The sequence below is a fragment of the Xenopus laevis genome, chromosome 8L, assembly GCF_017654675.1.
Source record: "Xenopus laevis strain J_2021 chromosome 8L, Xenopus_laevis_v10.1, whole genome shotgun sequence".
Classification (NCBI taxonomy): Eukaryota; Metazoa; Chordata; class Amphibia; order Anura; family Pipidae; genus Xenopus; species Xenopus laevis.
Genome location: NC_054385.1, coordinates 16,453,700 through 16,575,595, shown reverse-complemented (window position 1 = coordinate 16,575,595; position 121,896 = coordinate 16,453,700). Strand labels below are relative to the sequence as shown.

At 40.3% G+C, this 121,896-nt stretch overlaps 1 protein-coding gene across 2 annotated transcripts; it reads right to left on the bottom strand.

Moving 5' to 3' along the window:
- Positions 1–4,800: 4,800 nt before the first annotated feature.
- On the bottom strand, positions 4,801–89,092 carry crb2.L (crumbs 2, cell polarity complex component L homeolog). Of its 2 annotated transcripts, none has more exons than XM_018229554.2 (13): positions 88,826–89,092; positions 62,224–62,892; positions 57,103–57,298; positions 56,148–56,287; positions 52,354–52,536; positions 50,482–50,595; positions 30,223–31,164; positions 27,010–27,566; positions 24,340–24,505; positions 22,653–23,511; positions 20,749–20,865; positions 11,849–11,969; positions 4,801–5,695 (listed from the first exon to the last, which is right to left on the bottom strand). In XM_018229554.2, exons 1-13 carry the CDS (start codon positions 88,902–88,904, stop codon positions 5,471–5,473), a joined length of 4,368 nt encoding a protein of 1,455 aa, XP_018085043.1. In that variant the 5' UTR covers positions 88,905–89,092; the 3' UTR covers positions 4,801–5,470. The 2 variants fall into 2 exon arrangements, with proteins under 2 accessions (XP_018085043.1, XP_018085042.1); XM_018229553.2 differs by lacking the exon at positions 4,801–5,695 and adding an exon at positions 7,848–9,996 and having other exon boundaries at positions 88,826–89,091.
- Between the last annotated feature and the right edge of the window lie 32,804 nt (positions 89,093–121,896).

The following is a 121,896-nucleotide window of genomic DNA, read 5'->3' as shown; positions in this document are numbered from 1 at the left end:
AACAACCTGTGGCCCAACACTGTTTGTTAGCTAAACATCTGGCATCCGCCTTTAAATGTCGATTGATTGCATACCGGATTCAACAAGAGGCGGTAACTCCGACCACAGGTTACTTCAGAGAGAGAGGCCTTTTGGACATACAAATTGAATTGTGTAGCTCCCAAGGGTCTGAATATCTCTCTCTGACTTTGAACTGTTTTCTGTGAAACAATCTGCTGCTGGACATAAGTCTTATGAATGGACTACCAGCTTAGCATAAAAGTCAACATAGTGGACATATAGACGGATTCTATGCATACCTGGTTGTGTGGCACATGCTGTAGACAATATATTCTAATTGGTTTTGCCTTAACCCCGTGTTTACTATGGCAATAATATTTATGACTTAAACCGATAGCTTTACAACACTTGGGGGCTTTTAAATAACCGGCAGAATACATTACAATTTAAGTACTAACTAAATAATACAGTGACGAATTAGTGTTGTACTGTAACTTTTTATGCATATTTTATATTTACCACACTGTGTATAACCTTTTAACGTCTAATTTTCACTTTTAATAGTACTGTTGTGAGAAATATTAATGAGTAATTACTCTAAGCACATTAGCACTTTTCTGAGGCTTATGATTCTATTTATATATAGGCACATATACAACACTTGGTCACTTTCATGATTGATAGAGCCTTTTTAGCCTTAATTGATGTATTTGCTACACCTGGGGGCAAATTTACTTATGGTTGAATATCGAGGGTTAATTAACCCTCGATATTCGACTTCCGAATGGAACTCCTACGACTTCGAATATCGAAGTCGAAGGATTTACCGCAATTCGTTCGTTCGAGCGAAAAATCGTTCGATCAAAAATCCTTCGAATCGTTCGATTAGAAGAATTTTAATCCATCGATCGAGCAATTTTTCTTTGACCAAAAAAAGATTGCTAAGCCTATGGGGATCCTTTTATTCTATTCCTTCACTCGAACTAAGTAAATGGGCCTCCTGATGTTTTGTCACTTGCTGTTGATGGGTTTAATGGGATTTTGGGTATATAAACTTGTTTGGATGTTAGACATGGTTGCCTTGAGAAAGGTCCCTGTGTGGACATGTGATTATTCTAATACACTTTGATTATTCACAAAATATCTTGGTGCTGCTGGTCATTCTTTCCTATATATATATATATATATATATATATATATATATATATATATATATATATATATATATATATATATATATATATATATATATATATATATATATATAAATTCACAAAACTGGCGCACTCATGTAAGCAAAAGCAGCTGCCTGGGTGCAGTGTTCAAAAATTATGTAAACCAAGTATTGTACAAAAAACCGCACTCTCAGGTCTTCTCAAGGGTGTAAAAAAGAAAATATTTATTTCGACGTTTCGGCTTCTATACTGAAGCCTTTCTCAAGTGGAGTGCACAGTGCAAACAACAGTCCGTATTTAAACACAAAATGGCGCCAAGACCCACAGTGTGACGTCATAGCATCATGTGGGCATCACCAAGTGAATATGTATAAGTATTGCATATTAAAACAGCGTTCCCCCTATAAGGCTGTACTTATAATGTCCAGCTTCTAAGGAGAGAAATTAGTGGCTTAAAAACATTAGTTTCCAGGTGCATTAGGGATCATAATATTCCAAGTGCAGAAAGAGTTCACTCTAAGTGGCCCAAGTGCGCTACGTGCTGATCATCGCTTACCCCAGAGAAACGAGAGTGACAGAAGGAGTGCGCTCTATATCGCCTTCGCGGACGGAGGCGTGATCCACATCACCGCTGGGCACCCCCTACCGCAACTCTGAACCCCGCCAGACTTACTCCTACTCTCGGTGTGTGCCGATCTCCCAATGGATCTCCGCGTCTGGATCCGCCTCCTTTCCGGTGCCGAGTAGCGCCTGCACGCAACATCTGTGAGCCCTTTTTATACAGGTTGCTCCAGACACTATTGTTACTCGCCTATACATACCATCTCCTTAGAAGCTGGACATTATAAGTACAGCCTTATAGGGGGAACGCTGTTTTTTGAGAAGACCTGAGAGTGCGGTTTTTTGTACAATACTTGGTTTATATATATATATATATATATATATATATATATATATATATATATATATATATATATATATATATATATATATATATATATATATATATATGATATCACTAAGCACAGTTTATAGGGACATCATTTTGCCACTTCGCCGATTTACTAATGGGTGCTGACGTAAATTTGCTAGTGAAGTGGCCTTACTCTAGCGCTAATATCGCACCCTTACGCCAGGCAAAGTTGCGCTGTGGCGAAAGGAGTAACTACGATAATTCTATAACTTGCGGATTTTACTGACCGCTACTTCTTGAGCCAGACTTGACTTCGCCAGCTCAGACCAGGTGAAGTGCAATAGAGTAGATAGTAGTTTCTTCAAAAATAGTTGAAAATGTTTGTCCCAAAAAAAACGCTGGCGTTTTTTACTTTTTACTGGGTTATAGGCTGAAGAAGATCTACATTTTTTTTGGGGGGTACCCTCCTTCCCCCTTACATTTGGCACCTATACTTTACAGTGGGCACATGTGTAGGGCAATATAAGACCTCTATTTAATTTTATTAATTTTCCCTGGCCTTGTGTAGTGTAATGTAGTTGCTGCAGCATATACGTCCATTGTACTTTGTACAACTGCACGCCGTATGCTAATTAGGCATCGCTAGCGTAACTTCGGACTGCTTATCGTATTAACACAAGTGCAACTTCGTAACCGTTCAGTAACCTGTGCGCAACTTCGTGAATTTGTGCAGCCCTGGTGAAACTACGCCTGACAAAGTGTCGCTACCGCATTTTCGGCGCTGAGTGATTTTGACCATATAAGTCGCTGAGGAGTTCCATGACCATATAAATAAGGCAGATAAATACGGGATCTGCTTTAAATTTGATGCTAGCAACATGTTTCCAAAAAGTTGGGCAAGGGTTATGTTTCCTATTGTGTTTCACCACCTCTTTTTTTAACAATACTTTGTAACTGGGAACTCAGAAGACCAGTTGCTGTAATTTTGCAAGTGAAATGTTGTCCCTTTCTTGCTTGATATAGGGTTTCAGCTGATCAACAGTCGGGGGTCATCTGTGAGCGGTTTTTATCTGACTCCGACAAAGGGAAAACATTGATTTAGATCTTGCATCTTTTTAGTTTAATAGGTATTGAATTTTATGTATAATTTTAGTCCTCTGCTGCTCTGGCCCAATTTTTAGCTCCATTTGATCCTGCACCTTCTATTTGACTATTTGTAGCTTTTATGTGTGGTTTTGTTCCCCTTTTAGTCTCTTTTTTTTTGTTTTATCTAGCAATATAAAAATCCACCAAGCCTGAAAGGGTATAAATAGTAATGTTTGTATACCAGGAAGTTATCTGCTCCCAAGGAAGCATGGAACATCCACATGAAACGCACCATTTGCATTTTTATCTTGTGAGCTTCCTTCCTAGCCTTTACGCGACATGTTTCATTTTGGTTTCAATTCGTGACAGGTCTGAACTGCAGGTAGTGGGCCGGTTTAGTACTCTGTTATTAGAGCCATGCAAAGTTTGAACACATTTCTGGGAGTTTTAGGGTGGTGGCGCACATGAATTCCGGGGAAATTAGTCACCCATCAACAAATCTCCTCTTCTTTGGGCGACTAATCTCCCCAAAATACCTTCCCGACGGCTTGAATGTGAAACGCCAGCGGGATGGCACTGGGATTGCTTTGGTTTGGTGAGGAAAACCTAAGGTCGTGTTTTACAGTTTTGCTAATGAAGGTGAATTGCCCTTTAAGCTGTGAGTCTCAGTTTTCCCAAGAGAGCTGCTTATCTTAAATAATTACAATTGTATCTTTGCTTATCTTTAAGCAGTGCCGTAACTAGAGGGGGGCGGGCCCTGGTGCATGACGCGCAGCCGTGCCCTGCCCCCCCTCCGTACACGACGGATTTCACTGGCGAGCGGGCTGCCGGGGGGCCCTGAGGGTGTGTGGGCCCTGGTAAGCTCGCACCCCCTGCTCCCCCGGGAGTTCCGCCACTGTCTTTAAGGGATACTGTCATGGGAAAACATGTTTTTTTCAAAACACATCAGTTAATAGTGATACTCCAGCAGAATTCTGCACTGAAATCCATTTCCAAAAGAGCAAACAGATTTTTTTATATTCAATTTTGAAATCTGACAGGCGGCTAGACATATTGTCAATTTCCCAGAAGCCCCCAGTCATGTGACCTGTGCTCTGATAAACTTCAGTCACTCTTTACTGCTGTAAAGTTGGAGTGATATCACCCCCCTCCCTCCCCCCTCTCAGCAGCCTAACAACAGAACAATGGGAAGGTAACGAGATAGCAGCTCCCTAACACAAGATAACAGCCCCCTGGTATATCGAAGAACAGCACTCAATAGTAAAAGCCAAGTCCCACTGAGACACATTCAGTTACATTAAGTAGGAGAAATAAAAGCCTGCCAGAAAGTAGTTCCATCCTAAAGTGCAGGCACAAGTCACATGACTGGGGGCAGCTGGGAAACTTACAAAATGTCTAGCCCCATGTCAGATTTCAAAATTGAATATAAAAAAATCTGTATGCTCTTTTGAGAATTGGATTTCAGTGCAGAATTCTGCTAGAGTAGCCCTATAATCTGATGCATTTTGAAAAACACGTTTTCCCATGACAGTATCCCTTTAAATAGTTACAAATGTATCTAAGTGCAGGTGCTGAGTATTCTAGGATCTGCCTGGAGCCTCTTATTTAATTAAATTTCAGAAACTTTTTTCTGGCTGTTCAGTGCAGAGATCAAAGAAAAACTTGGGACATTGCACTAACAATCTGGGACTGTGGGCTGAGCTGTAACAATCGTGACTGTCCCCCGAAAAACAGTTGGGAGCTATGCATCTTTTTTATTGTTGGGTCTGTTGATGCCTCCATAAAACTTGTGACTGCTCTTTCCCTTAATGTTTTCTTCTATTTTGACTTCATAGAGTTTAATTGGACTGAGAGCAGTAAGCTAAAGAGTTTGGTATTGGTCAGTGCTTGGTTCTGTAGAAAACATTAATGTCATATTATGGTACGGCCAATAGACAAATCACCATTAGGCAATGGAACATTCACATATCTGTAAACTGTCGAGATGCCTTGTTCTGTGCAAGCCACATTTGCTAACATGCCCATAAACTTGCTTTTCCTTCCAAATGATAAAGTTACATACCATTATTTCCAATATATTCCAATATCTTGTTCCTTGTTTTCATAGAGTCTCCAACAACGCACTGTACATGCTTAAGCATTTTAATTTCCCGGCTTGCAAAATCAATCCATGCAAGTTCTTTGTCAGTGGGTAATCCAAGAAAAAATGGCAGATCATTCAGTCATGAGAAGTGCTAAGTTTGTTGGCATCAACCTTACTCCCTGTTAGAGGTTCATTGGATGATGAGGTTTCAAGTCATATAAGACGCTCAGTGGGTGGAAGCTTCAGGACATTCCACATCTCCACTCGAGCTCCATCCTTCTCGTGACGGCTGGGACTGTAAGTCCCCTGAGTTGCTCTCTTATTTCTCATTGTCACCAAAACTGCTGCGATGACGGAAAGCAGTATGAAGAGCATTCCTGTTCCAATTGCCGACCCAACCAGAGTGGAGGCCTTTGCTTCCCGGGGCAGGCGTGGCTTCTGTATGGAACAGGGAGGGGGTCAAAAGATATTAGAAAAGCTGTGAGGGGCCAGATGGAACTGAGAGTTATAATGAATGCTACTAATAAACAGTTAAAGAATAAGACTTTGAAGGACCTTTAGAATATTGAGAAGATAATGAACAGGATCATGAATTTAGGAAACACGGTTAATACCCAATAACAGTGAAGATTCCCCCTTCTGTGCATTTTCCAACATCTTCCAACTCACCTCCGTTTTCACCTCCGTTTTCAGCTGACACGACAAACCTTCATTTCACAGCTCTGGTCTCCAAAACCATCATGGAGCCCATCAACACATGCCCAGGAAAAGGGCCAAGCCAACAATGGGGGGTGGAGTTTCAGTAAGTGAGTGGGTCATTGGATTGAATTACATACCTTGCATGTGGGATGTAAAAATTCTATGCACAATACTGCACACATACTGTACTATAATCCTTTCAAATATATTTGAAGAAACACTTTTTTCACCATCTGCCTATATATATATATATATAGCCTCTCCAATTTACTTCAGAGGGGGGAAAAATCCTTCCTGGCTCCAAAAAGCCAATGGGACCAGTCCCTGGATCAACTTGTACTATGAGCTATCTCCCATAACCCTGTATTCCCTCACTTGCTAAACACCATCCAACCCCTTCTTAAAGCTATCTAATGTATCAGCCTGTACCACTGATTCAGGAAGAGGATTCCACATCTTCACAGCTCTCACTGTAAAAATCCTTCTGAATATTTAGCTAGAACCTCCTTTCTTCTAATCGAAATGGGTGCCCTCAAGTCTGAGTGTCTTCTTCAGTTTAAATGCATTTTTAAGCTTACTCAGCAAGTCCAGTCAGTTTAGACTTATTACTAATAGATACTGGACAAAAGAAAACCTTCACATACAACTGCTTCACTATATTGTACGTGCAGGTTCACTATTCTCTCTACATTCCTGAACTCCACGTAGCCTCAAGGATTAGTGATGTGCGGGACAACCCGATACCCGGGCGGGTTCGGGTCGACCTCGCAGTGCTCCTTGCGGATGCCGGCATCCGACTTCCGGTTTTATAGTGTCGCGTCTGCTCGCCCCGCCCCTTTTGTGATGTCATTGTGATGTCATCGGCGGGGCGGGTTGGTGCGGGTCTATAAAAGGACCCCCGGAAGCTGGTGCGGGCGGGCACGGGTATTAGCAGGGCGGGTTAGGGTCGGTTGCAGGTCAGAAAAACCCTGACTTTTACACATAGTTAAATTTTATATAAATTGTAGGAGGGGGGGGGTCCGACCCTGAAACTGCTTTCCTTCATTCTACCAGAGATCAGTAGTGATGGGCGAATGTATTCGCCAGGCGGGAATTCGCTGCGAATTCCTGCAATTCGCCACCCGTGAATAAATTTGCGAAACCGGCGCAAAAATTTGCTGGTAAAAATTTGCCGACGTCCAAAAAAATGGACGCCAGCGCCGTTTCGCTAATATTTCGCCGTTTCCTGAATTTTGCGGGAAATTCGCAAATTATTCGGTGAAACGCCACAGATTCGGCCATCACTAGCGATCAGCTTTCAACACATGAAACCCAGTTTTCTCTCGCATATACAGCTTGGGTTCTACTTTAAAGGAGAAGGAAAAGAAAAACACCAGGGTGTCAAATATTAAGCACTCCAGTGATTATAACTGCTTACCTGCTACTCTGTTCTGGTGCTCCCATAAGCAGAAAATTGCACCAACCTGGGCTACTTCTACGTGAGCATCACAGAGTGATCTTCTTTCTGCTTCTTCCTACTTCCCATTGGGTGCGAGTGAAGAGTGAAAAGCTGAACTTTAGGCAAGAACCTGTATTTTTCACTCACTCACATGAAGAAGTGGAAGAAGACAAACGTTTCGTGGTTCTCGCCCCAGTAAAGTGCAGTTTTTTGGTAACAGGAACACCAACCTGGGGGGTGCCAAATGTGGGGCACCTTTCCTTCTCCTTTAAGCTTCCAGTATTAAACAATCACACAAATTACATTTATACATAATCAGCCAGATTTCTTTTCTGTAAATCCCTAAGTTGTTCTGACAAATCAAATGTACAAGTCATCGCTCAGAACACTCACACACTTGAAGTCATGTCATGTGAAGCCTTACTTTTCTTTAGAATAAATACACCTCAGCTGTTGGCTTATCCTTTTTATTCAGTATGCCAAATACTGCATTCTTGATGCAAGACAATATATACATATCAGCACTGTACAGTTTATACAGATCTATGTTTCTGTGCAGAAAAACAATGTTTACACTTCTGTGGCTGCATGAAGAAGCATCGTTTAGCTACCATAACATATAGATAAAAACTCTGCTTGGGTTTGTTCATGTTATCTTAGCCTTTCCCAATTCACTCACAATAATACATGCAGGATTCAACCTACAAAAGATTGTACCGGTGAGCTGCTTAACTTAATGTATGATTGGAACTATTAAAAGCAGTAACTATGCAATTTGAACAGAGTAAAGAAAATATCAAAGCTAATTTACACATTCTGATTTTAGCCGAAACAGTTGTCCTGTTTTCATTGGCTGCTCTGTCCAGAATTTGGTCCAAAGTCCAGAATTTGGTGAATCCGTCAAATAAATTAAAAGAAAACAAACACACACTAGTGATGGAGATTTATCATTAATGCTTTAGAGCTAATTTTAATGATACTGCAATTCTTTCAAAATGTGCACATGTATGGCATAATACTGACCATATTCTAGTAGTAAAACTAAAGCAGGATGTTCTGTTCTAGGAGGCAAAGCCTAAAGCTGCTGATTCAGGCCCTTGAGACCATTTTGGAAGCTTATCTGCGCCCAGATTTCCTATCGGGCAGGTTTAAAAATCCAGGAGGGGCAGGCAAGGACTGCACCAGATTGTTGATGCAGTTTTCTCCTGACAGCCTACATTGGCCCGTGTTATGATCTGACCGTTGTCTGCCACAACTCAAGTGGATCTAAAGGTATATGGCCACCTTAAAGCTAATGTAAACAAAACCTCTTTGCTGGGCAGAAGTAACGTGCTGGATGGAAAATCTGTAAGGTGGTCGTATGGATTTGCACCTTCACCCATTAAATATCAGATATTTTTCCTTCAGCCAAAGTTTCATTTTCCTAGACCACGGATTTCAGTCTCCCGCCTATTCTAAACATTTTCCAACAGCCTCAGCCAATTGATCATTTACAGACAATGATGTAAAATGCAATATAATCCATATAAAATGCTGGTATAAGCATGCTACAGAAGGCATTACCAGTCTGCAGCACTATGTATAAAGTCTTGCAATGATATCATAAGGCACTAGCTCAAAACCGAGCTGGGAACGGGTGTTTTGTTGCAGCAGCACAGTTCCAAAAATAACCCATCCTTCACCAGGTGACTACAGTCCAATAGATGAAGGGCTTATCTCCAGTGATCAGTGACATTCAGTGTACGAAAGATACTCTTAGCAAATGAGGTAATGGCAGAGTTAGGGCACAGAGGGCCCATGGTAGGAACAATCTTCTGTAATCCTAAAGCACATTATGGCCCAGTTCAGTACATATCACCACCCAATAGGCATCCTAAAGGCACTTTTTAAACCCAGTAGTCATCAAAAGCATCAAAAGTCTTCAGTCAATGCTTCCAGATGTGATGAGCACTGCATACATTTCGCAGTACCCTTGGGTCCAAAGCAGCCGGACACAAGACACTTGATGACAGTCATACAAAACCAAAACTATTGTATATTCAAAGGATAGGTTTAAGTACAATCAAACACACGTTACTTAGGCTTCCTCATGCCTAGGGTCCTGGAAAGTGGTTTCATAGACCCTTCTGCTTTAGAAAGGGTTTCGATATCTTCGAAGAAATTTCTCCCTAAATATAGTTCCTTTCGGTTAGATGCATTCCTGTTTGAAAATACTCTTCAATGTTAAGTGTAGAAGTTGTAGCTGCAATCTGCACATTCACAATAAATAAGCTCAGTCCTAAATATTGAGGTCAGACTTTTTTCAGGACCTGGGGGCTGAGTCTCCTTTGTACTCAGTAACAAGGATGTATTTTTCGCTTTCTTGCATCTGTCATTAAATCAGTCGTTCCTCAGGAGGCACCTTAAGAACATTGTCCATTTCAAGTCTTGCTCCTGCGACTTCTTGTTGGCTTGGGCTGTAGGTTCCTTCTGATTGTCTCCTCTTCCTTGCTGTCAGCACCATGAAAATGACCCCAATAACAAGGAGAAGCAAAACCCCACAGGTTACAGGTACTGCAACTCCAACAAGAGGAAAGGGGAACATTGAGGCTGCACCGTACTTCTGCAAGAAATGAATACAACATCATGAGTTCCCCCTCAACTAGAGCAGGGATAGGCAACCATTTATCCTGACCTACATGTTTCAGAACTACAGAATACCATCTGTACCATACCATCTGTTGTTGGATTATGAACGTTGTAGTTGTGTAACATGTAGAGGACAAAATGTTTCCTATCCTTGAACTAGCAGTTTTATGGTCCGGAGTTGGTAGGTAAAAAGCAACTCAAAAAGTAAATTAAGTAATCAAGGAGTTGCTTCCATCCAATATTGCCTTTCAATGCAACACTGCTCTTCTAACACCATAAAAGTCCTTCCCAGCATCATGACTATGAAAAGTTCTATATAAATTAGGAATCCTAAGAGTTTCCATGGAATTCAGAATCCTTGCCCACACGTGTCAAGCAAAGCAATGGCCACACCCGACATGCAACATAAAACATGCAAGTGTCCACAATAAACCTTCACTAAATTATGGAGCACACACTGGGTCACGTTAACCAAAACAGAATAGTCAAAGTAACACTCACAGTGATAGACATGTTGTGATTGATCTGGTATTTTTAATTATAAATGTCACCACATGTCCAAGATATGGAAAAGGATAATTTTTATAGGATTAATGACTTTATTAATGGAACAACAGATCCAGAACGTTACAGACAGCTGATGTAGTAGTGTTAGTACACAGCACATGCCACACACAGAAAGGCTTACAGATACATTCCATTACAAACATGCAACGTTACAGTACTAGTGTTAGTCATGTCTTGCTTTAGGGCACCCGCAGGTGGTCCTTGGACCTAAAGATCAGACCACAGTCAGATCAGATCAGACTCAAAGTGACTGCTGTGCCATTTGCATCAATACATAGAAGTGGAAGCTACCATATAACTCGCCTCAGCCAAGGCATTGCCCGAGAATTTACTTGTACAAGAACAGTTTCTATTGCACCACTAGAGGTTTAATTATATATAGTGATGGGAGAATTTGTCCCGGTGAAAAATTCACGAAATGCATTGAAGTCAATGGGCGTCAAAATTATTTTGACGCGCGTCAATTTTGATGGGCGCAATGATTTTTTTGTATATTCACACCTATTTTGTCCAAATGCATTAAAGTAAATGAGAGTCCGAATAATTTTGACGTGCGAGAGTTTTGATGCGAACACTTGTGATGTTCGGGTCGAGAATTTCTTGACCCGCACCCGACCCTAAACTGCCCGCTCCCTATCCGACCCGGGCCCGCTGCTCCCCTTTATTTATAGACCCACGCCCGCCCACAGTATCACGGGCGGGGCAGGGCAGGCGGAAGTCTATAAATTCCGGCGCCGGCAGTCCTAGGTTGTGGGGAGAGCAGGAGAAGAGCTCAACCCGACCCACGCATTTTGTCTAGGGGTCGGTCCGAATCCACCTGACCCGCGGGTAAACCTGCGGGCCTTGGGTCGGTCCACACATTTCTAGCGTGCGCGGCTATTCTGACCCGCGCCTGATTTTTCACAGGTGAATTTCTGCAAATTTATTAGCCGGCGGCATAACGCGGAAATTCTCTGCGAATTCGCACCTGTAGAATTTATTCGCCCATCACTAATTATATACTGTTATACTTGCAATTCAAGCGACATAGCATAATCCAGTTATGTTTATATAGGGAGATGTTTTGTACAGGATAAGGTATTCATAGGATTCCAGGATTCCAGCCATTATGACATATATAATCTGAATATCTGGTAAGTGAAAAGCATAAGCTATGCTCTAAATTTTTTGCTTTTTGAATGGAAAAACCTTAACCACATTTATGTTTATCGTGACTTTACATAAAGGATAATAATAATTTAGCAATAAATAAGGCTTACCTCACAGCGCACCCCACTAAAGCTGGAATTGCAGATGCATTTGAAGGTATTCACAGAATCCTGGCAAGTTCCACCGTTGAGACACGGGTTTGATTCACAATCATTGACATTCATTTCACACCTGAAAACCACAAAACTTTACTCTTGGAAAAAACCTTAACAAACAGAACAAAAAGAAAAAAACAAAAAAACAAATTCGACAATCAAAGTACTGTCTCTTTAAAAAAACCTTGCCGAATTAAACCTGCCGAAGTGCTATGTTAGCCTATGGGGACCTTCTACAGCATTTTTCTACGTTTTTTTAAGTCAAAGTAAAATCGTTCGATCGCTCGATTCGAAGGATTTGACTTTGACTGCAAAATATTCAAATTCGATTTACTTCGAACCTTGATAAATCTGCAACCAAGTAGTATACACATATTCATGCACGCATACGCCAAGCCAGATATGCATACATACACGACAAAGCAAGACACACATACTAATGCAGACATATGCCATTCCTCCCAACATTTAGAAAATAGAAAGAGGGACAAAAAGATTTGCCACAAGGAGCTCGGCAAAATGGTTTGACCACGCCCATTTAATGGCCACACCTCCTAAATACCACATCCATTTTACAAAATTTGTCAGGTTATGGAAAGTTTGAACACATTTCTGGGGGTTTTAGGGTCATGTTTTATGTATTATTACAGTTTTGCTAATGAAGGTGAATTGCCCTTTAAAGGGGTTGTTTATCTTCCAAACACTTTTTTTCAGTTCAACTGTTTTCAGATTGTTCATTTTTTTTTTTGCATCTAAGTTTAAAGTTGAATGTCCCTGTCTGTGGTGTCTCAGTCTGGCAGCTCAGTAATTCAGGTTCGAGTCCTGCAGTGGGTTGGGTACCCGCGGGTTACCCGCAAAAACTTGTGGTACCCTGCGGGTAGAAGTTCCTGGTGCGAGTCGGCGGTTCTGCAGGTTTGCGGGCCGCGGGTCTTCTCAATAGGGATTTTTACTCCTTTTTTCTGACCACCCCCACCCCCGATGATGTCACTTCCGGTTTACAATGACATCACTTCCTGTTTTACTCCTTTTTTTCTGACCACGCCCACTCCCGATGATGTCACTTCTGGTTTGCAATGACAGCACTTTTTTTTCTGATCACACAAACTCCCGATGATGTCACTTCCAGTTTACAATGACAGCACTACCTGATTCTTGATGGTCAGCGGGTCCGGGTTGCGCATAAGGTACTTGCGGGTTGGGTAGCGGGTCCAATCGGGTAAGAATGCGGGTTGCGGGTCTGGGTTGCAAGTTGCAGGTACAGGTCGGGTACAGGTTACAAAAAATGGAGCTGCACAGGACTGTAATTCAGGTGCAGATTTTGAACTGTTATAATTTTGCAACATTTAGTTGATCCATTTCTCAGCAGCATCTCTGGAGTATTAGCAACTATTGTATCAATTCTAACAGCTGCCTGTAATAAAACTCAGTAGTTATATGCAGGCCGACCCGATACCCGTGTGTTTACCCGCGGGTCGGGCGGGTTCGGGTCGACCTCGCAGTGAGAGTGCCATCTTCAAATGCCAGCTTCTGACTTCCGGGTTCCAGTTTTATAGTCTTGCGTCTGCTCGCCCCTCCCCTTTTGTGACATCATTGTGACATCATCGGCAAGGCGGCACGGGTCTATAAAAGGACCTTGGAAGCGCAGGTGCGGGTGGGCGCGGGCTGGAGCAGGGAGGGTTGTTGGAATACATGCAACAGCATTCATGCTTAAACACTGGAGTATTAAAATGGTCACAAGGTGGCGCTGTGAATATTGTTAATGTATAATTGCAATGATCTTTGCTGTTGTTTTTTCTGCACTCTGTTGTTTTTCTTTTCTATCCACCATATTGATTTTGATCTTTCACACTGTTAAATGTGCTCTGTATTATCCCTGAGTGATTCACAAGTAAATCCTTTTCCAAGTTGCTGTGCTGAGTGTTCCCTGTGTGATCATCATAAAGACCAACTCTGCCAACAGGTTATGGGCCCAGGCACAATCCAACTCAGTGAAAAGACTGACACAAGGAATCTTCCAGAGGTTCTGTGAACTACAAAGCACAAGTAAGAATCACAGCTTATACAAGGAAGTGAGGCAGACATGGCTAGCAGCTCAGAACTTAAACTAGCAGTGGCTAAACTGAATAATGAGAATTATCAACTGTGGAAGTTTAAAGTAGAAATGCTGCTATCCAGAGATGACTTGTGGGAAGCTATAACTACAGATAGACCAGATGTTAATCACCAGGAATGGGATAAGAAAAACAGACAGGCACGGGCAACAATAAGTCTGTTAGTGGAAGATGAACAGCTTATTCATATAAGGCATCAGAATACTGCTAAAGGCATGTGGGATGCATTGCAAAAACTGCATGAAAGATCCAGCCTGAATAACAAACTATTCCTGCTAAGGAAACTATACCAGATGAGATTAGGTTCAGGAAAAGACATGCAGGAGCATATAAATGCAATGTTGCAGGTTGTGGCACAACTCCAGGCAATTGGAGAGGATATAAAAGACAGCCACGTATCAGCCATACTTCTGTGCAGTTTACCTGAATCATACAGTGCACTGATTAATGCCCTGGAAACAAGGCCTGAAGCTGAACTAACACTAGAATTTGTCAAAACCCGGCTCATAGATGAATACATGCGCAGAAAGGAGCAAACATTTGACAATACAGAAAGTAATACTGAGGCAGCTCTTAAAGCCACAGACACAAAGCTACATAAGAAAGAGAGCAAAGTTTGCTTCAGATGCAAGAAACCAGGACACTTTAAGAAAGACTGTTCAATATGGAAGGCAGAGCAAAGGGCAAAATTTCCAAGAAGTTTTAAACAAACAGTCAGAACTACAGTGAATGACAATGATAGAGATCAGTGGCACGGAACTTTTAAAGTAACAAACACCCTTTCAAACCAGAACTGGTATATAGATTCAGGAGCAACAAGTCACATGACAAGCGACAGAAACTTCTTTACAGAGTTTGATCCAAATAACAAAGAAACTATTTACCTTGCAGATGGAAGTAGCACTACAGCTGAAGGAATTGGGCATGGAATTCTTATTTGTCACAATGCTGACGGACACAGATTGCCTATACCAATAAAGGATGTGCTATATGTTCCAAAACTAGAAGGTGGGCTCTTATCTGTAAGGAAACTGGGATCCAAAGGACTTATCACAAAATTCCAAGGTGACAAGTGTACAATCCAGAATGGAGAAAAGGTCATCACAACAGCCATAGTGGATAAGCATCTATATCGACTGGACACAGTAAAGGAGCAAGCAAGACTCTGCACACAGGGGCACAACAACTGCATTCACATGTGGCATAGACGTCTAGGTCACAGACATCCAGGTGGCATACAAGAACTGATTAGGCAGAACCTGACAAAAGATCTAGTATTGTCAGCCTGTCCAACTTTCGTGAGATGTGATTGTTGCATCAAAGCTAAAGCTACAAGAGCAACTCCTCCAAAGGTAAGCCAGAACAGAGCTTCAAAAACGCTTGACCTTATACATAGTGATGTATGTGGTCCTATGCGAGTGCCCACACCAGGAGGTAATAGATACATAGTGACTTTAACAGATGACCATTCAAGATACACAGTCACATATCTAATGAAAAACAAATCAGAAGTGTTTGAAAAACTGCAAGATTATGTGACAAAGGCAAGTAACAAATTTCAGAGAAAACCACTTGTGTTCAGAAGTGACAATGGCGGAGAATTCACTGGACACAAAGTAGAGAATTTCTTAAAACAGCTTGGGATAGAGCATCAAAAGACTGTCCCATATACACCAGAACAGAATGGGGTAGCTGAAAGGAAAAATAGAACCCTAACAGAAATGGTCAGATGTATGCTGACTGATTCAGGACTATCTGAAAAATACTGGGGTGAAGCAGCAATGACAGCTACTTACCTGCAAAACAGATTGTACTCCAAATCTGTCATGAAAACACCATATGAACTGTGGCATGGTGAAAAACCCAGTGTTAAACATATCAGAGTTTTTGGGTGCAAAGCATTTGCTTACATTCCAGAAGAGAAACGCAGCAAACTGCAAAATCGGGCAGTGGAAGGTATCCTTGTTGGATATGCAGAAAATTCCAAAGGATACAGAATTCTGGATCCAAAGATTGACAAGGTGGTGATCAGTAACAGTGTAACATTTATTGAAGACCTAAGAGATGGTGTAATGACTTCACTAGAACAAAGACGAGAAAAGGTGAAAGATACTGAACAAGTAACATGTACATCTCCAGAACAAATAGTTGAAGTTGGCACTGAATTTGACACCACAGATGAGCAGACACAACCAAGCACTGACAATGAACCAAGGCGTTCAATAAGAGAGAACAAGGGCAAGCCACCTGTTCGACTTTCATACAAAGCAAATACAGCCTGCATATGTGAACCTACATGTTGGAAAGACGTATCACAACTTCCAGAAGGGGAAGCCAATAAGTGGATAAAGGCTGCTGAAGAGGAGATAAAATCTCTGCATAACAACCACACCTGGAAGCTTACAGAACTACCAACAGGAAGAAAAGCTATTGGCTGTAAGTGGACTTTTAAAATCAAGTATAACACTGATGGTACAGTTGAGAGATACAAAGCAAGACTAGTAGCCAAAGGATATTCTCAAAAATATGGAGAAGACTATGATGAAACATTTGCTCCAGTAGTTAAGCACACTACAATTAGGACTCTGCTCACTGTAGCAGCTGCAAAGAAAATGCAGATAAAGCACTCTGATGTCAAAACAGCCTTCTTACACAGCGAGCTAACAGAAGAAATCTACATGGAACAGCCACAGGGATTTGAGAATCCACAAAAGCCAGACCTAGTATGCAAACTCCAGAAAGGGCTCTATGGCCTCAAACAGGCAGCTAGAGCATGGAATATGAAAATTAATGATGTGCTCACAAAAGAAAAATTTCAAAGGAGCAAAGCAGATCCCTGCTTGTATACTAAGAAACTGACTGGTAGGTGGATCTTTGTACTCATATACGTGGATGATCTGTTAGTATGCTTTGAGGAAGAAGGGGATCACATCAAACTACTACAAGCTCTAAATAAGGACTTTGAGACCAAAGACTTAGGTGACATAAAACATTACCTTGGCATACAGATTGAAAGAGAAGAAGATGGCAGTTATCTTCTGAACCAAAGTCACAAAATACAAGAAGTAATTGAAAATTTTGGGATGAATGATGCAAAACCAGTTAACTCTCCTATGGAAACAAATTACTTAAAGGAAATGAACAATGAAGTTGATTTGCTACCAAATAACTGTCAATACAGAAAAGCTATAGGAAAACTGCTTTACATTGCTACAGTTGCAAGACCCGACATCGCTACAGCAGTGGGATTTTTATGCAGAAAGGTGTCTAAGCCAAGTCAGATGGACTGGAATGCTGTAAAACGGGTCATACGTTACTTAAAGGGAACAATACATTTCAAGTTAAAGTTGCCTGCAAGGGGCAAATGTAACCTGATTGGATTTGTTGATGCTGACTGGGCTGGAGACTCAAGTGATAGAAAATCTACTAGTGGACACTTGTTTCTAATCTCTGGTGGACCCATTAGCTGGACCAGCAGAAAACAGTCAACTGTGACACTTTCTTCAACCGAAGCAGAGTATGTTGCAGCAGCACAAGCAAGTCAAGAGTTAATTTGGCTAAGACAACTGTTAGCAGATTTGGATCAAAAGCAGATGGAACCCATTCAGATGTTTGAAGACAACCAAGGGTGCATTGCACTTGCACAGACAGAACGAGTCAACCCAAGAACCAAACATATTGATGTAAGGTATCATTTCCTAAGGGACTTGCAAGAGCAAAGACAGCTTGACTTAAAATATTGTCCAACTGAGGACATGGTTGCAGATATGCTTACCAAGCCTCTACATGCAAAGAGACACTTGGAACTGTTAAAGAAGAGTGGATTATCAGTTTAAGCCTTTCACTGTTGAGAAGGGGTGTTGGAATACATGCAACAGCATTCATGCTTAAACACTGGAGTATTAAAATGGTCACAAGGTGGCGCTGTGAATATTGTTAATGTATAATTGCAATGATCTTTGCTGTTGTTTTTTCTGCACTCTGTTGTTTTTCTTTTCTATCCACCATATTGATTTTGATCTTTCACACTGTTAAATGTGCTCTGTATTATCCCTGAGTGATTCACAAGTAAATCCTTTTCCAAGTTGCTGTGCTGAGTGTTCCCTGTGTGATCATCATAAAGACCAACTCTGCCAACAAGGGTTAGGGTCGGGTGCGGGTCAGGAAAACCCTGACCTGCACATCACTAAAACTCAGGGATTTTGCTCAGCGGGGACAAATATAAGAAATGTATCAACTATATGTATCAATTTAGAACAGTTTACAGGGTCATCGACCCCCCCGAACTGCTTTAGAAGGTGAAAAATTACACTTAGAAAAATGGTCGACACATAGAAAATAGAAAGTAATTGGAAAAAGTCTTTACTTACGGTGAACTACCAAGTGAACTGAAAAAAAGTGTTGGAAGGTGAACAACCCCTTTAAGCTGCATGTCACAGTCCCCCCCCCCCCCCGACCCAAAAAAATTGCTTATCTTAAATTGTTACAATTGCTTATTTGCTTATCTTAAATTGTTACAAATGTATCTAATTGCAGCTCTGCCATGTATTCTGGGCTCTCTGCCAAAAGCATCTTATGTAATTACGTTTTAGAAACTGTATAATTTTCTGGCTGTTCAGTGCAGGAGATCAAAGAGAGACTCGGGACATTTCACTAACAATCCGGGACTGCGGATTGAGCTGTCAAAATTGGGACTGTCCAGCAAAAAAATGGGACAGTTGGGAGGTATGATATGCAAAGCAGGATTTCCATATTTGTACACATATGGCAGGCAGAATATGCGTACTTTTGCACACATAACACCAAGCATGATATACATATACACAGGCATATGCTAGTCATGATATACATACTAATACACACAAATAAGATGCATAGTATTCATAATACAATTCAGTCTTGCAATGGTTTCATGAGCTCTCAGTATATACTATATAATACTGTCACTAGGTGGCAGCCACATATACAATTATGAAATGTGTCCATTTACAGAGAAAAGTTAAAGTGATTACTGACACCAACAAAAACTACTCTTCAAAATATTAATGTACATTAAAAGAACCTATAGGTATCATTTTTTGCTGATAGGTCTGCTATTGTAAGAGTTATTTGAAACCTGCCTTTTTTTTTTTGCAATCTGACTTTTTCTAATGCTAATGGACTACTGCTGCAGAAATAAAGCAGCCCCCTTATAGAGTAATATACTGTATGTGAACAGATAGGCAAACCCTTTTATAGCAAAATTATAAATAGCATGCAAAGACAATGATATGATCGATTAAAAAAAAGGTTTAATTTCTGCTGTCAGAGGGGCTCATTTATAAACGCTGGGCAAATTTGCATGCTGGGCAGCAACCCATAGCAACCAATCAACTGCAAGTAAACAATGAAAGCAAATATCTGATTGGTTGCTGTGGGTAACTGCCCAGATGCAAATTTGCCCAGCGTATACAAATGAGTAAACTAAAATGCTGGGATGTGTTTGGGGTAATGTATTGGATTTCCATGAACAGTACGCCAATGCACCAAAGCATCACTCCCACGAGTCCCACACAAACTTATGTGGGGTTAAAGGGGACCCGTCACCCAAAAATATTATTCCAAATCCTATTTTATCATGTTAGTCAAGCAAAATGAACTCTAATTACACTATATAAATTATTTGACTCTTGTTTCCTTCAGTCTGGGAATTCATAATTATAGCAAGCAGGCAGGAGCCATTTTGTGGACACTGTTATTAAGACAAGTCTTGTATCATCTCAGAATCTTGTTTGTGCACCAGAATGGAGGACCTGATGTCCATCCCCATGCACTGGCTACACAATTAAATGGTGAAGAGAACTGGGGGAATGTGTAGAGAGCAGTGACATCTAGGAAGTGCTGAATGGAAAGTGAAAGTAATTGTCTGCCCCGCCTCTATGCCTCAGGCATAGAGGAGGGGCAGCCAATATTTGATTGACAGCTGAGATTTTCAAATGAGTTTGCAACAGCTATGAATGCTTTGATAAAAAAAAGGATTTGTATTTCATGTTTAATTTGAAAAGGAATTTTATTATACAGATTTATGTGTCTGGGAGACAGGTCCACTTTAAAGGCAAGCTGTATAAAATGTAAAAAATCTTGAAATAGTGACCGCACATGCAGAGTGAGCACAGCAGAGCTCACAGGCACCATCTTCTTCTCTTCGGTAATCTTCATGTGGTCGTCTTCTCCTTCTGCAATTTTGATCTCTTTTGGCGCATGCGCAGTTGTTGTGAACCAGAAGTTTGCTCCAACTGCACATGCGCCATTACGCGGTTCACTTCTCGAAGATTACCGAATAGAAGAAGATGGCGCCCGTGAGCTCAGCTACGCTCACTCTGCATGTGCGGTCACTATTTCAAGAGGGGACAGAATTCTGGTGTAGGGGGAGTCAGGGAGGGGGGCCAACTGAGGGGGGGCAGTGGTGAAATAACATTGCAGGGGTTTAGTTCTCCTTTAAATAATAATAATACTGTATATTGTGAGTGGGTCCCTAAGCTCAGTAAGTGACAGCAGCATAGAGCATGTGCAGTGAATCAGCAGAAAAGAAGATGGGGAGCTACTGGGGCATCTTTAGAGACACAGATCTTTACCTTTACTGCTAAAGGGCTGTGGTTGTCTTGGGCTGGTACAGAAACCCAAAACATAATGTACAACTTTTCTAGCTACTTGTTTAGTTTCACTTTCCTTGTCCTTTAAAGGGTTCTTCATCAGATAACTTACCTTCTGCCACTGAAACCTGGTCTACAAGTGCAGTTCGCTCCCCATATTCCACTGTCGCATTTGCCTCCATTCAAACATGTGAAGTTTTTATTGCACTGCTCAGGTGGATAAGGCCATCTGTAGGGTAAGAATTGTATTGTAGTTAATGCCACCCTCTGCTCCACAGTAGTTACACCCCTGCTTCATAGCAAAATAACCATCTATCAGAAATGCAGACAGGATTGGGTAAACCAGATCAAAATGTACAGATTGTATCTCTGGTTCATTGTAGGAAAACGGTTTTATGTGTATTTATATTTACAGCACCTAGTAAGCTGTGAAAAAGAGACTATTGGTAACAGAATAAATCCCACACTAGTCAGCAGCGAATATGTATGAAATTGTAAGGAGGGAAATGTATCTGTAAATAGTTATCTGGATTTCTTGCTTTGGACAGTAGGTGGCAGCAACCCCTAAGGTCACATTTTAGGCATATTGTATGTAGGGCTCAGGTTATTCTACTCTAGGGTATCTGAGATACTGCTAGTGAGGGCAGTGTGCTGGACACTCCAGAGGAAATGGTAACGTTTAACAGGACTTGGCAGGCACCCACTTTTGCCTAAAGAGAGTGATATTCTGAAACAATTAGTAATTGGTTTTCAATTTGTATTACTTGTGTTTTATGTGTAATTTAGCTTTTTATTCAGCAGCTCTCTAATTTGCAATTTCAGCAATCTGGGTGCAAGGGCCCAAATTACCCTAGCAACCATGCACTGAGGACCTGAATAGAAAAACGAGTAATAAAACGTAGCAATAACAATAAATGTGTTGCTTTACAAGGCCTTCATTAGATGGGGTCAGTGACCCCTATTTGAAAGCTGGAAAGCTGAATTCAGAAGAAGAAGGCAAATAATTAAAAAAAAACTATAAAAAAAAAAGAAAAAGTGTGACATGGTGTAACCGTGGATGATTTACACACAGCCATTCATAGATGTGAAACAGCTTAACGGGGAACTCCACACAAACATAAATTAAATTTTTTGAAAAGTAAACATATTTTCAAGCAACTTTGCAGTATACATCAATTAAAAAATATGCAGACTTTTCATGATTTATAATGGTTTGGAACAGTTCCCTAAGCCTAGCCCCCTGTTCTTCTGCTGATCTGTCTGACTACTTTGCTGAGCTGGCTGACTACTTTTACTTTGTATGAACAGCCATCTGTCCTTAGCCTGCATCCTCCAAACCCGACAATTCCCTGCACACGAGATTTCAATATGGAACAGAACGTTACAGTGCAATGCATTGTGGGTTATGTAGTTCCTGCATGCTGTCTGTAAGCTGTGGAGTAGTTGTTACAATTTGTAATATCAGGATTTCAAATGATGCAGAAAGAGAAGAACTGTTAAACAGCTGGATTTCAGCATAGAAAATAGCATTTATTCATACTTTTTGAAGAAACCGGTAACTGTGATGGATATATCAGGGGTTTCTGTGTTAGGTGGGCCTCTTTATCAAATTTTGGTTTGGAAGCCGAAGTTCTACGTCTGGTTCACTGCACTTTTGAGCACAGTAAAGGTAACCACAAGAGCCAATCAGGTATGATCTCCAATGGGACGAAGAGCATATGAGGACCCACACATGACATGGCCTCCTTCCTAAAAGCAAGACGTGAAGAAGGGCTAACATGGTGCATCGTCAGATGACATTTTCTAACCTGCCCGTTTCTAGAAACAACCAGAATCTACAGTACATGGATGAAAATGACCATAAACCCATAGATAATTGTACGTGTGTGTGCAGGTATGACCAGCTTGAAGCTACCACGAGTGACCAACTTACAAAAACAGATCTGTAGCCCAAGGTTAGAAACAAGGAATAATAGTGTATATAAAACAGATGATTTTGGTAAGTTTTATACTTACTGGCAGTAAGTCCCTGCAAAGTTGGTTGGGCACTTGCAAGTGTAGCTATTCACACCATCAACACAAATCCCCCCATTCAGGCACTGATGGTGCTGACAGTCATTGATGTTGATATCGCAGTTCCTGCCGGCATAGCCTGTCTCACAGCTGCACTGATAATTAGCCTCCAGGTCCATACAAAAGCCATGGAGACATGGGCTGGACTTGCAGTCATCGATGTTGATCTCACAGCGTTGCCCATTCCACCCTGTCCTGCACACACAGCTAAAGGAGTTAAAGATGTCCTGGCATGTTCCATCATGTAGACAGGGGCGCTCAGTACAGACATCTGCCCCTCTGCATCCCAACTCCAAAGCATCAGATTTCCTTATAAATTGATCCTGTTGTGGCAACACATGGTCTGTAAATGGAAGGTAAATACCTCCAATAGACACAGTGCCCAAACATCCAGTGTAATCTTCTGCCAATATAATGGAAATGTTATTTCTCAAAAAATTCAAGTCACCTTCCCACCGAAATGCTTTTTGAGCACTGTCATCCAACTGGAATGTCCACTGAGAATTCGCTTTAGTTGCTCTTTCCATGGATATTACTACTCTGTGCCAGATAGCATCAGCAACTTCTATTGTCTCATTAAGCTGGACTCCATCCACATTATTTCCACTTTGTAGATCAATGAACAAGTAACCCTCCTGAATTGCTATGAGCACAGAATCCACATTTAAGGAAGCCTGGAGTAAAATGGCATCTCTGTCTCTGGTTCTGAAGGTCAATGAGATGGATGTAAGATCGCGTTCTTGTGAAATAATGGGTGTAAATACCGCAGAGCTGTGGCCCTGGAAACTCGCATTGGCCAGACCTGCAGACGAGGGAGAGGCAGTTATCTCAGCATTGCGTTCATATATTATAGGGCATGAGAATAAACCTTTGACACACAGAGATTTTTTTACTGCACCAAGAATGTTGACTAGACTAGTATAACACAATTTTGAGTGGGGCAGTAAGAGGCAGAATCTGTGATTTCTCTATTGGTGGGCTCATTGATCAACACAGGGCAAATTTGCCCATGGGCAGTTGCCTATAGCAACCAATCGGCGATTAGCTTTTAATGCCAGCTGTAAGTAGAACAAAGAATGCAGCAATTTGATTGGTAGCCATGGGATACTGCCCATGGGCAAATTTGCCCAGTTTGATAAATGACCCCCAATGTCTTAAAAGTATTTTTGCTATAGGAATATAGGGGGGAGCAAAATGGCCAGGAAAAATATGATGGTGAGAAGTGAAAGGCAATGAATAAGGAGGGACTTTAAGACAGAGAAAAAAAGGGAGAAAGGTATAAAAAAAAATGCTTAAGGATGGGGATAAAACATTACAGAAACATGACAAAAGGTGAAAGGAGAAAAAGAGAAGGCAAAAAGGAGAGAGTTAGTAAAACTAGTAAAAAGATAAGAAAGACCATTTGAAAGAGTAGAGGTAGAAAATGCAGAAAAGAAGATGGAAGGGTTGGCTTACATTCCATCAATAGGATTTTACTGTGTACTGTGCAGGGTTCTCTTTACCTAAGGGTTCTCTTTAACCTTCTATCAAGTTATGTATGTTATCTGTATGTTCAAAGTATACACCCACCTACTGTACAGCCCTGCAGAATATGTTGGTGCTTTATAATAATTATACAAAAGGTTCTTACACACAAATCCGTTGGGAACATCCAAGCAAGTAGAGTCTGTCGAGCAGGGATACCGTTCACACCAAATGGGCTCCTCACACGTTTTTCCAGTGAAGTTGGCCGGACAGCTGCAGACAAAGTCATTCCAGGTTACTGAGCAGTTTCCTCCATTTCTGCATGGGCCTTGCTGTAAGGACAGATGAACACATACACGACAATGTTACTACCGTATATACTCGAGTATAAGCCGTCCCGAGTATAAGCCGAGGTACCTAATTTTACCTCCAAAAACTGGGAAAGCTTATTGACTCAAGTATAAGCCAAGTATAAGCCTAGGGTGAGAAATGCGGCAGCTTCTGGTAAGTTTCAATCAAAAAATTTAGGATTTCTGCTCCCATTGGAGGTGCCGGCGTCTCGTTTTTGGACGCCGACGACCATTCTTGGATGCCGGCGACTATTCTTGGAGACTATTCTTGGACGCCGGAGACTATTCTTAGACGCCAGTGACTATTCTTAGACGCTGGCGACCGTTTTTGGGCTTGACCCGAGTATAAGCCGAGGTAGAGTTTTTCAGCATAATTTGGGGGCTGAAAAACTCGGGAGTATATACGGTATTTCCTATATCGAAGCCATGCCAGTTGGTTTTATTATTCCAAATGTAATGTCTTCAGTGTATGGACACAGAACTTAGAATATATATGTATGACAAGGGACAAATGCAACTAGGAGGACTATCATCACATCAAGGCAACTAAATCTCTAGTAACTATGACGAGTGTTGACTCCCTTCCCAATAAAACGTTTTTATTCCTCAGCTTTCATAAATGAAATAGGGCTCAGCTGCAAGCTATATTCATTGATATTAATGGGCTGTAGCTCATAAACAAGAACACACATAACACGGATACTACGCATGGGTGTGATTTGAGTTATGTTTCTATCTTTTTAGCAGAACTGAAGGTGAACAAAACCTAAATTATAAGCAAACGAAGTACAAATGTCTATGTAAAAGTTAAAAACATTGGCAGGCGGTGTTATTTAACTCCATTACCGACAGATTTTTTTTTTTGGTAAAAAAAGGTGATTTGGCTAGGCAACAAGTTTTTTGTGTAATACAGGTATGGGACCTGTTATGCAGAATGCTTGGGACCTGCGGTTTTCGGATAACAGATCGATCCGTAATGTTGATCTTCATACCTTAAGTCTACTAGTAAATCTAAACATTAATTAAACCCAATAGGCTGGTTTTGATTCCAATAAGAATTAATTATACCTTAATTTGGATCAGTTACAAGGTACTGTTTTATTATTACAGACAAAAGGGAAATACTTATTAAAAATGTGGATTATTTGGATAAAATGAAGTTTATAGGAGATGCCCTTTCTGTCATTCGGAGCTTTCTGGATAGCGGGTTTCAGGATAACCATACCTGTATAGTCTTAAACCTGTAAATGGATAGGCTACATCATTGACAGGCAAAGGATAAAATCTTGCTTTCTCCTTCTTACTTCTGTAAAACCCCTGTATTATACTCAGAGGGGCTAACTTGAGTATTCTTTAGTAAGCATAGGCATGGGAACTCAGAAAAGAACCCAATCATGATCAAAGCTATATTTGTTTTGGATAAGCTCCCAAAATATTTATGCATATGTACATTAGTTATGCTAGAAATACCATTATGGGATCAATTGTCCAGAATGCTTGGAACCAGGGATTTTCCAGATAAGGGATCTTTCCATCAACTTTAAGTTACATTTTAATATTTTATAGAAGGGTCAATTCTAAGCAACTTTTAAATTGGCCTTCATTATTTATCTTTTATAGTTTTTTAATGATTTGCCGTCTTCTTCTGACTTTTTCCAGCTTTCAAATGGGGGTCACTGACCCCATCTCAGGCCCGGACTGGCAATCTGTGGGTTCTGGCAAATGCCAGAGGGGCTGCTCTAAGGTCCCATAGACAGTGGGCTGGTGGAGGACTATCTGGGCCTCTGAGTAATTGCAATGCCAGGGCCTATTTTGACTCCCAGTCCAGACTTGCCCCATCTAAAAACAAATGCCGTAAAACTGACATTATAAGGCTAAGCCTGCCCCTAATGGGAGGGCTAAATACCTTCCCATATGGCATTTAGCCCTCCCATTGGGGGCAGGCTTACCCTTATGATGCCAGTTTACATGTCTGTCTGGAAGATTGCTCTTTGAGTGCCTGCTCTACTACTATATGGTTTAATTGTGAGTTCCTGATTTCACGTTTTTCTGCAATTAATTGCTTTGACGGCAGAACTGGATTTTCTTTCTCCCACTAGCAGGTTTAATAAAAACTTCACCAGGTTTTAGGTGGCAAGCTTTTTTATTTTTACCAACAACTAGGGTTACCTTTTCTGGAAAAAAAATACCGGCCTTCCTATATATTTATCTTTTTTCCCTATTAATAACATTGGGATCAACCATCATTTTTACCGCCCAGGCCGGTAAAATACCGGCCAGGTGGCAACCCTACCAACAACTCACTTGTGGAAATGAAAAAAGCACTTGGTTTGTTACATTCCAGTATAGAAGGAAGCCAAAGCAATGGATTACAAAAAATGTAAATGAGTACAGGAACGCACTGGCAGTTTCTGCAAACCATTGCATGGCTGAAACATAGGAGTCCAGTTTACAAATGTGTTGTGTGTCGGTCTTAGCATACTCACGTGGCAAACATCATCAGAGATGCAGTTTTGCGTGACATTGGTGTTGTTCCCAAGGTATAAGGTTTCTTGTGCATTTATCTCCTCCGCAGGGAAGAACTCCAAGTGATAATTATTAATCCTTACATCTTGAAGACATCCTTTGAAAAACCCGCCCCAAAACATAGTACTGTCTGTTGTAGCCAAACCACCCACATGAACTGTATCTCCTTTGTTAATGGTCACCGGTGGCAACTTTCCCAGGTAAACTTCCTGCTGGAGTTCAGTGACTGTAACATTCCCTTCCCTGAAAGAAATACTTATAAAGTACTTCATGCCATCACTGACGTTCTTCTTAAAAACCAGAGGTTCTGCAGATGGTGTCTCAATGTGGACCCAGCTATTATTCAGGTAGATGCTGAAGTACGGTATTGCTCCATGGCTGATTTGCAGTAGGAGTCCATCTGATTTTAGGGTTCTGATAAAACCAGATACATTGAAAGACGTTCCTAAATCTTGATTGAGTTCAAAGTATGCGTGGCTTGGATTTCCCTCCCAGAAGAATGTTCCTGCTACATACTCTGCACAAACAAAGCAGAAAGATGCTTGTGGTCAATGCATAAATGAAGCCAATGGAACGTTGAACCTCACACTCTACTATTTGCGCATTGGATTCATATTTTCTTACATTTATTGCTTTTCAAAAACGTTTTGAACTCTACAAGAATTGTGCATTACAGAACCCGCTTTCCACACGCTTCAGAGTGTCAGATTACTCCTGTTACTCCATGTAGCACAAAACCAAGAGAAAAGTCCTTATTCTAGGAACTGGGGGCAAAGATAAGAATTTTGGGAACTTTTCATATCTCTTCAGATAACAATGAACCAAGAGCCAGCAGTTCAATAACACTCAAAGTCATACAAGCAACATGCAACCAGCCCGATGTCATGACTGTGTTATAAAGGACAATTGCTCCTGACATACTGTATTGGGCAAGGACAGTTACTGGATAAAGCAAGCATATGTTAGAGTGAAGGAGGCAACATACCTTCAAGTTACATGATTATTGTTGGAAAGCCAAAGCAACAATAACCATGTATTTATAGGTCCCTGGTAAGGCCTCATCTGGAGTATGCAGTGCACAAGAGGGATATAAATGAGCTGGAGAAAGTGCAGAGATGTGCAACTAAATTGGTTAGAGGGATGGAAGACTTAAATTATGAGGGTAGACTATCAAGGTTGGGGTTGTTTTCTCTGGAAAAAAGTAGCTTGTGAGGGGACATGATTACACTTTACAAGTACATTAGAGGACATTATAGACAAATAGCAGGGGACCTTTTTACCCATAAAGTGGATCACCGTACCAGAGGCCTCCCCTTTAGACTAGAAGAAAAGAACTTTCATTTGAAGCAACGTAGGGGGTTCTTCAGTCAGGACAGTGAGGTTGTGGAATGCACTGCCGGGTGATGTTGTGATGCTGATTCAGTTAATGACTATAAGAATGGCTTGGATGATTTTTTGGAAAGACATAATATCAAAGGCTATTGTGATACTAAGCTCTATAGTTAGTATAGGTATAGGTTAGTATAGGTATGGGTATATAGAATTTAATTAAAAGTAGGGAGGGGTGTGTATATGGATGCTGGGTTTCAGTGTCGGACTGGGACACCAGGGGCACACCAAAAACCCTTAGAGCAGGGCCCACCCAAAAATCCTTAGACCAGGGGCCCACTCTAAGTATTATCTACTTCCTCTCCTCACTCAACCTCTATTCTCCTAGTATCTTTCCTTTACATACTATAATCTATTATTCCATCTATTAAGTCTCTATATTCTCATAGAAACAGGAAATGGCCATGAAATAAGCCAAATGTTTAGCATCATGGGCGCCCACTGACACCTGGTCCCACCGGGAGTTTTCCTGGTATCCCTGTGGCCAGTCCAACACTGCTGGGTTTTCATTTGAACTTGATGGATTTTTGCCCAAATTCACTAAAGTTCGAAGTGACTAACGCTGGCGTAATTCCGCCAGCGTGACGTCATTTCAGAGATTCGCACATTCACTAATGTGCGCAGCAGTACTAACGCTAGCGAAAGAGAGAACGCTAGCGATGATTCGCACGCTATTGCCAGGCGCATGATCGCCCATCGAAAAGACGTAACTTCGCTAATTCAGGGGGGACGCTAGCGTTGTTTCGCACTAAACGCTGGCGAATTTGCGGGCTGGCAAATAAATGTAACTCCGCAAATTCATTGAGATGCAAATTTTACTGAACGTTACTTCCTTTGCTCGACTTGCCTTCGCCACCTCAGACCAGGCGAAGTGCAATAGAGTAGATAGGGATTGCTTCAAAAAAAGTTGGCGTTTTTTCATTTTTATGGGTGATAGGCTGAAAAAGATCGAAAAAATTTTTGGGGCTCCTCTCCTTCCCCCCTACATTTCCTAACTCATGTCAACTTAACTATACAGTGGACACATGTGTAGGGCAAAATAAAAATTTTATTTGCTGTTTTTAAGGTTTCCCAGGCTTGTGTAGTGATTCTACATATACCTCCTTTGTAATTTGAATTTGGCGCCGTATGCAAATTAACCATCGCTAGCGTAACTTCGTCATTTAACGCTAGCGCAACTTCGCAACCTTTAGCTACCCCTGAGCGCAACTTCGGATTTTAGTGAATTTGCGTAGCGCTGGCGAAAATAGGCCTGGCGAAGTGTGGCGAAGGCGTCGCTGGCGCATTTTCGCTGCTTAGTGAATCACCCCCTTTGCCTTTTTTCAACCCAATTTAACTTTGTAACTATGTAACTGCAACAAAATCAATTGTTTATGGTAGATGCTATCACTACCAAACGAAAACCCATTTCTCAATGAAGTGAAAGGAAAACAGAACTGTTAATTGGCTCATGTGACCTAACATGTATGGTTTGTTTGGTACGTTTGTGTGCACCGTGAATCATAAGATCTCAGGGAGCGGCCCTTATTTTTTAAAATGGCGATTTTCTATTTATGATTACCCAATGGCACATACTACTGAAAAGTATATTATCAGCTGCCATTACATGTACTCGTCCATCAGATTGTAATTCTTTTGCTATGAGCAGAATATGCATAAATGTACAAAGATAAAGATAATGACAAAACATTTTCATCTTGAATTCAGCTTGAATGCAGTGAAGGCTGAATAGCTATAATGTTCCTGGAATTGAGAAGTATAACATTTAATGAAAATACACTTACCCTGCATACAGGTGGGACCTTTATAGGGTCTGATGCATTCACATGTAAAGCTGGACCAGAGATCAATGCACTTTGCACCATTTTGACATGGGTTTGGATGGCACAACTCTGCCTTACTGCATCCGAGTTCCATTCCAAAGGACTGGCCACTGCTAAAATTGCGTGGCAGCCGAGTAAACAAGTCAATAACCAAGTCCTCCAAGCAGCCAGTGAAGTTTTGCTGACTCAGAGTGTTTTTGATTAAGGCCTCTTGACCAAGTCCTCCGATAAACACTGAACTGAAAGATTCTGGAAGGTAAGGATTAAATCCTCCAATGACCTGCCGTTTTCTGGAGCAGAATCCGTTGCTGCAACCATCATGAGAAAGACTGATCTTCAAGAATAAATTTGATATAACGTCAACCTCCACATTGTGCCAGTGGCCATCGTTCACCTTGTGATCGCCAATAACTAACTGAAATAACCTTCCGTTTCCTTTCATCTGTGTGTACAGAAATCCATTATAAAGCTCAAGTATGAGAAATGTCTCTTCATCTCCACGGTACATCAGAACCATGTCGGGTAATGTTGTTCTAAATCTCACTGACGCATTGCTTAGATACGATTCATTACTCAAAGGTGAATCATACATAATGTACCCCTGGCCCAAGAAGGAAAATGTTGTTGGGGTTGAACAATTTTCCCCAACAAACCCTGGTTTGCATTTGCAGGTATAACTGTGGCTTTCTTCATTATATAAAGGGATGCACTCAGCCCTGTTTTGGCAGCTGTGCTCCAAGCATCCAACCAATTTTACAGAACAGTTTTTACCACCCCATATTGTCCCATCCTGAGCTGCTGGTGGACAAATGCAGAAATAGTCAGCAACTCCATCTTCACAGCTTGCCCCATTCTTACATGGGTTGTCCTCACACTCATTGATGTTTATAGAACAGCCAACACCTAAAAGATAGTAAAGTCAAGATTATTCATCGTTTATACAAGAGTATGCTTTTGCACAACACGATGAACAAGGCTACAAAAAAACAACAAGATAAGAGAAACAGAATAAAAAATCAAGATGAGAAATGTCCTTTCCAAACTAAACATAAAACCCAAATTCTTATTTTTATTCATTCAGCCATACCTTTTATAAAGCTATTTAAACATCTCAGCTGTCAATCATATATTGCTTGCCCCACCTCTATGCCAGGCAAGTAATTACTTTCACATGTTATTAATAATAATCATAATAATAATAATCATAATAGTTGTTATTATTATTTTCCATTCTGCTCTTCCTTGATGCCGTTTCCCTCTTCATTGTTACCCCTTTCTCTTCACTAACTATATTTGTGAGCATGGGCATTGGGTCCCCCATTCTGGCACATAAACAAGATTTTGGTGTGATGCAAATTTTTCTTTAGTATGAGCAGCGCCGATTCTGATGTAGAAGCCGCCTGAGGCGGCTCCAAAAAATGACCCCCCCACCCCGCGCCGGCTTACCTATCAGGAGGAGAGGCATCCGAGGTAGGAACACTAGTGCGGAGAGTGCAATTGCGCTCTCTTGCACTAGTAAAGCCGAATTTCTGGTTTCAAAACTGGAAATTCGGTTTTTAAAAGTATCAGGAGCAACTTTTTGCCGCCCCTGGAAACTTATCTGGCACTGCCACCTAAAGAGAACGCCTCGGCTCGCCTCGTTGGCGGAGTATGAGTATTCACAAAATGTTGACTGCCTGCTTGCCGTGACTTGCCAGACTGAGAAACAAAATGTGAATCATTTATATTGTAACAGTCCTTAGGTTTTCCGCACTCCAATTAACATCAACTGGCTCGGGTGCTACCCACAATCGATATTGATAGAAATTCCAAAAAAGAGTAGGTGCACACCAAGCGCTTTTGAATTTATTTTAAAAAAAAATTCATAATATTTATTGGAACAATTAAAAAAATACGTAAAGAAGTGAAATATATATATATTCAAATTCAGGCCTTTCTTACTAATGCCAGTGTAACTATTTCCCCTCAGTATCAGTTTCAGTTAGTCTGACTGCCCTGGGAGTGAAACTGTTCCTAATAAAATAGAAATTTTATATGTTAATAATAATAACTGAACTTTTACATCTCTATTTGGAATCCTGTTATTAGAAAAGGATTCATTCCAGACAGATGGTAACCTGAGGATGTCTAAGCAGTGGTATAATGACCACACAGCAGACTACAGTATGGTGCCACTTTCTGTCCCTGCAAATTGAGATAAGTGCCTCTCTCTCATTGACTGACTGGCCCACAGGGAGACCAGGAAAAGTCCCGGTGGTCCCAGGTGTCAGTGGGCCCTCATGCTGTTAAACATTTGGCCTATTTCATGGCCATTCCCTATTTCTATGAAGCTAAATAGATGGAATAATGGATTATAGTATATAAAGAAAAGAAACTAGGAGAATAGAGGAGTGAAGAGAGGAAGAATATTAGTACTGAGAGTAGACCCCTGGTCTAAGGTTTTTTAGTGGGCACCTGGATTAAGGTTTTTTAGTGGGCCCCTGGTCTAAGGTTTTTTTAGTGGGCCCCTGGTCTAAGGTTTTTTTAGTGGACCCCTGGTCTAAGGATTTGTAGTGGACCCCTGGTCTAACGTTTTGTAGTGGACCCCTGGTCTAAGGTTTTGTAGTGGACCCCTGGTCTAAGGTTTTTTTAGTGGACCCCTGGTCTAAGGTTTTTTTAGTGGACCCCTGGTCTAAGGTTTTTTAATGGGCACCTGGATTAAGGTTTTTTAGTGGGCCCCTGGTCTAAGGTTTTGTAGTGGACCCCTGGTCTAAGGCTTTGTAGTGGACCCCTGGTCTAAGGTTTTGTAGTGGACCCCTGGTCTAAGGCTTTGTAGTGGACCCCTGGTCTAAGGTTTTTTTAGTGGACCCCTGGTCTAAGGTTTTGTAGTGGGCCCCTGTTCTAAGGTTTTTTTAGTGGACCCCTGGTCTAAGGTTTTGTAGTGGACCCCTGGTCTAACGTTTGTAGTGGACCCCTGGTCTAACGTTTTGTAGTGGACCCCTGGTCTAAGGTTTTTTTAGTGGACCCCTGGTCTAAGGTTTTGTAGTGGGCCCCTGGTCTAAGGTTTTGTAGTGGACCCCTGGTCTAAGGTTTTGTACTGGACCCCTGGTCTAAGGTTTTTTTAGTGGACCCCTGGTCTAAGGTTTTGTAGTGGGCCCCTGGTCTAAGGTTTTGTAGTGGACCCCTGGTCTAAGGCTTTGTAGTGGACCCCTGGTCTAAGGTTTTGTAGTGGACCCCTGGTCTAAGGATTTGTAGTGGACCCCTGGTCTAAGGTTTTTTTAGTGGACCCCTGGTCTAAGGTTTTTTAATGGGCACCTGGATTAAGGTTTTTTAGTGGGCCCCTGGTCTAAGGTTTTGTAGTGGACCCCTGGTCTAAGGCTTTGTAGTGGACCCCTGGTCTAAGGTTTTGTAGTGGACCCCTGGTCTAAGGCTTTGTAGTGGACCCCTGGTCTAAGGTTTTTTTAGTGGACCCCTGGTCTAAGGTTTTGTAGTGGGCCCCTGTTCTAAGGTTTTTTTAGTGGACCCCTGGTCTAAGGTTTTGTAGTGGACCCCTGGTCTAACGTTTGTAGTGGACCCCTGGTCTAACGTTTTGTAGTGGACCCCTGGTCTAAGGTTTTTTTAGTGGACCCCTGGTCTAAGGTTTTGTAGTGGGCCCCTGGTCTAAGGTTTTGTAGTGGACCCCTGGTCTAAGGTTTTGTACTGGACCCCTGGTCTAAGGTTTTTTTAGTGGACCCCTGGTCTAAGGTTTTGTAGTGGGCCCCTGGTCTAAGGTTTTGTAGTGGACCCCTGGTCTAAGGCTTTGTAGTGGACCCCTGGTCTAAGGTTTTGTAGTGGACCCCTGGTCTAAGGATTTGTAGTGGACCCCTGGTCTAAGGTTTTTTTAGTGGACCCCTGGTCTAAGGTTTTGTAGTGGGCCCCTGTTCTAAGGTTTTTTTAGTGGACCCCTGGTCTAAGGTTTTGTAGTGGACCCCTGGTCTAACGTTTTGTAGTGGACCCCTGGTCTAAGGTTTTTTTAGTGGACCCCTGGTCTAAGGTTTTGTAGTGGACCCCTGGTCTAAGGCTTTGTAGTGGACCCCTGGTCTAAGGTTTTGTAGTGGACCCCTGGTCTAAGGCTTTGTAGTGGACCCCTGGTCTAAGGTTTTTTTAGTGGACCCCTGGTCTAAGGTTTTGTGGTGGGCCCCTGTTCTAAGGTTTTTTTAGTGGACCCCTGGTCTAAGGTTTTGTAGTGGACCCCTGGTCTAACGTTTTGTAGTGGACCCCTGGTCTAACGTTTTGTAGTGGACCCCTGGTCTAAGGTTTTTTTAGTGGACCCCTGGTCTAAGGTTTTGTAGTGGGCCCCTGGTCTAAGGTTTTGTAGTGGACCCCCTGGTCTAAGGTTTTGTACTGGACCCCTGGTCTAAGGTTTTTTTAGTGGACCCCTGGTCTAAGGTTTTGTAGTGGACCCCTGGTCTAAGGTTTTTTTAGTGTGCCCCTGGTCTAAGGCTTTTGGGTGGGCCCCTGGTGTCTCAGTCCAACACTGTATACAGGACTTCGACAGGCCTGAGATGGAGGATCTTCGAATTCAGGCTTTTTGCAGCATCGGGGTATATAATAAATCTCGAAAAATTATTTTTCTTTCCTCTAAAAATTTAGAGTTTTCTAGTGAAAAAAAACAAAAATTTTGCGAGATTTTAACATTCGGATTTTAATAAATAACCCCTTAGTGTCTGCACATGGGCCATGCTTAAAACTTTAAGCTTGATCAACGCTATACGGCTTAAAATCTTGGAACTGGAAATTGAATATATTGAATGTTTATTCTGCAGTTGGGTAAGTAACTATCTCCAGAAGATCCATAGTTTACTGCATATACTCCATTATCAGGCTGAATAGGTTTTGAAATCATCAATCCAGATATCCACTCGGCCAATCTGTCCCCTAATAAGATTTGTCCTCAGTCTGCCTTTTGCAGATTATTACAGTAATCCAATAAACATGACATGTACCAAAGGAATCAGGGTTTAAACTGATCACCAAAAAGCATCAGAAATGGTATTTAGGCTCGTTAGAAAAGAAGAGGATGCTAATTCTGTGTATTGATTGACACAAAATACTGAGATCAGTATGAGATGATGGCCAGTGGATTACTTGAGACGTTTCTATAAAAATTGTCATATATTATTTATTTCCACAAGATCCCAGCCAGCAGACGAAAACTCTATTCAAACAAAGAATTAATCCAACTTTAGTGAAACCTGGGAGAAAACCGTAATAACAGAGCCAAAGGTACATAATTAGCTGCAGCAGATTTTAAAGGAATGGTTCACTTTTTACTGTATTATAGAGTGGCCAATAGTGATGGGCGAATTTATTCGCCAGGCGCGAATTCCCCCGATTCAACCCTGGCGAATAAATTTGCAAAACTGCCACAAAAATTCGCCTGCGTCAAAAAAAAAATGGACGCCAGTGTCCAAAAAATGGACGCTGGTGTCAAAAACAGACGCCGACGTAAAAAATAAGACGCCAGTACCGTTTCGCCAATTTTTCGGCGAAGCAAAACGCCCCAAATTCGCCCATCACTAGTGGCCAATTCTAGGCAGTTTTAAATTGGTATTTATTATTTAATAGTGTTTTTAAGTGACTCTTTCCAGCTGACCCCATCCACAATCAAATTCTATAAATCTATTCTATATAAACAATAGATTTATATGCTATAAATCTATTGTTATTGCAACTTTTTTATTACTCATCTTTCTATTCAGGCCTCTCCTATTCATATTCCAGTCTCTTATTCAAATCAATCCGTGGTTGCTAGGGGAATTTGGACCCTATCCACCAGATTGCTGAAACTGCAAACTGGAGAACTGCTGAATAAAAATCAAAATAACTCAGAATATCAGTCTTTATATCATATTCTAAATTAACCCAATTTCAGCTCCCACAGGGTCTAATAGAGACACGTCATGTTACTTTACCAGTGGTCAGTTAAGAATGCTGGGAATTGTGGTTCTGTTATTCTTGGTCAAGAATTAGAATTTGTTCAAACATAAACAAATGTCACTTTAATTTCCCATCCCCCAGGCATTTCTTTTTCATGTTCAGTGGGAGTCAGAGAACAGTGGAATGCAAAGGATTCTCTAGGGCACTGAATAACACAAGCTGAACCCATAAAGCTAACATAATCCGTACCTGCCAGCACCAGCCACATACAGACCATGGAAAGGGGGGAGGGAATATTTGGCCTTTCTGTTTTTGAACAGAGTGCTTTTATTATAAGGAAGGAATGTAGTTACGGCAGCATACTACCAGTCTGTCTACTCTTACTAATCACATCTGAGTTATGAGGCTATAATATTTTGCATTTCTGCAGGTTACAGGAATACATCATTGCATTCCATGTTTATTTATTTATTTTTTGTAATTGGCTTGCCCTTTAAATAGCCTGAAATATGTATAAAACATTGCTCTAATGTAGCAAAACATTGCTCTAATGTAGCAAAGTGTTGCACTAATGTAGCAAAATGTTGCACTAATGTAGCAAAGCATTGCTCTAATGTAGCAAAGCATTGCTACATTAACAGTGAGCTGCCATAGTCAGGCTCTCCCTTAACTATCAGCAATATCATTTACTACATTTCTTAGATGTCTCAATATAAAGAAAAAAAAAACCTAATAAGCATATTGTTTTTTTGGACTTTGGATTTAGATATAAAACAGATCAAAGACCCATGTCAGATGTGAAGCTTAATATGTGTTTTATTGTTTCTTGAAGTATATCTGCCTAACTTTGGTTTCTTCTAGCTACATAAAAGCTTTAAGTGGCAGCCTAAGTTAGTGGAAGATGGCAGAAATAAAAAAAAGCAGATAGGAATCCACTATTTTGGATACGGCCAAACCCCCGAATCCTTCGTGAAAGATTTGGCTGAATACTGAACTGAATTCGAATCCTGATTTGCATATGCGAATTAGGGGTGTTAAGGGGAAAACATTTTTTACTTCCTGGTTTTGTGACAAAAAGTCACGAGATTTCCCTCCCCCCTAATAGGATTCAGTTCAGCCGAATCCGAATCCTGCTGAAAAAGGCCAAATCCCGAACTGAATCCTGGATCCGAATCCCGAACCGAATCCTGGATTCGGTGCATCCCTACCTGTTATACAGAATGGCCGGGACCTGGGGTTTTCCGGATAAGGGGTCTTTCCATAATTTGGATCTCCATATCTTAAATCTACTAAAAAACATTTAGAAATTATATAAACCCAACAGGACTGTTTTATTTCCATTAAGGATCCACTATATCTTAGTTAGGATCAAGTGCAATAGTAGTGTTTTTTTATTACAGAGATAATTTTAATTATTTGATTAAAATGGAGTCCTGTAGTTCGGAAGCTTTCTGGTTAATGGGTTTCCAGATGTTCACACATACACCTTATAGATAGATAGCCTTTTTATGCTAATAAATAACTATACTATTGTTAATAGCATGGCTATCCGTTATCATAACAGAGACCAAGAAGAAATTAGGTTAGTGGGGGTTCTGGATCTGGACCTTCTTTGTTACATCTCATGGTGAGGTCTGTGATGCTTCACTAACCATTCCACTAGTGGGCAGTAAACACATTGCAACAATAATAGTGGGGCAACAATAAAGCACTGGGATTTCTGGGTATGCCGAATATTGAGAATTATAGCCAAAATACACCCGTTTCTATCACAAACAACAGCTAAAACACTAATCCATGACTTTATCTTATCCCGTTTAGACTATTGCAATCTCCTCCTAACTGGTCTTCCTGACTTCCATCTCTCTCCCCTACAATCAATCTTAAACTCTGCTACCAGGATCCTTCTGCTCTCTCCTAAAAGGGAACCTGCTCAACCCCAACTAAAATCCTTAGCATGGCTGCCTGTTAAGCAAAGGATACAATATAAAACCCTTCTACTAACATTCAAAGCCCTTCCCTCCTCTGTTCCTCGTTAAATTTCTTCTCTTGTCTCACTATACATTCCTTTGCTCTTCTCAGAGCCACCTTCTCTTCACACTATCCACATCCACTGCCGTCTCTCATCTCAAAACCTTCTATCTTGCTGCTTCTTATCTCTGGAATTCCATCCCTGAATTCATCCATAAAGAATCCTCTCTCAATCTCTTTAAGAAAAAACCTAAGAGCCTACCTTTTGGAGCACTAGAACATTAGCCTAGTTCTATCCCTACTGACTATGCCTTACCTTGTGCACTTTTTTTATCTCCAATTTGCCTGTATGTTAGCCTCCCATCCACTTAGACTGTAAGCTCTACAGGGCAGGGACCTCCTTCCTACTGTGTGATATGTCTCCCCATGTATACTTTTATATGTATTGTACTTGTATGCACTGTACATCGCTGCGGCTCCTTAACAGCGCTTTATAAATAAAGTTATACATACATACATACATACATACATACATACATACATAATTAGGTTTATACACACATATCAGCAACTCTAACAGAAATCCATGAGTATGGACAAATGGCCCAGAATCCACCAATCCTCACTTCTCCTTGGCCGTTGATGATAAAGCACAACTATTTTATTTTTTTTTTAAACTTACACCATTTAATATAAGAAAATGCTCTTTTTTTTACACCCCTTGATTTATATATTGTGAATGGTGCTGTTTCTGTTTCTGCTAGAGAAAGCAATTACAGTCGGTGAGCACACCAGAAAGTGATGCCAGGCCAACAGGAGGCCACTCTGGGTTCATTTGCACAACCAATTGCAAACCCCCATAAGAAAGACTGAAGAGAACTAAAAATAGAAGTATGCATGTACGTTGAAAAAAATATTTCTCTGTGGGATTAAAAAAAATATAGAAAATAACATAGAAAATTTCAGCACCTCCTCTCCTTTCCTGAAGGGAGAGTAATTTCCCCCCGAAACGTTGATGCACGGGTGCTGAAAAATAAAACAATGTGCAGTTCCCTTTAAACAGTGAGAGGTCATACACACATGCTGCCCCCCAATATCACAGGTTTATTTTCTTGTTCTCAGGAAATAATGTAGTTTAATTCAATATGTGTGCGTTATTTTATATTAAATGATTTATTTATTAAGCTCCAAATACCCAAAATCTGAAAAATTCGGATTTTTCTGACCTTAAAGAAAGTCCGAGTTTTTCGGGATTTATTAAAGTCCGACGGTATGAAAACCCGACATCTCAAAGCTCTCGGGGTCCTGTATTAGTCAATATGGAAGGACCCAGTGTCTATGCTGCTGTCAGTAGCGATATCCGATGATTTTGGGCCAAAAAGTCCAAAGTCCGGTTTTTGCGTAAAAGTCCGGAAACTTAGGACTTTTTGGGCAAAGGTCCGAAGTTTGCCCGAACCTTTTTTTTTTTTTTGAATGATAAATAAGGTCCATTTGCTTTTATCTCAGAAATACTGAGATTCGGAGCTTGATATAAACCTCCTAAATGTTTAATCGTATGAATACTATTCTTTATCTGTTTTTATTTCCAAACGATTCAAATACAGAAACTGATTACTTCCATTGAACACACTTTTAATCAACGCCAAGTTTAATGCAACTTGGTTGCTGCAGACTGAATTTATTTTAAAATAGTTTTCAGTATAAATTCAAACTGATAATGAAAACACATTTTTTTGTGGCAGGGTCTTATATTTGTATAAATCACAAAAAAAACAACAGTTACATTTAAACGAGATTTTAACGCATCACTTTGTCTCAAATTCAACGGATACAGAAATCAGACACTATACTGTAGGGCGCAGATTTATCAAGGGTTGAATTTCGAGTTCATAGGAGTTATTTAAAACTCCCATGAACTCAAAATTCAACCAATTGCATTTTATTATGACTATTCACCTGTGTTACAAAAATTAATTTTTTTTAATAAAATACAATTCGACCCGCAAACTTGAATCAAATTCGATTTCTCCCCAAAAAAAACTTGAATGTCAGGAAGCCTGCCAAACAACTCAATGTTGATCCCAGGACCTCTTCCAAATGGCTAAAACAGCAGTTGAATTTGTGTTCTTAAAGGGCCAGCGTATGATAAAACTCGAAAACCGAATTCGAATTTTTAAGAGAAACTCAAATCAAATTTTAAACATTCCCTAGTGGACTTTCACAGTTTTGGCCATAAAATCACTTCGACCCTGGATAAATCTGCCCCTGAAAATCATTATTCTGACCTGTTTTTTTCTAATCAATTGTATTCTTATCCCAGTTTATTCGGTTTTGGAAAAACCTTTCCCTTAATTAAAAAAAACAAGTAATTCTTTAAACCTGAGAAGGAAACATTGTCTGAAAGAATATGGAGATCAACCAAAACCCTCCCTGCAGATTGTCTCTCTTTTCTAGTCATTCCGATGCTCAGGAATAACTAGTCCCCCCTTCCTTCTCCTACCTGCAAAGAGACAGATTCCACTCCAGAAAGTTGCAACCCTTATCCTAGGCATGTTGTGGCCACTGGCATCAGAGAAAGTTAGGAGTACCAGGCAGGTGGCGAATAGTTTCTCCTTCGATCAGGCTCTTTCCCTCATGCCAGTCAGGCAAAGGGGATTGGATTTGAATCCAGCCAGAGAAATGAGCTACACATATAATCCGTTCCCGGTACGAGCAACCAGCTGGCTCATGTCACTGCTGACTCATAGAATGCCTGTCTGTGCAACCAGCCACAGAATTACTCCTAAACCAGCATATCCCAACAACAAGAAACACCAGCCCTGGAATTGCATTATTAAGCTCAAAAGCCTTCTCCATGCCATGGCACTCATTCAATTGTACAGTAATACACAGCAGATGTTGGAGAAGAAGGGCAAAGTGGTATATATATATATATATATATAATATGTGTGTGTTTTTCCAGACTTTTAGTCTTCCAAAACAAAAAAAAAAATGACATTAACCCAATAGACTAGGTACTGTTTTCTTAATCATTTTTAAAATTGGAATTGTTTGATTAAAACAGAGTCTATGGGAGTACATAGCAGCTGAGGTTGAAAAAATATGTAAAAAACATATATCTATCATTATATACACGTTATCTACAAGGGGCCTATTTATAAAGCTTTACATTTTTCTGGTCAAGATTTTAAGAGGAAAAATCTGCATTTTTAGAGGAAAAAAACTCGGGCAGCTGCTAAAAATCTCCAGCTAAAACCTGTCGAAGTCATGTAGAAGTCAATGGCAGAGTTACAATTGGTAAAATGTTTCTTGCCTCCATGATCTTCGGGTTGTAACTTCTGAGACAAGGGACAAGACCGAGGACTACCCTGTATATATAGGTCATCTGTCTCAGGTGCTTGTCAATATGATCACTCAGGCTAAATGCCAGTATTAGTGTTAGAACCGATTAATCCTCAAGCCAGCTGTGAAAAGGAGTGGGGTTTAGGCTAATGCTACACAGGCTAAAACTCGGCCTCTACATTGGCATCAGCCTTGTTCCTTGCTTGCACCAGAACCATCTGCCTGGGTGTAGGCACGTGCGGTAGAGAGATTGCATTTTGGAGCTGATATCCACCATGTGTGTCTTCACTCAGGCCAACAAAATGGTTCTGAGTGCAGGCAAGGAAGAAACCAGATCTTTATAGGTAGTGACCTGTGAGCTAGTGCTGCCTGGACAGTAGAGGAGAAAAGACAAGAACATATTTGTACTTAGCGGACTGAGTGGCTTTAAAAGTGGCATCAATGATCATGGTGCAATCTGTGACCCGAAGATAGGAATAAGTATAAATATTTTATACATCTGGCCATTGCAGCTACCCGTAAATCGATTTTTTTTTTTTGCATTGGATTCAAGAAACTTCCCCAGATTTAAAGGTTATTTTGTCTTATCTTAGGTCTCTTTGCATAGATGAAGCAATACATTTTAGATATGGCTTTACAAAAAATTTTCTGAAGCTTTGGTCACCCTATTTTCAAATTCTGACGTTTGATGATAGAGTCTTTATTGAGAAGGTTATGTATAATCCTGACGAAGACTCTTCTTTGCATTTACATTGAAGTTCCAAGATGGGATAACTTTGTCCATTAATTTGGCAAATATTTTATTTATTTGGTTGGCAGAGAGGAAGATCTTATTTTATATAACTTTATTTTTCTAGTATTTTTCTTGAGGACTTTTTGTTAAATTCGATATCTGTAATGAATTGTTCCGTAATAATTCTTTTCTTCTTATTATGTAACTTGACAAAAGCTATGATGAACTTTTGCTTGTTGTTTTTGCTCTTATTGTCTACGCAAAATACCAATAAATATAATTGGAAAAGAGATGATGGTGCAGCTGTTTTGGGGGTCAAGATGGCTAGATGGTTGGAGGAGATTTTAAACTAGGCGTGGGGGAAGGGTTCAGTAAAGGATTTAGTGGAAGACAGGTTAGATGAGGTAGTAGGCATAGGAAGGGAAAACAGGGAGTAGATTTGGTTGGGGTACTGTTAAGGTCAGGGAGAACCACGTATTGTATTTACAAGATTCTCACTCCGTTCGTTTTTAAATGCAAGGAGTCTGACTGGTAAAATGGGAGAGCTGGAGGTGCTGGTGCTAGGGGGGGAATATGATGTGATTGGTGTTGCCGAAACATGGCTGAATGAGTCGCATAACTGGGCAGTGGGCAATAGAAAAGGAGGAGGGGTATGTCTATTTGTTAGGCAGGATTTAAAAACTAATATAAAGGAGGAGGAGGTTCCGTCGAAGTATTCATCATTATACATCATTTTAAGTAGGGGGTTGATGTTTTTTTAGTAAATGAAGGAAGACAGGGTTACTATTAGGGATGCACCGAATCCACTATTTTGGATTCGGCCGAACCCCTGAATCCTTCAAGAAGGATTTGGCCAAATACCGAACTGAATCCGAATCCTAATTTGCATATGCAAATTAGGGGTGGTAGGGGAAAGCATTTTTTATTTCCTTGTTTTGTGACAAAAAGTCACGCGATTTCCCATTGCATATGCAAATTAGGATTCGGATTCGGTTCGACCGGACAGAAGGATTCGGCCGAATCCAAATCCTGCTGAAAAAGGCCGAATCCTGGCCAAATCCCGAACTGAATCCTGGATTCGGTGCATCCCTAGTTATTATATATATAATTCATTAGATAAAAAACCAGCGCCAAGGGTCTTGAAGTGAAAAAAGTGTATTATAACATGATATGTATAATGATATGGTTATACATATCATGTCATAATACACTTTTTTCACTTCAAGACCCTTGGTGTTGGTTTTTTATCTAATGAATTATACAAAGGCTTTGTCCGTGCACAGGGGCAGCTACAAGGTGGCTTTCTGGTGATGTCCGATACCAAAGTATATATATATATATATATATATATATATATATATATATATGTATAGGATCCCTTATCCGGAAACCCGATATCCAGAAAGCTCCGAATTACGGAATGGCTGTCTCCCATAGACTCCATTTTATCCAAATAATCCAAATTTTTAAAAATGATTTCCTTTTTCGCTGTAATAATAAAACAGTAGCTTGTACTTGATCCCAACTAAGATATAATTAATCTTTATTGGAAGCAAAACCAGCCTATTGGGTTTATTTAATGTTTAAATGAATTTCTAGTAGATTTAGGGCACGAAGACCCAAATTACAGAAAGATCTGTTATCCGGAAAACCCCAGGTCCCAGGCATTCTGGATAACCGGTCCCATACCTGTATATAATATAGACTTCTTTAAAGTTTAACTTGATGGACGTGTGTCTTTTTTCAACCTAACTTACTATGTTACTATAAAGCAGCAAGATAAAGTGTAGCAGCTGTTAAGCAGAATGATTATTGCAGCAGTTTCATATACCAGCAATCCGCTTAGTCCCTCTGTTTGCACTGCAGTTTATATGTATAGGAATATGTCACCCACCATACAAATATCAGTTCCAAGAGTGAAATGTAACATATTTGTATTTAAGAGCAGAAGGATGCAGTGGTATCACAAGCTCTGAGCTCATAATGGTGTCAATGCTCTGATGTTCTTACTCCCAAGAAGAAATAACAAATGCTTCTCATTGCAGAAACAATTGCTGTTGAATATCTAGCTCTGAGCAGCCCGACACCAACCAGCACAAAGGATCTGTCTTTCTCTGCCTAGTACCATCAACATATGTAGCTGTTGCTTGGAATGCAACCATCATGTCCACACGCATTAGAAAAGCAAGCTTTTAACTGCCGGAGAACTGAAGCCTAAATAAAAGTTCCTATCATAACTGGAATAATATATTTCAGCATATGATCAAGCGCATCTCCCTATTGCAGCCACAATAACACTGGGATTATTCTGCAAAATATTACCCATTGTGGTCATAAATGACCCTTATGGTATATTCACCCTGTGCAGATCCGGACTGATAATTAAAATAGGCCCTGGCATTTTAGGTACACAGAGGCCCAATCAGCCCACATAGAGGCCCATACAGTCCCCACCAGCCCACTAAATACTGACTTTCTATGGGACCTAATAGCAGCCCCTCTGGCATTTGCCAGAACCCACAGATTGCCAGTCCAGGCCTGACCCTGTGATTCTTCAATGCAAGTGTAATTTTACATAAACCAACTTTACATGGATCAAAAAATCTGCACTTTGTGAAGTATACAGATCATTTCCCAAACAAATTCTATCTATTGTGGTATGGTGACAAAAAGGTCCCCTGGGGAAAAGTGATTGATGGGATGTATGTTGTGCCACGGATTCTCAGACATTGTTACTGAGGTGAGACCAGTAGTGGTGTTAGTAGAGAAACACAATGGGGCACATTCACTAAGATCCGAAGTTGCGCCAGTGACAGCTTCGCTGCACTTCGCTAGGTGTAGTTTCGCCAGCGCTACGCAAATTCACTAGGGAGGCGAACGGTAGCGAAGTTGCGCTAGCGTTAATTCATCAAGCAAAGCGAAGTTACGCTAGCGATGCCTAATTTGCATACGGCGCCAAGTTGAAGTACAATGGACGTATATGTAGCAGCAAATACATTACACTACACAAGCCTGGGAAAGCTTCATAAAATAAAATAAAGTTGTTATTTTGCCCTATACATGTGCTCACTGTATGTTAGGAAAAGTAGGGGGAAGGAGGGTACCCCCAAAAAAATTTACAATATTTTTCATCCTATCATCCTTAAGAAAAGGAAAAGTCGCCAGCGTTTTTTGGGACTTCGAAAAAATTTAAACTTTTTTTGAAGCAATTCCTATCTACTCTATTGCACTTCGCCTGGTCTGAGGTGGCGAAGGCTAGTCTGGCGCAAGAGGTAACGCTCAGTAAAATGCGCAAGTTAGTGAATTAGCGTAGTTACGTCCATAGCGCAACTTCGTCTGGCGTAAGGGTGCGAAGTAACGCTAGAGTAGGTCCAGTTTGCTAGCGAATTTACGCCAGCGCCCGTTAGTAAATCAGCAAAGTAACAAAATGATGTCATGCAGGCGAATTTGCATTAGCTTTAGGTGCTTCGCGCTTCAGTGAATTTGCCCCAATGTGTCTCTCTGCAAGGTTCTTGGTAATTGATGATCCGGGACTGGTCTTACGGGGAATCTGCAAGAGTAGGGTGGGACGGATTCCTAAATCCGTAGGCCAGGTTTTTCTTTATTCAGTACACCTGATACTGAGCAGCAGTGCTGAAGGTGTGTGAGACAAACTGCTGGAGTGATCAGCTTCAGGAGAAAAAAGACATTTATTTTGTGTTAGCCAGGAGGCTGGATATTTCTGTTGAACTGCTGTTTCTTCGGTAACCTTCCCCCTTGCGAGGGGAGATTTCTGCACCCGCTGGAAAATAAACGCGGGCAGGAAGCCCTTAAACCGATCCTGGTGTGTGAAATCGCCTAATTTGCAGCCTACCAGCGAGTGAACCCCGACACTATATTGCTCGGATATTGCTGTGCCAAGAAACCACAGGTGAATATGTGATGTCAATTCTTTGAAATGAATGGGATTAAATCACTGCATGTTGGTCAATATAAAAACAAATGATAACACATAGGGGGTTATTTATCAAAGTCCGAATTCATCTCAGTATTTTCTGCTACAAACACCGATAAAATCCGCTCGGGTTTTTAACGCTTACTTATTATTCCATTTACCCAAAAAATTGCTTTGCGGGAAAAAATCTGATTTTCACAAATTTTTCAGATTTTTCATCCAATTTTAAGTTTTTTGGGGGATTTTTCACCCGAAAACTCAGATTTTTGCCTGAAAACTTTGGGGTATTGCATGTAACCCAGCGCACATCAAATAATCATTGGGACTTACAGCTGTATATGCAACCTCAAAAGGTCTGAGATGCCGGATTTTCTCATTCGGACTTTTCCATCCTCGGGGTTTAATAAATTAGGAAAAATTTGTGATGTTTTAAAAGTCCGATTTTTATTTTGGCATCTGGAGTTTAGGAAATAACCCCTATAGTTTTGGTAGCTATGTGCAAAATCACTTTGCACAACTTAACATCTAGTAAGTTGTTCAAAGATAGGTTTGTCCAGTGGGCTATATATTGGTGTGCTGGGGTTAAATTGTGCTTGTATATAGTGAATAAAGTACCCCCTCTTGTAAAATATAAGGATATTATAAGTTACCGAGGAGTTTCATGACCATATAAACATACAGGTCATGGAACTCCAAGGTAACTTCTAATATCCTTATAGTTTACAACTGGGGGTACTTTATTTAAGGGATGGGGATACTTTATTTTATCTTTCATGAAGGATACGGGGGTTCGGCCGAATCCAAAATAGTGGATTCGGTGCATCCCTACTTTATTTATTTATAATAGACAAGTTTCAGTGAGTCATGTGACAGAAATGACATCAGAACTCACCGTTTATAACTGATGACATCAGAACTCACCATTTATAAGAATATAATTTACAATATATGCATGGCTTTTGTGTATTATATATATATATATATATATATATATATATATATATATATATATATATATATATATATATATATATATATATATATATATATATATACACAGTATTATGTGCGTCAGACCCTAAGCTTGGGTAAGCAGCACATGGGATGTTTTTTTGAATCCGCAGAATAGAAGATGAGGGGTTATTGGACGCAGCTTCTCTATGCAAAGAGCTTCATTCAAACTGTTTTATAAGGAGGTTATGGATTGGAAGGGGTTATGGCATGGGGTCAGCCATGTACTTGTCTGTCTTTAATACAGTTAGAAAACCTTTGTTGTGTTCATCCAGAATGTACACTTCTGAAGGTGGGGTGCTACTGAGAAAAAGCACAGTACTTTACTTTAACTGCATTTTATTTAGAAATATCAGAATTTAAGCATTAACAGTACATGTCCTATGTAGTGATTGGCGAATTTGCGCCGTTTCTCGAAAATTCGTAAAACGGCGCCGGTGGCCATTTTTTCCGACGACGGCAAATTTTCGCAAATTTATTCGCTGGCGTCGAATTACGCAAATTTGGCGCGAATTCGCCCATCACTAGTCCTATGCATCGGAAAGGGGGGTAATTAGAAGAGTTTGTAGAGATGATGGAACAGCAAGAGGCTTTGTAGGTCAGCCTCAGGCCTTCAGATCTTAAGGAACGAATATAAGGATTTGTGCTGTGAAGTGATAAATGAGCCCGACCGAGTGACATGGCAAGTCAAAAGCCAGTTTTTGAAACTGGGCTAAAGAAATGGAAACTGGGGAGATGTCAGTGAGGCTGGACTGCATGAAAGAGGCAAATGTTTGAGTCACTTAGTAATGATGTCCCCATGCTGTCCTCTTCTCTTTTGTAACTAGCCGTGTGAAGTGCCCGTGATCCTAATATGAACTAAACATCTGACTCTGGAAGGATTAAGCAACAAAGCTGAGGGGGATTATTGGCTTTATTTCCTTTCAGGTCAGTCTTTCCAGTCCATGATTCCATTCATCACATTCTCTTAAAGCTACAAAACGTGTAAAGTCCACGGTATATAATAGTTGTATCTACAGAAATTAAGCAGATCCCTAGCTAAGGGGATCTGAAGTTGTATGACAGCAGACATTCCTGGTCTGCTCTCAAGTATTCCCAGATCTATTTCCCTGCTCACAGTTACTGCAGGGGATGTTATCTCTTAAGCAACTCCCACGGAATTCCTAGTGTCTCCCTCATGCAGGGAGGCTGGCACCTTACACAGCAAAAGAGAGATCAGAAGGCTCCCCCACAAAGCCTAGTTTTACATGGCAAGCATCTCTTTTAACACCACAGAATGATCATGATATCTATCAATTTAAGAACAGATTTATTAAAGATCTGCGACCAGATTTACAATTCCCAGCAATCCTGACGCTTGCTACAGTTAACTGCCGACCGGCCAAGGACACACTTCTTAATAAACATGTGCAAAAATAATTTTCATTTTAAATTCTATGATTTTCCACTCCATCCGGAATGCCCTGGACCTGGGGCTTTCCGGATAACAGATCTTTCCGTAATTTGGATCTTCGTAACTTAAAGGACCAGTAACATCAAAAGATTTTTTTAAAAAAATCGTTAGTATACATTGAAAAAAAACCACAAAGACAATTTAAACTTTTAAATCGCAAAGTCTTTATTAAGAAATAACCAAATCTCTGCTTGCGCTCCTCTTCAGAAAGCGATCGGGCGATCCATCGTGCGGCGCTTGATTACTCCTTCAAGATTACTGCCTTCCTTATAGGAAGTAGCCAGGGAAGAAGAATCGAGCGCCGCACGATGGATCGTCACCTTTTCCTAAGAGGAGCAGAAGCAGAGTTTTAGTAAGTTATTTCTTAATAAAGACTTTGCAATTTTAAAGTTTAATTTGTCTTTGTGGGTTTTTTCGATGTATACGAACACATTTTTAACACTTTTTTTGATGTTACTGGTCTAGAAAATAATGTAAATATTTAAAAAAAAAAAAAAAATAATAGATTAGTTTTGTTTCTTGTTGAAGGCCACACCACAAATACAAATATAAATAAATAAATAAATACAAATATCTTATTTATAAACTGAGTTACTGAAGGATGGAGCACTCCTCAGTAAAAGACACCAACCTGGATTTTGAGTTATTTAACAAAAATGCAGAAAAAAAATGCAATAGCACCATCAAGTGAAAAATGTAAGCTCTCCAGTTTGCCATTTCAGCAATCTGGTTGCTAGGGTATAATTTATCCTAGCAACCATGCATTGATTTAAATAAGAGACTGGAATATGAACAGAAGAGGTTCTAATATTTGCAGTGACCCCCCCCCCCATTTGAAAGCTGTAGTCAGAAGAAGAAGACAAATAATTCAAAAACTATTAAAAAGATAACATGAAGACCAGTTGTGTCTATCTATAAAAGGTGCTGTAATTTAAAGGAAAACTAACCCCTAAAAATGAATGTGGTTAAAAATGCCGTATTTTTTATACTGAACTTATTGCACCAGTCGAAAGTTTCAGCTTGTCAAGAGCAGCAATGATCCAGGACTTCAAACTTGTCACAGGGGGTCACCATCTTGGAAAGTGTCTGTGACACTCACATGCTCAGTGGGTTCTGAGCAGCTGTTGAGAAGCTAAGCTTAGGGGTCGTCACTAATTATCCAGGAGAAAATGAGGTTGGTCTGTAATATAAGCTGATGCTACAGGGCTGATTATTAAATTCTGATACTAGTTGTACTGGTTTCTTTGCTGCCATGTAGTAATTATCTGTATTAATTATTATTCAGCCCTATATTGTGACATTTCTATGCTATGTGTACTGTATATTGTGAGTGGGTCCCTAAGCTCAGTAAGTGACAGCAGCACAGAGCATGTGCAGTGAATCAGCAGAAAAGAAGATGGGGAGCTACTGGGGCATCTTTGGAGACACAGATCTTTACTGCTAAAGGGCTTTGGTTGCCTTGGGCTGGTACAGAAGCACAAAACATAATGTACAACATTCTTTTTTAGGTAAGCTTTAGTTGTCCTTTAAGTAAATGCTTACTTAGACATTCCCTTAAAGGAGAAGGAAACCCCCTAGGCGCAAAAATCCCTCCCTCCTCCGCCCCTGGCCTACCTGTCCCCCTGGGCAAATGGCCCTAACTTGTTACTCACCCCTCTGCGCAGGTCCTGTCCACGGAGTTCACAGGCGCAGAAATATATTTTATATAAAATATGTTACACAACTTTATAAATAGCCCTCTAATAATCTTATTCTGCTACTTGCTGGGACAAATACTGCACACGCCACATTACACTGACACACTGACTCCTCTGCTAAATATCCTAAACAATTACTACTAACTGGGTAATAACTTATAATAGAGCCAGTTTGTCCTACCGGTATATCCAGAAGCACAGCTACACAGGAAGCCATTGATTAAGTCGATGCAGGTTCCACCATTCAGACAAGGCCAAGATTCACATTCATCGATGTTGACAGAGCAGTTAGAACCTGCAAATATACATTTCCAGTTATAATCACAATTCTTTCAAATAATGCATATAATTGAAGAGAAACCACTGTAATTTAAGGAGAGGGAAAGCTTCCATTTATTGCCAATAGATTAGCTACAATACTGCAATCTATAACACTATATTTATTCTGCAGAATGCTTTACCATACCTGAGTAAACAGCTCTAGAAGCTTTATCTGTGTTTGTTTAGGATAGCAGCTGCCATGTTAGCTTGTTGTGACATCACTTCCTGCCTGAGTCTCTCCCTGCTCACTCATAGCTCTGGGCTCAAATCACACCAGGGAGGGGAGGGGGGAAAGGGAGGAGCAAACTGAGCATGCTCAAGCCTTAGCCTTGGAGGTTTAAGCTGAAAACAGGAAGTCTGATACAGAAGCCCATGAGTACACAATAGAAGGAAAGAAATGCTGTGTTTCTTTTGACAGAGGACTCAGAGCAGCATTACTTTGAGGGTTTACTGGTGTATTTATATAGACCTTTCTGATAAAGCTTTCTTTAATTTTAGCCTTTCCATCTCCTTTAAGGAAGGCTGTCCTCACCGCACCAAAAATCCAAGCTAAATAAGGAATATTTAGGGGCGCAGTACCAACATTTTTGGCCAGACCCCTTGTGTGTGCAATTGAAACAGCTGCTGTTACTCTATAATAAGCAATTCTTATAAATAGTTCCATTAATGTGCTAATTAACAGTCGGTTCATTGGGGGACAGTGGAGTTCGTCCTACATTTATACCCTACCCATCGGCCCGCCCCGTCACACTGCTCTGCCTGTTGCTGCCTTATATACAAGTTACAGACATTTCTGCAAAACTAATGTAAGTTTTTCCATATGTTATGCAAATTGCTTGGGTTTATGGGTCCAATGATGCTGCTGATGGGGCCCAATAACTACTTTTTCCACTGCTGAAAAGTTCGTGTAGGAGAAGCTCATATTACTCAATAAATAGATCCCAACATAAACCGCTTATGTTACTCTCTAATAAGTAGTTCCTATAAATACTTAAAGGGATACTGTCATGGGAAAAAACATTTTTTTCAAAGTAAATTGGTTAATAGTGCTGCTCCAGCAGAATTCTGCACTGAAATCCATTTCTCAAAAGAGCAAACAGATTTTTTTATATTCAATTTTGAAATCTGACACGGGGCTAGACATTTTGTCAATTTCCCAGCTGCCCCTGGTCATGTGACTTGTGCCTGCACTTTAGGAGAGAAATGCTTTCTGGCAGGCTGCTGTTTTTCCTTCTCAATGTAACTGAATGTGTCTCAGTGGGACATGGGTTTTTACTATTGAGTGTTGTTCTTAGATCTACCAGGCAGCTGTTATCTTGTGTTAGGGAGCTGTTATCTGGTTACCTTCCCATTGTTCTTTTGTTTGGCTGCTGGAGGGGGGAAAGGGAGGGGGTGATATCACTCCAACTTGCAGTACAGCAGTAAAGAGTGATTGAAGTATATCAGAGCACAAGTCACATGACTTGGGGCAGCTGGGAAATTGACAAAATGTCTAGCCCCATGTCAGATTTCAAAATTGAATATAAAAAAATCTGTTTGCTCTTTTGAGAAATGGATTTCAGTGCAGAATTCTGCTGGAGCAGCACTATTAACTGATTCATTTTGAAAAAAAAATTTTTCCCATGACAGTATCCCTTTAAAATAAATACTTAAAAATATATTATTAGTCGCAACTGGTTACTAAACTGTTTATTGCCCTCTGGTTCTGCGCATGGATATGCCAAATGCTTACCTGTGAATCCTGGTTGGCAGCGGCACAAATACCCTGCTGCTTGGCTGTAGCTGAACTTGTTGTCAAATTCTGGTTCTGTGCCATAATATGACTGCTTGGATAGTTCAAGACACAGGCCGCCATTGTCACATGGCTTCTCAGAACATTCATTCTCATCAGTTTCACAATGAATTCCAGAATAACCTGAGAGAGAGAAATTGTAAGAGGTGCAGGGCATGACTTATACACAGTGTGCCCCTAGGTTGCTCCTCCCACGCCCGACCCGCTCCCACACCCTCTGCACACCCTAAACCGCTTGCACAACCTGACCCAATCCCACATCTTCTGCACACCCCAACCCATTCGCAGAACACCCCTCAGGCAGCGCCGTTCCTGTGTATATTGCCGCCTGAGGCGGTTCCAGTAATGCTGCCCTCCCCAGCCCGAATCCATTTCCGGGGGGAGGCAGCAACGCTAGTGCGGAGAGCGCAATTGCGCTCTCTTGCCCTAGTAAAGCCGAATTTCTGGTTTAACAAACAGGAATTCGGCTCTTAAAGGAGAAGGAAAGGTTAAAACTTAGTAAGTCTTATCAGAAAGGTCCATCTAACTATACCAGTAAACCCCCAACGTAGTGCTGCTCTGAATCCCCTGTCAAAAGAAACACTGCATTTCTTTCCTTCTATTGTGTACACATGGGCTTCTGTATCAGACTTCCTGCCTTCAGCTTAAACCTCATTGCCCTGGGCAAGAGCATGCTCAGTTTGCTCCCCCCCTTCTCTACTGTAATCTGAGCCCAGAGCAGGGAGAGACCTAGGCAGGAAGTGATGTCACACCACATTAATACGGCAGCTCCTATCCTAAACAAACAGAGAGTTTCTAGAGCTTTTTACTCAGGTATGGTAAAACATTCTACAGAATAAATATAGCATTCTATCTTGCACTATTGCAGTTAATCTATTGCCAATAAAATGCCTCCGTAGCTTTCCTTCTCCTTTAAAGGCACCAGGAGTGGCTTTTTTCCGTCCCTGGAAACCTAGCTGGCGATGCCGCCTGAGGCGAGCGCCTCAGCTTGCCTCATTGGCGGATCACCCCTGCCCCCAGACTTGCACAGCCTCACCGCTCACTAACTTTGCAGTTCCCTTGTTTGCCAGAACTGGGGATTGGGCAGGTAGGTTCAGAAGCCAGTGGGCAACATGCTGACCCGGCTCATTGCTGCTCTAGACCCGGGCCTATGTGGCCTGAAGGAGTAAGCTGATAAAATTGTAATATGGTATGGGACCTGTTATCCAGAAATCTTTCCATAATTTGGGTCTTCATACCTTAAGTCTACTAGAAATTCATTTAAACATTAAATAAACCCAATAGACTGGTTTTGCTTCCAATAAGGATTAATTATATCTTAGTTGGGAACAAGTACAAATTACTGTTTTATTATTACAGAGAAAACGGAAATCATTTTTAAAAGTTAAGCGGATTATTTGGATAAAATGGAGTCTATGGGAGACAGCCATTCCGTAATTCGGCGCTTTCTGGATAACGGGTTTCCGGATAAGGGATCCTATACCTGTACATGCCCATATCCCTATCATTCTGACTGTTCCTACTGATCTAAAGTGATGCAGCACTTCGCTTAATTGGGCACTACGAGGAACGAAACTCGCTACTGGGTTCATTAGCGCGGTAAAAATATGCGCACAAAATATAGACAAATTTGTCGCCGAATATGTTTTCGCCAGTTTACTAACCTGCGGTAAATAGAAATTTGTAAATTTTCTTTCGCAAGAATATGTGTTCGCCAGTTATCGCATTCGCTGGAAATAACGCTACATACACAGTAATGCATGGTTTACTAAACCGTGAAATGTACGAAAGACAAAATTATCGCCAGAATAGTCACAAAATTTTACCGACATCTATATAGTGGCGGTAATTTATTTTTCCGCCAGAAAATTCTCAAGGGGACAGGAAATATCCCATAACACCTTGTTTTACCCATCATTCTGTTCCTGTTGCCATTCCTGACAGGAGAAGTGAGAGGATAATTAGTGATGGGTGAATTTATTCGGCAGGTGCGAATTCGCGATGAATTCACGCGATTCACCGCAGGCGAATAAATTCACGAAACCGCCGGCACAAATTCGCCAGCGAAAATTCACCGGTGTCAAAAAAATAAGTATTTTCACCAGCAAATTTGCGGACGATGGCAGACGCCGTGCCGTTTCACAAATTTTTCGCAGAATTTTTCGGCGAAACGCCCCAAATTCGCCCATCACTAAGTATAATCAAAGATGTTTTGGTTTATTCTTTTGTCTGCTGCTTCAGAAGCTTTTTCATCCGAAAGACGATTTATTATGGCTAGGAGGGACCAAAGGCTTTGTCAGCCTAGATTAAACTACAATTATATGATGCACACAGATTTATTGGTAAAACTTATTTATGAATTTTATTTATACGATTCTATTGGCAGGGGGTAAGTCTTGTGACTGGATGTACTGAAATGTGGATTTACATGATGCCTTCATGTTTGATTGGGTGACATCTGTTTCCTATGTTGTTGATAATATCTATAAAGTTTAGCGGTTTTGAAGATACATATCTGGCCATGAATCATGCCACAATAAATGCCATAAAACAAGACTTTTATAGCATAAATATTCTCAAACGTAATTTGTCGGCAGAAAATTTGCAACTCGCTAAAATTACCGCTAACGTAAGCTGGTTCGTCAATGTAGTCACCGCAAGTGATCGCAATGACTTCTGAGCGCATCGCTGTTAAGTAAACTAAGTCGCTGCAAATATTTTGACGGAAAAATATTCGGAGCGATAACATGCAGAAACCTATCGTCAAATTGACTGCGCTTTAATAAACGGACCCCTTTATGTCCAGAAGGGGCGATAAAGTCATGAATTCAGGATAGGGGAAAGATCTTAAATATCAATCCATTCTGGGTAAACCCTCTAGCCATATATATTTTTAGCCTTAAACTGAAAGTACACAATCTGATTCTTGGAGGCACATTTATCAAGGATCGAATTTCGAATCCATGTGAGGTTTTTTTAGAACTCCCATGAACTCTAAATTCGACCACTCGAAATGTAGCAATAAAATCAAAAAAGATGGGTGAATATAATCGACCTGAAAACTGAAATTCGAATTTAAAAAAAGAAAAAAAGATTGGAGTTTTTTTTCATCCGAAAAAGAAGGCGGCTGCAAACAACTCCAAATTGATCCCTGGACCTTTTCCCACTGACTTAAACAGCAATTCGGCAGGTTTTAGGTGGCGAATAGTCAAATTTGAGGCCAGAGTGTGATAAATCTTGAAAATCTAATTACATTTTTCAAATCGAATTTGAATAACTCCCTCGTCAAATTTGACCCTTTTGACTCAAAAATCTGAATTAATATTTTAAAGTTGACCCTTGATAAATCAGCCCTAAGGTGTCTGAGACATGGGGAGAATAATCCTATATTCCTTTTACCATTAGGCTGTTACCATTTCGACTGTGAACATTTTGATGCTCTGGCACAGGTTACGGGATGGTTTTTAACTCTAGCCAATCAAAAGTTGGTCTAGAATCCCCAGAGACTGCCCAGCAGTGTTCTTACCTAGCAATTGTGCTCTAAACTGGGCTGGAGGACAGGCTGGTCCAAACAAGCCGGAATACAGCACCGAATGATTATAATTATTTTATTATTTATATAAAAAAAGACACTGAACTGTGATTTGAACCAATATTTAATTCATTGTTTGCTAGTTATGTAGACTAAACTGATCATGATCATCATGACAAAAACATAATGATCTGTTCCTCACCTTCCCAGCACAAGCATTCGTAGCCCTTGACTCTCTCCATACATGTAGCATTGTTCTGACAAGGATTAGAGTCACACTCCAAGATTTCAGTTTCACAGTGGTCTCCAACAAAGCCAGTATGACTACAATCACAGCGGAACCTGAAATACACGGCACAAATCAATGCGCATTTAAGACAAACACACCGGCCTCAACGGCAGATGTTCTTGCAACGCAGCCTAATATCAAATTGATATATCAAATATGAATCAAATATATCAAACTAAGGGAATATACTCTGCAGGTAAGCACTTTGGATGTCACAACTTTACAATTGGTGGTGCATGTCAATAATGAATCTAATAAACTACTTGGATAATCAATGGTCGGCAAGAGTGAGGTCTTCTGGGCTCATTCACTAAAATTGGTGCTAAATTGAACAAGTTAGAGGGATCCTGTCATCGGAAAACATGTTTTTTTCAAAATGCATCAGTTAATAGTGCTACTCCAGCAGAATTGACTTGGGGCAGCTGGGAAATTGACAATATGTCTAGCCCCATGTCAGATTTCCAAATTGAATATAAAAAAATCTGTTTGCTCTTTTGAGAAATGTATTTCAGTGCAGAATTCTGCTGGAGCTGCACTATTAACTGATGCGTTCTGAAAAAAACATGTTTTTCCATGACAGTATCCCTTTAAGAAGAGGTTGCATGTCAGGGATACTGAAATAAGCTCTTAGTGCAAAGTTGATACAGGAGGAATCTTTCTTTTCCCCCCTCTCAGGTAAATTGGAGTTTTGAAATCAATGGCTGTGTCTTCTTTCAACTTATTTTCGCAAATTTCGCAGGAATTCACCCATCACTATGTACGATAAATACCATATCTGATTCTATTCAGTGAAAAATACCTTGGAGAAGCTATTGGTGTTAAACGCATTACAGAACATCAGAACAATACTGTGACCGTTTTGATTTACCTGTTAATTTCATCCACACATTGCCCTCCATTGTGACAAGGCTGGCTCTGGCACTCATCTACGTCATGCTCACAGAGTTCTCCATCGTAGCCCGCCGGGCAGTCACATATGAAGTAGCCAATACGGTCACCACATGTGGCTCCATTCTGACATGGGCCTGACTGGCATTCATCTATCTCCAGCTCACAGTTAACTCCTTCAGTGGGGGAAACAGACACAGTTTGTAAGATGTATATCAAAGTAGAGCAGTCATCCTTCATACACATTATTGCTTTGATCAGTCGCTTCGAGTGACGGGCGAATCTCTTGCCGTTCGCAAGGCGCATTGGGCATCAAAATAATTGGCGTACGTCAATTTTGACTTGAGCGGCAATTTTTATATGTGCCACTGTCCAAATGCATTAAAGCCAATGGCATCCGAATAATTTAGATTTTTTTTAATTTTTTTTGACACTGGATTTTTCGCCACAGTATTTTGAATTAACTTGCTTGCGGCAAAATGTGGAAATTCACTGCAAATTTGTGTCTGGCGAATTTATCACTAGTCACTACAAGTTCTAATTCTAACTGCGCCCCAGCGCATGTCTCTACTGCTTAGTCAAATAATAAGCCACTCCAAACTCACCCCCCGTGGGCCTTACTCCTCCACTTGCTCCACTCGGTAACCGGGTGCCAGGGCCGGAACTAGGGGCAGGCAGAGTAGGCACATGCCTAGGGCGCAAAGCTGGGAGGGAGCCAGGCACGTACCTCCTCTGTTGCCTACCCTAAGTCCGGTTCCCTTCTCTGCCCGTCTCTCTGCATTTCTTCTTCAATTCACGCATGTGTACGCGAGAGCAAATTCGTGCATGCGCACGTGAAACAGGCGCCGGGCCTGCCTAGGGCGCCTTGCCCAGCGTGGCCCGGCACTGCCATGTACTCAGCCACCAGCGTCTCAGCTTTAATAGATAGGGATAAAAACAGATAGGCGGCACTCCGGATAAAAGGAATGAGAATTTATTCCAACAATGGATGGATCCACATGGCCATGTGAATCCATCCATTGTTGGAATAAATTCTCATTCCTTTTATCCGGAGTGCCGCCTATCTGTTTTTATCCCTCTCTACTGCTTACCCCTAGTTCTGACCCTCTAAACCTGCTTTCAGAGGACGGGGGTCTGTTCATGTCAGCTATAACACAAACAAAGCATTGTACAACATGGAATGGCAGGTGGCGATTTTTAGGGATGCATAGTTATTTGTAAATTTCTTATTAAAAGCAGTATCTCTGTATGTTCTGGTTCCTGAAACAATATAGTGAAAAGCCAGCTAATTAACAGACCTGGAGGAGAACTGACTCCTACTACATTGTTTAACAGGGGGTCATTCCAGTTCACTTGTTTTCAGATAGTTCACTAGAAATAAAGGCTTTTTTTTCCAATTACTTTCTATTTTCTACGTGTGGCCGTTTTTCTCATATTTAAGATTGAACTTTCATTTTACAACTTTTTAGGTTTTTGTAAAACAGCTCTGGAAAGGGGGTCACTGACTGTAAATGGTTCAAAATGATGCATTAGTTGAAACATTTTACATTAGTTGATACATTGCTTATCTTTGACCCTGTTTAACAGAATCCCTAAGTTTTCTTAAAGGGGGATTCACTCAGGGTCGGACTGGGGGGCCCCGAGGCCCACTGGGAATCCTCCGGGCCCCCTACTGCAATGCCTTACATGCACAAACGGAGCTGGGCTGTATGAATGAGCGAAAGGAGACGCGCAAACGGCACTGCGCGGCGCCAGCAATTGTTTTTTTCTAGGGCCAGGAGATGGCCCTACAAAAGAAGAGGAAGTCTGGCCTGGTGAGGGCCAGGGCCCACTGGGTTTTTCCCGGTGTCCCGCCAGCCCAGACTGACCCTGGATTCACTTTTAAGTTAACTTTTAGTATGTTATAGAATGGCCAATTCTAAGCAACTTTTCAAATGTCCTTCATAATTTATTCTTTATTGTTTTTGAATTATTTGACTTCTTCCTCTGATTCTTTCTAGATTTCAAATGGGGGTCAATGACCCCATCTAAAAAAAACAAATGTTTTGCAAGGCTACACATATATTGTTATTGCTACTTTTTATTACTCCTTTTTCTATTCAGCCCCAATCCTATTCATATTCCAATCTCTTTTTAAAATAATTTTATTCAGCAGGCCACCAGTTTGCAGTTTTAGCAACCTGGTTGCTAGGGTCCAAATTACCTTAGCAACAAGACTACTGAAACTGCAAATTGGTAAGCTGCTACTGTTTTAGAAAAATAGTAAAAAAAAATTTTTTAAAAAAAATGGAAATCAGTTGAACAATCTGACAACAATTGAATTGAAAAAAAGTGTTTAGAAGGTGAGCAACCCCTTTAAGAGTCAGAACTAGGAGTAAATGCATAGAACAAGTTATTTTTCGGGTTGCAGCTGCATTTACAATTGACAATGAAACCATTAAAAAATTCATAATGAATGTATATATTGGAAAGTTGCTTACAATTGCACATTATTTCCCAAACAATTTTGGGTGGAGATACTGTTTTAAAGAACTGGCGTGCAGAAAGTCATTATCGACTTTCGTCACATTTAAAGATATAAATTAGGATTCCAGTTCAAGTAGGCGAACAATTTGCTGTTTGGCCAAAATGCAGCATTTAGTGCATCTCCAGATTCTCCAGTGACCTTAAAGGTTTACAATAAGGAATATAACTGCAAGCTTTGGAGACAACAGATGCAAACAATATTCATGTAGTAATGAGGAACTGCCAACAGGTGGCAGAAGAAGATTAAATAACTATTCTCTGATGCTAGAAAATATCCTTTTGCACCATAGAATGTAAAAACGACTTTCTAACATAGTTTGTAGTAGCCCTACTTTGCAATCCAGTCATGAGGCAAATTGAGAAACTTGCCTTAGGTGGCAGCACTCTACAGGTTACTGCGTCTGGTAACTTTAGGAGCAAAAGGCCCAGCAACTGCTAACCCCCCACCTTGCACCTAGGGTTGCCACCTGGCCGGTATTTTACAAGCCTGGCCGGTAAAAATGATGGTTGATCTCAATGTTATTAATAGGGAAAAAAATAAATATATAGGAAGGCCGGTATTTTTATCCGGAAAAGACGCTAACCGTACTTGCGCCTGCCCACTGCAGCAGTCAAGCAAAGCAGGTAGTAGGTAGGAGAGGGGCTATGGATGGGGGAGGTTTCTATAAAGCAGACCAACATTTTCAACATAAGTGTTGAATGAGTTGTTTACCTTCCAACACGTATATTTTCCTGTCACTCGCAGAATGAAAATCTGCCCCCAATTGTTCATTATGCGCGTGACGTCACATGCATGTTATGCGCATTTAAATGTCCGGACTTCTTGCACCGGGAGCTCCCTCCTAGTGCGGGTAGCGTATCGCTGGCAGGGGGAATTTTCTTTAAAAAAAAAGACTTATCCCCAACCCAAATGCTGGCTCTATTACCCCGCACCTTTGGTTGGGAATAGCATTTTTACCCAACTGGTGCCCTTTAAAGGCAGCTATTATAATTCATACAATAGTTGCTAATACTCCTTTAGAAATGTAGCAAATTGTAGCAGTTCCAGCCGAGCCGGTAAAACACCTGCCGGGACCGGTATTCGGGCCATCCTGCCATGAGGCAAGGTGAGCACCTTGCCTCAGGCAGCAGTGAACGGGCAGTTACAAGGGGCGGCAAAAAGCTGCCTCCTGTAACTTTTACATCATGGCCCGCCCCTTCTGCCGTCACAACCCGATCCTTTTTGGTTAGGCCCCCCACCAGCCAGTAAAAAATTAAGGAAAAGGTTGCAACCCTACCCGGATTTGAGGTGAGGCCAAAAAGAGTCTGCAAAATTTCAGGGGTGGCATGCTGCCCATCCGCATCATAGGGAGCACCGGGGAGCGAAAGCTCCCCATCGGAGGGGGGGAGGGGCAGTGCACTCAAAAGAATGCAACCTCTAAGGCCTGAAAATGGTAAAACTTAAAGAATAAAAAACAATTTAAAAAGTCTTTATTTCTGGTACAAAATCTGAACAACTGAACTGCTGGGGCGAACAACCCTTTTAAGCCACCCGGGAAGTGGCAATTTTATTTAGTATTTTGAAGAAAGAACTCATCTAAGCAAATGTGGGGTTATTTTTTCCCATTTCCATATTGCCTTTCTTCACAGCAAAACTAAAACTGCCACCCCTGAAGCCAATGACACTGCCAACCAGAAAGCAGGGTTTGTGATTTTTGTTTCTTGTTGTTGTTTTTAAATCCTTTCCTATCCATACTTCCAATTGACATTTACACATATGCCTGGTTGAGATGCTCATTAAGCCTAGCAACCAGATAGCAGTTCCAGTGTCGGACTGGGCCGGCGGGACACCGTGAAAAAACCCGGTGAGCCCCGGTCCTCAAGCGCCCCCACCATGTTCCCCAATCAGGTGCCCCATTAAAAAAACTTTTGCTGCTGCTCCTCTGCACAAGCCTGCGAGTTCACGCTGCACCACCATTCGCGATGGCCCGCACCGGCACTCACACAGAGAGCAGAGGGAAGCCGGGAGGAGCAAGAGGGAGGCACGCAGAGGAAAGCTGGTAGGGGGCCCCCGGTGACTGCCTGGAGGGGCCTACATGTGGCAGTCCCGGTGGGCCCCCATTACTCCAGTCTGACCCTGAGCAGTTCTAAACTAGAAAGCTTTAGAAAAATATTACAAACCAATATCAAAGTAAGTAATTGTACACCAATTGTAGTGTAACTAGAAATTACTGGGCCCCACAGCAAATTATTTTTCTGGCCCCCAAAATGTCTAGGCACTTTTTGCAGCAGTACTGCACTTTATGGTGTCTGTACTCACACATTGGCTTTATGTCTAGAGAGTTTTACCAATATTTATTAAAATTTGATATGAATTAGGGCCTCCTGCAGCCGCTGGGTCTGCTTCCTCTGTAGTTACGCCCCTGGTGCACTTGCATTCCTATTCATATTCCAGTCTCTTATTCAAACCAAAGCAGGGTAATTTGGAACCCAGCAACCACATTGCTGAAACAGCAAACTGGAGAGCCTATGAATAAAAAGCTAAATGACTCAAAAATAGACAAATAGTAAAAATTGCATTCCCTTGCATTCTCACCTGTGTAGCCATTGGCACAAGCACATTCATACTGGTCCAGCTGGTTCAAGCAAGTTCCGTTGTTCTGACATGGTCTGGACGCACATTCATTGATGTCTATTTCACAATGGTGGCCTTGGAAGCCGGGCACACAGAAGCACATATATCTGTTCACTTTGTCCACACAGAGGGCCTCATTCTGGCATGGGTTTGAAGCACATTCATTGACATTAACCTCACAATCCTTCCCTGTGAATCCCGGCTCACATACGCAACTGTAGGTTTCGGCATTTGCTAAACAGGTGGCATTGTTCTGGCAGGGGTTCTGGAAACATGATGATACCTCATGCTGGCAGTCCACACCACCGTAGCCACTTTGGCACTTGCACATAATGCTGTCCTCTCCAACTGTACACTGAGAATTTTGGAACGGGCAAGAATTACTCTGGCACTCATTGGTGCAGTTCAACCCAGGCTGGCAGACACATTGGAAATGCGGTAGACCTGGGGTACTTTGACATCTGTGAGTGCTGGGACAACTATAAACGGCACATGCATCATACATCTCTCCACAGGTAGGCCCGGTAAATGCCAATGGCTGCATGGGACACAGGCAGATAAATCCACTGGTTGTTTCCAGGCATTTTCCACCATTCAGGCAAGGGGATGACACGCAGGTCTGGGCAAGACCTGGAAATGAAACACAACATCAATTCAGATAATGAGATAAATCTGATTATAAATGCAAATAGGAGAAAAATGTTAAAAGGGGTGATTCACCTTTTAGAGGCAAACTATACTCCGAAAGAATGTAGGTCTCGATAAAAATATATTGTGTAAAACGGCTCAGATGTAAATCCCTGCTTTGTGTAAATAAACCATTTCATAAAAATGTACTTTTTTTTTTATTTTTTAGTATTGGTATTGGGTAAACAGGTAAAAATAAAAAATAGAAAATTGCTCTATGGGCCACCCAGGGGCGATCCACGGGCTGCTGCCGCCTGAGGAAGAAGCCCCGATACCGCCCCCCTCTCCCATTCTGCGCTTAAAAGTTTAGCGTCGGAGCGGGTCAAAAGGTGCGGCATCGCTAGTGAAATGAGCGCGTACTGCGCTTTATGCACTAGCAGAGCCGAATTTCCGGTTTAAAAAACGGAAATTCGGCTCTTAAAGTTACAGGAGGCGGCTTTTTGACGCCCCTTGTAACTGCCAGTTCCCTGCCGCCTGAGGCAAAGTGCTCATCTTGCCTCATGGCAGGAACGGCCCTGGGGCCACCCTCTGGGATCCTACATTTCATGGTGCACACGAACAAACCAAACAACCATACATGTTAGTTCATATGAGTCAATTAGCTATCCTTTTGGGGGTACCGTAAATTTTCCTGTAAGTTAACTTTTAGTATGTTATACATTGGCTAATTCTAAGCAACTTTTCAATTGACCTTCTTTTTTTTTTCCTTTTTATTGTTTTCTTATTATTTGCCTTTTCCTTCTGACTATCCAGTTTGCAAATGGGGGTCACTGACCCCATGTAAATGAACAAATGCTTTCTAAAGCTACAAATGTGTTGCAATTGCTACTTTTTACTATTTTTACTATTTAGGCCCTCTCCTATTCATATTCCAGTCTCTTAAACAGATTTCTAAATATGCAAAATGGAAAGCTGCTGAATAAAAACAGAAGTTACTAAAAAAAGCACAGGTAATAAAAAAAAAAATTCAAGCCAAATGCAAATCGTCACTCTCTACATCATACTATGGGGGTTTTTTTATCAAAGTCCGAATTTATCTAAAAATTTTCTGATACAAACTTTACGCTTATTTATTATTACAATTTCCCGAGAATTTGCTTTGCAGGAAAAAATCTGATTTTCAGAATTTTTTTCTGATTTTTCCGTCCAATTTTCACGGAATTTTCACTCCAAAACTCTGAAAACTTCAGGTATTGCACGAAACCCAGCGCACATCAAAAAAGTCATTGGGGCTTAAAAATTCGTGATTTTTTAAAAGTCCGGTTTTGAACTGTAGTTCATGCTGAATGTATCATAACATTTTTATAATGCAAGCATTGTGTCATTTTGGGTTTAATATGACTCTTTTTTTAATTGTGTCAGGTCAGTGGCAATTTTAATTGTCAGGTCAGTGGCAGAACCAGAAGTGTCAGTGCTGCACCTCCTATCAGGTTCAGACTGGACATGGGGGGGCCCACCGGGTAACTATACTCCGGGCCTATGGCCGACGCCAGCGTAACAATTAATTTTTATTTGGGGGCCCGAACATCGGGGGAGGGGGGCTGGGCTGGGTTTTTTCCTGGCTTCTGGCCGGCCGAAAGGTGGAAGCTGTCTCCTACCGGTATACGATGCAATCTTAATACTTTTATCTGCAAACTAAATGATCAGAGGAAAAAACACATGCAACAATTATCTGCTGCAGGGGTCCCCAACCTTTTTTTACTCGTGAGCCACATTTAAATGTAAAAAAGAGTTGGAGAGCAACACAAGCATGAAAATGTACATGGGGATGTCAAATACGGGCTGTGATTGGCTGTTTGTTAGCCCCTATATGGACCTGCAGCCTACAGAAGGTTCTGTTTGGCAGTACACCTGGTTTTTATACAACCAAAACTTTCCTCCAAGCCTGGAATTCAAAAATAAGCTCCTGCTTTGATGCCACTGGGAGCAACATCCAAGGGGTTGGAGAGCAACATGTTGCTCGTGACCTACTGGTTGGGGATCACTGATCTGCTGAATATTTCATAGGTAGAGAATATATACGTATTACCACATACAGCAGCAAAAAAATACACTGTATTGTAATATTTATCAAAGGAAGGCAATTATAAGGGGTGTAGTTGCAAGTGTCAAGCAGATAAATGCAATAGAACCCTCATTGTAAAGGTGGCCATACACGGGCCGATAAAAGCTGCCGACAGACCGAGTCGGCAGCTTATTGGCCCGTGTATGGGGGCCCCCGGCGGGCTTCCCCGATCGAGATCCGGCCGAAAGTCGGCCAGATCTCGATCAGATGGGATTAAAAATCCCGTCGGATCGCGGCCGCATCTGTTCGTTGATGCGGTCCCGCGATCCGACCGCCCGTTTGCGTTCGCTAGGATCCGATCGTTGGGGCCCACGATCGGATCAGCCCGATATTGCCCACCTCAAGGTGGGCATATCGGAGGGAGATCCGCTCGTTTGGCGACATCGCCAAACAAGCGGATCTCTCCATGTATGGGCACCTTAAGTTTTTCAGGGGACCAAGAAAAAATTCTGTAAAATACAGGAAAAAGTAAAATCAAGGAAATATGTTAAAGAACCTTATTCTTCAATCACTCAAAGAACATAAGAGCATTACTTTGAAAAACCGGTATGGGATCCATTATGAGGAAACCAATTATCCAGAAGGCCATCTCCCACAGACTCAAATTTGATTGAAATTTTTAGAAATAATTTCCTTTTCCTCTGTAATACTAAAACAGTACCTTGTACTCCCAACGAAGATATAATTAATCCTCATTGCATGCAAAACAACCCTATTTGGTTTAATTAATGTTGATCGAGTAGAGTTAAGAAATGGAAATTCAAATTACAGAAAGATCCCTTCTCTGGCAAACCCCGAACATTCTAAATAACAAGTTCCATACCTGTACAATATTTAATTTACTACGGGGGGACATGTGAAAGACCTCTGACTGTCTTCTGAGGGATACTAGCTAAAGGGCAAATGGCAGATGGGTAGGCACATGGGTTTAGAGTAGTGATGTGCAGGCAAGGTCATGCTACAGGTCAGGGCAGGCACAACACATCTTTATTTTATTATGGGCGTGGACTCATACTTATATACATTGTGGTGATGTCAGATTGGTGGGTCAAAGTGAGTGTTGCAGAAATATCCAAAGTGAGTGTTGCAGAAACATACACAGGTCAAAGTGAGCGGTTGCTTAGTTCAGGCAAGCATGAAGGTTTGCATATAGACTTGGGACCTTTAATTGGGCCACACCAGGAGAGCCGCAAGATATACAGTATAACTCTGTTTCTCTGCTTCAACGAACAGATCTCTCTAATGCAGCAATGGATGGGGAAGGGAAGTCCTCGGACTATAGTCCATGAACAGATCTTGTAAAGACCTCTGCTGTGATACAGTCAAGGACCTCTACTCACAACGTGAGCATTGGTTTAATTAGTTCATTGTTATATAAACAGATGGAAACTTTCCGTAGATCGGCAAACTTTCCCTAGAATGGTACAAGATTTTGGAGTAAATTTGGTTTTAACCTTGTATGGGATGCTTTTGCTTTAAAGCTGACCGAGAGCAGATTGCTGGAATGTTGTACTAATTAGTGACGAGAGCAGGGAGGTCATTCTTAGAGACAAAGCTTTGAATTGGTGGGAATTTGGTCCCATTGTGTATAACAAGTGAACTCCATCAATTGCTGGTCCCCTGCAACCTCCTAATGACAGGGCTGTGACAATGCAAATAAGCCGGAGGGGGTAGGGAATTCTTCTCCCAATAACAAGGTAGAAGTTGGTTTGGAAAGACGGAGCGGTGGAATGTACCATATTTTTGAAATCAAAAAAGTGAGCAGGAACTTTGAAATGTAACCAACCAGGCAAAAATCCCTGAAGTTGCCAAAAGCATGGCAAGTAAAATTAAAATATGTCACCTTCCAAGCGTTGGCTCCACTGCTCTCAGCCTGCATATTATAAGAGAAATGGATCCGCTCCGTGCCCCATCTCCATTTATTTGAATACAGTACATTTGTATGCAGTCACAACACAGCGGAGCCTAAAACACATGAAAGCAGGCCGACCTCCTCCTGTGACTGTACACAAGCAATCAATGGAGATGGAGCATGGAGCGGATCTGCCTGAATAAAATATGCAGACTGAGAGCAGCCGATCGAACTCTCCACCTGCCCTTGGCCTAATATTTTAAAACAGGGGGATGTTGTTTATAGTTTCAAATTCAAGCTCATGTGACATCACTGAGCACTGAAAGAATTTATCTATATATCAAAAGAGAACTGTCATTTACAAGGGCTGCACATGGGAAGTTAGGTAACTAATCCTATTCATCCTCATTCTCCTCTATTGTGGGAGACAAAATCTTTTAGCTAATGTCACTGTTGATTGTTGGCAGCAAATATATAGAGATGTTTTTCCATTGGTGATTCCCACTGATAGCAATGATAAGGTATTTTGGGTAGTTTTGTCATTACCAAAGCCATAATTAACCTGTAACATAAACCCTTAGTCTGATGGCATATGGGCTTTATTGTCACCCACATGTGCTGTATACACCATAACCCTAAGGGTATATTTTACAGATTAATTATGGCTTTTGTGCCATCCATAAACTTCTAAAGGGGAAGTGAGTTATTTTGGATAACTATACATTACATTTTTGTCTTCCACTTTTTTGTCTTTTACTGGCAAGACAAAAGTCCACCGTAATGTCCCTATATTAGAGAAATGATAACTGGAGCACCCTCTTGCATCTCTTATAAAGTCGCCTACCAACACCTCACATCTGAAGGAGAATATATATCTTGTCCTGGACTATGTGGGCTTTCTATTTGTTTTTCAGGACTATCTGGTTTGGTACAGATATTCATTTGCTAAGGCCAGCTAGTGGATAAATGCAAAAGCAGATTCTCTGTTATGCTCACAGAGGTGGTTACAGGGTCAAAATAGCTATTAAATACCAACTTCTTTTGAAGATCAGGTCACAGTGTCAGACTGAACTGGAGTTGTCTTTTTAAACAAATTAGAGTTGGATCAGGTTTCACTGTAAAGTTTGACTTTAACGGTGATAGGGAGAGATAAATCAGAGGCGTGCAGAAGGGTAGTTCATGCTCATCCCATGTGAAGTTATCTGTGTATTGTTCTTAAACTACTGGGCTAACAGACTGGAGAAGTGACCATCCAAGGTATTTTAGCACCCCCTCCCGTCTGTTAAAGGCCCCATATTAAGATTTATATCTTAATTAGTGATGGGTGAATTTATTCGCCAGGAGTGAATTCACGGCGAATTTGCGCGATTCGCCGCCAGCGAATAAATTCGCAAAACGCCCGCGAAAATTCGGGTCAAAAATTCGCCGGCCGTTTCGCGAATTTTTCACCATTTCGCGCGAAATTCGCGAATTTTTTGGCGAAACGAAACGCCGCAAATTCGCCCATCACTAATCTTAATATAAAACCTCCCTTGAACATGCAAAATGTCAAAAGGGTGTGAACTTTCCATAAAACGCCCATGGTACTATCATAAGAGACTAAACAAAAATACAGATCCCAATTGTTGCCCAAGAAAATCTTACTCTACATTTAGTTTGTCCAGAGGACGTAAATAGAAGAGTGAATACAAGGGTTCAATATTAAAATACTGAAATATGTTTAGCAACCATGGCGTAGAACATAAATTTTTTGGCACCAAATAAATCGGCCATGAAGAGAATTAATATGACCCACCAAGAGGGCAACCTTAATAAAAAAAAAAGGATCATAAAAACTGGAACATCACTTCAAATTACTGCATAACATTTTGCCACAACATAAAGAATTATAATAATAATAAAATTTAGCTTTAAGATTATTTTTCATATTACTTTCCTTTATTCTATATCTTAGTGTTTTCTTATCAGCTTTTTGTTTTGTTTACAACTTTGAATTTCTCCTGCAGTTGTCAACCCCACGTCAGCCTCTTGGGGTGTAACTCAATTGTAATGCCCTTCCATTAACTTACATTGGAATATCAATTGTTTCCTTGTTTTCAAAGAGCTGATCAGCTATTGTGTGTTATTAAAGCCTACACTTTCTAGAGCAGGGGTCCCCAACCTTTTTCAACCGTGAGCAACATTAAGATGTAAAAAGATTTGGGGAGCAACACAAGCATGAAACATGTTCATGGGTGATGCCAAATAAGGGATGTTATGGGCTATTGGTAGCCCCTATATGGACTGGCAGCCTACAGGAGGTTCTGTTTGGCAGTACATCTGGTTTTTATACAACCAAATCTTGCCTCCAAGCCTGGAATTGAAAAATAAACACCTGCTTTGAGGCCTAGGGTTTGGGGGGCAACTGGATGGGGATCACTGTTCTAGAGTATATAGTTTAATCACAACATCGGACAATGACTAGATAGATATCTGCTGAAACATTTAAACATTACAGAACATTAGGCTCCATGCATTCTTGTTTACTGTTGAGGAAAAAGTACATGAAGAATCAAAAGGGTTTAGCTGGTTAGCCATGGCTCTTTTAGAACTTCACTTTCCCAATACTGCATTTTTAAGAGAAACTTCGTCAATCAACAATGAAATAAAATATCTGTGTATCGCATACTTTCTGGGACATGACTTAGTACAGCATGTTCTTGCAGATCAGTCATTTTTTATAATTAATTCTGTGTGTCAGCTGACATAACAATCATTCTGGGAACCATCGCCTTCTAATACCCTCTGTGCTTTCATGTGAACACTGATAAGTGTATAAATCTTCATTAGAGTTACAAGCTATGCAAAACACGACGCAAGCAGCAAGAGAATCTCCGAATAGGGGAGACTAGAAGGATGTAATTCTGGACAACATGGCATTAAACAAAACAACAACAAAATAATAAGAAAATGACACTGAATTTGCCTTTAGGTTAGAATAAATAGGGATTGTGTAGCTGAAAGTTGTTGTACAGCAATAATTGAAGTCTGCACACTATGTGGCTGTGATACAATGAAAAGATATGATGTTAATATCTGACAGTGAACTCGGTTGTAATACTTTTAAGAGGAAAGGGGCAGCAAATTGTTCTGTGTGTTTTCAGATCAGCCTGTCATTCTGTGACACAGTTCTTGCAGACAGCTCTGCTGATAACAGGTCTTAAAGTCTCACTTAACATTCCGATCTTGGGACACAGAGCTGAGGTTATCACACAGAACAGACTGAGTGAAAACACCTTGTTTTGCGCATGAGAATGCTGTGAGGCACTCAGCTTTTTTCAGTACATGTTAAGGATAAGGGCACACCTGGCGATTCGGGGAGATTTAGTCGACTGGCGACTAATCGCCTCTTCTTTGGGGCGACTAATCTCCCCGAACGGTTTCCCTCTGTCTTGCGGCGGCTATAATGAAAAGTCGCCTCCGGCATGGCAATATTTACTTTAATGTTAAAACACTGAAGTTGCAGAAACAACAACTTGTACTGAAAAATTTCTAAATTCTTGCCTGATAGCAGACCCTTAGGGTCTGCTATCAGAAATTCATGGGACCTGCCATATTTACTTCAATGTTAAAACAGAACTTATAGCAACTTATACTTTTTTAAAAAATCTTAAATTCTTCTTGCTTGCAGTAACATTGTTAACGGTCAATTATAATACATTACTAATTATACTAATTATTTAATACATATAGCTAAATTGTATATTTGTTATACATAGCACTAAATTCTGATAATCTGCTCTAGACCGTACCATTACCACTGTACATATCATGATACTATATATTACTGACGCACACTGCTCTGCTGAGCACTTACTTACATACTACAGGTATAGGATCCCTTATCCGGAAACCCGATATCCAGAAAGCTCCGAATTACGGAATGGCTGTCTCCCATAGACTCCATTTTATTCAAATAATCCAAATTTTTAAAAATGATTTCCTTTTTCTGTGTAATAATAAATCAGTAGCTTGTACTTGATCCCAACTAAGATATAATTAATCCTTATTGCAAGCAAAACCAGCCTATTGGGTTTATTTAATGTTTAAATGAATTTCTAGTAGGTTTAAGGTATGAAATTCCAATGAATAAGATCCCTTATCCAGAAACCTCCAGGTCCCAAATTACGGAAAGATCCGTTATCCGGAAACCCCCAGGTCCCGATCATTCTGGATAGCAGGTCCCATACCTGTACTGGTTTTAGGGCTCATACAGCATTGGACTGGCCCAGCAGCCCCATTGTGCCTCGTTTATATTATGTCTCTTTATATTATTCCTCTTTTCTGTATGAAATTAAAGAAGAGCAATGAAGACAAGACTAGTATAGAGAAGTATGAAAAAGAGAAGAGACTTGGAGAATTAGGATGCTTAGTGAGGAGAAAAGGAAAAATAACTTTTTGGTTGTCCTCTGTTATTCTGTTCTAAAACTGGACTCATACACATGGCAGCTCATAGCAACATAGCAGTTAAAGTACAACAAAAGACAAATTTACTGAAGATGCCAAAATGTAGGCATCCTCCCAGCAAATTCAACCCCTTGAACCAGTTTTCTTTTTAGGAAAAAAAGGAGTGAAGCATCTATAGTCTAAGAGGCCCATTTACTAACAATCAAATTTCGTTTTTTCAACGTATCTCTAAAAATTTTTGGTTTTTTTCCAATTTTTTTAAAAAAAAATCTAAAAATTTGAGATTTATTAAGTGTAAAAAAAATTCTAATACAAAACTTCCCTGGGTAAAAGTTGTGGAGGTCCTATAAAATTTAATGGGAGATTCACTGATCCTATTAAATCAATTCAGACTTTTAGACGTTTTCAGATTTTTTTTTTTCGTTACGAATTGTTAATTTTTAGAGGTTTTCAAGGTATTCGGGTTTTTTAGCGCGTCGTTCAGCGTCATTTCCCATTTGTATTATTTCAATTTGTAGTTTTGTATTAAATGTCATGACATTTGTAGTTTTTGAGCATGTGAGTTTAGTCGTGGCATGAAAAACCTCTAAAACCACTAAAATCCGACCTTTGATAAATAAGCCCTCATGTCTGCCAAACAGGGCCGGCCTTAGGCCTATTGGACCAATTGGACCAATTGGGCCCAATAGGTCCCCGCACCTCTGGGGGCCCCGCAACACAGGGCAGCACAGATATTTCCCTCAGCACATGATGCTGCCTGGCCTGCCCCCAACTTTGAGAGTCCAGCCCATCCCCAAATCCATAGGTCCAGCCCACCCCCAACTCTGATAAGCCAGCCTATCCCCCAACTCCATAGGTCTAGTCTGCCCCCAACTCTCATAGGCCCAGCTTTCCTCCAACCTTGATAGGCCCTACCTGCCCCCAATCCAACCAAGCCTGCTCCCAAGCTAAATCGGCCCAGCCTGCCCCAAACTAATTGGCCCAGTCCACTCTCCTATTTCCTCCCTCTCTCTCTTACCCTGTGTGCCCCTATTATGTGCCCCTATTTCATCCCTCTCACTCTCTTACCTTGTCTGCCCCTTTCCTTTCTATTTTGTGCCTGTATGCCCTTATTTTCCTAAATACTTGGTGTGTCAGTAGCCAGCAACACTTTGTCTAGGGGCCCCGCCAACATGGTCCCAATTGGGCCCCACATTTGATAGGATCAGCCCTGCTGCCAAAGGATGCCTGAGAAATGCGGGTAGGCACCCACACAGGGAATTTAGATTTCCTTATCATTTTACAGACCCTGTCTATCTCCTTCTCCTAATAGATTGTAAGCTCTTTGGGGCAGGGGCCTCATTCCATCTATGTATATTTCAATGGCTAATTAGTTGCTGCAAATGTCGAAATGTTGCAGAAATAACTGGTTTCTGCCTTTTGCTAATTTGTTGTTCTGCACATTGATTGCCTATATTTGTCCTTATTTAAAGGAGTGACAAACCTAGGCTATTCCTGTGTCCATAAAGCCTCTCTACTACCGTATATAATTTGACTGCTGAGTAAGAGGAACTGGAGAGCAGTTTCTGGATTTGCATTTCTCACTGCCTGATAAACAATGTTCAACCAACTGTAGAAATCACAAAATAGCTGATAGTGTTTCAGTATTTGCTCTTCCCCCAGTGTATTTGGAAGCCTAATCCCTTTGAAGTCCAGAGCACAAAAATTCAGAGGCACAACTTTACTAAATCCACAGGACAATAGAATCTTGCAGGGTCTCTAATGCTTGGGACAAAGGAGTAAGTAACTTTCAGTAACAGCTCCATCCCTGAGGGGGACAAAGGGTCATACATGGAACATAAAGCAGCATGTATTGCCCCAAGGGTCAAAGATAAACTGATTGGCCATAGTATCAGAACAAGTAGTTCTATTCAGTGTAGAGCAGCCACTTTTCAGTGCTACAGGTTGGAAAGACTGAGAAAAAAAAATCAGAAATGAGAACTCATTATTGGAGATGGGTGTATTTTTTTCGCCTTGTTTCGCCACCGAAATGACGGCCATAGACTTGTATGGCAAAAAAAAAAAAAACGCATGTGAAAATTTTTTTTTCAAAATCTTTGACGCCGATAGACTTTAATGGGCGTTGGCGACATTCGCCAGCAGCGAATTTTTGGTGAAACAAAACGGATCAAATTCGCCCATCCCTACTCATTATCATTCCTCTCAACATTTGAAAAATAAAAACAGGGACAAAAAGATCTGCTGCGGAAAATTCTTTTGACCACGCTTATTTTGTGACCACACCTCCTAAATAGGGATACACCGAATCTACAATTTTGGATTTGGCCTAACCCCCAAATCCTTTGCAAGAGATTCCAAACCGAATCCGGATCCTAATTTGCATATGCAAAAAACATTTTTAATTCCTTGTTTTGTGACCAATAGTCACTAAATTTCCCTCCCTGATGCTAATTTGCATATGCAAATTAGGATTCGGTTCGGCCGGGCAGAAGGATTCGGCCAAATCCGAATCCTCTGAAAAAGGCAGAATCCCAAACCGAATCCTGGATTCGGTGCATCCCAACTCCTAAATACCACATCCATTTTACAAAATTTGTCGGGTTAAGGAAAGTTTGAACACATTTCTGGGGGTTTTAGGGTCAGGTTTTATATGTTATTACAGTTTTGCTAATGATGGTGACTTGCCCTTTAAAGGGGACCTGTCACCTTAAAAAAATACTTACAAATCCTATTTTATGGTGTTAGTCAAAAAAAATAAAACTTCACTTGCATTTTAAAAATGATTTAAATCTTGTTTTTTTTGTCTTGGAATTCACAATCACAGCAAGTAGGCAGCAGCCATTTTGTTGACAGTGTTATTAAGGCAAGCTTTGTATCATGCCAAAATATTGATGCCCATGCAATGGCTACACAATTAGATGGTGAGGAGGGAAGGAGAATGTGGGGAGTGCAATGACATCCAGGAAGTGCAGAATGGAAAGTGAAAGTAATTTCCTGCCCCGCCTCTTTGCCTAAGGCATGGAGGCGGGGCAGGCAATATATGATTGACAGCTGAGACTTTTTAACAAGTTTATAATGGGTATGGATGTTTTAATAAAAAATAAATTGGATTTCATGTTTATTTTAAAAAGGACTTTTTTATGTCTGGGTGACAGGTCCCCTTTAAGCTGCAAGTCACAGAGAATTGCTTATCCTAAATAGTTAAAATTGTATCTTTGCTTAGCTGAAATTGTTACACATGTATCTAAGTGCAGCTGGCGAGTATTCTGGGCACTCTGCCAAAAGCCTCTTATTTAATTACATTTCAAGAACTTTGTATCTTTTTCTGGTTGTTCAGGAGATCAAAGAGAACTCTGGACATTTCAGTACGAAACCGGAGACTGCAGGTTGAGCCGTCAAAATCGAGAATATTCTGTGAAAAACAGGAGAGATGGGAGGTATGCCATATCCATAGCATTTAAACGTGGGTGTGTTAATTACAACACTAGTATGAATTCATCTTGCTCTGCCTTTTGGGTCTGGAGTAAGATTGAAGTTAAATTGTAGTTTAAAGGACATAAAATGTACTCCATTTCATGATTGCGGCATTTTATTATCTTTGGCTTTAATTTTTTGTTTCAGGCACCACTTTATCAAACTATTCCAGATAAGTAAGTTGCACTCTAGATTTTTCTGGAATAATTCAGTAAAATGGTGCCCGTAACAAAAAATTAAAGCCAAGCCATTTGAAGTTGTTTTTTTTTTGGAGCTGTTTATTGGTGCTTTAGTCCAACTTTTTGGCACACAAAAAAATGCCTTAGGCTGATTTAAAAGACATTTATGAAATGTTATGGTTTTCTGGCATAAACAAACATTTTATTCTAGTTTGAAGCCAAATACATCTTAATTCTTAATGCCACTTTTGGAGATCCACCTCTAATGATGGTTTTCTTGAGTTAATTGAAGGGATACTGTCATGGGGAAAAATAAAATTTCAAAATGAATCAGTTAATATTGCTGCTCCATCAGAATTCTGCACTGAAATCCATTTCTCAAAAGAGCAAACAGATTTTTTTATATTCCATTTTGAAATCTGACATGGGGCTAGACATATTGTCAATTTCCCAGCTGCCCCAAGTCATGTGACTTGTGCTCTGATAAACTTCCATCACTCTTTACTGCTGTACTGCAAGTTGGAGTGATATCACCCCCTCCCTTTTCCCCCCAGAAGCCAAACAAAAGAACAATGGGAAGGTAACCAGATAACAGCTCCCTAACACAAGATAACAGCTGCCTGGTAGATCTAAGAACAACACTCAATAGTAAAAACCCATGTCCCACTGAGACACATTCAGTACATTGAGAAGGAAAAACAGCAGCCTGCCAGAAAGCATTTCTCTCCTAAAGTGCAGGCACAAGTCACATGACCAGGGGCAGCTGGGAAATTGACAAAATGTCTAGCCCCGTGTCAGATTTCAAAATTGAATATAAAAAAATCTGTTTGCTCTTTTGAGAAATGGATTTCAGTGCAGAATTCTGCTGGAGCAGCACTATTAACTGATGTGTTTTGAAAAATGTTTTCCGATGACAGGATCCCTTTAAGGTTTATAATAAGAATAAAACTGTATCACCAGTTAACATGGTTAAACAGTGATTACAGAGGAAAATGCCACAAGTACTCTGCAATATGTAGTTTGCACCCAACAGGAACAAATTATTAGGTAAAGCAGCATGATAAAACACCAGTTTCTTAACTTTTTTAATAATAAAAAAATAAATAACTTTATTATTTATAAATAAATAAAAGTTTAATAACCTTTCTAGAGTAGAATGTCACTCAAAAATGGAGGTTACTAAAGGGCCATTAAGAAAGTGTTCCAGGTATAAAAGTACACTTTAATGCCATAAACATTATGCATTAATTCATCAGCAGTTATATGGTCTAACACTAAGGGGCACATTTACTTAGGGTCGAATATCGAAGGTTAATTAACCCTCGATATTTGACCGTCGAAGTTAAATCCTTCGACTTCGAAGTCGAAGGATTTAGCGCTATTCGTTCGATCGAACGATCGAAGTAATAATTGTTCGTCTTCTTTGTAATATATTCTTTTATACACATGCACTGTTACTTTTAATATTAAATATAATACATTTTAATACGTTTTGTCCTTGTGCTCTAACGAACTCATCGCCCAGATGAATGCTTGTGCCTAAGTGTATGAACTCTGTGTATGTGTGGAAAGGGAAAGTTGCCTATTTATATGTTTAATAACTAGTGTGGCTAGCAGAAAAGTGTGTTTGAATATAAATTAACCCTTTGGCTGCTGGAGTGCTTGTTGAACTAGTAGGATCTTACCCTGACTAACTACCATTGGAGAGAGTGTTTGATGCATTTCTGTAGTGTGAGTTCTTACCTGTTATATAGGGCAGGGGAATAGTCACATTAGGTTTATATCACCAGTTAATGATAGATGGTGGCAGCGAATAAATTTTGTGGGTGTTGGTGTGTTTTGGGGTGTCTGATGTTAGTCTAACCTGTGCGTAAGGTGATTGAGAGACTGAGGGGCACATTTACTAAGGGTCGAATATCGAGGGTTAATTAATTTCGAAATTCGAATATCGAAGTCGAAGGATTTACCGCTATTCGTTCGTTTGAATGATCGAAGGAATAATCGTTTGATCGAACGATTAAATCCTTAGAATCGAACGATTCGAAGGATTTTAATCCATCGATCGAACGATTTTCCTTCGATCAGAAATTTGCTAGAAAGCCTATGGGGACCTTCCCCATAGGCTAACATTGATGCTCGGTAGGTTTTAGGTGGCGAAGTAGGTGGTCGAAGTTTTTTTTTTTAAAGAGACAGTACTTCGACTATCGAATGGTCGAATTGTCGAAGATTTTTAGTTTGAATCGTTCGAGTCGATGGTCGAAGTAGCCAAAAAAAACTTTAGAAATTCGAAGTATTTTTTATTCTATTCCTTCACTCGAGATAAGTAAACGTGCCCCTAAGGCTACATTTGCAACGCTGTTATTTATTCCGTAATATAATGTTTTGTATAAGACTAGTTAGTGAATCCCATCTGTAGGAAGCAGAGCAGTACAGGTATAGGATCTGAGAGTAGGCCCCTAGTCTAAAAACTTTTGGTGGGCCCCAGGTCTAAGGTTTTTTGGTGGAGCCCTGGTGTCCCAGTCCGACACTGGGAGACTGACATTATTCAAGTTGTGTGAAGCACTAGTGACATGGTGAAAGTATTATCTTACACATACATAAATGCTGCGCTGTGCCATGTGAGTTCCAGTTCTCTTTTCCTCCTGCTGGAATGTTCAGCTTGTCTCGGACACCTCACCAAGTTCTTTATCTGTAGGTCTCGCATCTCTGTGACACCATAGTATGACAGCACATGCAGAGTATAATGGAGAACCAGTCAGGCCCGGACTGGCAATCTGTGGGTACTGGCAAATGCCAGAGGGGCTGCTGTATGGTTCCATAGAAAGTTACCATATAGTGGGCTGGTAGGGGGCTATTTGGGCCTCTGTGTACTTAGAATGGCAGGGCCTATTTTGACTCCCAGTCCAGGCTTGAAACCAGTGCTGAGATTGGTAATCAACTCCACTGTCTCTTATTATTGTTTTGATAACTGAGAATTCTGAGAATTTATTTACTGCACCAAAGTCCTGTTCTTGCATTATTAAACCTATAATTAGGCCTGTGCAACAATGAATGATTTTGGTATCATGTCAATACAGAGGGATTTCATATTCAACTAATGAATCTGATGAGGATATCTTGGAAAGGAAGGCGACCCCCATACCCGCTGCTGCTTGGCTCTAGATACATGGTGATTCCATGGGAAGGATCCAGTTTCCTAATCTGTCCATGACCAGTTGCATCGGCAGAGCAGGAGGATGAGGAGGAGGTTTAGGCACCGGTTCGGCTCCCCTGCCGACATTGCTTTCCTACTGCTGCTGTTGGACAACTGAGAAGAGGATGAAGAAGAGAAGGAGATGGGGGCAGAGGACATGCTGTCAGTAGAATAGCCAGGGAGGAGAAATCAAGCGCCGCATAATGGATGGTCGCCCTGTCGCCTTATCTGAAGAGAGTGGAAGTGAAGTTTCTGTAAGTTATTTCTTAATAAAGGCTTTGCTATTTTAAAGTTTAATTTGTCTTGGTGTTTTTTTTCGTTGTATAGTAACGAGTTTTTAAAAAAAGATTTTTTATGTTAATGGTCCTTTTAGAATATTGAGATGTATCCATCTTTCTTCTAACTAAAATGGATGCCCCTGTGTGCCTGTTGCAAGGACCTTCTGGTAACTAGTTAAGTTGTGTCAGTGACCAGGACCAGAACTAGGGGTAGGCAGAAAAGGCACGTGTCTAGGGCGCAAAGCTTGGGGGTGCCAGGCACGTACCCAGTGTCAGACCGGCCCACCGGGATACTAGGAAAAGTCCTGGTGGGCCCAGGTGTCAGTGGTCCCTCATGCTGCGAAACATTTGGCCTAATTCATGGCCATTACCTACTTCTATGAGAACAAAGAGGCTAAATAGATGGAATAATAGATTATAGCAGATTATAGCAGCCCATGCTTGTTTGCGCACAGCCGCATGCTCATTTGCGTGCAGCTCACGCTTGTTCCCGCACGGCTGTGTGCGTCGGGGGCGACTCAGGAGGCCAGTTTGCACTGCCAGTGACTGTACTGCAGATTTACCTGCGCAGAGTACAAAAATGATGGCTGTTTGTGGATTTTTTTTTTTAACTTTACCTGCTGCATTTGGTTTTGCAAATTCCTCTGGGTACTCTGTTTTCCTCCCATACTCCAAAACCATAAAGGCAGGTTAACTGACTCCCTTAGACTGTAAAGGTGGCCATAGACGTAACAATTACGATTTTTCTTGGAAAAGATCTTTCCAAGAAAGATCGTTCGTTTCAATACACACGTGTAGAGCTAAATCGTCAGATATACAGGTAGATATACGGGAAGAAACAATAGAATTCTACCTGTATCTGACGATTCAGCACTAACAATGGGCGATGTTTGGGTCCCTTCAAAGGCACCCGATCAAAATTTTCCGTCCAGCCCGATCGACGAGCCGACCGATATCCAAGTCTTCTGCCGATATCGGTCGGCTCTTTTTCCACCATACACACACCGAATATCAGACGAAAATTTGTTTCGTACGATATTATCTGTGCGTCTATGGCCACCTTAAGCTCTGCTGGGGCAGAGAGTGATTTGAAAAAGAAATTTTCTCTATAACGCGCTGTGTAAAATGTGTTGGCGTTCTATAAATAACATATAATAATATGAATCAACTAGCAGTTAGGCAGGCTTCATTTAAACCAAAAGACTGAACTCGACGGGCTTTCTTTTTTCAACCTGAGATACTATGTTACTATACTGTATTCTAAAATGATACAGAAATCACATCTGTTTGCCCCTATGTACACATATGGAAACAAACAGATGTACCGACACCTAAAGGTGGCCATACACGGGCCGATAAAGGCTGCCGACAGACCGTGTTGGCAGCTTATTGGCCGTGTATGGGGCCCCCCGACGGGCTTCACCGATCGAGATCTGGCCGAAAGTCGGCCAGATCTCGATCGGATGGGACAAAAAATCCCGTTGGATCGCGGCCGCATCTATTCGTTGAGGCGGTCCCGCGATCCGACCGCCCGTTAGGCATCGTTAGGATCCGATCGTTGGGCCCTAGGGCCCACGATCGGATCAGCCCGATATTGCCCACCTCAAGGTGGGCATATCGGAGGGAGATCCGCTTGTTTGGCGACATCGCCAAACGAGCGGATCTCTCCATGTATGGCCACCTTAAGTTGTATGTATTAAAGGGGTGGTTCACTTTTAGTATATTTTAGAACAGCCAATTCTGAGTAACTTTTTCAATTGTTCTTCATTATTTATTTTTTATTGTTTTTGAATTATTTTATCCTTTTCATCCCATTTCCAGCTTTCAAATGGGGGTCACTGACCCCATCCAAAAAACAAATGCTCTGTAAGGCTACACATTTATTGTTATTGCTACTTTTTATTACTCATATTTAGTGATTGGCGAATTTATGCGGCAGGTGTGAATTTGCGGCGAATTCCTGTTATTCGCCGCCGGCAAATAAATTCGCAAACCCCCCCAAATTCGCCCATCACTACCTGTGTTTCTTTTCGGACCCTCACCTATTCATATTACAGTCTCTTATTTATATCAATGCATAGTTGCTGGGCTAATTTGCACCCTAGCAGCCGTAATTGCAAACTGGAGAGCTGCTGAATAAAAAGCTAAATAACTCAAAAACCACAAATAATAAAAAATGAAAACCAATTGCAAATTGTCTCAGATCACCCTCTACATCATACTAAAAGTTAACCCAAAAGATACATCTCATAGGTGATACTTCACTGTTAATAGTTTTGCTGAATTATACCTGTACCCGCGCTATTTTCAGCTAAAACGTATATTCATAAAATATACGTGTGATGTTGCGGTGATTATCTTAGCCAGAAACAACATCCGCAGCACCGGAAATATCAAATGTCACATTACCCAATATCCACAATTTGTCCTTGACATATTTTTTTTGCAGCAACAAAGTTTCTTGGACTAAATGTGTTATTCAAACTGATACAGCAAATCCCAGCTTAATGCCACGGGCCTGACTTAATGCTGACTGTGTCAGTTAATGATAAAATAAAATGACTCAACCCAGTTTCACAATAATAATGACTTTACTAGATAAATCACCATGCTGCATGTCATCCGACCTAAAGTCCCTTTGTTTCCAGAGAATCTGCTAACCACCCACAAAACGTATAACAGAGTTAAAATTGCAAAAACAAAAAGAATGTGCAAGATTTAAATGAAAAGTAAGTCCTTCCTATCTTTTTCCCAGTTCCTCTACTGGATCATTAAATCAAGATACAATTATAGATCAGCACTAAAGGCCTACGTCCGTTTTTTTGGATGCCGGCGCATTTTCGCCAGTGAGTTTGCGCCAGCGTTAAAAAAACTGGGACATTTGGGCTAAAAAAAACGCCCCAAATTCGCCCATCACTACTCGGCAGTGAATGGATGTTCAGGTGGAACGGGAGAGGAAGATGTCAGCAGAACCCATCTCTTTGTATTGCAACGGTTCACCTCCATGATCTGCACCACAACACTGGATAAAGTGATAGTTTGATATGCCCTCAGAAGTGTGGCTTCTAAAAGGAATACTCTGGAGTTGATACTGATATGCTGTTTTGAAATCCGGAATCTTGTAAATTACCAATCCCACCAGAGAGTGGAGAAGCCACATGCTGAGTTTTACTGATTGAAGAAAACACCATTGAACCTTCTTTTAATCCATTTTACCTCCTGAAGCAAGCACCTTGTTTGACTTAATTAAAATTTTATTTTGGAGATAGCACTTTGTAGCAATCACTATAGCCATTTAGAACAGACATGAAAAATCTGAGCCTAGACTTTCTATGGTTCAAGACACACACAGATTAGTGTTGTAACACTTTGGTGACTGCACTGAATATTAACAATATTTCACTACGTTCTGTTATTTGTTTTTTTCCATAGCCTGTGGTGCTGATCTATAATTTTATCTTGACCCACCGTGACTGCAACTGAAGGGCCCTCTTCCTGGCACTCAGCTCCCAACGTGGCTCCCCTACCAGCAAGCATGTGCCTGTGTTCTTCTTACCTCCTCCTTAATTTGTCAATACCAAGTGGGGGAGAGACTACATTCTGGGTGGGGGCCGGGTTGCCAGGGCCCATGATGGCTGAGACCCACCAGGTTTCCCCCGGTGTCCTGAAGGCCCAGTCTGACACTGCACCCAGAGGAAGTTTAAAAGATTGATTATCTTTAAATGAACCGTTAGGGGCAAATATACTAACCTCTGAAAATTCACCAACGACGGCTTTGCTCACATCACCAGGCGTAGATTTGACAGGACAACGCTAATTCGCTAACATATAAAGTTGCGTCCAGGGCACCAAACGCTGGCGAAGTTGCGCTAGCGTTACTGCACCAAACGAAGCGAAGTTGTGCTAGCCTTGCCCAATTTGCATATGGTGCATATGTGTGCCATATGTTGGGAAAAGTAGGGGGGAAGCCGGTTACCCCAAAAAACATTTACGCTCTTTTACGCTCTTTTTCAGCCTATCACCATGAAAAAGGAAAAGACACTTAACGTTTTTTGGGACTATTTGGGAACTATTTTTTTAGGAAGTCCTATCTACTCTGTTGCACTTCGCCTGGTCTGAGGTGGTAAAGACAAGTCTGGCGCAAGAGGTAACATTCAGTGAAATCCGCATCTTAGTGAATTTGCGTAGTTACGTCCATTCGCCAGAGCGAAAATTCGGCAGCGATTAGGGAGCGAAGTACCACTAGAGTCTATCTCCTTTGTTAGCGAAGTTATGCCGGCGACCATTAGTAAATCGGCGAAGTTCCAAAATGACGTCACGCTGGCAAATTTTCACCAACGTTAGTCACTTCTCCCTTTAGTAAATTTGCCCCTTAGTATGATGTAGAGAGAGATATTCTGAGACAATTTGCAGTTCGTTTTTCATTTTTTATTATTTGTGGTTCTGAGTTATTTAGCTTTTTATTCAGCAGCTCTCCAGTTTGTAAATTTGCCAGTCTCATTGCTAGGGTCGCAATTACCCTAGCAACCATGCATTCAAGTCAATCAGAGACTGGAATAGGAATCGGGGAGGACCTGGATAGGAAGAGGAGTAATAAAAAGTAGCAGCAACCATAAAACTGTAGCTTCGTAGATAATTCATTTTTTTAGATGGAAAGCTGGAAAGAGTTTCAAAAGTCTTTCAAAAACTAAAAGAAATAAAAAAATAAAGGCTAACAGAAAAGCTGCTTAGAATTAGCCATTCTATAACATACGAAAAGTTAACTTATAGTGACCAACCCCTTTAAAATGGAACAAAGTGAGGGAGGGGATTGGATGACACTGCAAGACTAAGGGGGGTTGGGGAACATTTCAGATAATATGGGGATAAACTGCCATATTTTCATTTCAACCTGTGGAACAGGGCAGATCCTGTGGCTATGGAGGGGCCCTGCAATGTAGGGGAGTTCAGGGGCTCTTCGCCAATGAGGCGAGTTGAGGCTGTCGCCTCAGGCGGCAGTACCCCACTAGGTACCAGGGGCGGCAAAAATGCTGCTCCTGGTACTTTAAGAGCCGAATTTTCAGTTTTCAAACCAGAAATTCAGCTCTTCTAGCGCAGAGAGCAGTTAGGCTCTCTGCGCTAGTGTACTGGCCCTCTCTGCTGCCCTTGTGGACCCCCCTGGACCCCCTCAGGATCAAAAAGGTAAGCGCACGGTACCTGCCTCAGGCGGCGGAGGGGCCAGGATTGCCCCTGGGGGAGCTGCAGGATAGGATGCAGGGGAAGGGTTGTGGGCAGTCCTCCATGCACTCATTTATTCCACTTTCTGGTGATCCATTTATATTTATATTGTACATTCTCTTGCTATCCCCTAACAAACACAGAGAAACAGGAGCAAGGAACCTGCTCTTGAATGATTAAAACAATTAAAAGTGGGTTTTCATTTTTTTATAATATTTTAAACATCTAGGGCAGATTCCTCAAAGGGCGAATATTCGCTGATTTCCTAACAGCGCAGGCATCACTTCGCTAGCAAATGAGATAGACGGTAGCGTTGCTTCGTACTCTAATGCCAAATTTTCGCTGCTTAGGGAATTTGCCCCTTAGCCACCTGCCAAAGGATCCTAAACTGAGAGCCTCCCATTATAAAATAAACTACAACTCCCAGCATTACCAGTTATCAGTTGTCAGGGGAAACTTCTGGCTGATCATTTAATGCCACCTAGGGATGGGCGATTTTTTTCGCCTTGTTTCGCGGCAAAAAATGACGCCCATAGACTTGTATGGCGTTGTGCGTCAAAATTTTTTTGACACCCATAGACTATAATGGGCGACTGCGACATTTGGCCGGCGGCAAATTCTTGGCGAAACAAAATGGGTCAAATCCGCCCATCCCTACATGACCTATATCCTTCTTTGCCACATTGTCATATGGAGTGATTACCCTTCCCCCTCTATGCTACGTCTATCAACAAAGATCAACACATTAGGGCAAAAGCTGAAAGTGTATGTTTGGATAAACTTTGCACAACCTATAACCTGCTAATTGTTAGTTTGATTGACTATTTTTAAAAAACGGAGATGCAGTAAACTCTCTCGGTGCCTTTTCTACACCCAACTGAGCATTACAGATTAACATGCTCTCAGCTACAGTGTAATCCTGTTAGCAGCTCCACACCGGAGTCTTTTAACTCCTTTTCTCCCAAAGTAATCAAACCCCGATCAACTTTTTAGAAAAATTTCATGACTAACCAACTTCCAGCTGCAAAAGTTCTTCATTTTCGACAAAGCTTTGTATATTAATTTCATTATTTAACCTTTTATTGTCTGAGGATGTAATAATCTCAGAGAAATGATGCATGTCATGCACCTGATATTTAACATGTAGTGAAATATTCCTACCATTAAGCGGTTTGTTTAAACACATACGTACACAAGGATGTTTGGATGTGCCTCCACTGAAATGAATGCTGGGGTTTGTTCTAACAAAAAAAAAAAAGAAGTAGAATATGTCACAGTTCCCATTCACAAATTGTTGCAATTGCCAGTGCTGAAACTGAAGCTCCGCTTGGCAACCTTTCTCCTAAGCAGGTGCCTTAATTAATTATTATTGCCATAATTATTTCTGCACGACTGCGAGCGACAAATCTCCCAAAAATGCTTCTCCATTGGAAATCCGTAAAACCAACATATCGCAGTTGCCCAAAGTTTCCCCCAGAGGCAACTTTGTGATATGTTGGTTTTAGCACAAGTGATTTTAGTTATTTCCAATGCAGACGCATTTTAAGGAGATTTGTCTCCCGCAGTTGCGCATAAATAATCGTGGCCAACAAATCTCCCTGTCGGCCACTGCCCTTGGGTGCCTACCCCTAGTTTCTGCCCTTATTTGATGCAACCCTAGTAATAAGTCATCCAGCAAAGGTGTAATTCCAGGGAAAGCAGACGCTGCAATTGTTATGGACTCAGAAATGCTGAGCATCTTAATTTAATGTTTGGAAAGCAGAACATCCTTACAAGGGTGGCCCTCAAAAGGATTTTATTATGGGGCTTAGTAACATTACTGCTCTTCTTTATCCAATTGCAATAGGCCATTATACACATGGACAAGTACCAATCCACATATGAACATGTCATCTGGGCTGAGATGAGTGGGCACAAAGGCGTCAATTGAGGCGGGACAAAAGGGGTGGTGTCTTAACAATGCCCCTTTAAAGGAAGACTAGACCCAAAATGAATACTTGAAATGGTCTTTTTAGTTGATGGACAAAACAATCGTTTCGAGATAATCATGGTCTCACGATAACGAAAAGATCTTTTAAAGATCTTTACATTTATGGCCAGCTTAACTGTAGCAGGAAGAAGTGTGGAAGCAAAATACTGAACTCTGTCTGTTAATTGGCTCATGTGACCTAACATGTTTGCGTGCACTGTGAATCCTACAATCCCAGGGGGACGGCCCTTATTTTTTAATACGGCAATTTTCTATTTATGATTACCCAATGGCACATACTATGAAACAAGTCTATTATTACGAAAATGGTTTATTTATATAAAGCAGGGTTTTATATATGAGCTGTTTAAAGCAATATCTTTTTATGGAGACCTACATTGTTTGAGGGGTATAGTTTTCCTTTAATAACCAAACCAGAAATCTACATTTGTGGCTGCCTACATTGTTGTACATGTTCAGTTAAACTTCTTAAATGTTAAATGATAATGTCAACTTCTAGTCATCTGTTGAGTGCTGAAAATAACTATAGTAGTGCAAACTTTACTAGTTTTTACTCTCTTTGTGGCACCCCTAGGGTTCCATTCAGTAAACACAGAATCCAGGCATCCTTAAGGCCCCCATACACGGGTCGATAAAAGCTGCCGACAGACTGAGTTGGCAGCTTATTGGCCTGTGTGTGGGGCCATCCGATGGGCTTCCCCAATCGATATCTGGCCGAATGTTGGGCAGATCTCAATCGGGCAGGTCAAAAAATCCTGTTGGATCGCAGCAGCTTCACCAAACGAGCGGTTCTTTGGCCACCTTTATTGTCTTAGCTGACTAAATTTGGGTCCCCAGAGAGAAAGATTAATAACCCCATATTTAGAAAAACGGTGCTTAGAATTTTCTATATTTTTTAAATTATTTTTCCGAAAAAAGTGAAAAAAATTATAATTTTTTTTTCGTCCTTTGTTTATGTTTATATGTTCACTCCTTTCTTACATCATTTTAACTATAGTTTAACTGAACTGCAACTTCAATCAATCTTGGCAAGTGATGGGTGAATCTCTCCTGTTTCGCTTCGCCAAATAATTTGCGAAACAGCTGAAAAATGTGAAGCCATTTTCGAAAATTCGCGAAATGCATTGAAGCTAACGGGCGTCAAAATAATTTTGGTGCGCGACAATTTTTATACACGTAACTATTTTGTCCAAATGCGTCAATGGGCATCTGACACGTGACAATTTTTATGTGCACGCCTATTTTGATGCGTGACAATTTTTTTTTTTCACTGTTTATTTTTCATTGGCGAATTTTCCATGCAGTTTCGTGAATTTATTATCGGCCAGCGAAACGTGGAAATTTTCCACAAATGCATGCCTGGCGAATTAATTTGTCCATCACTAATCTTGGTACAACGATAAGAATCAGAAATATATGAAGTCAATGGCTAGAGGTTTTTTAATGGATTTATCATACCTCCCAACTGTCCCTTTTTCGGAGGGACAGTCCCTCTTTTGACAGCTCAACCCGCAGTCCCTCATTTGTACTGGAAAGTCCCTCTTTTCTATGCACTGAACAGCCAGAAAAAGAAACAAAGTTTCTCACTTAATTGGCTTTTAGCAGAGAGCCCAGAACAGCTAACAGGTGCAAATAAGATACTTTGTAACAATTTTGAGACACAAAAACACAGTTTAGATAAGGAGAAATATTTTCAAACTTTCATAACCTGCCAAATTTTGTAAAACAAACATGGTAATTAGGGGGTGTGGCCACAGAAAGGGGTGTGGTCAAAAAATTGCTGCGCTATGTGTGGGAAAAAAAATTTTGTCCCTCTTTTTACTTCCAAAATGTTGGGAGGTATGGACTATAGTTATTATTGTATAGTTATTCTTATTATTTCTATTCTTATTATTATCATTAATAATATGTATTTATAAAGCACCAAATCATTTCAGTCTTGTGCAATACATGGGAGTATACATAAACAAAATTATCTGTAAACAACTGAACTAAAAATAAAGTTTTGGAAGTTGAACAACCCCTTTAAACAAAAGTAAAAAAAATACTAATGATACAAAAGGGCCCTGTTCAACAGGGTTTATAATCTAGAAGAAGGAGGAGATATAAAACATAACCTATGAAGCACATATACTGAACATCCCAATTTTAAACAAAGACTTGCCAAGCAGAGTGACTGTGCTACTTTGTTTTTGTGTAGGGATTACCCTGGGACTTTCCTTTTGTATGTAAAGACTTTGTAGCCGAGTAGCTGAATCTGCGTAGCAGATAGTTCACATGCTCTGTGAGTTGCCGAGGTGACTGCTAATAAAGGAATGCCTGCTGCTTCTGTCTTTAGTGTGTACAAACCAAGACTCCGCAATGAGAGAATGAGGTTCCTGCCTACAGTACGAAGCACATGCTCTTGGCTAACAAAGTAATCTTGCTGCAAGAAAACATCTACATTAAATATCAATTAAAATGTGTTCAAAGTCATCTAAAAAAAAAAAATCAGATAGTACAGAGCAGGCGTTTTTTTCCACTGTTGTTTGTTGGAGTTGGAACATCTACTGTATAAATACAGCCAGTGGAAATAAACATGAAGATCTTGGTTCATGGGACACCACCATTAAAATCTAGAGGCAAATTCATTATCACTTGCTCAAAGTGGAACTAATGTGCTCCGAAGCACTTGAAAAATATAAAACTCTGTGCTGATTGTAGGGAGAGACTTACAACCATGAAGGAGGGGGATACTTGCATTAAAAAACTTTAGAGGCAAATTCAGTTCCACTAACTCAGGGGTGCCCAAAAGGTAGATTGGAATCTACCAGTAGACCTTCATCTGGTGATCACTAGATCTCAAGACAATGTCAACAAACAGCTTGTCTATATCACCTTCCTATTTCATGCTTTTTATTCAGATATTTTTACGCTAAGGTTACCTAAGAAATAGTTGTTTGTTAAACATATAAATTATTTCATAAACCAATATAATATTTAATATTTTCCATGGAATGAAATGCTAACAATGCTTTTTTTTTGGATGTAGATCATAATTGGGACAACATAAAAGTAGACCTCTCATTAGTAAAGTATGGGCACAACTGCACTAACTCAAAATGGAACTAATTTGCTCCAATGCACTTGACAAAAATATAGAACCCCCATTCTATGCATTAAAAGCTGTGCCGAGCACTTACCTTTTATGCGTGAAAAGATAACGAGCAGGAGCAGTATAACGGTATTTGCTAAACTTCGACTAATTCTTCTGGAGTCCATGTAAAGACGGATCCGGTGTGGTTCTGCGCATGGAACTATAAAATACAGATCGTTCCTATCTTGGGTCAGCCAGTGATCAGGGGCCGAGCTGTTTGGCAATGGCACCAGCACTAAGGCTGTGGACAGGGACTATGCACTCTGATGCTCTTCTGACTCTCTCTGCTGACAACTCATAAATAGTGGGCTGGATCACACACACACACATGGAAGGGGCTGCAATCAGAGGAGCAGTGTAGGGAAAAAGCCATCACTGACAAAGGGAAATTGCTTTGCCCTTACTGTATTGATGAGTCTCCCAACTTTCACACTTTTCCAGTTACTGGACAATGGAGCTTGAAGAATTACAATGTAAGGCACGGACAATAGGGAAAAACTCCAAGGACAATGGATTTATTTCACAATTTACAGCAGCGCTTGGATATTGTACTCTAGCTGCATATTTAAAAGGTGTTTTTTAATATCCAACACTTTTTTCAGTTCAGTTGGTTTCAGAAAGAAATTTTGGACTTTCTCCAATTACTTTCTATTTTCTATGTGTGCCCGTTTTTTTTTTCTAATATTGAAGTGACATGTTTCAACTTCTAAAGCCGCTCTGGGAGAAGGGTGGGGTCACCGACCCTGTAAACTGTTCTAAATTGATACATTTAGTTGATATATTTCTTATCTTTGTCCCTGCTGAGCGGAATCCCTGAGTTTCATTACAGGCAGCTGTTAGAATTGATACAAAAATTGCTGATACTCCAGAGATGCTGCTGAGAAATGTATCAACTAAATGTTACAAAATTGTAACTGTTTTACAATTAGAATTTGCCCCTGAATTACTGAGCTGCCAGACTCAAACAGCAGTGACAGGAACATTCAACTATAAACTTAGATTTTGGAAAAACAATAAAAAATGGTAAATAATTTTAAAAAGTCTTTATTTCTGGGAGCAATCTGAAATTAATTCAACTAAAAAAAAGGGTTTGGAAGGTGAACAACCCCTTTAATAATAGTTGCTAATACTGCTGATGCTGCTGAGAAATGTATCAACTAAGGGGCAGATTTATCACAGGTCGAAGTGAAAATTCGAATTAAAATAAAAATGAATTTTGAGCTAATTTTTGTGTACTTCAACTAGGGAGTAGTCCAAATTCGATTTCAATTTGAAAGAAAAGTGAAAATTAGAATTAAAAAATTTATTGTGTACTATCTGGACTTCGACCTTTAACCTATGGGGGACCTCCTAGAACCCATTTGGAGTCAATTGGTCGACTTTTTTTTGGGAGGGGGAAACTTTGAATCGTACCATTCAAATGTGCTATTACTTCAATTCGTATGATTTGAATTTGATCGAAAACTGACTTATTCGATTGAAAACTGACCTATTCGGCCAAAAAAAACTTCGATTTAATTTCGGTTGGTCTTTTTGAATTAGAATTTCGAAGTTTTTCAAATAAGATAAATCTGCCCCATACTGTCTCTTTTAAAATTCTACTTGGACCATTCACCATCTAAATCATACGATTAAAATGCACTATTACTTAGATTCGTACGATTTGAATTCGATTGAAAACAGACCTATTCAACCAAAAATAAAACGTTGTTTTTATTTCGGTTGGTATTTTTGATTCCGATTTTCGAAGTTTTTCAAATTCGAAATTCGACCTTTGATTAATCTGCCCCCAAATGCTGAAAAATTATAAAAGTTCAGAATCTGTACCTGAATTACAGAGTTGCCGGACTGAAACACCAGAGACAGGGACATTAAACCTGTAACTTAGATTTTGGAGAAGAAAAAAAGGTAAAAAAATAAAAAATGGGAAGTAACTGAAAAAAAGTCTTTATTGCTGGGGAACTATCTGAACCCAATTGAACTAATGTTTGGAAGGCGCACAATCCCTTCAAATCAACTTGTCTACCTTTTCGTTTTTTTAAACAAAATTATCTTTGTATTATAATCAGTGGCACAACTAGAGGTTATTGGGCCCCTGCAGCAAATTAATTTTAGGGCCCTTAGCTATCCAGAATGTGTCCTGTTTTAACAGTAAATATTAATGTTGCCGACTATACCTCTTGGGCTCCCTGAACAGCCCTCAGCTATGACCAATTTTTTGGGCACACGGGGCGATGTATCACTCATGGGTAGGGTTACCACCTTTTCTGGAAAAAAATACCGGCCTTCCTATATATTTATCTTTTTTCCCTATTAATAATATTGGGATCAGCCATCATTTTTACCGGCCAGGTTGGTAAAATACCGGCCAGGTGGCAACCCTGGGAATACATGCTTTCTGTGATAACTGTTGGGATGACTGTTGGTGGCAATTAAAAAGTATTTTCTGGTGCTTTGTTACATGCAGGGAAGCAGGATTTCCCACAACTGACAATGCACCCTTTGTGCCATTGTCCGATTTCAAAAGAAATCAGCTGCTGACCAGGCTAAAAAAAAAAAAAAATGACTTACAGCTTAGAGGATTCTTATTGTTTTGGTTTGAGGAGAGACTATTTGACCAGGGTAGTAGGGGAAAGGCAAATACAAATACTTCTTCTGACATGATATTCTCAGCATCATAGGCCTAGGTCTGGAAACTTTCAATGGTGATTCCACTTTAAAACCTCTCCAAAGGTCTCATGAGAGACTCTTCCAGAGCAGCCAGGTCTGAAGTCCAAAGGAAGGCCCATGCATTGTGTCTTTTCTTCTATTAAATATACCCTGCAGAAAGTGTCAGCACTTGCCCAGACTAAAGAAGCATCCGTCAGTCTAGCAGTCACAGCAGAGCTTGAAATGATGTATTTGTTATTATTTTATTTAAAGAGTCCACTCAAGGGCTGGGATAAGGTTTCTATGGGGTTGCTGCCCTTTTCACTAATCAATTGTACTAAATGATACACGTTTGTTTTCAGGGGCAAATGTCATTTTTTTTTCTTTGGCAATTCATGCTCAGGTGCCATGAGTTCATAGTAACTCCGTCACCCTTAATTTTACAACATGCTTCTTAACTGGCTGCTGTACTTTAGCAATAGAACACACTTTGCATCTATTGATGAATACAGCTGGGGTTGCTGGGTCCAGCCATATCTATTTTGCTGGTAAAACCACCAGCAGGATGGAACTTTTGGAAAATGCCTTTATGTGGATGGGTAGTAGATTGGTGCCCTCCCTTCCCTCCGTGTCAGTGCCTCATTAGTCTTTCAAAAGCTGAAATGGATTGCAGGACGGGGCTGTATGACAGTTGCATGTAATGCATTGGCTCTGCACTCTGGTATCACTGATACTGTACTTAATGGCACCCTACAGTGCCTAAAAAAGGATGTGGGTTGGGGGCTGGGGAAATCCAGACTGAATTACAACTAGCAAAAAACATCCTATGGGGACAACAAATGAGATTTAATTATTAGAAAATACAGGTATGGGATCCCTTATCTGGAAATCCATTATCCAGAAAGCTACAAATAGTGATGGGCAAATTTATTCGCCAGGCGCAAATTCCCGCAATTTGCCGCCGGCGAATAAATTTGCGAAACTGCCGCAAAAATTCACCAGCTAAAATTCACCGGATGGATGCCGGCGTCAAAAATGGACGCTGGCGCCGTTTTGCGAATTGTTTGCCATTTCGCGAATTTCCCGGGAATTTTTCGGCTGAGCGAAACGCCCCAAATTCGCCAATCACCAGCTACAAATTACTGGAAGGCCATCTGCATAGATGGCCAATAATCAGCCCTGTGTGGCATTAGCCTTAAGCGAATTTTACGTAGTTTAGCGAATTTCGCTGGAAATTTGCGGATTTTTCGGCGAAACGCCCCAAATTCGCCCATAACTAATATTTGCGTCTATGGCCAGCTTTAGGTTGGTCACTGACAAACTGTTGAGAAACATACCTTTATCACAACCTATAAATCATTGCCTGATCAGTAAGTTACAAATGAATGAATCGTGGTTGATCCCTTCAAACATTCTTTATCAGTGTTTAGAATTAGATTAAAACTCGCCGAGTCTGTCGTCCATTGTGGGCACTGATTCATCAGGCTGGATGTGGATAAGAGCGGCATTATTCTGTGCTGCTGAGTAGCTTCAACAGATAAAAGGAACAACCCCAAATTCCGAGGATATTAGACTTTTGCAGATTTATCTTTGCTCTAGAGGAGTATTATTCATTCAGGCAGGTTGAAGGAACAGTCATGATCACAGATTTGCAAGTGATTGGATTCTTTTTATAGCATTGCTAGGTTCTATTAATAAATACTGACTGTCAGATAAAATAACTTGGCTTTTAGAATACCCTGAAAAATAGTTTTGTCCAAATGCTCCCAAGAAGTTGAAGATGTATTTTATGATCCTCTTCTGCCGCAATCAAAGTTATTATTAATCAGTCATTTTTTATTCGCTGTCTACAACATTAATAATGACTTATAATGTTAATGGCACTTAATGCCTATATCAAAAAATTGTTAACTAATTAGATCATTGATGCAATCATCATGGGAAAGGTGGAGCAAAACTTCAGTCTGTACCAACTAGTGATGGGCGAATTTGCGCCGTTTCGCTTCACCGAAAAATTTGTTCGAAACTGCGAAAAATTCGCGAAACTGCGCCAGGGTCTCGTTTTTGATGCCGGCGTCCATTTTTGATGCTGGCATCCATTTTTTTGACACCGTTTTTTGGCGAAAATGTGTCAGTGTCCAAAAAACGGACGCCGGCGTCCTTTTTTTTTTTTTAAAGACGGCGAATTTTCGACAGCAAAATTTCCTGCTCGTTTCTCGAATTTATTTGCTGGTGACGAATCGCGCAAAGTCGCAGTGAATTCGGGCCTAGCGAATAAATTCGCCCATCACTAGTACCAACGCTATTGCCCTGGGATAACAAGGAGCACCGCATATGGAAGCTGTTTTAATTTATAGGATAATTTTACGTTTTATGTTCTGTAAAGAACTCAATGGAGCAGTTGCCCTGGTAGATCCTATAGTAGATCATTTCAGGAAAGGACTGAATGCTTTTTTTAAAGCAAGACAGAAAAATCCAGTGCTCTGATTATTCAGATGGTGTTTGGGCAATGGGATTTTCCCCTCTTCATTGGCAAACTGGAGACAGCGATCTTGGTGGACATGTACTGTATTTTTGTGTGTTTGTATCCTTATAATAGACAAAAGCCGTGAGTATCTTGTAAATGAAATCCTTAAAAACGGTGACTAGTGATGTCATCAGTTATAAACGGTGAGTAGTGATGTCATTTTGGTCACATGACTCACTAAAACGTGTGTATTATAATAAATAAAGTACCCCTTGTTGGAAAATATGAGGATATTAGAAGAAACCTCGGAGTTCCATGACCTTCGGCCTTGTATATGGTCATGGAACTCTTCGGTGCCTTATAATATCCTTATATTTTACAATAGGGGGGATTTTATTTATATTATACTATATAAACAGGGTTCAACTGATAAGTTATAATCTTTGATTAGTGAAAATATTTTGTGTCGCATACCTAATATACTAGAAGGAATAAGGTACCCTCTGCTGTAATATAGGTGGATATTACATACTAACATAGTAACATAGTAACATAGTAAGTAAGGTTGAAAAAAGACACGTCCATCGAGTTCAACCTTTTTTTTTTTTTTTTTTTAACTACCTATCTGCCAGTTGATCCAGAGGAAGGCAAAAAACCCATCTGAAGCCTCTCCAATTTGCCTTAGAGGGGGAAAAATTCCTTCCTGACTCCAAAATGGCAATCAGACTAGTCCCTGGATCAACTTGTACTATGAGCTATTTCCCATAACCCTGTATTCCCTCACTTGCTAAAAAGCCATCCAACCCCTTCTTAAAGCTATCTAATGTATCAGCCTGTACAACTGATTCAGGGAGAGAATTCCACATCTTCACAGCTCTCACTGTAAAAAACCCCTTCCGAATATTTAGGCTGAACCTCCTTTCTTCTAATCGGAATGGGTGACCTCGTGTCAGCTGGAAAGACCTACTGGTAAATAAAGCATTAGAGAGATTATTATATGATCCCCTTATATATTTATACATAGTCATCATATCACCCCTTAAGCGCCTCTTCTCCAGCTTGAACATCCCCAATTTGGCCAGTCTTTCCTCATAGCTAAGATTTTCAATACCTTTTACCAGCTTAGTTGCCCTTCTCTGTACCCTCTCTAATACAATAATGTCCTGTTTGAGTGATGGAGACCAAAACTGTACGGCATATTCTAGATGGGGCCTTACAAGTGCTCTATACAGTGGAAGAATGACCCCCTCCTCCCTTGACTCGATGCCCCTTTTAATACAGCTCAAGACCTTATTTGCCCTTGATGCTGCTGACTGGCATTGCTTGCTACAGCCAAGTTTATCATCTACAAGGACTCCAAGGTCCCTTTCCATAATGGATTTACCTAATGCAGTCCCATTAAGGGTATAAGTGGCTTGGATATTTTTACATCCCAGGTGCATGACTTTACATTTATCAACATTGAATCTCATTTTCCACTTAGCTGCCCAGATTGCCAGTTTGTCAAGATCATGTTGCAAGGATGCCACATCCTGGATGGAATTAATTGGGCTGGATAATTTTGTGTCATCTGCAAACACTGATACATTACTTACAACACCCTCCCCTAAGTCATTAATGAACAAGTTAAATAAAAGTGGACCCAATACTGAGCCCTGGGGGACCCCACTAAGAACCTTACTCCAAGTAGAGAATGTACCATTAACAACCACTATCTGTACCCGATCCTGTAGCCAGTTTCCTATCCACGTGCAAACGACTTCATTAAGCCCAACAGACCTTAGTTTAGAAAGCAGTCGTTTGTGGGGCACAGTATCAAACGCTTTGGCAAAATCCAAATAGATCACATCTACTGCCCCCCACTATCCAGAATCTTACTTACCACATCATAAAATGCAATCAAATTCGTCTGACATGACCTATCCTTCATAAAGCCATGCTGATTGGTGCTCATAATGCCATTCATTAGGACAAAATTTTGAATGTGATCCCTTAACAAGCCTTCAAAAAATTTGCCCACCACAGATGTCAAGCTTACTGGCCTATAATTGCCAGGCTGAGATCGTAATCCCTTTTTAAATATTGGAATAACATCAGCTTTTCTCCAATCCATAGGCACCATACCAGATGACAGTGAATCTGAGAAAATCAGAAATAAGGGCTGGTCTAAAACTGAACTAAGCTCTCTTAGAACCCGGGGGTGTATGCCATCAGGCCCTGGAGCCTTGTTTACATTAATTTGTATTAAAGCTTTTTGAATCATATCCTGAGTCAGCCACTGACTAGATTGAGCTGAACCATTCGTGCAGTTATTAAGTGAGCCTGTGAACCCAGACTCCTCTATTGTATACACTGAAGAAAAGAACTGATTTAACACATTTGACTTTTCTGTATCTGTTACAACCATACTGGTACCATTATTTAATGGAGCAACACTCTCAACCTGCATCTTTTTACTATTAATATATTTAAAAAACTTTTTAGGGTTAGTTTTCACCTCCACCACAATTAACTCTTCATTTCTTTTCTTTGCCTTCCGGATTGCTGATTTACAACATTTATTAAAGTGTTTATATTCATTAAATGCAGCTTCTGTCCCTACAGATTTGTAGTTTTTAAATGCCTTTCTCTTCTTTCCCATTAACTTCTTTACTTCTGTATTAAGCCACACAGGATGATTCTTAGAGCTTCTACATTTAGTCCTTAAGGGAATAACTTGAGAACAGTAATGATTTAATATCATTTTAAAGGACAACCATTTCTGTTCTGTGTTTTTAGCTGAAAACCTAATGCCCCAATCAATGCTCTGTAGGGCAGCCCTCAAGGCACTAAAATTAGCTTTTGCAAAATTCATGGTTTTTGTTGCCCCAGTATATTTTTGTTTTTTGCACCAGACATTAAAAGATATAACATTATGGTCACTATTACCCAGGGGTTCAATGACTTGCACATTTGCTATAAGTTCTGGGTCATTTGAGATCACTAAATCAAGAATAGCATTTTTTCTGGTAGGCTCCTCAACAACCTGTGCTAAAAAATTGTCGTGCAATAAGTTTATAAACTTGTTCCCATTAACTGATCTAGTAGTACCGTTGTTCCAGTCAATATCTGGGTAATTAAAATCCCCCATTATCATTACTTTACCTAAACTAGCAGCCTTTTCTATTTGCATTAGGAGCTTTGTCTCCTCCTCCTCACTTACATTAGGGGGTCTATAGCATACGCCTACAATTAATTTGCTGGATTCTTTACAATTGGTGAAGAACTCCACCCATACGACTTCTGGCCCCTCATTTTCTAACATCACCTCCTCCTTTATATGAGCTTTTAAATCCTGCCTAACAAACAGACATACCCCTCCTCCTTTTCTATTGCCTCTGTCCCTCCGAAACAAAGTATAGCCACTGATATTTACTGCCCAGTCATGCGACTCATTCAGCCATGTTTCGGCCACACCAATCACATCATATTTTCCTTCCATCACCAGCAGCTCCAGCTCTCCCATTTTACCAGTCAGACTTCTTGCATTTGTAAACATACATTTAATACTGGCACCATATTGAACATATGACATGTGGTCCTCCCTATCCTTAACAGTACCCCCAGCCAAATCTCCTCCCCCATTTTCCTTTTCTTTGCCCACTATCTCATCTAACCTGTCTACCACTGAATCTTTTACTGAACCCTCCCCCCCCCCCCCCACTTTGGGATTCTATGACCTATATAAAAATATAAAACGACTCACCCTGTGGATGTGTCTTTATATGGTAATGGAACTCCTTTGTGACTTGTACGACCCACATTTAACATAAGGCAAGATTGATTAACAAGTAGTGATGGGAGAATTTGCAGGGAATTCCCACGATTCGCCACCAGCGAATAAATTCTCAAAACCACAGCGAAAATTTGCCGGCGTCAAAAAAAAAAAAAGAAAGGACGCCGGCGTCCATTTTTTTGGACGTCGGCGCATTTTCGCTGGCGAATGTGTGCCGACGTCCAAAAACAGGACACTGGAGTCAAAAACGAGATGCCAGTGCCGTTTCGCAAATTTCACGGGAAATTCGCAAATTTTTTCTCCAAAGTGAAATGCCCCAAATTTGTCCATCACTATTAACAAGTCCTAGGGAAATAGTAGTGTCTATGTTTGTGCCTTGTAAATGCCGTGGATAAAGGTTTTATCGTATTCTAGTTTTCAGCAATAAATCTAGCAGGTGTTAGCATGTTAAGCTCTTGGATCATCCTTATTGTGTAATAAGGATCAACAAAATATGTAGATTCCAACTAGCTTATTATAACAAAGGATCCCAGCTTAATATAAGACCAGCTGGCAAGGTTTATCTTGTTATGGATTTTTATCAATATAGGCTAGAACAGAACACTACTATTCTATGGCAAAAAACAATACTTTCCAGGGATACTGAAACATATAAAGATTCAAAAGAGGACAAAACAGGGGACAAATATAGTTGGGTACCATCCTGCTGCTTAAGCAATGCATTCCCATAAATAGGCCAACATATACAGATATGTGAATGAAATAAATATAAATAAGTAAATATGAACATGCTCTGACACATAAAAATTAATTTATCGCAAACGCTAATACTAAAGAACCCAAAATGATGTACAGGTATGAGACCTGTTATCCAGAATGCTCGGGACCCGGTGTTTTACAGCTAATGAATCTTTCCATAATTCGGATCTTTATATCCTAAAAATCATAACATTAAATAAACCCAATAGGCCGGTGTTGCTTCCAATAAGGATTATTCTATCTTCGTTTGAATCGAGTACAGGCTACTGTTTTATTATTACAGAGAAAAAGGAAATCCTCTTTAAAAATGATTTGGATAAAATGGAGTCTTTTGGAGACGGCCCTTCCTTAATTTGAAGCATTCTGGATAATGGATCCCATACTTATACGTGAATCTTGTATGGTCTGATATGACTAAAATGGGATATTTCTCGAGTTAATAAATATTTAATATTTTTTTAATTCTATGCATTGTTACAGTCATGGTAGATCCTTTTTTTAAGAATGTTGTCAAACTAGTTGTACTCTGTATGTCAAAATCTTGTAATGGGATGTTGAATTTATTTTGCATTATTCAGGCACGACAGAAATTATTAAAAAAAAAAACACATTTTCTAGTAGGAGCTGGTTATCTGGCAGACCTTTGCCTGATCTACGTCTGTGATCTTTCCTAAACCCTCTTATCAGTTACTTATAAATGGCAATTAGGGTCAGGACACACTGGGCGTTTTGGGGAGATTTGGTTGCCTGACGACTAATCGCCTCGTCTTTACGGCGACCAATCTCCCCAAACGCCTTCTCTGACTCAGCGCCGGCTTAAAATGAAAAAATGCTGGTGCTAATCACGAGAGGTGGTTCGTTTTCCGAAGTCACCCAAAGTAGACTCACGAGGAAACTCCGGGCGACATCGGAAAACGAATCGCCGAGTGTGATTTAGTGCCGGCTTTTTTTTTTCATTTTAGCCGGCGAAGAGTGAGGGAAGGCGTTTGGCCATTAAACAACATAAAACAAAACGCCCGGTGTGGCCTGACCCTTAAAATGAAAGCTGTATGCTAAATTAACTAGAATCTCATTAACGATATAGGGGCTGATTCACTAAGGGTCGAATATCGAGGGTTGATTAACCCTCGATATTCGACTAGGAATTGAAATCCTTCGACTTCGAATATCGAAGTCGAAGGATTTAGCGCAAATACTGCGATCGTACGATCGAAGGATTATTCCTTCGATCGAACGATTAAATCCTTCGAATCGAACAATACGAAGGATTTTAATCCAACGAACGAAGGAATATCCTTCGATCAAAAAAACTTAGGATAGCCTATGGCAGGGATCCCCAACCTTTTGAACCAATGGGCAACATTCAGAAGTAAAAGGAGTTGGGGAGCAACACAAGCATGAAAAATGTTCTTGGGGTGCCAAATAAGTGCTGTGATTGGCCATTTGGTAGCCCCTATGTGGATTGTCAACCTACATTGAGGCTCTGTTTGGCAGTACATCTGTTTTTTATACAACCAAAACTTGCCTCCAAGCCTGAAATTCAAAAATAAGCTCCTGCTTTGAGGCCACTGGGAGCAACATCCAAGGGGTTGGAGAGCAACATGTTGCTCATGAGCTACTGGTTGGGGATCACTGGCCTATGGGGACCTTCCCCATAGGCTAACATTGACTTTGGTAGCTTTTAGCTGCCGAACTAGGGGGTCGAAGTTTTTTTTAAAGAGACAGTACTTCGACTATCGAATGGCTGAATAGTCGAACGATTTTTACTTTGAATCCTTCGATTCGAAGTCGTAGTCGAAGGTCGAAGTAGCCCATTCGATGGTCGAAGTAGACCAAAAAAAACTTTGAAATTTGAAGTTTTTTACCTTCGAATCCTTCACTCGAAGTTAGTGAATCGGCCCCATAATGTTTCTTGTAGGTTGTATCCACAAAAATATTTGCACGTTTTTGGATAGATCTAGCAGTGCTGAAAAGAGTTCATGTATTTTTTCCCTCAAAACTCAAGTGAAACAATGCTCACCCCCTGCCCCTATTTGCCTTTTGTATTTGGACGGGGTCATAAATTGGTTTGAAAAGATCTTGCAGTTGTAGTGCCATTATGGTATTGATGCCATTGTTCTGTTTTCACGCTCTGTTGGGATTTCCCCCGGGAACACGCATTTTGCGCTTACAGTGGAAGTATCACAGGTTAAGAGTCTTTATTTTATCATTTATCATCATTGGGTTATGCTTGTAATCTGCAATAGAAACCTGGTTGTTGTTAAGTGAAGGACCCCCGATACAACTGCAACAATGAAACCGTAAAATAAGAGCTATATCGTCTAATGATTATTATGCTTTTTTTTTTATGTAGTTCCATTGTATTAGTCAAGAAAATAACATTCACCTGGCTTTTGTCCCTAATTCCTTTCAGTGGAAATGTAAACGTAGTGGATTCTGTTGGTGGGCTGCTGCTCAAAGTGTCAATCTTGTCAAAGAAACCTGTCTGTTCAGAATGCATTTGCACACGTTGCTTATCTCTTCCCCTGTCACTAAAACCTGTGCCAGCGTCTCGTCTGGCTTCTGTCAGGACCATCTGGAATTCATTTTATACCCCATTATTTCTGAATTAGGGTCTCCATTTGATGTGTCTACACTATCCTGGATTAAGAGGAAAGGTCACAGTGACAGCTATTGTTTATTGTGTGTACACAATTTGGCTTTGTTGTTGCTTTGTTTGTATTTCTGCATTTTAGCAAAAGCATCCTTTATAGATTGCCAAAACTTTAAAGGGATACTGTCATGGGAAAAAATTTTTTTTTTAAAATGAATCAGTTAATAGTGCTGCTCCAGCAGAATTCTGCACTGAAATCCATTTCTCAAAAGAGCAAACTGATTTTTTTATATTCAATTTTGAAATCTGACATGGGGCTAGACATTTTGTCAATTTCCCAGCTGCACCATGTCATGTGACTTGTGCCTGCACTTCAGGAGAGAAATGCTTTCTGGCAGGCTGCTGTTTTTCCTTCTTAATGTAACTGAATGTGTCTCAGTGGGACAAGGGTTTTTACTATTGAGTGTTGTTCTTAGATCTACCAGGCAGCTGTTATCTTGTTAGGGAGCTGTTATATGGTTACCTTTCCATTGTTCTTTTGTTTGGCTGCTGGGGGGGGGGTGATATCACTCCAAATTGCAGTACAGCAGTAAAGAGTGATTGAAGTTTATCAGAGCACAAGTCACATGACTGGAGGCAGCTGGGAAATTGACAAAATGTCTAGCCCCATGTCAGATTTCAAAATTGAATATAAAAAAATATGTTTGTTCTTTTGAGAAATGGATTTCAGTGTAGAATTCTGCTGGAGCATCACTATTAACTGATTCATTTTGAAAAAATTTTTTTTTTCCCATGACAGTATCCCTTTAAGGTGCACATCCAGCTAGTTATTTTATTTGTATGTCTTTGCAAAATGACCCAGTATGGTAGCTTTCACAATTAGGCATATGTATGAAAATTAAAAGTATTCTACAACTTGGGGGCAGATTTATCAAGGGTCGAAGTGAATTCGAAGGGAATTTTCTAAGCAAAAAAATTCGAAGTAATTTTTTTGGATACTTCGACCATCGAATAGGATAGTACGACTTCAACTTAGAATTCGATGTGAAGTAAAATAGCTTGAATATACGACCATTTAATCGAAGTTAATCGAAGTACTGTCTCTTTAAAAAAAACTTCGACTTCAATACTTCGCCAAATTAAACCTGCCGAAGTGCTATGTTAGCCTATTGGGACCTTCTTAAGCAATTTTCTAAGTTTTTGGAAGTCGAAGTAAAATCGTTCGATCGAACGAATTTACTTCGACCGCAGGATACCCAAATTCGATGAAAAAAACTTTGACTCTGATATTCGAAGTATTTTAATTCAATGGTCGAATTTCTTAGTATTTTTATCTTAGAAATTCGACTCTTGATAAATCTGCCCCTTGGTGTTACTATTCCTTTTGGATTGTGCTGGACTGTGTACTTGGGCTTAGACCTCTAGTGAATGCACTCAATCTGAACAAAACTTGTGTGGTATAAGTATACGATCTATTATCTGGAATGCCCGAACACTGGGGTTTTCTGGAAAAGGGATTACTTTGCCACCAATATCTAGCGATAGGCGAATAAATTTGCCAGACACGAATTCCGGGTGAATTTCCACAATTCACTGCAAGCAAATTAAATTGCAAAACTGCAGCGACAATTCGCTGGTGAAAAATCTGGTGCGTCGAAAAAAAATTGGTGCGCGTCAAAATTAGTGCACGCATAAAAATTTTGCATGTCAAAATTCTTTTTACACCCATTGACTTTAATGCATTTGGACCAAATAGTTGCGCATATAAAAATTGGCGCTCACGTCAAAATGATTTTGACACCCAATTTTTCAGCGTTTCACCAATTTCGCTGTAAATTTTGCATCGAAGCAAAGCAGCACAGATTAACCCATTACTACCAATATGTATTCATGCAACTTAGTTAACATCAAGTGCCGGGCAATGTTTTATCATAACAGAGAAAACAAAGGAACCGTTTTTATAAATATGACTTATTTGCATAACATGGACTCTTTGGAGATGGCCTTCCCATTCTTTAGTGCTATTTGGATAAGGGATAGTGGGAAAAAAGAGCAACACAAATGTGTCCATGGAAATTATTTTGAAACATTTTATCTAACCAGTCAAAGCAATAATATCACAGTAAACAAACTACAACGCTTTTCATTTGAACAACGGCCATCTATAAATGAATTGATACTGTACCTCTACCTAGTGGTTATAATGTGTAACTGCATGAAATGTTTACCCACAGTGGAGAAGCAGAGAAAATTGTGTTGCGGTTATACTAGATTTTCCTGCAGTTTGCCACTTTACCTGCCCTCAACTCTGCAGGACAACTCCCAGCAGCGCAAGCTTATAAATAGTGATGGGCGAATTTGAGTTGAATTTGTGCATTTCGCCGCAGGCGAATAAATTTATGAATTTGCTGCAAAAATTCGCTGACTCAGATGCTATCAAAATCAAATTTTTCGCAAGTTTTGCGAATTTCGCAGGAAATTTGCAAAATTCGTGGCAAAGCGAAACAGGACAAATTCGCCCATCACTACCTCTTAATCTTAGGGTGGGCCCTTGTGGAGTTAATGTAGGAAACGTGTTATTGAATTAGAACTCAGGGTGAATAAATCAATTGGGGGCAAAGGGTTCTTAGAACACATAAAAACTAGTGATGAGCTGATCTGGCCCGTTTCGCTGAAAAATTCACGAAACTGCAAAAAATTCATAAAAGTCAATGGGCGTCAGTTTTTTTGCACGCAACAATTTTTCTTGCTCCAAATGCATTAAAGTCAATGGGCGTTTTTTTCTTTTTCATTTTCGTCTTGGCAACTTTTTATTTTTTTTGTGGTGAATATTGTCCGCGGGGATTTTTTGATGCACACTGGTGAATGAAGAGTTCACTCAATGATGTTACACAAAAACAGAGGAGATTCTAGCCACCCCCTCGCCTGTCAGCGCTTACCTTTTCTGCACTGAAGGGGGTCTGCACAATTGTGCTCCCGTGCTCTAGAAGAGCAGAATTTGCAATGGATTTTTGCCACCCCTGGTAATTTGTTTGCAGCACCACCCTTGCAAGACAATAGCCGCTTTGTTGTAGGAATCAGGACTTTCTAGTAATGAACAACCAATCAACTTACAGAAATAGCAAAATTAACAAAGCTCCTTTACATAAATCATCCCTTCCGACCGGACCATTGAATTTGGCAGGTATTGTTCCCAAAACTAAATCTGGTAGGTGTGTGAATACTATTTAGGCAGAACTCTCCTTGCAGAAAACTACCCCTTGTGAGTAATTGCATTTCAGTGCCCCCTCGGATAAAGACACTGTTCTAGATTAGTCCAAATTGCCAGACACGAGGTTAAAATGTGTGCACAAAATATTTTTTTTTAGCACACATAGTGGAGAAGGAATTAGAGGGGACATAGCCTGGTGGTCATGAGATACTGCTGTTATGAGTCAGTGTTTTGATCTAAATAAGCAGTTAGTTACCTGAAAAGAGTGTTATGTTACTCTAGAGCAGTAGTCCCCAACCTTTTCCATCTGTGAGCAACATTCAGATGTAAAAAGAGTTTAGGAGCAACACAAGCATGAAAAATGTTCATGGGAGGTGCTGAATAAGGGCTGTGATTGGCTATTGGTAGCCCCTTTGTACACTTGGAGCCTACATGAGGCTTTGTTTGGCAGTACATCTGGTTTTTATACAACCAAAAATTGCCTCCAAGCCAGGAATTCAAAAATAAACACCTGCTTTGAGGCCACTTGGCAACATCCAAGGGGTTGGGGGAGCAACATGTTGCTCACAAGCTACTGGTTGGGGATCACTGCTCTCGAGTGACCTAGAGTGTTATCTGAGTTGTCTTAAGAGATGTGGGCTTCTTGCCACCCCCTTCCCCGTGGCAAGTGGCCAGTAGAGCCATAGCCCCCTAGATTCTACAAATGGACATTCCTGTGTAGAGGGAGTAGCTAACTTGAGTCTCAAAAAAAAAAAAAGTTAAAAATGTACTTTCATATTGGATAAAACTGTCACAAATAGAAAATAGAATTTCTGGTAAACTTTCTAAAAAAAACTGCACTAAAAAATGTGTTTGAAGGTAAACAACTCATAAAGTTGTTTGTTGTAGTTTGCCATGGTGGCCACTAGAGGGAGATCACATCTTATTAAATCACACTCATGTTTCTCTAATAAAACTGGGATGAGCCTCAGAAAAAATGACCCATAGAATTTGCAAGAGACAAGAGTATTTGCAGCAAGCAAGTTACAGTCTCTTGGGTATTACTACTAATACATTTACAGTCAGTTTTCTGGTGATCATATGACTGCTGCTCATTTAATCTTAGCAACATGCAGAAGTGCAGTCACAGTTTACAGCAAATCCTTTGTTTATAAAGTTCTAATAAAATAATATTTGCATTAGACATACTGTATGTGAATGGCAAGAGGGTTTAGCCTCATGTGAATCTTTTTCTGTGATACAAGAGTCCTCTGCACTCAACCCATTATCAATATATTTAAGACAGAGACATTTTGTGCATACTGCTACTGAAAAATGCCTTACCCTTTAAACAAAACAGGGATTGTTTGTCCATATATTGCAATATATTTAAGCTGGCCAACTACGTCAAAGTCATCCCATATCTGGCCAGTCCTACACTCAAATTGCATGTGATTCATTCAGAATTCTATTGCTTCATTAATCATTTTACATAGGGACTAAGTTTTACCTGCAACTTACTTGCTGCTTTCAAAGTAAAACTCCCAAACTTGGTTGCCCTTTTATTAGCCACACTAAGCTCATTTGTGAGCCATTTGCGAAAATGCATTTGCAATGCAAATTCGCAATAACCAGAAACACAGGCACAAACATGAGCAATACAACCATTTGCGAATAAATATGCACTGCGTGAACTTTATAAATGAGGCCCAAGTGGCTCAGGAGAAAGGTGCAGGTCTCCACATTCATACTTTAAGGGAGATGGAAAGGTATAATCTCTGTGATTATAATTGCTTACCTGAGACCTCAGGCTGGTGCAGTATTTACATCCAAAAAGTGTCATTCAGTTTCTCACCCCAGACCTTGCACCATTGGGGTGCCAGAGCATCACTGGTGTAGCCGAGTACCAAATGCACTGTTATTTGCACTATGCCTTTTTGGACAGGGTACAAACATTTTTAAAATCTGACCGATAGGCTGGCGCCCCTCACTGCTGCAGTTTTTTAATGAATTTTTATAACTATTTATTCATTTAGCACTTATTTTTATACCTTTAGACTTTTTGATTTGGTGCATTGGCCTCTGAGTCAAAAGCATAGATTTAGGGGAGGGGAATGTGTGGCCTTTGGGCTCCTTCCACCCAGAACCCTGGCCTTTAGAAAGCACACCCTGTTGCTGGGACCTCTTTGGAGGACCATCAGTTATTCCAACCCCTAAGGCTTTCAGGCTGGATGGGAAGGAACAAAGGGACCCACTAGCCATGTGGTGAAGGTCGCTTTGTCCATTGCAGTGTGGATAAAGGGACTCCCCCAAGCTTTGGCATAGGAAAGTCTGAAGAATCTGGATCTTTTTGCTCCTTTTGGCCAGGGACCCAGAAGTTTTGGACTTAGCCTTTTTTAAAGACATGCACCCTTTGCACTTTTGTTTGCACTTTGTACTTTTTTTTGCACTGGGTGAGAAGCACATTGGTCTTCAATAAAAAAAAAAAATTAAAGAATCTTGCCCAACTGAAATGTATATATATCAGTATTGCCATTTTGCATCTTTTACCTTGAGCCACCAGATGGTCTTTGTGCTCCCTCAGAAATCACCTGACCAGAAATACTGCGGCTTTAACTGTAACAGGAAAAAGTGTCGGAGTAAAAGACAGAATTGTGTCCAGTAATTGGCTTCTGTGGCCATTGTATGTATGTGTGCCATTGGTTTGTTTTTGTGCACTGTCAATCGTATGATTCCAGGGAATAGCCCTTAATTCTTAAGATGACGATTTTCTATTTAAGATTCCGCAATGGCACATACTGATTAAAAATATTTTTTATGAAAATGGTTTATATAGATAAATCGGGGTTCAATGTATGAGCTGTGATATGCAATATACTTCTATAGAGAATTGCATTGTTCAGGGGTATAGTATTCCTTTAAAATGATATCGACTTTTCTGGAGACCTGCATTCTATCATATGCTCGGAATTTGTGGTCATCACTTGAGGTCACCAAGTATCATAACATCAACATTAAAGAGGTTGTTCTCCTGCCAACACTTGTTTTTTTTCCAGTTCAATTTTCAGAGCGTTCACCAAAAATAAAATAAAAAAATAAATTACTTTCTATTATCTATTTGTGATCATTTTTTTAATATGGAAGTTAAACAGGAATATTACACTTTAAACTTCAATTTTGGGAAAGCAAGTGAAAAAGTCTTGAAAAAAGTGTTTGGAAGCTGAAATACCTCTTCACAGCAATAATTGGCAATGCATTCACACTAACCCCTAAGGGAAGAAGAGTTGTGGTGTAAGTGGTGAGCAGTTTCCATGCACATTTTCTTACTATTATACAGGAAAGTCAAAACCTGTCACTTCTTCTTACCCAATGTTGCTAAAATCCATACCTTTCTTTCTTAAGCGATGGATAAGATGCTCATGCGTGCCCTGATCCTATCCTGTCTAGACCACTGTAACTTTTTACTAACTGGCTTCACAAATGCCCATGTCCCCCAGGACAGTCTGTATTAAAATAGGGATGCACCGATTCCCGAATTCGGTTCGGGATTCAGCCTTTTTCAGCAGGATTCGGCCGAATCCTTTTTCCTGGCCGAACAGAATCAGAATCTTAATTTGCATATGCAAATTAGGGACGGGAGGGAAATCGTGTGACTTTGTCACAAAACAAGGAAGTAAAAAATGTTTTCCCCTTCCCACCCCTAATTTGCATATGCAAATTCTGATTCGGTATTCGGCCGAATCTTTCATGAAGGATTCGGGGGGTTCGGTCAAATCCAAAATAGTGCATTTGGTGCATCCCTAGTATTAAATTCAGAATTCTCATTCAAGAGAGTACCACAGTACTACAGGCCCCTCCACTACTGAAGTAGAAGAACTTTTCAAAGTGCTTTCCAAAAATAAATGCAACAATCAGTGTATATTGCAGCATTAACTATCCTTCTATTTGTGTCTGTAAATTACTCACTCACTTGGATTATAAACCTTATGGACAGGGATGTGTTTCCAAGTGTCTGTTTAAGTTAGCTGTTAGTATGTTATAGAATGGCTAATTCTAAGCAACTTTTCAATTGGCCTTAATTTTTTCTTTCTTACAGCTTTTGAATTATTTGCCTTCTTTTTTCTGACTCTTTACTGCTTTCAAATGGAGTCCACTGACCCCACCTATAGATGCTCTGTAAGTAGTGATGGGAGAATTTGGGCCATCTCGCAGAAAAATTGGCGAATTTCCAGCGAAATTCGTGAAACCGTTAAAAATTCTCAAAACTGTGCCAGCGTCTTCTTTTTGACGACGCCGGCGCACATTTACCAGCGAAAATGCGCAAATTTTCACAGCGATTTCGCAAATTTATTCGCTGGCAGTGAATCGCGGGAATTTGCTGCAAATTCACGCCTAGCGAATAAATTCGCCCATCACTATCTGTAAGACTACTTTAGTATCATAATGCTAGGGGCCCATTTACTTAGTTCGAGTGAAGGAATAGACTAAAAAAACTTTCGAATTTCGAATGTTTTTTTTGGCTACTTCGACTATCGAATGGGCTACTTCAACCTTCGACCACTACTTCGAATCAAACGATTCAAACTAAAAATCGTTAGACTATTCAACCATTCGATAGTCGAAGTACTGTCTCTTTTAAAAAAAAACTTTGACCCCCTAGTTCGCTACCTAAAAGCTACCGAAGTCAATGTTAGCCTATGGGGAAGGTCCCCATCGTTCGATGGATGGATTCAAATCCTCGAAGGATTTAATCGTTCGATTGAAAGAATTTTCGTTTGATCGAATGAATTGCGCCAAATCCTTCGACTTCGATATTCGAAGGATTTAACTTCGACAGTCGAATATCGAGGGTTAATTAACCCTCGATATTCGACCATAACTAAATTTCCCCTAGGTGTTTAAACCGGTGCAGAATTGGACTTGTTAAAATACCATATACAAAGCATCTACTTTTACTAGTACCATACACTTAGGGGCAGATTTATCAAAGGTCAAGGTGAATTTTCGAATGAAAAAAATTCAAATTTCGAGTTGTTTTTTTGTGTACTTTGACTAGGGAATAGTCCAAATTCAATTCAAATTTTAAAAAAATTCGAAAATTCAAATATTGAAACTTATCATGTACTGTCTCTTTAAAAATTTGACTTTGCTCAATCGCCATCTAAAACCTGTCGAATTGCTGTTTTAGCCTATGGAGGAATTTGATCGCATGCGATATTCCTTCGATTCGTGCGATTAGAATTCAGCCAAATATGGACCTATTCGAATGAAAACTGACCTATTCGACCTAAAAAAACTTAAACTTAATTTCAGTTGGTCTTTTTTAATTCGAATTTCGAAGTTTTTTTCAATTCAAAATTCGACCCTTGATAAATATGCCCCTAAAAGTTATTATATACTAAAATCCATATGTAACTCATAATTTAAATAAAAAAGCTTGACCAAGCTCCCATCCCAGATTTTGCCTTAATTATTAATAAAATAACTCAAATAAATAGAAAATAAACCCGATAAAATGGATCGAAAACCCGAATAATAAAAAATTTTCAGACTTTTTTTTTTCCTGAATTGCTAGATTTTTTCGTTTTTTGCCAGAAAACCCCTGAACATATTGGATTATCATTTATCAAAACTCTCCTGAGAAGGAAAAACAGCAGCCTGCCAGAAAGCATTTCTCTCCTAAAGTGCAGGCACAAGTCACATGACTTGGGGCAGCTGGGAAATTGACAAAATGTCTAGCCCCATGTCAGATTTCAAAATTGAATATAAAAAAAAACTGTTTGCTCTTTTGAGAAATGGATTTCAGTGCAGACGTCTGCTGGAGTAGCACTATTAACTGATGTGTTTTGAAAAAAACTTGCTTTCCGATGACAGTATCCCCTTATATGTCTTTGCGTGAGAGGACCAGGGAGAGAGTTCTGGGCAGGCAAGGACAAAAGGCGTAGTAGGAGTCACAACTTGTTGGGTTGATACCAACAGGGCAGCAGTACAGAACCGAGAGGATAGTTGAAGTCACAGGCCGAGTTCAAACAAACCAATAATACAGTACAAAAGCAGGATCCGAAGAATAGTCAATGCACGGGCAAAGGTCAGGACAGGCAACAAACTAGACAAGGTCAGGGGACAGGCAGGGTCAAGAACAACTGGGAAGACTCAGAATAGCACCCAGGAACTAAAAAGTTAGACCTACGTTGGGCAATGCATTAAAGGCTCCTGCACCTTTGTGCCAAAGCGCAATGACGTAATCAGCACCACCGCTCAAACCAGGAAGCGATTGGCGCGCTCATTCTCTACTGAGCGAGCATGGAGGAAGGATGTGGCGGTCGTCCCCATCGCACCCCAACTAGACCACCAGGATAAGTCCTCACAGTGCTTTATAGAGTCCATGCGCGACCCACATAGGGTTTTACAACCCTTCATGGTAAATGATTTCCTATAGTGCTCTGTGTAGCTCAGGTTTGGTTCTATCACTGGTTTCAAAAAGCCTACATAAATATGTACTTGGAAATAGTTGCTTACCTTGAAATGCTCTAAAAGCTTGCTTCCAAAGTCACTTTCCTTTTTAGTTGGTAACAGTACGATAGAATTAATCTTACTCTGCTGTTAGAGTTCCAGCTCTCCTGGGCATCACTTGCATTTTTAGCATGAAGCTATTGTTACACAAGTCAGATTTCTTTGGCTCAACCCATTAATCAATCTGGTCACACTCCTGGGAAGCCCACGCTTCAGGAAAAGTACATTTGTAGGTATCCTCAACCTTTTAAGCTGCTTATATTTGAAAAAGTCAGAAGGGGGCGGTTCATTTTCATAACAATAGCATGGGACAAGCCCTAAGCGCATGCAATATCTATATATATCTATATATATAACCAAAAAGTAAATGATCATGATTTTAAATACAGTACCAAAAAAGTCTCAAGACCACAGATAGTCAGGATGCTGAAGGTCAGGTGATGTAGGTCATTAAACTCCAAGGATACAGCTAGACAATTATGAATAAGGGCCGCACTTTAGAAAATACTATAGTTTCTACAGCCCCCAGAGTGTTTTATAGGAGTTCACCTTCAGCATTATAATATTTATAACCTTGACCAGTTTTTCCAAGGCAGCAGGCAGGGATATATGGGGGATATTTTGGACTGCTTAATGCTTTGTTTTAAACAACTAGTGCTTCCTTTAATGTGATACTGTAATTCTACAAGCAATTTGTTTTCACTAATTAAAAAAATATTTTATCATTAATGGGCAGGAACACCTGCAGCGAGAACAAATGAAATGCCTTTGCCATTCTGCATTTGCATTTTACAGGCAAGCTTTCCCCCTGCCACTCACCCACAAGACAATGCCAGTATCATTCAGTGACCTCACAATCCTTTGCAGGACTGTTAAACTTGTTTCCATTGTACCGTTCTTATACTTCTTTTTGCTAAGAATATCATAAATATAGGCTAATGTGCCTGTGTAATGAAAACAAATTAAATAACATAAATGATGATGTGCACTAGGTATAAACTTTGGGTCTAAAATTAAATTGTATTTATTAGCCTAGTCTTTTGTTGCATTCAGATCTCTTACCATTAGACACGCTCGCTGGATTTTATAATAAAACCATAATGATTGTTTTTTTACTGCTGTGGGTAATACATTTCATTTATAAACAGAATCCAGCAATAATGAAGCTTGTTTAACCCTTCTCTAGTTCTTATGCAAACATATATAGGGGCACTGTATTTTTTTTTTCCCCAAGGGGCATATTCATGTTAATGTTTTTATTGAGTTTTAAAACCAAAACAAGTAGGAATTTAACAAAAATGCAAAGTTGTAAAATGAGGCATCTCCAAACTGCTTATGGAGACTCGAGATATAGAACAGGAATACAATAATGATAACAATTGGAGTGTCTTATTAACATTTTACCAGAGTGAAAGTAAAAATAAAAGTAAAGTAACAAAAACAAGTTCTAAATCGAACAACCTGACAACACTCAGTGAATATTAAGCACCAGTGCTGTATTTTTTCTTTGGCTTTTGTGTATAACTTTACAGGTGAAAAATGTGTTCGTTTCTAGACAGATTGAAATCTGAGGTTAGAGAAAAGGTAAAATTAGCAGAGAAGAAAAGAGTAGAGAAGAAAGCATTTGGATTAGGGATGCAACGAGTCCACTATTTTGGATTCGGCCGAATCCCCAAACCCTTAGCGAAAGATTCGGCCGAATACCGAACCGAATCCTATTTTGCATATGCAAATTAGGGGTGGGAAGGGGAAACATTTTTTACTTTCTTGTTTTGTGACAAAAAGTCATGCGATTTCTCTCCCTGACTCTAATTTGTATATGCAAATTAGGATTCGGATTAGGTTCGGGCTGGCAGAAGGATTTGGCCGAATCCGAATCCTGCTGAAAAAGGCCGAATCCTGGCCGAAACCCAAACCGAATCCTGGATTCGGTACAACCCTAATTTGGATATAGCAGGAAGTTTGTAAGGGGGTGTAAAGTGATGAAGAGTGTTATGTGTAGTGATGGGCAAATTTGAGGCTTTTTGCTTCTCCGTAAAATTTGCGAATTTCCAGTGAAAATCGAGTTGCCGTGTGGTGAGGAACAGTTGGGTTTACGTCCCCTTTAAAATGTGGAAGCCCCTCCCACAAGGTATGTGTAGAAGAAGAAAACTGAATAATAGATGAGCAGAAACACAGGGAAAGGATAGCTGACATTAGAGACGTGATGACTGCAAGTGCAGGTGTGCTAATAATGGAAGCAACTGTTAACACTATTTGTTTTTACGTATTTGTGCCCAAAGTATTTGTGTAATCCCTGCACAAGTATGCATTTTGGTATAATCTCTGGGGGGTGTCAAAATGTAAGGAGCCTTACAGTGATTATAATCACTTACCTGGGCCAGTGTTCCTGTCCACTCCACATCACAGTTAAAAGACCACACATCAGCGCTAAAAAAGTAACCCCCCCACACACACACACAAATTATAAAAAGCTATTGATGGTCAGGGCCCCCTTATAAGTTTAAAACAAATACATTGGCGACAGGGCCGCCCATAAAAGTTTTTTTCAAAAAGCATTGGTCCCAGGGCCCCCCTTACAAGTAAAAAAAAACGGGGCCCCAAAAAAATATTTTAAAAAAAAACTTGGGGCCCCAAAAAATATTTTTTTTTAAAAAAAAAATTGGTGGCAGGAGCCTATAGAATATTAAAATAATACATTGGTGGCCAGGGGATTAAAAAAAACAAAAACATAAATTGGTTTTCAGTAGAATTGAATTGAATTGGCTTCAGGACTAGGGATGGGCAAATTTGACCCGTTTCATTTCGCCAAAAATTCGCGCCAGTGAAATGTCACAGACACCCATTAAAGTCCGTCAAAAAAATGTTGTCACGCCGCGAAATTGTTTTGACGCGCGTCTTTTTTTTTTTGTCACACGCCGCCATACAAGTCTATGGGAGTCATTTTTTCATCGAAACGAGGCGAAAAAATCCCTATTCAGGACTTCAACTTTGCCTCCTTTCGTGACTTCGGGTCTTTTGCCGCTTCAGGACTTCAATTTCAGCTTTTTTCGTGGCTTCGGGTCTTTTTGCCGCTTCGGAAGTTCAGCTGTTTGGCACTTCCGCATTTTCCACTGTTCGGCTGGCCGCAGATCTTCGGCACTGGAAAGGGGGGCCCGGCCCTTTCTAACCTGCAGCACTGCCGGGCCCCCATTCATTTCATTCCCGGGACACTTGTCTCCCCTGTCCCCCCTGATGGCGGCCCTGGGTACATCTGAAGGAGCACCGTGCCCCCATCTTTTTCTTCTTCCTTGACTGTCTGTACAGTCTGGTCTGAGTGCCAACTCACAACAGAGTGAAAGCTGAACATTGAAGCAAAAAGTCAGCTTTTCTCTTTACTGCTCATCTGGCCAAGGGCTGTAGAAAAGATCCAAGAAGTGGAAGGAGATTGCAACATGGTGCTCCAACAGTTATCCCTGCACTGGTGTAGTTTCAGATACACAGGAGAACAAGCCCATGATATCAGGTAACAGATCAACATGGACCTGTCACCCAGACATTAAAAGCTGTATAATAAAAATAATTTTCAAATTAAACCTGAAATCCAAATTCTTTTATTTATTTAAGCATTCATAGCTGTTGTAAAGTAATTTAAAAATCTCAGCTGTCGGTCAAATATTGCCTGCCCCTCCTCTATGCCTTAGGCATAGAGGCGGGGCAGGCAATTACTTTCACTTTCGATTCAGCACTTCCTAGATGTCGCTGCTCTCCTCACATCCCCCCCCCCCGTTCTCTTCACCATTTAATTGTGTAGCCAGTGCATGGGGATGGACATCAGGTCCCCCATTCTGGTGCACAAACAAGATTCTGAGATGATGCAAGACTTGTGTCTTAATAACAGTGTCCACAAAATGGTTCCAGCCTGCTTGCTATAATTATGAATTCCCAGACTGAAGGAAACCAGATTCAAACATTTTTTACAGTGTAATTAAAGTTCATTTTGCTTGACTAACATGATAAAATAGGATTTAGAATCATTATTTTTGGGTGATGGGTCCCCTTTAACACTGGGAGGTGCCAACAATTTGTGAGTCCTTATACCATTCCTTCCCCTATAAGAAAAGAAAAAAAGTATTGACGAACATAAAAGGACAAATGCAGTGTCTGCTGGGGTGTGTGGGCCCCCAACCTTCTCATACCCCTTGCAAGCCCCCCCACCCATCACAAGCCCCCCACTCCAGACACGAGTCTTACTCAAGTGTGCTGCTTGCTTGTGGTTTGCATTAAATGGGAGCAAACAGTATCCTGCAGGGAGTGGGCCTGAGTCGGTGGGCCCCCTGAAGGCCGAGGACCACTGTTTTTTTTCCCCTGTGCCTGGGCTCTGTGACCTAACCTTGTTCTTGTTTCTTGTTCCTGTATGTTTTTGTTGCTAGCATCTTGCATGTAACCGAGTGATATGCAAACATATTTTTCTGCCATCTTGCTAAAGACAGTTCCTATATGGATATATGCGACCTTCCCAGGAAATATAAATATTTCTTTTATATAAATACAATTGGCATAAAGTATCATACAGATATTCTAGTAAAATAGCATCTGGCAGTTCCAGAATTATTGATTAGTATGCTCAGTAGTGATGGGCAATTTTATTCGACAGGCGCGAATTTGCGCGATTCGCCGCCGGTGAATAAATTAGCGAAACGGCTGGGAAAATTCGCTGGCGAAAATTCACCGGCATCAAAAAAAAATGTCAAACGGATGCCGGCGTCAAAAACGAGACGCCGGCATCGTTTCACAAATCTTTTGCCATCTCCTGAATTTCGCTGGAAATTCGCCCATCACATGTCTTGTTGCTACCACCTTTGCGTCAAGAGACAATGTTTCATATGAAAAGTATGGCATCCATAATTTATTTCAGACGTTTGGTTTTGCTGGACCGCATTCAGCATTAAACTGTCTCTTCTATATTCTTACCATTAGAGGGCTCTGTTGCTTAACAATCAAAGCTCTGTATATGAACCTAATAAATATACTCAGTCTCTACAATTCAAAACTCTTTTTTCTAGTGTACGATTAACAGAAATACCAAAAAATAAGAATTCAATTTGATCAGACATTTGTTTCAAGATCAAACAAATGCATTAAGCTGGCCATAGATGCAAAGATCCAATCGTACGAATCGTACGATTTTCGGACCATGTGTGGAGAGTCCCGACATTTTTCGTCCGTCGGAGATCGGTCGTTTGGTCGACATAAGTATCGTACGATTGCTGTCAGGGGCAGTACATTGGGTGATCTGTTCTATTTGATCGGAATGGTAAAGACTTTGATCTGAATGGTTAGTGGAGGATCGGTAGATGGGAAAGTCCGATCGTACGTTGATTCGTACGATCGGATCTTTGCGTCTATGGCCAGCTTTAGAGACACACAGATCAAGATAATCTTGTAAACAAAAATTGTAAAACCTTTTACCAAATATTTGTAATACTTGTACTGCCTATAAGATGTATTTGCAAAGCTATTTTATCTCCATAAACAAACCAACATGTATAGCAATTATTTAGCATGCGCGTACTTTGCACTATGCATTAATAAGAGGTGTTGTTTATAGGGACATGGCGCTGACAGTCAAATCCATAGATCATATTATTTTCCTGGAATACAATTTTCATGTTTTAAATTTCTTTTGCAAAAAAACTACTAAAATTTACGAAGGAGATACACAGCCTAAATTTGTGACTCTAAGCACAGTGCCATAATTACAACCATAGAGGTTCCTCTGGGCCTCTAATTATAACGTTTCCCATTTTCCCAACCCCCTTCCTATTAAATTCTATTTCTTGGGAAAAGTATTACCTACTCTGATTCTGGAAAGCTAAAAGATTGCCAAATTAAATGGTGTCTGCTACTGAAAATACTGTAAAGTGTGTTTTCTAGGTTGTGACCTTCAAAATAAAGCTGTTTGCAGGTTTAAAATTACAATTCCTCCATATATATATATATATATATATATATATACTTTTTGGATTTAGTGGACACTTATATAGAGTGCTAAAGAGCTGTGACTAGATAACCAAGTACTGTCCCATGTTCTGTATTATTTATAGTTTTCTTTGCCCCAGCTTTTATCCATTGGCATTCAGTTAGTGCTAAGAATTTGGGATCAATCACAAACTGTAAGTGCCTTTTATACCAAAAAAAAACTCCCAGAGGCTGGAGTTTGAAAATGTATGTATATATACATTAACTGTATTTATAAAGAGCACCAATAAAATCAACGGGCATCCGTTAATCGACGCCATCATCGAAATTGTCTCTGGCGTCGGAACCAGTTCCGGCGTCGTAAAAACTTTGACGCTGTCGTTGGAACCGTCGCTGGTGTCAAAGTTTTTTTCAATGCCGTGAAATTTGCGCCTGGTGAATAAATTCGCCCATTAAAGGAATTAAATGCTGAAGTTGTTTTTTATTACCAGGTTTGTCAAATACCCAAATCTTCAGTTTAGTGTTACCGGGTCTCTAATATACTATAAGGGGCCGATTCACTAACCTCGAGTGAAGGATTCGAAGTAAAAAAACTTCGAATTTCGAAGTGTTTTTTTGGGCTACTTCGACCATCGAATGGGTTACTTCGACCTTCGACTACGACTTTGAATCGAAGGATTCGAACTAAAAATCGTTCAACTATTCGACTATTCGATAGTCTAAGTACTGTCTCTTTAAGAAAAAACTTCGACCCCCTAGTTCGCCATCTAAAACCTACCGAACTCAATGTTAGCCTATGGGGAAGGTCCCCATAGGCTTTCCTAAGTTTTTTTGGTCGAAGGATAATCCTTCGATTGTTGGATTAAAATCCTTTGAATCGAACTAAATTTTTTTGGTCGAAGCATAATCCTTCGATCGTTTGATTAAAATCCTTCGATCTAACTATTTGCGCTGAAATCCCAGTCAAATATCGAGGGTTAATTAACGCTCAATATTCGACCCTTGGTGAATCGGCCCCTTAATGTAATAGTTATCTGGAAGTAATACAGTGATACACAGAGTTGTCAAGCTAATCTTGTTATGGTATTGGTTTAGCGAGATAGCCTGATATAATGAGAAATAATCATGATGTATGATGAATGTATAATATAAGCTTTACAAAAAGCATAATGAAGTTTGGGGGAGTAAGCCATGCAAAGAACAAAACAGAGGATAAACTAAAACATACCCTATTGCCTAGCGCATGTTAGGGACCAAATTTCAATGTCAACAAAGGATGATAGGTCTTCTTTATAAACCATTGGGTAGGGTGATACCCTACCTCAATGTTTGCCTCTAAAGATGCTGCTATTTGAGCTCACAGAATTGACCACAAGGAGCTTGACAGTGAGTGTCATATGGGTGTCATATGGGTGCCATTTGGGCATCTAATTGTACCCCCCCCACCTTGTGAGTTATTTACATGCTTAAAAGTCCTGTTATTACTACCTGCCTTAAGTACAGGACTACCATGTGCCCATTGCAATGTGCTTTGCACCTTGCACTTGATTCAGCTACACTGAAGTATTAGTCAAATAGTAATATAGCATTATGTTACAAGGAAAGAGCTATAGATGAAGATAGGAAACTTTGCTGATTGGAAGAAGTATTATTAAGGCAGATATGAAAGATGCAAAATTAGCAAAGCATCACAAACAAACTCAATAGGATTGTTTTGCCACCAATATGGATTTATGCAGCTTAGTTACCATCAAGTATAAAGTACTGTATTATTATCACAGGTATAGGATCCCTTATCTGGAAACCCGATATCCAGAAAGCTACGAATTACGGAATGGCTGTCTCCCATAGACTCCCATTTTATCCAAATTATCCAAATTTTTAAAAATGATTTCCATTTTCTCTGTAACAATAAAGCAGTAGCTTGTACTTGATCCCAACTAAGATATAATTAATCCTTATTGAAACCAAAACCAGCCTATTGGGTTTATTTAATGTTTAAATTAATTTCTAGTAGACTTAAGGCATGAAGACCCAAATTACGGAAAGATCCGTTATCCGGAAAACCCCAGGTCCCGAGCATTCTGGATAACAGGTCCCATACCTGTACAAAGAAAGTACATTGTTTTAAAAATTAGAATTATCTGCTTAAAATGGACTCTTGGCGAGATGACCATCCCATAATTTTGATCTCCATACCTTTAGTCTACTTGAAATTTAATTTAAAGACAAAGTAAACCTAATAGGATTGTTTTGCCTCCATTAGAATTAATTATATCTTAGCTGAGATTAACTACACATTACTGTTTTATTATTACAGAAAAAAAGGAAATCATTTTTAAAAAATTTTAAATATTTGATTAAATGGAGTCTATGGGAGATGGCCTTCCACTAATTCAGAGATTTCTGGATAACAGGTTTCAAGATACCCATAAATATTGTTACAACACTCAGAGGACTGTTTTATACCTGTATGCATAAAAAAACAAAAGGGCAGGGCCCTTAGCGGTTTCATTAATATACTTTCTCGTGAGAATATGACTCCAACCCTAGGTTTTTATTTCTTGACATTTTCATATTCTACATGAAGAATAATCCACTATATAACATCTCCAGTATAGTGGCTAGGAAATAAATGACCAATTTATTAAATGAGATTTATATTCACCGGTCTTCAAGATGCAAATGGCAGAACTAAGGAATTCTATTGAGGATTGCCTGATTTGTTATGAGTGGGAGATGAAAAATGGGCTGACTAAAATCTATTCTCAACGGATTATCTAGGGTATGCGCCAACCTACAAAACCTTACTTTTCACTAGTGATAAGATATGCAGAATAACCAATGCAGAAATAATTAATCATATCTTAAGGAACAATAACAAATCAGCCTTCAAAACTAAAATAAAAAGGGCACTATTTATAAAATGGGGAAACGCAAAGGGCACATTTGTATGTTTGTTTCTTATATCAAATTAAATAGTCTAGGTTATAAAGCATTTTTTATCTATTTGCCAAATATATTTGATGATGGTAAGACTTAATCAGTCTCTCAAATTAGTTACAAAAAAAGGTTGTATCAACATCCACCAAGGGGTTCCACATGCTTAAACCTCTGTGTACAGTACTGTAAGGGGGTAATTTACTAAAACTCAAATTAATAGACCTAGGGGCAGATTTACTAACCGGCAAAAAGTCGCCATCGTCCACTTCGCACCCAGCGCAACACTTCGCCAGGCTACACTAATTCACTAAAATGCACCCTAGACAAGGGCTTCAATCAGTGCCCCACCACCCGTTCCTGCATTACCATTTTCCACCATACCAAACAAGGGAAAGTTGTGCTTGTCACTAATTTTTAAAACCATTAGGCGGGGGTGCAATGAGGCTGTGACCACAAAATACATATAGACAAATACAAGAGGTCCTCTGCACTCAACCCATTATCAATATATTTAAGACATTGAGACATTTTGTGCATACTGCTACTAAAAAATGCCTTACCCTTTAAGCAAAACAGGGATTGTTTGTCCATATGTTGCAATATATTTAAACTATGTCATACCTTACCATTCATATTGCCCCCCATTAGTACCTGTGCCAACTGCAGTCAGTCCCTCAGATTGCCCAAAACCCCAATCTGTACTTGTGCCAATGGCCGCCAATCCCTCAGATTGCCCCCAAGCCCCCAATCTGTATCTGTTCCAACATATGCCAAAACATCTATCATATTGTTACCCCAAATCTGTACCTATGCAAGTGGCAGCCAAAAAAAATCCATCATATTGGCTCTATTTTGCACCTGTGCCAGCAGGAGCCAAAAATCCGTTATATTGCCCCAAATATCTGTGTACCTGTGCCCCATGTACCTGAGCCAGCAGCAGCCAATCCCTCATATCGCCCCCAAATGTGTACCTGTGCCACCAGCAGCCAAGAGGGATGTGGGGAGTGCTTATGAATGTAGTAGGAATCACAGGAAAGAGCGGGTTGGAAAAGGAAGTTTATAAAATTGAAAAAAACTATAAAAGGTCAAGCAAACCAAGATTTAATAAAAAAAAATCCCTTTAAAAGTGCGTCCCCCCCATGATGTGCCCTAGGCGGGCGCCTACTCTGCCTGCCCCTAGTTCCGGCCCTGACACTAAATCCCACTGTGCCCAGTTTAATTTAATTCTGTTCAATTATTCCATTTTATCTGCCATAATAATAAAAGAAAGAAAGTACTTTGTAGTTGTAGTGATGGATGAATAAATTTACCAGGCGCGAATTTGCTGCAAATTTCAACGTTTTGCCACCAATGAATAAATTCACAGAACTGCTGTGAAAATTCGCTGGCAAAAAAATCTGCCGCCTCAAAAATTTGGACGTGAATAAAAATTGTTTTGCGGGTCAAAATTATTCAGACACCCATTGACATGAATGCATTTGGACAAAATAGGTGTGAGTATAAAAATTGACGCGGGCTTCAAACTAAATAATTTTGATGCCCATTGACTTCAATGCATTTCACAATTTTTTTGGCAAAGCAAAACGGGACAAATTTGCCCATCACTATGTACTTGTCCTAACCTGACTAAATTAGCATAAATCAATATTGGTGGCAACGTTTTAGGGCTCCTAGTAGTCAAAGACCAATAGAGAAACATTGTAAAACTCATGCTCCAAATAATGATTTTGATTGATATGTTGTGTTCGTTCTTTCATATCCGGGATGGAGGTACTGATTGAAGAATAAAAAAGCCTTTTTGTTTTTTATGTTCCTGGACTTCTAGTTTATCATCTTAGGGCTACCTGGGGCTACAGAAGTTCTCTAAATAAGAACTCTTTGGAGTCTGACTAGAACAAACTGTTCAAACACAGACCATCTAATCTGCCATTTGATTGATAAATGGGTTTTCTCTTCTTTAATAATTTTAATAGTAGTCCTCTGCCAAACACAAGTAATCATATTCATTAATACTAATGTTGGGTCATTACAGCCTAGAGGGATGGATCAGCTCTCTTCCGTACTATATTTACTGCATTAGTGCAGAACAGAAGGGAATTATTCAGATCATTATGAGAAGGCTGGCATAAATCATGATAATTATATCAGAAGTATATATTTAATTGTTTTGTCACCATGGTGGTTATTGGAGAAAATTATTTATATCTAAAAAAGGCATCTCTATTCTAATTTAGCAATGTAACAATTCTGCTATATATTAAATTTTG

What these genes read in the sequence shown, in the direction of transcription:
- crb2.L (XM_018229553.2), bottom strand. Translation starts at nt 88,904, where the DNA reads ATGGACTCCAGAAGAATTAGTCGAAGTTTAGCAAATACCGTTATACTG. An exon ending in TTGTGCCAATGGCTACACAG is followed by an intron (nt 57,299 to 62,223) that starts GTGAGAATGCAA and finishes CCCCCACTGAAG; the next exon opens with GAGTTAACTGTGAGCTGGAG. An exon ending in TTTGCAGGGACTTACTGCCA is followed by an intron (nt 20,866 to 22,652) that starts GTAAGTATAAAA and finishes CTTACCCTACAG; the next exon opens with ATGGCCTTATCCACCTGAGC.